The following is a 143,584-nucleotide window of genomic DNA, read 5'->3' as shown; positions in this document are numbered from 1 at the left end:
CCGCCCACATTGAGGAGGTACTTTTTTAGATGGAAACGCGACGTGCCTGGAACCAAATCGAGTCGAGGCGAGTCGAGTCGAGTTGAGCTGGTACTGTCAGTGGAAAAGTGGCATAAGTCGGTCCCGCTTAAATCAAACAATGCGTCTATGAACTGTGGCGATTTTAGTGACAGGCTACGCTCATTTCGATTCCACGCCCTATTTGAAAATATGTCGACTTTAACTTGTTCAGAATTTGATTCTGAACAACTTTTGTATTGGAGTCAACATCATAGGAGTCCAACTTGATGTTGATATGAGCATTTAACTCTTTTTGCGGTTTAAACCACTATGGGGTGCCGTTTGTGGATTTTTTTTTTTAACATGGATTTTTTACATTTGAACATATTGTTGAAAATTACATATAACGTGTTGTTTTACATGAATTTCTGTCTCAAATGTGAGGAAAATGCGCTAAATGTGACGAAAGTGAGCTAAATGTTGAAAATGTATCAGCTAAAAAATTGTAACCGAATTTTTACAAACGGCACCCCATATACTGTTGTGTTAACATTTCATTGATTAAAAATGCGTTAGAACTATGGAAGCATATATGTAGTAAAATTCAAATGGCAATGCAATTTGCAATTTGCAATTCAATAAGTCATTACATTGTGCAATTGACAATTCATTATGCAATTTAATAATGTAATTTGTAAATACGTTATTCAAAGTGTATTTTAATATGCAAAGTGACAATGAAATCCTCAATAAAATTTGCAAAAGTTATAACAATAAAAATAGAATAACATTTTGTCCAATTTTTTGAGTTCCTTTATTCAAATTGAAAAGCTATAGCATCCCCGTGATTGCAATGCACTTCGCCACGCTCCGTGTGTTGCAAAATTCAAATGACATTTCAATCCGCAAAACACTTTGCAAATCGTTTTGCAAAACGTTTTGCAAAACGTATCAGCCAATCGCGTCTGGGGGGGAACTTACGTCACTTGCTCGTCAGACCAGCTGATCATCCACGCACATTGCAATTTATTTATTTATTTATCCCGCAGCAGCTGCCAGACCGTCTTTTCCGCCATTTTCAGTTATAATTACGTAAACTCAGGCAAACCATAGACCTATTAAGAGTCAAATCTGGCACAATGCTAGGCATAGAAAATAAATTGCAACGTGCGTGGATGATCAGCTGGTCTGACGAGCAAGTGACGTAGTCCCCCCCCCAGACGCGATTGGCTGATACGTTTTGCAAAACGTTTTGCAAAACGATTTGCAAAGTGTTTTGCGGATTGAAATGTCATTTGAATTTTGCAACACACGGAGCGTGGCGAAGTGCATTGCAATCACGGGGACGCTATAGCTTTTCAATTTGAATAAAGGAACTCAAAAAATTTGACAAAATGTTATTCTATTTTTATTGTTATAACTTTTGCAAATTTTATTGAGGATTTCATTGTCACTTTGCATATTAAAATACACTTTGAATAACGTATTTACAAATTACATTATTAAATTGCATAATGAATTATCAATTGCACAATGTAATGACTTATTGAATTGCAAATTGCAAATTGCATTGCTATTTGAATTTTACTACATATATGCTTCCATATAGAACACGTCCATCTCGAAGACGAGTCCGTTCAGAATCAGCTGCTTATCGCAGGTCGACTGACTCGATTTCCTTCTCATACACTTACGTGTTTAATTTGCGTTTAGACAGATGGGCGCGCACACACACGCGCACCAAGCATCACCCGCATTCATTCATTCTATTAAATAGCCTACTCACTCGCGGTAAAACTATGTTTTTTCCCACGATCAAATACTCATCAATCCTAAAAGTAATGGGCTTGTACACGATGTCTGGATCAAGAACATATGTGTTTGCTGTACGGTGTTTGATCAATGCAGATGCATTGATTTAAAAGTACAACTTACCGCTGTATCAGCTGTTCTTTCCCAAATAACTTTGTTTTGGAAGCCTGGAATATACTTTGCTCGAATGTATTATTGTTATTATTATTATTTTAACGGATGGCATAGCCTACTATACTTCATTCATGCAGGGGAAAAATGTTTCCACAATCCACACGCTATTTCTATGCAGTTTCACACGTATGAATCATCTTTGACATCATAATATTTAACATGCAAGTGTAGTGGTGCCTGGTTGCTGCGGGGGAAAATCAGCTTTGCGCCGGGTACAAACTAGCAATGACACATGCGTCGGTGTATAATGCCGCTTTTCCACCGCCAGTACCAACTCGACTCGACTTGACTCGACTAAGTAAATTGCGCCGGGCGCAAGATAGGGCCCTTCTTCTGTTTGGCGCGCATGGCTAATTTGCATACGCACACAGGACTGTCGGAATGGGAACACGTCGGACTGGCAGCATTACGGGGGCGCGATTACGGGCTGGCGGAGTTACATTTAAAAATCGCGTTCAAGTAAAAATAAATAAGAAAAGCGGAATCAATTTGTGGCGCTCGTTGTTCAATATTGGCCTATGTGTGGGAAACACTGGAGTGGGCTTATTTTATCAACAGGCGGCACTGCTTTTTTAAGGATACTAAAATCATTTAATACCTACATTTTAATTGAGTCAAATAGATTGCTGAAGGTGGCGCAGGGCACATTGAGGAAAGGGGGCTGAGTTAACTACTTTGGTCTCCGTTATGATACAGAAAGTCTAGGGTGATCAGACGTCCCGGTTTCAGTCTGGTTATGCTACAGTATGGCTAAAATATTCAACTCTTCATTTGCAGAATGAGAGAATTTGATGAGAGTGCGGCACTTACTGTGCAACAAGTGGATAAAGGATGTAAAACCAGTTGGAAGTGGCCTTGGCTAAAAGTTGAAACTGCAATTGAGGTCAAGGCAGTCAACGCAATTTCAAACTATCAGACTTTTTTTTTTTAATTGAAAAAAAGGGATGTGCTAAATGCACTCTGCGTTAAAGAGATAAATTATGGTTCCAGAGGGCTGCATGCCCTGTTGGAACACTGCCAGAGCACAATACACACACAGAGAGTGGCCTCCATCGTATCTACCCAAAGTGTGGCCCAGCTCCTCTGTAAGGACAATCCTTTGTGTGTGTGTGTGTGTGTGTGTGTGTGTGTGTGTGTGTGTGTGTGTGTGTGTGTGTGTGTGTGTGTGTGTGTGTGTGTGTGGAAGACTAGTTAAACAAAATTAATTTGTGGATTTTCATTTTAAGAATTTCAGTTTGCACTTTGTCTGTATATAGGGTGGACCGGGGATGGCAGACGTTGGTGGAAATGTCATTATTTGATATTTGCTGCGGGGGCGCGGGCTTCGAAAATCTCTCTCTTTTTTGACCTGTCTGTTTGCATCCCTGAACGAATGTTTACTTTGCTAAGCAACGTGGAACCAGTCAGCTTCAGATATGATCCATCTTGTGGAATCTGCGCAGTCAGAAGAGCTTTGGGCCCGGTTCCCGATAACGTCCAGTCTTAACGCGCTTCAAAGACTCCTACGTTTAGACGTATCATTTGTTTACCTATAGGCATGGTTCCCGAATGGTCTCCTACGACCAGTTCAGTAATGCATTACATTACTGGCGTGAGATTCTGTAGAATCTTGTAATGCATACCTTATAGCAGGGTCCGCGGGTGTAAATGTTGACTGTGGGGGGTGGGGGGGGGGGGGGCGATCGTGATTGTTGATGGGGGGGACGGACGGACCGACGATCGGGATTGACGGGGGGGGGGGACGCGTGTTTTTTGTTTTTTTGGCCGTGAGAAATTGGATGTGTGGCGTGTGTAAGCAGGCAAAAACGTGTGTCACACGGTGAAACCGTGCAAGTTGGCAGCTCTGAAATGTATAAATCGAATTACGTGGGAGCCAGAGGGAACCAAGCTCCCAAAAAGGCAACAAAGTCAAAAAACTGAGGGGGTCTCTCATATATCTGAAGGTGTCTGCCATATTTGGCATTGTAATTTCATCTTAAACAACGCTCATTATCCATCCCCGTGCGGTCTTACCTATTAAATAATAAAATATATAATATAATAATATAAATATATATAAAAACCGATTTTAAAAAAGATCAAAAAAAATTATGAAAAAAAAAATTATATAAAAAAAAATAACATCAAAAAATTATGAAAAAAAAAAAATTATATAAAAAAAATTATATACAAAAATTTATTTTAAAAAAAATTTATATAAAAGAAATTATTTAAAAAATTTTTATAAATTAAAAAAATAATAATAAAAAAAAATTGGACCTGCGCACAAATGTTTTTTTTTGGACATGCGCACGCGCATCTTTTTTTGGACCTGCGCGCATGTGCAAAAAAAGATGCGCGTGCGCATGTCCAAAAAAAAGATGCGCGCGCAGATCCAAAAAAAAACATTTGTGCGCCCTATTTTATTTTTTTTATATATTTTTAATTTATAATTTTTTTAATATAATTTTTTTTAATATAATTTTTTTTTTTTTTAATGCGACCGATGTAATTAAGGCAACCCGGTCTCACAGGAATCCGTGAAATGAGTCAGTCTACGTGACGTATAGTAGGCTAGCCTATATTTTTATCTAACATCTTTAATGGTAAGAGACTGCACAGGGATGGATGAGTGTTGGGCATCAAGAGAATTAACATGAAAAAGTTGTTAAAATTCACATGACATGTCATTCACAGCTGTCTTGACACGTATGGCTTCACAGGTCTAACTTGAAAATACATTCTGCATTAACATTTTGCTAGAACAATCAATGTAACAATGTAGAAAAATATAAATAAAATAAATCAATGTCATATTTCACGTTGCCTTATTAGCAATAACTACATAACTTACAAATGGGTGTTACACACATTTTACAAACTTTTGAGTTATTAACCAGCAATTAGTCTGAGAACACAACACAACTTTCCACAACTGCTTTCCATCTTCATTTTGGAGTAAAGAAGTGTATGCAGGGTTTAAAGGGGAAGATTTTTTTTCTCATCTCCAACCTTTACTTCCGCGTGGATTAGCTTTACCTGCCTATCCACCATTCAGTCAGTACATTTTTTTCTCTGTTCTCTTTTAAAGATCAGATGAGGTGGGCCACATACATATCTTCGCCTTGGGCCCCCAATTTGCTAAATCCGCCACTGGTGACGGCCCACAGAGCGTGAGAGACACATATGGGAGAAGTTCCTCTAGTGATGGAGACGTGCCAGAGGGCTGAAGAGATGTAACTTAATGGGGGCTTACACCACTACCCTCAACATACTGTACATTTGTGTTGCTTATTGCAATATAAACCTTAATTGGAAGCCGGTCGTCTCTATACCTCCTGAATGAAGACGTCAAACATCTGGGTTGCAATGAAGTTGGTAACAAATTGTTGATGAGACTTGTAGGTCTTCCTTTGAAAGATTCCAGGCTGATGGCTTTTGCTGCGCTTTACATGGGCTGAGTAGTGACCCACCGTCTCCACGAAGAATGAAATAAAGGCCTCGGAGACTATATTGAATTTTGCAGCTGAATTTGGCATGTTAAATTTGGGGACGATGAAAATATTTAAGTTGAATTTTGCATATTTTACATTACATTGCATATATTTTTAAACGTTGAATATTAGATTTAGAATTTGTGAACATTGAAAAATAACAGTGACAAAAATTCAGTGGCAAAAAATTCATAGGTAATAATTTAGCAGTGAATACGACCAGCAAATTGACAACACACCCCTAAGGACAGATACAAAGTGTTTGTTCCAGTTTTATATAAAAGAATAAAAATATTCTCCCAAAACCTCCCCTTTTTTATTTATTGTTAATACTTTGGGAACGTAAAAATGTCACCGCCTGCCCCTCCCCGCCACACACAGACACATCACAAAAAATCTCCCAGACCATCACTTGTCTTTCCGCCCCAGTGCGGCTCGCGCTACAGGTCTGTAATGGACTATGATTTGAACCAAGATGAAGCAGTTGATGACCAGGAAAAGCAGTCCGGCCAACCAGATGGCCAGGAAGGTGTCGTGGCCTTTGAACTCCAGGAAGTAGGCGGGGCCCAACCAAGCACCCTTGCACAGGGAGAGAACATGTTTAACTTTGATTGAAGTGAAACTGTCCACTGTCCAGACAGGATATTTGAATAGGAAATAAGTACAAATAAATAAGAAAAAAAAAGTGAGAACTTTGCAATTCAGAAAACATTGTCATTTGAAATAAATACATTTGATCCAAATATACAAAAGGATAAAAAATGTAACGTGAACATTTTTTATTTTGATACACATCTTTTTTTTGTCTTTAATGGGAAAAAGTCCCGATACCTGGGCGGTGAACCAGAGAGCCAGCAAGCCCACTCCTTGCCATGCTGAGAGACTCAGGTGAGGGATCACCAGTGGCAGCAAGCACAGGTACCACAGGAAATACTGGGAAAAACAAGGACACAAACACAGCCAATCAAGCACCGGCACCCTCACAGGAAATACTGGAGAAACAAGGTTGGACCATCCGCCGACACATGCAGGCCAACTGTATACATTGGAGATTGTTTAGGGTGAATGTTTGGATTAGGCTACTTCTACTAACTTTCTTTGAACTTCTTTAACAGAATTTCTGTTATAAATGTGTTTTGAATTGTCTTAAGAAATTAATTAAACAAAAAAAACTCAACCCTGAACCATATTTTAAAATCATTCTACCAGAATATAGTAATGTTTATTATCACAACATAGGGTTACATAAAGGGACATTTTGTTGGTGCTTTGCCTAGTTTTTTGTACATTTTGTGTTCTGTGTGTTTACACTCTGTACCTGCGAGGTGCAGACTTTGTTGAAGGAAACAAAGATGGCCGTGTGCAGGAAGCAGCAGAGCGCCAGGTCCCGGTGATAAACCCAGGACACCAGGAGGAGCAGCGCTAGCTGAGGCACGAAGGCTGCCAGGCCCAGCCACTGGCTCCACTCACTGTCTGCATGCACAGAGAAGCACCACGTGAGAAACAACACGTAGAAGGGTTGTTTAGGCAGGCAAAACGCTTAGCCAGACGATGACTTTAGTTACCAAGTCCTTGGTAACGCAGGAGTAGGGGATTATTAGCAACAACAATCCTGTTACCATATTATGAAAATGATTGAAGTTGCCTTCTATTAGTGGCACATTAAAATCAGAAATTGTACTTAGTTTTCAGTTTTGTTTCATGATAATTACTAACCTGCAGTCAGATAGAGCATGTAAAAGTATGGGGAGAAATTGTGCCTGATGTCCCTCCTGGTCAGGTGGTAGAGGTAGGTCTCATGGAGGAAGTCCCAGCCGTACCTTAACATAAAGGGACAAGACAGACAGGGGAGGATGTTGATGTTACCACTGAAGGGGAACCCAATGAACATTTTCAGATATTGCAGTGTACAGCTACATCCAATCCTTTAACAATGCTGTCCAACAGATAGTTGCAACCCAAAGTGCTTATAGTTGGATTTTACCATCAACAACTAACTCCTAATATGTACAATCCTAAGAATCAATAAATTATATTGAATACGTGATGACCCTTCATTGTTCATTTAATTATTTAGAGTTAAAGGTTATTGTGGCATACAGCTGAAAAGACTTGGCAGAAATGGAATATAATATTCATGATTGTTAATTATTATTATTATTATTAATTCACATTTAAATATGAACTGATGTGTTTTCGTAACTGAGAGTGCGCCCTGTTGGTCTTATTAACTTATTAACCACAAGTTGTAGGAAGGAGTGGGGCGTGTTATTCCCATGGCTATGACCTATTTGTGATTATTTTAAGAGCATTATAATGTTGTGATGTTGTCTGAGACACTAAACCCTCTTTGAATACTAAATACTATTCCAACCAAACTCATATTTTCTAGCCATTAAAAGGAGGCCGTTCATTCATCGAATCACAGACATTAAGCAGGTGACCCACATGTGATAGAAGAGGGCACCCAGCCCAAAGAACACGATTGCTGCCACCACGGCAAACAGCAGCAGCTCTCGGTTCAGGAAGCTACGGATGAACCTCCACAGACCGCTCCCCCACCACCGGCGCCGCGGTTGCAATGCCTCCCTCTGACCTCCGGGGGTCACTGTCGTGCGGAGGGCCAGGGCGATGGGCAGCGCGTATGTGACCGGGTAGATCTTCATGTGGACAGACAGGCCGTACAGCGCTGCTGCCCACGTCAAACGCCGGCCTTTAAACAAAAGTAGACGCTTTTTAAGGATGAGGAAAAATGAATATCAATATAAATAGACACAAAAGTCTGTAACTATTGACATAGAAATACATTATATTAAACATGACTATCAGACTATCAGAAATTATTTAAGTAAGCCGTGAACACAATGATACAAGATATTTGCTTTGGTACAATATCCTAAAGGCCCAATAAACACATACTAGAGCAGCAGTGAGCAGTTGGTATAGTTTGCTACTTTTACTTTACTGTAAGTTACAATGGACAGTACTATTGTACTTTGAAATATAGCCAAACTCCTTAAATAAACAATCCAGTACATCCAAAAATAAATCCTACATCTGGCAAGACACAGGCTACATTTGTACTGGGCATCCCTTGGTAAAACTAGTCCAGCATTATCAATGTACATTACCACAAATTAATGTTCATATTTATCTGAACTTGTCCACGATGTATTTGTCGGAGTTAATGTGTATTTATTACATGTATTATGTCCAAATAACTTAATTGTTCCAAAATACCATGTGTTATACTGTGAATTTGGTATAAACACTAATGTTTATACCAAAGTTTATACCAAAAAACACTAATTAATGTCTTCCATTTACAGTTTGCAAGTCAACAACAGTTTATCTCTGAGTCTAACCCACCTTCTAAACACAGCAGTGTGCACAGTACTAGGGCTGTCAGGATGGACTCGGCATTGCCCCGGCTGGAGACGCCCATGGGCAAGGGGTTGAGAAGCCACAGGGAGCAGACACGACACGCAACCTGGTCACAGATCAAAAATAAAATGACAAAGAGTTGGTTGTCCCTTCTCAGATTGTCCCATTCAGAAAAATCCTGAATGATGAGATTCTTCTCATCATTCATCATCATTCATTTAGTAATAGCCCTTTGTGGCTGTGGCTGTGTAAAGTAGTTTACAACACAAACATCACCCTGCTTGACCACGGCAAACTAATTTAAACTACAGATGTTTTGATACTATTTTTTACTTACGATTCAGATTCTTGAACTTACCAATAGACAATACTAATACAACATCTAGCATTGCAACTACTAATAGCACTTATTCTTATTGAAGGGTTCTGCAGTATCGGAGTAATTTCCAATACTGGTAATGTTATCGGAGGAACAACAACTTTAAACGGACCTCTGAGCTGATCCCCCGCAGGCAGAGGTACTGGTAGATGAGCAGCCCCGTCAGCACATCACAGAGGACAAAGAGGATCTTCCCGAACGTGAAGTTCAGGTAGATGTTGGGAGTGAGAATCCAGGCCAGGACAGGAGTGTAACGGTATGTTGATCTGTTGTACGGCGACCCGCCCTGTGTCAAAAAAACAACAGCAGCACCGAACACGACACAAACATATTACGTACAACAGCCATATCAATTATGTAATTATTATACTCTCAACTACGTTTGCTGTATGATGTATGTGTATTGGTGCATTGTATATGTGTATTTGATGAATTTCCATATCTGAAGTGTACTGTGGTTTTATGATAATGAAAACGTACTGTATTGCGTTCTGTGTATTTTATTGTATTTCCATATCGGTGATGTATTGTGGTCCTATGATACTGGTAGCTGTATATCTTATACAAGTAAAATCAAAAAGTTGAAAATGATCAATACACCTATTGGAACTGTGTTGATTTGCACAGTCCATGTCAAATCAAATTGAAATATTTGACAGATCAAACCTCTTTGGTACCTTTGGGACTGTTCCCGTAACATTTAGCATAACCGATACATCACAACCACACATATACAAGATCCGAGATTACAAGTCTGCTTATGTTGATGAGGATGTTATTACTAGTATTGGTACCTGAGTGATGAACCTCGCAGCATCAGTAAACACGTGATAGTCGATGTCGGTGTATTTCACCTCCATGGTTCTGTCCTGGTAGTCGCCATAAATAACCAAAGCGACTCGTATGATAAAAGAAGCGGGGAAAATGAAAATTTTCTTTGTAATCCATGATGTATACCTTTCCATCTCTACAACAGATTATATCGTTTATGGTTCAAATTTAACTCGATGCAGCATTGCGAAGTAGTGGACGATAGATGAATGTCCGATTATGTTTTCCTTTTCTATAAACTTCATTTTAAGCTATGATTAACATTACAATTACAGAGACTGTCATAAAGTTCGGTGAGAGTGTCTTCTACTTTCGGTGTTTAAGCATGTTGTTGGTTGAACCTGGAACCCGGAAATGAGTTACGTTTTTTTTCGGTGACGTAGGAGGTTGCCAGGTTTGTCCTAAATACGCAAGTTATTTCATACAGACATGCTCTCCCAGCTCTCTCCAACTATAAGGGATGAGAAGTAATTACTCAGCCTTGGTCTGAATATTGATTTGTTTTTCGTATTCTGATCATATTTGATTATACATAATTATTTCCTAGTCAATAAAAATATCAAAATGTTGCAGCATGTGCTTATTAGTAAAATGTTACATATTCGAGTGTATAAAAAAAAAACAATTGTTTTTATTGTTATTTATTTCTAAGGGCATAAGGTATCTACAATTTTTTTATTAACAATTAATTATGGTAAGGGAATAATAATAATAAAATAACAATTTACAACCACCAAAAATACATTATAAATGTTTATGTATGTTTAGTCTTTATTAAGTCTTTGTTAGCCAAACACATTCAAACACACTTAAAATAAATGTTTTCCACGGTTAATGACATCATCTTTGGTTGAATACAATTCAGCATTAAGTGTATATCTGGCATAGTATTAGAGTAGAAAAATACAACCCAGCATGTGAGGACAACGTAAACTGCATAATTGACTGGACAACTGCATTAAGAGTTTATATGGAGAACTTAAAGCAGCTTAGAGTGGGCCAACATATGGGTGGCCTAAGGCTGGAGAGTGACAAACCGGGGCTATACAGCGCAATATACGGCTAGTGTGTGTCATACCAGTAAATCCATGTTTCAACTCATATCGTTGACACAACAGACTGTATGTGAATGCTAACCACCAACATGAGTTACCTCAATGCTTAAAGCAAGTACATTTCGACAAGTGAACACTTAATGAATGTAGGCAAGGGATATGCACTGCACACTGGAGGCTCTCACACACACACACACACACACACACACACACACACACACACACACACACACACACACACACACACACACACACACACACACACACACACACACACACACACACACACACACACACACACACACACGACGTGAACGCCCCCCCCACCCTCCACCCTCAGCCATCACTCGGGTGAGCTGTAGCGGCCGGCGAACAGGATGCTCTTGCTGGGGTTGTGGCGGATGAAGAAGAGGAAGGGGTGGTCGGCGATGAATTGTGGGATTACCCTGATGCAACGCAGCATCATGATGGCAGCGGTGGCGGCGGCAGCCTCGGTGCCTTCCTCGTTGACCTCCACGAAGGCCTTGTGGACCACCTTGGACAGCACCAGGTCGTTGGCCGAGGACATGCCTGTCGGGGAGGAGGAGGTGTTGAGGGGGTTGAGCTCTCTAGCACACATGATACAGGGGCCGTGGGAGTGCTTCGCTACCGCTGGCGCTGAATGAGTTAATCAGTCACGACCGTGTGTTCAGCAGCTCGGGCAGTGGCAGCCGTTTATTGAATTGTTCGTTTTTTTACACAACTTTATAGTTAAATGTGTCGTTTGTCATGTTTATTGTTTTTTTCCTGATAAGTTGTATACTATATATATATATATATATATATATATATATACAGTGCTTAGAGTATCAAGCAAATTGGAAATTCCCATTTTTTTAATAGAAAGTAATATGGTCCCTTCCAATAGTGTATTTTTAAGATATTCTAATACAATTGGATCACGCGATCTGGCTGTGTGGTCCCTACCAGAGAAGTCACTGAGGCCCATGTCAAAGGCGTCCACCATGCCCATGCTGACCAGCAGGTCTTTCATGTCGTAGGTCTGCGTCATCTTGAATCGCGGCAGGCCCACATTGACTTCAATCTCGTCCATCATGTCTGGCCGGGTCCATTCCATGAAGGTCTCGTAGGTCAGCATTGCTTCCAGCTGAAGGAAGACAATTGGGGCGACGGTTGATTTGAGTGTGTGGGGTCTGATTCAATTCCAAGTTGAACCACCTGTTTTAGCTCCAATTCCAACACTATGACATAAAAAGTGATTGGACTCAAAGTTCAAGGGGGAAAGAGGAGGGAGTTGTGTCTGGGTTACGACGACATTACAGTTCAGTGGCACTTTAATACTGGTAGTTATTTTTTACTGCGTGTACCTCTCTGCACGGTTCCTACCTTCTCCAGGCCGGTTGTGCCATCCTCAATTTCCATAGGCAGGCAGATCAGCATGCTGAGTTCTTTGCCTTCATAGGGCATCTCCAGGATCTTTACCAACACATTCAGAGTACTGTATTAATCCCAAAGGAAACTGTTTATAGCAATTGCTCTGCTCAAGATAGAAAAAAAGTAAGTACAAAGTATAAAAAATATATATTAAAATGCTGGGATATCACACAAATCTATTTTTTTAATTTAAATAATTAGTAATTATTCTGAAACAAAGAGGATTGCATCAGTTCAGTAAACACTGAATATTCGATAACAACTGATAACTGATAACAACTGATAATTTGAATAGTACAATGGGGTTACCTGGCAATTGGCCTCAGGGATGAAGGCAAGAGGGAAATTTGCTTTGTGGTGCATCATCTTCACTGTCTTAGTCTCATTCTGAGGGTAAAACAAAAGACAAGCAGGGTTATGCATTCATAATAGATATTTATTAGGTGGCTAGTGCATCATTTTTATTACGTGCATTCAGCATATGTATTAAAAGGAAACGCAAAGAGCAATGCTCATGGATTTTTTTAATTTGAATTTGATAATTCATAAATGTGATACATCAGCACAATCAAGACATTTTTGACCCAGGTTTTGAGGGGGCGTGCTCTGTGTTGCAACACAGACACGCCTGGTTGAGGTCACGCCGGTTTCTCACACGACAATTTCTCATTGTGTGGAGCGCAGGGTGTGTCCTTCCCATTCACTATGGTGCTCTGTCAGCCTATACATCTATGTCGCAAGACTGGTTCTAACGCACACAATGACCATTTTGAAAATAGCTCTGAATGACTATTCTTTCTGAATTTTAACGTTTGTCAAGCTTGCGTTAGACAGACGTAATTGTATGCGTCTTAGATGTATGGAGATAAATTCTTGAATAAATTGACCAAACATATTTATCCCCCTTTTCACGGACACCTGATGCTTGTTATGCAAGGAAATATAAACTTCTCTCAAATGTTCCACATCTCTCACTAACATCACAACCTGACACAATAACGTTTCCCAGGCATGAAAGGCTGGCTGTTGCAAGTCATAGTCTGCAATCTGCAACCATTACGTTGAGTTGTGGTGGGTGTCAGTGTCAAGATGCCAGTGGTGAACTGAGCCACCCTTGGCTTCGGTCTTGCAGCGCTACCTTGCTCAGTTTGAAGGCAGTTTCCTTGGTGGCTTCCTTCTTGAACTGCTTGTCCCACTTGCCCTTGAAGTAGATGGCGTTGACCAGCACCAACTTTGTCAGCGAGTCAACCACACCAGGTACCAACAGGTTCTTGATTTTATCTAGGTGCATGAAGAGAAAAAAATCAAAGAAGGAAAAAAAATGTAGCATTTTGGTGGAAATTTGCAATTCTATGCTTAAGGTTGAAGTGTGTAAGACTGAACCCCTTCCAGTGAGTAAGCGGGACTTTCAGAATTCTAAAACTCAATGACTGAGTGGGAGGGAGGGTGTCGAGAGTAAGATTCTTGTAAACCAAGAGAGAGGTATAGGATGGCCAGATTTTTTATTTGTAGAATATATCAATTTTAACATAATAACATTATTGAAACCACTATTGATAAGCATTGATTACATTTTCAGGGTAGCTTTAAGCTACAAACTTGTTATAACACAACAAGAAACATTAGTACTACTCGCACACATACACAATGTATGTGTGTGTGTTTGCATGTGTGTGTTTGTGTGTCTCACCTTGAGTCTGTTTCTCCACCCAGGTGTTTATCTCCACCCTGGCCTCCTCTGCCTTGGTTTGGAAGTCCACAGACTGGAGGTCTGCCTGGTAGTACTTCCTGGTTTCATCCAGGAACTCCTGGAAACATTCAACCAATCCCCCACATGTAGCATTACACAATCAATTAGCATAATCCCTATAGATGGATGGAAAATAGGTCCATGTTGTGGTAGGGAAGTCACATGACGCACTATTTATTTGTATACTATACATTCATCAACAATGTAGACTCAAAAGCTACGTGCCATAATTGCTGGGCAACAATTAAATATGATAATTTATCATCTTTGAGTTGTGTCCTGAATTCACATAGGCATGAATATACATAAATCAGGAGTACCCATTATTTTCAGTCTAAACTAATTAGTAGTAGAAATGCTGCCCTTACAATTCTTAAAAACATTTGGTTTTAAAGACAAATACCTTCCAAACCTTGAAGTACTGTATACGTGCATTTTAGAATAGAATTGCATTTTGAGTTTGAAGCCTCACCTGAACAAACTGGAAAGTCTTCTCTCCATACAGCCTGTTGGCCAGACTGAGGGAGTACAGCGCATCTGGCTTGTTCAGCTCGCTCAGCAGTTTGGAGAAGCTGGTGTTGATGTCTATTTCGCCCTTCTGATGTTGCAGAGCCTACATCACAGAGTGTGTGTGTGGGGAGGGGAGGGAAGAAACACAATGTAAGACCACTGTCTGAAACGTAGAGAGATTGCGTGAGAGATTTCTGCTTCCCCCGTCCACCACCACCACCAGTAGCAGCAAGAAATGTAATGCTACTGCCATTGACTTTGACAGAGCTCACATAGGCAAGGCAGAGTCAAACCTTTGCAAGCCTTAAGGGAAACGACAGAGGGAAAATGTAGAAAAATGTAAAGATGTATTATTTACAAAAGGTATGGCATAATAAACATCTTACTTTGTACATTTCTAATACGTTTTGAGAATGTTCTGCTGAAGAGCTTAATGGAGTCTGTAGTCTTAAACCAGTTCAATCGGTATAGCAATAACAACAATTGGTGCATCCTGTACTTTTCTTATAGAAACAGCAAGAAAGAATATAATCAACAGTCAAACACACTCAACAAGTCCCGCATTGGGAAGGAAGGCATCCCATTAGTAAAGAAGCAGCCATGTTACACAGCATCCCATAGCATCTCATAACATCCCTGAACATCTCCACTGGCTCTCTGGCCTCTTGACCTGCAGCCCGTTCAAAAGACATGCCATGCATATCTCCCCCGCCATACGAACAATGTCATAACAGTGCAACTGAAGAGAAGAGAGGAGCCATGTTATTTTCTTTCTGACACCAACCAGCCACCTGTTAATGTAAGGTAAGCTGACTACAAGATCCAAAATGGCCCCATTTGATAGGTTCTGGGTCCTAGTACCATCCTCTTGAGCAGAAACGGTGGCAGAAAGGTTGTGGTGGGCACCCTCTGCTGCATCTGCATCTGTGCCTGCGCTGGAAGAGACTCCTGCTGGGGTCCTTCTGCCTCGGAGAAGCAGAGCACCTGGAGGGGGTTCAGCAGGGACTTGTGGTCAGGAGGACGGCTGGGGAGGTCAGCTGTGCACACTTGGATGTGCCTGTGTATGTGTGTGTATTCATAAGCATGCATTAACATGCAAAAATTGACAAAATACAAATAAACAGCTGAGGTCACGAGGATGTGCAGTTGAACAGTGTGTGTGTGTGTGTGTGTGTGTGTGTGTGTGTGTGTGTGTGTGTGTGTGTGTGTGTGTGTGTGTTTGCAAGCACACATGCATGCGAAAAAAAAAGAAACAATCCTGTCCTGCGGTATGTTCAACATAATTGTTGGTGGACAGGTTAAGGACCACAGTAGGTCACTGGGTTGTACTCCATTCAACTCCTCGGGAGGACTCTGGTGACTCAGAGCCCCTCCTTCTTGTATTCATCACTCATTGCATACCTTTCTCTGTCAGTCTTTCTTTTTTTTGCTTCTTTACCGTCAACGGACGATAAGGTGAGGCCAGCTCTTGATAACAATCAACTAGAAAGAGAACACTTGTCGTTACACCAAGGTCTAACCCCATGGTTGTGCAAGACACCTGAACTAAGTTAACAAGTTCCAAGTGGCTCGGCCACATGTCTGTAGGTTCAGTTGGAGAAGAAACACATTCCAGGGTACAAAGAGAAGATACAAGATCTATACAAACTATTTACATGCACACTAGCCACAGAATTTAAGGGCATTTGTTGGGTTCAAGAATGCTACTACATGAATGCTACTTTAATGTGCTGTTGAACATGCTGTTAAACATCTTCAATGTTAAAGAGCTTGCATCACCTATAAACAGTAAAACGTAAATCATATGGGAAAAAACTGGTATAATTCACAGTCATGTTGTGAAAGAGCATAAAAGAGGGATGGGCAGACGTCAGACTGATAAGGGCAGTTGTTTACAATTCATCTTGGGGTTTATTTGCATTAGACATGTGTGTGTGTGTGTGTGTGTGTGTGTGTGTGTGTGTGTGTGTGTGTGTGTGTGTGTGTGTGTGTGTGTGTGTGTGTGTGTGTGTGTGTGTGTGTGTGTGTGTGTGTGTGTGTGTGTGTGTGTGTTGTTGCTATAGTAACATAACATACGAAAAAGGGAGTGGGGGATCAGAGAACAGTCAGCATTGAGCATACTGTTCCATTGAGCCGAAAAACCTGCAATGATTCATACTGAAAAAGAGTGAATAGGATTGCAACCCTCATGCATGATTCATTTTTAAAAAGGGTAGGTCATGAGATCATGAGACAGGTGAGATCATGAGCAGGACTTGACCTACTTGACCTTCAGTGGTAACACAGGACTGCCAGAGACTAACATTTATAGAATCCTAAAAACTGTATGTTTCCTTAAAGAATGGTCCCAACCTAAGAAGGGAAATATGATGCATACCATTTCATTCATTTTTCCATATATAAAGAGTATACAACAGTCCTATTACTCCAAAAAGAATGTTGTGATATGCCTTTACCAACTTCATTACACTAAACCTGTGGAATGAACCCATACATTTACTGTGTAATTGGTTAGATGTGAACTCTACATCATTTACTACTATTAATACTACCACACCAAATGGTGTGTACAAAATAATTATCCTACATACTTTCACATATTACGTGCGTGTGTGTGCGTGCATATGTATACCTCTGACATCTGTGTGGAGGTGTTCCCCCTGGCACCCAGCAGCACCATGGCCAGGGCCGAAGAGATGCTGAGAGGAGAGTAGAAGACATTGCCATTCTTGTTTTCCTCCGTGATCTTTTTGAACAACCCCAGGGTAAAGGCGGTGTTGGCCTCGGTCAAAGGGGTTGAGGATGCCATTGTGTCTGATACAAAGAAAGTAACGTGAGAGAATAATGAAACAGTAACTCTGTGTTGTATCCACTATGTCGGGAATTCACAAAATGCCCTGTCGGTCAAACATGAAATGGCTAACAGAGCGAAGGTTTTTCTTAATACCACCATTTAGATAGCCCTTGTAACAACCTAGGCCTGGGCAATAAAACAATAAATTATCGTATTGTGTGATAGACCTTTGATCAATATCAATATAAAACATGTTCAATATATATCGATAAGAGACTGGACCACCAAATCTAGCAGCTGGGTTTGTTACACAAACACAGTTCCATACTTATTTACAATATTTGAGTGTTTTTCATTGTTGTATCGACATTGGAGTATTTATCGATGAAGAACAGTGTAAGGTCATATTAAGTGTTAAACAGAAGTGTTTAAATCCAGCATGGTAATTCATAGTCTTTTTAGGTAATTTAAATTATCAATAGTTATCGATATCGATCAATATGATCAAGTTATATCGTGATATGTCTTTCAGCCATATCGCCCAGGCCTATAACAACCGCGGTGAAGTTAGTTTTAGGTTGGATATTCGACAGATATTCAGTCCAGTTCCAGCTGCGACTTCACTGAGATTTGCCCAGCAATAGCAGCAGGAGAACGGTTAACGCATCCCCCGGAGCCTTGCGGTGAATCGCTGGAAACTGATTTTAGTGCTTCCTCTATTTTATATGAATATTAATATGCAGAAATTATCATTTTCTTTCAATAGCTTCTATGCCATGTGACCCAGTGACTCCAAACCAGTATCACATTATATTATTAAACCCTACAAAGAAGACACAACACTTATTATGGTATTTTAGTGCTTCCTCTATTTTATTTTTATTAATACAATTGTATATTGGTTTGGAGTCACTGGGACACATGATGTGGAAGCTATTGAAAAAAAGGATAATTTCAGCATATTAATATTCATGTAAAATAGAGGAAGCACTAAAATACCATAACAAGTGGTGCGTCTTATTTGTAGGGTTTAGTAATACAATCTGATACTGGTTTGGAGTCACTGGGTCACATGGCATAGAAGCTATTGAAAGAAAATTATATTTTTTGCTCATTAATATTCATATAAAATAGAGGAAGCACTAAAATACCATAAAAATAGGTGCGTTTTATGTGTCCTCTTTAGTAATACAATTGGATACTGGTTTGGAGTCACTAGGTCACATGGCATGGAAGCTATTGAAATAAAAGGATAATTTCTGCATATTAATATTCATATAAAATAGAGGAAGCACTAAAATACCATAAAAATAGGTGCGTTTTATGTGTCCTCTTTAGTAATACAATTGGATACTGGTTTGGAGTCACTAGGTCACATGGCATGGAAGCTATTGAAATAAAAGGATCATTTCTGCATATTAATATTCATATAAAATAGAGGAAGCACTAAAATACCATGAAAAGAGGTGTATTGTATGTGTCCAGTTTAGTAATACAATTAGATACTGGTTTGGAGTCACTGGGTCACACGACATGGAAACGATTGAAAAAAATGCATTTATTTTGTATTGATATATTTACGTGAAGTAATTTAATGACGGTCCCTAAATCAGTTTCCAGCGATTCCCCGCGAGGCTCTGGGAGGTGCGCTAACTGTTCTCCTGCTGCAATTGCTGGGCACATTTCAGTGAAGTCGCGGCCTGAACTGGACTGAATATCCGTCGAATATCCAATCTAAAACTAACTTCACCGCGGTCTTGTACCGCACGTACAGCTGTCATTTCAAATTGAAACATTGTGAAACAAATGTTATAATGCTCATGTTATACCATGACTTTAGCATTTCACATGTCAGAAAGTGATACCTATTATAATCTAACGTTATGTGTCATGTATTCAAACTGCGACACACTTACTTTCCAGAATCCTAACATAACATAATAAATAAACCTTATTTTAAAAAAAGTCTAAGATAAGTCTTTCAACGGCATATAAACTACTTACCAATGAGTGTGTTCCTGTCCTTGCCAAGCGACCAGTAAAAGGTAAGAGAAGAGTCTTTATATTATAGATAATGCCGATGGTATCCGGAAACGCCCACAGCCTTTTGCCCAAGCCTAAGCAGAATCTTTGGCCAACCCCACCAAACCCATAAACCACCAAACCGGTCAGGAGCACTTCCTGAATTGTGACTGGGTTTCGACTCGAGTTCTACGGCAAGCTGATGGGGAAAATACATAGGGTTATTACCTTACGCAGGTTTATTTAGCAATTGTTTGAAACGATACTACACAATGCTGTATACTAGCCTATTCTATGTTGTTCTTTTTAATATCCGAATACAATAGGCTGCTGTGCAGCGTTTTACTTTTTACCATGCAGTGAGTAATTTGCAGCTAATCCTGAAGGGAGTAGCACATTACAAGAGTTGAAAACTCCGAAAAACAACTGGACGTCTACTCAGAATACAACAAGTCTAGTTTCTGAGTAGACCTTTATATATAAAACAGACCATATCATTGAGAACATACAATATATAAAATACAAATATTTATGCTCAATGGAAAACTAGCAATTAGAATTGCATATGTATGCAAGGGCCCTAGGCAGCAATGCAAATTGCACTGACCTAAAAATTGCAGAAGATGGTTTGACCAGTGTAATTAAACTTGAAGTGAAAAAAGCAGTGCTAGTGGGATACTTTATTACATTTATTTTAACATCAATGAATTACTATGTAAATACAATTTCATAACATGATAATCCAGTCAACGACGAAAGATAATGCAGGAGAGCCACATTTGTTAAAATTGGAAATGCATGATCAACAATGAAATACACGTCATGTTGAATTAGGGTTAACGAGTGGATAGTGAATTTTGGCACATCAATGGATTGATGCTACACTTCTTTGGAAATGACACTCCCTTCTTTGGAAATGATACCCCCTTCTCGGGAAATATCATGAGTCTCCTGGATTGTGATTATTCAAACATTCCTGAGATACAAATCAAGTCATAGAACGCAAAAGAATGGCACTGTGTAATGACAAACGCATCAGAATATTACAAAAACAAACAAGCATTGGCCAATGACATAAAAAGATACACAAAAAAATACTTTGTTAATAATAAAATTACATGTTTTGTGCAAAATTAATATGGACCCATCTTACACATGTATATGCTTTTACTAAAAGACAATTATATGAACCCACGGGTGTTTAATGCATGCACTTGCATTAAAAATTAAACACATGCAGTTGTGACACAGAACACAGAAAATCTTCAAAACTAAAAGAAAATTAAAAATATAGAAAATTGTGCTGTGTATGTCGAAGATATATGTTGAATACATTATGCTATATATACACAGTGGATAACATAGAATAAAACATGCATGCGTCTTGCTAACACTTTGTAAATATCATTGTGTAAAATCCCATTGCTGATTGGCTAATGCAAACATATCCAACAGTGCAGAGTGTGAGAGTGTGCTTGGTCACTTTCACTGAGCAGAGCCAGGCAACATAGGCAACATTTGGCGCAGAAGGCTTGCAGATCGAGCTACGTTATGTGTCTAGGGATTCAGGAGGCTACCCTCTTGGGGTCAGGGGACGGTCTGGCTCAGGGACCTTGCGGTCCATACGGTACTTCTTTAGGTGCTGGTCCTTGACTAGTGGCGAGTTCCCCCCTGTAACCTGAGCCTCCCTCATCATGCACAATTAGACCGTCCCCACGGGAGCCGGAGTGGGGTTGGTGGTGTTGTTGTTGTCGGTGGGTGGGTTCAGGCCCATGGAGGTGAAAAAGCCCACCACCTGCGCGGGGACTTCGGCCAACACACTCCGGGCCAAGGCCTCTGGGGGGGCCTGGATCAGGGAGGAGACATGACACATCGGGGGGGTTTGATATCGTACACCGAAGACCAGAAATACATATCCAAAAGCACTTAACAGCTACAGAGTGAATGGATGAACTTGAAGAAGGGGTGGGCAGTCTACATGCAGTGAATGAATGAATGCTGTAGTCAAATAGCAGTCTAGTTTCAGCTTCCACTCTCTTGCTATTTCCAAGTCCTTGTGTATGTCAATGCATGTATGCGTTTTGCAATATACCTCTAAACATGAAACATCTAAAGACAATAGATCAATTAAAGCCTTGCCTTTGATTGACAATCAGACCTTGAAACAGAGACAATTTTTTCCACATCAACATCAGTGCATTAATAATGCAAGCTATTAAGGCAGCATAAGAAATGTTTAAAAACATTGGTAGACAAGCCAGCATGTTACAGTGTCACTGATATTTGAATGAAATCCTACAAGGCCTCAAACAGATACAAAAGAGAATAGATAAACAGGGCAATGGCAAGGGCAAGGGTCTCTTTTCTACACAATGAAAGAAAATCATCTCAAAAAACGACTGGGAACGAATGGGAAAGGGGGACGCGTTCACTTGAAGACACAAAAAAACGCTGCTGAGCATGAGGACAGAAAGTCATGCAGGGACGGAGGGAGAAAGGGTTCATGCATGAAGGTTAATGGAAAAGCGGCAAAGGCAGAAGGTTAAGGGTTTGTTTCTTGATGTTGTTATAAACAATTCTAATGAACCGAGGTACCCCCTAGGATGCACTGGCCTCCTTGGGAGGCTTCAGCCCAAATAGACCGAAGAAGGTGGCCACTTGCTGCGGGAGCTCGGCTAGTACGCTCTGGGCAAGAGCCTGGCTGGGCGCCTGTAACGACACGGATACACAGGGCACACAGGTGAGCTGGGCGTTCACCGGGCCCATGAATCGGTCGGAATTCGGACCCAGAGACTGGAGGCGACAGGAGAGTATCAGACTGTCTAGAGCCATGGTTTTTCGGAGTAATTCAACTAACAAATTGGCCGGTGGTTAGGAGCAAAGCATGATCCATGCGGTGACAACCTCAGAGCTATTGTCTCGCCCACTTACATTCTGGAAGTCCCTGAAGGGGACAAACTGGACGATGTCCCGCATGGCCGCCTCGCCGGTCTGAGAGCGCAGCCTCCCGTCGTCCCCGTCCAGGAATTCCATGGAGCTGAAGTCGGCCCCGCCCACCCCGATGATGATGATGGACATGGGGAGGCGGGAGGCATTGACGATGGCGTTCCGCGTCTGGTCCATGTCAGTGATCACGCCATCGGTGATGATGAGCAGCACAAAGTATTGCTGTGAAGATAGTTGGATTGTCAATGTCCAAAAATCTCGTAGCTTAAAATAACCAGACCATATGTGTAGTCAATGAAGATCGATAGTGATTTCAATAATGTTCTCAATAAAATCACTTCCTTTAACGCATATATTCTACAAATAAAAAATGCGGCCCAGCCTGTACCTCTCTCTTCGTTCACAATAATCATTCTACCGCCAGTTGCACAGCCAGTTAAGAGTTGACAGAACCCGGATTTAGTTTTTATTAATCTGAAAGTCTATCGCCTACTAACCAGCGAGGGGCTGAATCTCGCACATTGCGACTTCAACTGTAGTTAAGGAAGCGCAACTCTTTAATACAATGATAGGAAAATAGAAGTGGGTTTCGGACAGAAGCCTTCACCAAAAGAACCCAAAGACAGTTAAGACCTTTGCGGTCTACGGTAACGTGCTCACCGATGCGGTGGTCTGCTGGATGGCCTGTTTGGCGAAGCAGGCCACGTGGTTGATAACAGGGGAGAAGTTGGTGGGGCCGTAAAGCTTCACCTGAGGTAGACACACACGGTAGGCCTCCACCACCCCGGCCACCCCTACACATGCACAGTTCAGGGGTACATCACCTCTTAGGGGAAAACACATGGAACAACTATGGAAGACCAAAACCTGCCCTAGCGTGTATGTGGAAACCTACCAGAGCAGAAAGGATTAGATGGGTTGAAGTTCAGAGGGAACTGGTGAGAAACCTGCAAAAAGGAAACACCAAATCGGTTGAAAAAAAGAACCATGTGTTAATACAAACAGAATTGAACTGTCCGTAACCCCAATGTAACGCAAGTACTGACCTGCCATTGAGGAGGAACCTGAGCTCCAAATCCAAAGGCAGGAAACATCTTGTCACTAGGAAGGAAACATTACAACACACATGGTGAAATGCTGATTGAATGCCGTTGAAACTACCTTGTTTGAATGCAAAAACTACTTGAGATGGGGCATTAAATGAGACTGTCCATTTTCATTTGTTTTGCAACCAGCATCAGAATAAATGTCCATCACATTGAAGGATACAAAAGGACAAAATAATCCTTTTATTGTTTTAATTCAGATAAGACATGCCATATTGCATTACATGTTGATTTAAGCCTAATTGATGGCAAACACATTCATTATTGATTATTCATATTTTGGAGTACGTCAGGGACACTCTGGATTGGCCCGAGTGCAGGGTGGATTTTTAATTTACCTGTCGTAGTCCTGGATGACGTTGCCCACGGACCATGTGGCCGTGAGGTATTGGTTGACCCCCTGTGGGCTAATATAGTGGAGAGATTCTGGAGACCTGGGGTCACCGTTGGACGCCGTGAAATCGATGGCAACCTGAAGACGAGTCGCCAATGAGTGAAGAGCAAGGGATGGATTGGGGAGAGACATTTAGATGAACATCGATTGGTGCTCTCAGCCCACAATGAACACGCTTCTTACGATTTATGAGGACTGGAGGACACACGACTTACAGTAAAGTTCAGCTGACAACCTCCCATGATGTAATCCAAGAAGGTGTACTCCTTCTTTACCTAAAGAAGAATTTGAATGGCAAATGACTGAGGTCGGTAGTGAGTGATGAGTGCAATGGAAAATCAGCAAAGTCAAAAGAATGCATTCATGGCGAGCACGACTGGCTTCGAACCTCACAAAGCTTCACGCTGATGACGCCAGAGTTTTTGTAGCCCTTCTTCTTCTGTTTCTTTTTGCTGTTGACGCAGTCAAACTCTGCCTGAGGGGAGAGAGACAACACAGGCGTCAGTATCCATTTGGATGGGAGAGAGAGGAAACCAATACTGTCATCTATGTCACACACACGCACACACACACACGCACCGGAGAGGATCGAGTCGCCTCCTGGAAGCGTTTCAGCGTGGTCTCGCAGGATCCGATGAGGTCATGTGATCCGTCGTTGTCGTAGTCGTAACATTCCACCTAGCGGAAGATGGCAAAAAACAAACAATTCAACGTGCATAGAAACTTTTGCGCAGATAGATGCACATGCTTACAACATGCCATGTCCAGGATTAAAAAGCCAGTGTCACGTTTCACGGCAGTCATCACTTTGAATTACGTTTTCTTTTTTCTCTCCGAATAAATTTAATCTGTGGAAAGAAATCTAGATGATAACTATTTAACATTAACTCTAAACATTTTTGAAGAATGTGATGGCTGCCGTGAAAAAGAAAGATGCAGGTTGCAGGTGCAGGTTTAATAGCTGCAGTTAGCAGAATAGACAAAGAAGCATGCAATTTGCGTGATGAACTACTAAACTACTAAAGCCCTGATAGGCTTGGTAAGATGGAGGCAGCCCGGCCTTACTCAGAAGAATGACCAAAGGACCAGGTCAAATAATGGGCATTTGGTGATACTGAGTCGTAACCTACTGCTCAACTCTCCTCTACCATATGCACACACATGCACATGCACACACCTCACCCGTGAAATCATGGAGAACAAAAAGTCAATTAAAGACACAAAAGGCCTCGATGCCCAACTTACATGTTCAAAGCTGCTGGTAGACAAACGGGCTCACTTCGAAGGTTGAATATCCACAGAAAGGGGGGCCAACGTACTCATTAACATGCCAATATCAGGTCATTTTCCCAGAGGCCTTAGTGCTCAGATCAACTCAACACATTCCTAAATTTGTTGATGCCTTTGTGTGCGTGTGTGTGCGTGCGTGCATTTGCAAGCAGGGCAAAAGGTCATGGCTAGTTATTCACCCCATTATTCACCCCAAACCAGATTATGTATTTCGTGGAAAACAATGTAACCCTGTGTCAATGATCCAGCAAAAGCAGAAGGAGCACTTGTTGTGTTTGTTCAAGAGCCAGAAGGGTGGGGGAGAAGGAGGCTGGTCACGGTACCTTTATGGGTTTCTCCATGTCTCCACCACAGAGCGACTGCACCGAGATACGGAAGGGCTTCCATGTTGGATTCAGGTTGTTGTTCACCACCTGGGAACATTGAAAACTAGGCATTCATCTTGGATGTCTCTAAAAGGTTCTCCTGTATACCATCCAATTACAAGACTAATCTAGGAACTATTAACTACTTTCAAATAGAACTACCAGATTAAATTCCTTCGCTTATCTACATAGCTGGGACAGAGACTGCTTTGTTACCAATTGTCAGATGTGCATGATCTAGGGTTTAGCCTTAACTTATGGGGTCAGAACAGTCTCATTAATAATGAATGCACAGAGAAGGATTCATAAATGTATTTTGTGATTTATATATAAATTACTCTCTTCTCACAAATACATTTCAATGCACACACAAATGGATATCGGCATGTATAAATGTAAAATAAATCCATAAACAAAAATAAGTTTCACAAACACATTTCTGATCCACACACAAATGTGTCTTGTTTTAAATAAATGTAATATATCCATAAATATATTAATTAAAAAATATTTGCAATTTTAATCAAAAATGTATTTGGATGTTGTTACATTTTTATACAAACTGTTAAACTTGAATTTACAAGATGCTTTTCATTTGTGAACTTGTTTGCATTTGTGTGTGAACTGGTTTGTATTTATATGTGGATTTTTGAGACTCTCCTGACGTGGCTGGATTCACAAATGCATTTTTTTCAACAAGGAACTTTCTGTAGCCAATCAGTTTTCAGCCAATCGCATGACTGCAGTCAAACGAGGGGTACCTCACCATGGCCAGAGCACAGCATTTTCTCTGCCGTTGCTTTTCGGTAAAATAAAAAAAAGTTAATGAACTTCACTGGTAAGAGTTCAGCCTCAACATGGCGTCTGGTAATGTCAATCCCGATTCAAGTATAAGTGAAAAATGTCTAGGCGTGCATGAATAATGTATCATGAATGTATTGTAGCGTTTTAATACTACCGTTACCGAGGTACGCGTAACCGAGGTACGTGTTACGAGGTACCCCTCATGGGATTGTCATGTGATTGGCTGAAAACGAAGGAGGCATCTGATTGGCTACAGAGAGTTCCTTGGTGAAAAAAATGCATTTGTGAATCCAGCCGTGTCAGGGGAGTCTCAAAAATCCACATATAAATACAGACCAGTTCACACACAAATGCAAACAAGTTCACAAATGAAAAGCGTCTTGTAAATTCAAGTTTAACAGTTTGTATATAAATGTAACAACATTCAAATACATTTTTGATGAAAATTGCAAATATTCTTTTAATTCATATATTTATGGATTTATATTACATTTATTTAAAACAAGACACATTTGTGTGTGGATCAGAAATGTGTTTGTGAAACTTATTTTTGTTTATGGATTTATTTTACATTTATACATGCCGATATCCATTTGTGTGTGCATTGAAATGTATTTGTGAGAAGAGAGTAATTTATATATAAATCACAAAATACATTTGTGAATCCTTCTCTGTGCATTCATTATTAATGAGACTGTTCTGACCCCATATTAACTTCACATGATATAATAGTACAAATAGGGAATGACATTGCCTAGTTGTGAAGTTTGATGTATACTTTAAATCATCTATACTTTAAAATATAAACTATGTAATCTTCTGTTATTACACAACAAATGCATGTGAAGGTGTTCGGTCAAAATACAACCATTAACAGCAGAATCTGTGTACCTCTGTCCTGTGAGCTAGCTGCCACCCAGTTTCTGTCTGCTTGTAAAACTCCAAGTAAGGGTCAGACTTTCCAAAGAAATCCTAAAAATACCAAACACAAAGAAGAGAATGAAATAAAACTGGAAATCTCTTGGAAGAAATTGCATATTTTTTCACTGTTGTACAATTTCATAATGCATAAGGGGCAGTTGCAGTCACTTCCACAAAGTTATGATGGTCTGCACCTTGTTATCCAGTTTCCTAGCTTCCACCTCAAAATTGGCCGCTCTGTTGTCATTTATTTCTTCAGCCATGACCTTTTGGGGAGACACAAAAGGATCAAAAAACCAAGGGGTCAAGGGATGGATGTGATGATAGGATATTGCATCTCTTCTCTCTCCATTTCTTTATTCATTACTTACCGTGATGGTGCCTCGCCCTGCCGGAGTAGAGTTCTTCAGGATGAGCGGTCTAGTTAACTTCCTGCTGGACACCACCTGGGCAAGAGGAGCGCGCCAGTGACTCTACAGCCTCTTAATACAACCCCTCTCAAACACACCCGCACCCTCAGCCATGAGCCTGACCGCCTGACCACCTGTGAGCCTGTGGCCTACACAGTAGACTGTAGAAACCCCAACAAAAAAAAATCTAACGGGCTGTGGTGCTACATGTGGGCTCTGATTTCACAGCCAGTGATGGTCTCTGGTTGTGTTGTGTATAGAGACACACGTGTTGCATTACACTCCACTGCATCAAAGGAGCAGAGTGACAGAGAGGCCTCACCTGCCCCATGGTGCACTCCAGCTGTCCCAGGAAGTCATCGTCACTCAGGTCCACCGTTTTGTTGTCAATGTCGTAGATGCCAAACTGCAGCTTCTGCACGATCTCAAAGTAGTAGTCCACCACAAATTTCTTGGCAAACTTGGGGCTTAAGCAATTCTGGACCTGCTCTGTGCGACCAACCTGTTGAAATACAATGGTATTTTCTGTGGTTCTTTGTGACATGGGCATTTCAACATGAGGTAGGGCTAAGGAAATTCCTCTTAATCTCAAACTTGAAGAATTGTACTTAGTGTACAGTACAAACTCATCAAGTTGTATGCATAACACTGGCGTTTATTCAAGTGTATATGTCAATGTTGTTGTCTATGTTTAAAATTATGATTGGGAGCTGTCCATTCATTATGTTTTTTGCTACGCATCCTTTTGCACTGTCTGTCATCAATCACTTTTGTTCAAAAGCAGGGCTGCCAACTTTTGGGTTTTGGCCAGAGTGAGATTCTGTAGAATCTTGTAATGCATACCTTATAGCAGAGTGCACGGGTGTAATTGTTGACGGGCGGGGGGGGAGAGAGTTTGTAAAGGAACCGTCGGGGAGTTTGGAAAGGAACGAACGCGTCTCGGCTTCTTTTTTTTTTTGCCGTGAGAATTTGGATGTGTGGCGTGTGTCACACGGTGAAACCGTGAGAGTTGGCAGCTCTGCAAAAGTATTTGCACTGAATGTCGTCCAATACTGAACCACATTAATGGCTTCAAGAAAGAGTGTCCCAGTGCAGGTTCAATGGTCATTACGTCACGCCTGTCCCTGTGGACTCTGGCAAGCCAACACATTCAGCCTACCATAAGTACTGACCTCATACCAATGGCCCTCCTTGCTGCTCATCAGCAGCACACACAGAGGGTCTGACTTGGAGCCGATATCTTTATCCAGGAGATTATCACAAGTCACAGTTAACTCCACCTTCGTGACACATTGTGTAGCAGCCATGACTGACGACTGAAAACACACAAGCGAAGGAGAGGGGCACTGTCAAAACACTGGGCAACCACTTTCGAAGCAAAGCGACGTTTTCCTTACTGTGCGTTTGTGTAAGTGACGTACAAGACGTACTAAACAAGCAGTCTACATCAGTAAGCTTTTCTTTTTGGTCCCACGCTACATTGACGTAAGTTACGTGACGTCAATACGGAGCAGTCGAGCTGTTCAAACATGTACGGCGTCTACTAAGCTTTTCACTAGCTTAAATTAGGCGTCACATTCTCGTTAAAGGGATATTATACGTAATAAGCAAACTTGCCACCTACCGTCAAATATTAAATGGTTTTAGGTAAGATAAACGAGTGAAATAGAAGAAGATAGCTGTCAATGTTGCCACACAAGTAGTTCGGTGGTTTGGAAAAAACACCCCGCCCTGCACAACCCTCCCTGCACCACTCTTCCTGTCGATTAAATGGTCTGCCTGACTCAGGGTGCGCTTGTTTTGGGAACCGCGTTGCGGTGGCGCTAGTGGTAGACACCAGAGAGCTATCAGCAGGCCGTACATATAATACAACTATATTCATGATAGGCTGGTGGTAGGCCTATGACTTGCTTTTTGCAACATACATATATAAAATCTGCGAAATAAATACGACAAAAGATTTTGTTACAATTATTATTATTAACGACAGAGTTCAGAATAATCACTGCTGTGCAGGCACTGAAAGTAGCTACGTTATCAAGAGTTATTGCATTAATAATGACATATAAACGTACTTACAACAGTGCTCTATATATTTATATTAAATCAAAGACCATTGAGTGTGAATTGTAGACATTAAACATAAATGTAAAACATGTTATTGATATAAGACACTGTTGGACATAATATATAATTAAAAAAACACGATTATTTACTACAGCTAGATGGCATGTAGGAAGATAACGTCACTCCAGGACCATTTTACTGTAGATACATGCTAGATTAACTATTAAACAATTCAATCTTAATGTGGTTATAGTTTAAAGTTTGGCGATCCTAAATAATCTGTGATTAATTGTCAATATTTTGAGTCAGAGCTGTTTAACAGTCAAAATGTCAGAAAAGGATAACTCTGAAATAAAAATGTATAAACCATTTTGTAGAATTAGTACAAAGATGTTTACATGGAGAACGCCTGAATATTGTAGGATTTACAATCACTGCACATGACAATATGTTACCAACCAACTGGTTACTGGCTCTCCACTGTAAACATTGCTAAAGTGCAGATTTCTTGGCGATGCCTGAAACCGTTCCGAATGTGTGGTTATTAAGGGTGGCTGCCTCAGGCAGGGCTATACATCATTGAACAAGAAATGGCCATTCAATAACATTGTGGACCACAATTAACAAGTAAGCGAAAACATGTTGATTACTCTAAATTACTCTCAATAAACATAAAAAGATCCTCTGTAGGTTTACGATGATATATTCGGAGTGGTTTTCAGAGCGAAAAACATGTTGTTATTGACTTACTAAACATGTCGAGCGAAAATACTGTAATAGTCAATAAACCCCTGAGACTCATGCATTTTTTTTCTCTTTCCTTTTCAAATAACTTCATTTGTCAGCAGAGTAAAAATGCAGTTCTTGGCAGACAGGAGAATAGGTTATTCTTGCATGAAAGATCATGTCATATCAGGTAGGCTTTCCATGCTGTCGTTGTTGTAGTACTTGAAAGTGTCCAGTAGGATATGTGGTTTGGGTGTTCTCCAGAGATATCCACTTGTTGAGAGTGACCCCACGTCATCGATGCCCCAGGTTCACCATGCAGCGCTGGGGGCTGAGGCCTGGGAGTCGGGGGCAGTTGGGGCAGGGGCGATGTTGTCGTTTGTGGTCGCGTCTGGCGGCGGCGGTGGTGGTGGCAGCTTCATGGTGCGAAAGAAGTCCACCACCTGACCTGGGACCTCGGCTAGGACGCTCTGGGCCAGCGCCTCCCGTGGAGCCTGGAGAGGAGGGAAGGAGGAGAGAGGATGAGGAGAGGATTAGATAAGGAACGGAGGAGGAGAGGGTGGGCACGGGGGGACAGAGCTGTAGTGAAGCCAAAAGAGCAGAGCCAGTGGAGAGTAAAATAATCTAGATGAATCTTTGAAAAGGTCAAGGTGAATCTCCCTACAAAAACCACAGGTGGCTTTACAAATAAAAAAGCCCAGGGTTCTTTATTGCTCTCTGGCTTTAAGGCTTTATCTTCCAAACTTGAGGGTAAACTTGTCCTCATGGCTGATGGATAGATAAGCAGCATTTGCTACAGTCCACCGGTTAGACAGGTAGACTGATCTATCCAGCATACAATAGTACCCTCTAAGCCTGGGGCATGAATACAATGGGGCATGGGTACATGTAAAATGTTAAAGCAATTAATTAACAAACAAACAAGCAAGGCGAACAAGAATGAGTACAGACTGCAGTTGTGAGGTGTGCTGCAGTGAATAACACGGCTTACTAACTATTATACAAAGCCATGCAGCAGCTTCCTAATGGCCGATTCAGAGAGCATTCATCTCTTTAAAGGGTAGGCGGGGCAACATCACCTCATACAACTGCTACTGTGATTTTATTCCCAATATCATTATTTTTTCAACCAAGTCTGATCCCTACTTCTGTCTAGATAGACATCTCTTAATTTACAAGAAGATCTTGGTGTGAACAGTTTTGAAGGTCTGGTTGTCGACCCATTTCACAAAACTGTGCCGATAGACAAATTTGTGTTTCGGACCTAGCCTGGGGACCATCCTGATCACGTGACCTCACATTCTGTTACGCTACACAGATCAGTCTGGACCTTGTTGCTTCTGGAGACGTCATTACTGTTTAGCAGCGGCCTGTAGTTTACGTCATCAACCATGACGCAGTCCCTGATTTGCCCCGCAACGTTATCAACCACAACACATGCATTACAATTTCTGGAACTCGAGGTTGGCAGCAGGAGATCCAGACGTTGTGTAGAGAAACAGAATGGCAGGTCATATGATCAGGATGGTCTCCAGGCTATTCTGCAGCAGCAAGAGCTGAGAGCCCCTTCATACCCCCACCGCAATGCGTTGTTTGTATCACAGGGGAGCTCATCACCCAGAGATGCTAATGCTGTCTAAATCTTTACACACAGGAGGGGGAAGTGAAGCAGGAAAATCGATCAAGGGGTGACAGACAAGACGAAGGGGATGCGCCTACGCTTCTAGGGAGGGCTGGGTTCCGTGGGAGGCTTCAGCTTGAACGCATGGAAGAAGGAGGCCACTTGGTCAGGCAGCTCTGCCAGTACACTTTGGGCAAGGGCTGCTGTTCCTGCCTGAAATGTGTTGTGTAGACATTTACATATATATGCGTTACGCTGACTTCAGAAATCCCCAAATCATCCGATAAGGCCTGATGACATTGCTGTTCAGAATAAGTACGATTTAACTAAACCTCTGTTGGTGCTGTTTTGTTTGTTTGTATTAGGATTAGCTCAAATAAATTCAAACTTGAGGTTCTAGTGTATTGGTTGCCATTTGGGTTCTGTCCAGAATTGATTTTGAATCCCAAAGAGATGCACTGAATATCATAGCTTTGTTTGACAAGCAGCTAAGAATAAAATAAGTATTTATCTTATATTGGTTTTAAACAAAAAATATTTAAAGAACAAATAATCGAAGGGTAATACATTTCTGTCAATCAAAAAATTGAGTATTCATTCAAATGGATTGGAAAATAGTTTTAGCTGTATTTAAGGGACATAGACACCCGATCACAGAACAACACACCTCATGCGGTCTCCACTGCAATTTGCAAAATAAGTGTTGTGGTGATTAACGCGTGGAGCAAGCATGAAACAAAACCCATGTTAAGATCTGGTGGTACTTCATGTGGAAATAGAGTTTGAGAATAGACAGCGGGTCTGAACAGGGTCTTTATAAAAGCAGCACGACACACAGAAGAAGGGCAAATGTAAAAGGTTCTCCCTGCTTGCTTACGCGTTGGAACTGCCGGAAGGGGACGAACTGGACGATGTCCCGCATGGCCGCCTCGCCTGTGGGGGAGCGCAGCATGCCGTCGTCGCTGTCCAGGAACTCCATGGCGCTGAAGTCGGCCCCGCCCACGCCGATAATGATGATGGACATGGGGAGGCGGGAGGCGTTGACGATGGCGCTGCGCGTCTGGTCCATGTCCGTGATCACTCCGTCAGTGATGATCATCAGCACAAAGTATTGCTGGTGAGGACAGCCAGACAGCAGGTGAGGGAAGTGTGGATAGGGTAAAAAAAATTAAAATAAAAAATAAAAATAATATGAAAATAAAAGGTGAATGCTAAGTAACTCTGGTCAACCCTACCTATTCAGAGTGACTTAGCATTCATCTAGATGCAGATGGTAATTCTATACATTTTTGGAAAGTTTTGTGGAGGTTATTGACTTGCAACACCTTGGCCTAGCCACATTACGGATAGACAGAAAAAAACGAACTATCCCTTTAAGAAGGATGGACTTCAAATGCTGATCCCCACTACTACTATCCACTATTATAAACTATGTAAATCTGTCCGAGGCTCACAATTAGCACGGGTAACTTCCTGGCAGAAACAAACCCACTCCAAACCACATTTAGACCGTTTTCCTACATTTGCTATTTGGCAAAAGTAAAAAAAACAAGAATATGTTCCATGCAATTGCTAGAAACCTTGACGCATGGTTAACGGTTGCTCTGTTTAATCCATTGAATGACCTCATGTTGTTAAAAAGTACTGCCATTGCAACCACACCCAAACATGGAGGCTTCAGCTTGCCCAGGAACTCACTGAGGCAGTGTTCTGCTGCATGGCCTGTTTAGCAAAGCAGGCCACGTGGTTGATGATGGGAGAGAAGCTGGTGGGTCCATAAAGCTTCACCTGGGGAAGACACTGCTGGTAGGCGGCCACCACCCCTTCGATGCCTGGAAACGAACAAAACAAGTGTACTCATGACTCTTAAATTCAATCAATGAGGGATAGTGTTGGAGCTGAATGATTCAGGGAATGACCCATATGGTCATTCTTTCCACAAATACTTATTACATACCTAGAACTACATTTGTTTTATTTTTAATGCTCAATAAACTAAAGAAAACCATTTTAGAGAGATGATGTATTCTCAGTGATGGTTTAGCATCTTGAAGCGATAGGACCTTTTGTTTAAACAAATATGTAGAGGCAAGTTCACCATGATTTAAGCTGTAAGTTATACTATTTGTGAATAATGATGTTAAAAACATATTGCCAGTACCTTTTAAACTGTCAGAAAGTGCTAGGCAAATAAACAATAGAAATCAGTCGTGTGTGCGTACAGCCGTACAGCACATGAATTAGCATGCACTGGCTCTGACGTACCGGCACAAAAGGGATTTGCAGGGTTGAAGTTGATGGGGAATTCATGGGATACCTAGGGAGAATCAACACACCACACCTCAGTGAAGCCCTGTTCTGACTGGATCTTTATAGACAAGAGGCGTGTTGGACACTAAGCTAACCTGCCAGGAAGGGGGGACCTGTGCTCCAAAACCAAAGGCTGGGAACATCTTGTCGCTGTAGGGGGGCAGGGGGAGAGGGAAAGGCAGAGGAAGGGGGGAAAGAGAGGGATCACCAATAAGTCATACTAACCACCCATTATTATAAACTCATAACTCCTGGGTCAAGTGGACTGTATTTTTGCATAGTCCTTTAGCCAAAATTACGGTCTCACATGGCTTCCTAGACAAGGTTTGAATAAGATTTATAATTTAATGTTGGATATGGTCCAACTCCCCAAAAGTAGGAGAAGGCGGAAACCTTGAGAAGGGACACACACTATTAGGCTGGAAGAGAGGTGTTTGGAAAACATAATGTTTCTTCATCGAGAATTACAGTGAATATTTTGAGATATCATTATGGAGCATGTAGGGGCCAGGACACCATAGTAAATTAACAATGACTCCAGAGAACTTAATACGCAATGAAAGCCAATGGAAATCTATTCCCGTGAATTAATTTGCGTCATTGGATGCTGGGACTCACCTGTCATAGTCCTGGATCACAGAGCCCACGCCCCAGATGGCAGCCAGGTACTCGTTGTAGCCCTGGGGGTCTATGAAGTGGAGGGACTGGGGGGTCCGCGGGTCACCGTTGGAACCTGTGAAGTCTATGGCTATCTGAAGCAGAAACAAGATGTGGATTAGAGGGGATGAGGTAGTTGATTCTGATATCTGCTTCAGTCCATGATCCACACTTATCAATTATAAGTGTTTATCTTGGTTGGCTGATCGTTTATCAAATACAAACTTAATACATGCTTGCACACCTTTGTTTAAAGATAAGATGATTGCCTGTTAAAAGTTCAAATTAAACGGGTATAGTCCGAGTCTGTTCGGCTAGACCCCATATAAGATGTACAATAACAAAAATACAAAACAAAAAGTTTCTTCTCATTTTATGAGATGGTAGACTAGTCCTTTTGCTGAATGAACAGATCCCCAAAAGTATCTAAAAACTACTTACTGTAAAGTTGAGTTGACAGCCTCCCATGATATAATCCAAGAAGGTGTACTGCCTCACTATCTGCAGATAAACATCGATGGAGTCCCAATTACATACACTCATCGTGCTTAGATGTGCAGCTGGTCTTTAGAAAGCCTCGCCCCTAAGGCTTGTAATGGTGTACATATACAGTATAAAAATGACATCAATTCACAGTATGGGACTGAAATCATAAATACACTGGCTTGACCTGACGAGAAGAAGAGTGACTACGACACACACACACACACCTCAATTTTTCTTCTTTTCTATTGATTTAAGCTATTCAACATTTCTTTACGTCTTAAACTGTTTCACTTTATATATAAACTTCACTTCAACTTCACTTTGCACTACAGCACTCACATTTTCTGCAGTAAGCGTCACAGTGAAGCTTATAGTTAGTAAACTACACAAAATATTGAAAAGGATTGCGACACACATTTTCTGTGAAGGTCAGCATCCAAACAGGTCCCTTTGAGTTAGTTAACTTATGAATGGAAGGGTCATGTTATATTTTGGTGGTTGTGAACTGCTTCATTGTGAGTGGCTACCTGATAAAACACTAGCATGCCCGTGGACATGCTATGGGCTAAGTAATGCTGGTTTGTAAGCCGTTGTCTGGTTCAAGTAAATAGAGAGGAAGGGGGGGGGGGGAGCTCCAACCACTTATTTAGACTGTGAAAGTTTACAATTAAAGCTCTGCCTAAAAACAAGAAAAGATGGCATGTTGATCTGTTTAAATTAAATGTAGAAGTATTAATCATGTTGTTAATTCTCATTCTCATACAAGTGTTGCGTCTCATTCTCCTTTAACTAAACATACACATGTTTCATGTTTCACAAAACCAGTGCTTTGGAAATTAATGCCCTCCAAAAGTTTGAATAGATCTAAAACAACCACCGCAACAACATTCCTTATGTCCTACATTAGAGAATATTATGAAACCAATCACTTCTGACAACCTATGGAGAAACAAAACAATAAGTCAAACAAATAGTGAAAGAAATCTATCAAAGACCCAACATACCTCGCATTTTTTGATAATGATCACCCCAGAATTTTTATAGCTCTTTTTCTTCTGCTTCTTCTTGCTGTTGATGCATTCAAACTCAGCCTGGAAGGGGGAGATGTCATAAAACACGCACATCTGTATCAGAAGTCACACCAATGAAGCTCTCTCTCACACACACACACACACACACACACACACACACACACACACACACACACACACACACACACACACACACACACACACACACACACACACACACACCTTACCGCATATGACTGGGATGACTCCTGTATTTGGGCCAGGTTTGTCTCAAAGGTCCCTATGTAGTCGTGGGACCCGCTGTTATTGTAGTCATAGCACTCCACCTAGCATACAGGCAGCAAGGGATAAAAATAATGGCTTTTGATTGGCTTGGTAGATAGAAAAGTGATAGTAATTTATTTTGCTAGGATTGGAATTAGGATGGACGGAGGACAGGGGAAGAGAGAAATACATGATTTGACGGATCATTTTTTTAAATCATTGCATTTCTTCTCTTGTCCAGGAAATGGAAAAAGGGGGTCACTCATTGGCATTCTAGAAACGTCAAGACAGGATACACAGTCCAGCAAACATAATGCTGTCAAAGGTCTTCAGATGCAATTTGATGTTCACATGGTCAGACATCTCCTTGGCAACGCAGTTGAGAATGCAGGCATTTCAATAAAGGGCCTTTTTTTACTGTGTATCCTTCTGGTTCAATATAACCAGTATCATGATAAGGCGGATGGTTTGAGACTGCACACAGAGAACACAGGAGGGGAGATGGTAGACCTGAAGACTAGCAGGAGCTAGGTCTAGCCCACTAATGATTACCACCCTGGATGAGTAGCAGAATAACACACTTTGACCCCTTTGATGAACTCAAAACAAGCCAAAACTAACAAATCAATAACTTTGCCCAGCAATACAGAGCTCTAATCTGAAGCACACACATCAAAAATTGTGAACTCACTTGTAGCACTGTCGACTGGGAAGTGCCAAGCTCTGACAAGCTTGTTGTCCAAAAAGAAAATGATACACACATCAGCTATAATGGTTTTGTTTATGCTGGATATGGGAGCACAACACATGACCTGTTAGGTCATGCGTAGACAATACGGGTGATTTTAGCTCCACAACAGCATAGTTTAAATACAATTGTACAAGAGGCATCCATGAGCGATTAGCTTCGGCACTTGGCCTGCAGCCCCATACCTTTGACCGAATCACAGCCGTGCTGATATTCAGTATAACAGCACTCTAATGATTACCAACTCCGGAGGTCATTTGTCTTCATTTTAGGGAATTATTACTACACAAATAACACAACACCGTAAGGGTGTATGTATCCATGCTTCTGTGTGTGTGTGTGTGTGTGAGTTTTTTTTAGTGCACCTTTATCCGTCTCTCTATCTCACCCCCACAGAGCGACTGCAGAGGCACCATGAAGGGTTTCCACGTGGGGCTCAGGTTGTTCATCACCACCTGAAATGAGGAGCAAGAAAAACACCCTGCAGTGAGCTGATGTACAGGCCTGACACTAGCCATTGCGTGTGCAGCGATAGGAGAGGACTGAGGTTTGAGGCATGCAAACGCCTCATTATTGTCAGTGTCTCAGTTTTAGTGCCTTTTCATTGTGTGATAAAAGTGAAACTGTTCTGATGTCTGAGAGAAACAATGCTAGTTGTGTGTGTGTGTGTGTGTGTGTGTGTGTGTGTGTGTGTGTGTGTGTGTGTGTGTGTGTGTGTGTGTGTGTGTGTGTGTGTGTGTGTGTGTGTGTGTGTGTGTGTGTGTGCGTGCGTGCGTGCGTGGCAGTAGCTCTTCTCGTTGGGTCAAGCCAGTGTATTTATTTTTTCAGTCCCATGCTGTGACATCTGTGACACCTCATGTTTGTATATGAACACCATTACGAGCCCTAGGGGCGAGGCTTTTTTTTTTTTAAGACCGGTTTCATGACAGTCATACACATCTAAGCACGATCAGTGTGTGTTATTTCCTGTTTCCTTGCCTCTGTCCGGTGAGCCAGCTGCCAATCGGTGTCGGTTTGCCTGTAGATTTCCAGAAAAGGATCTGAGAGTCCAAAGAAATCCTAAAAACAAACAAGGCAACTTCATATGCAATCAAATGGCATTTGATTTATTCTTCTGATTCTTCCAATCAGCAATTAGTTACATTAAGTGACTCCACCTTTTTATCCAGTTTCCTAGCAGCCATCTCAAAATTCACCACTCTGTTGTCTGTCTTCTCTTCAGCAACAATCTTCATAGAAAACAAAAATAAGAATATATATAAATATATAGATAACTGTATGTGTACACACAATATCTTCGATAATCAGAAACAAGGAGTAGCCCCCTTTACATGGAGATGCTAGTGACCTACTGTGATGGTCCCCTTCCCAGCCGGTTTCCTGTCTCTCTGCAACAGGGGTCGAGTCAGTTTCCTGGAAGACACAATCTAAACAAAATGACAAAAAATAGATTCATTGTATTAATTTTTATACATGAAATCGGAGCCTGTTGAGTTTGATTTGAAGCGGTTTTCGACATTGATATACAGTATTGGTATTTGTTACCATTGAGCAAGACTATGTTGTTGTGGTGGAATAAAGCACATTTTGGGGAAGCACATTGTTTTGGAAAACACATGACATTTTGGGTGCTTAACTTCTAATCTAATTGACTTCCAAATGTAATAAAAAACTGAAGTGGAGATTTTCTTTTGGTGAAACAGCATAAGTCTTGTGCGTTTGGGCCGACCGCCCAGACGGATCCGGCGGAACGAGTCCGCCTTTACAGAGATATTCCTGAACACAAAGGAAAACGGATCGTTTTCACCCATGTGGACGGGGCCTTAGCCTGGAAATCCAGACCCACATCTAGAAAGCTGTAGGGTCTGGCAAAGAGCAATGAATATGGCCCAACTCGAGGGGCGGAACCAAGCATGCATTTGAAAATATCAATGCACGCAATTGGATAACACTACGACCAATCTGAAGAATACAAGGGGTGACGTATCCAGACCAGTGGACCGCCTATATGAGATACACCGATGTGATTGGTTAATGTTCTGGGTTTGGGCAATCGGGGAGTAAGTATATTGAGCAAATTCAAATTGTGCTCTTGTGAGAAGGGTACAACACACTACTGTTCTCGACAAAGTTGTGATTTTTCAACCCTGATATCTCACCGTTTTATTAAAACCTGTTAGTGAAAGGTGCAATTTTAAAGCAATGTAAAACAGTAAAACCTCAAACGCTTTAGACCTGAGAAGCAGCACACTACTTTAACTAAAAAACGCATCTAAAACGGCTCTGGTATAAATTTGCCTTCAGGAGAAACTGTCCTCACCTGGCCCACTGTGCCCTCCAGGGACCCGAGGAAGTCATCGTCCTCCAGATCATAGGTGTCGTTGTCGATGTCGTACACAGAGAACCGGATCTTCTGCACCACCTCAAAGCAGTAGTCAATCTCAAAGGTTTTGGAAAACTTTGGATCTAGGGAATTGTTGATTCGTTCCGTGCGCCCGACCTGGACAAACAATGTTATTTCAGACAAGCTTCCACGGAAAAAAGGGAAGATCTGTTTTTGCAACATTGTTTGATAAACACAAGAGTTAAGTTATTATTATAATCGTAACAATCACGCAGACCCAGTAGATCGGTCCTATGTTCCAGAGGGGTATTCCATCAACCAAGCTAAGCGTAAAGCCAGGCTTATTTCGCTTAGCCGGGCTTCTTTCAGCTAGAGTTGCGTTCCATGAACGTGACTTAAGGGAATCTCCGCTAAGTAACCATGGCAATTTATCCGACCAAACTAACCTGGTCGGGATCAGGTTAACTGTCAGGCTAACTTGAGCGGTGTTTCAGAGAAATCCATCTGTCAGCAACAATTGTACCATCAGAAGGTTTCGCCAAGCCTAGTCCTCACAATTTTGTCATAAATGTACATATATGAAGTACAAACAGCGTATATTTTCACTAAGGGTCTGAGATTAAATGACGCAAATGAAATAATTCAATGAATTGCTATGTATTGTTACTGTGGCTATTTGTTCAACACATTTTTACACAAATCTATGTATTAGGCCTATCGCGTCATCAGTAATCAGCGGCTGGGTGAAGGGTCTAGCACTTGCCCTGTGATACGTGCGACCCGAGTTCGCGTCTAGACTAAAGCGTTTCATTCTTGACGTTGGCTTCATTTTGTAATTAATTTTATTAATTCCCTAATTAAGAATATTCAAATAAATGGAAAATAAATGGCATGAAAAGTAATTTGATTTCTCTAATAGCCTAATCCTTCCTATATTACTATTACTTGCATGGGGATAGAACCCCGGACGACCGGGTGCAAGTCCGACACGTTAACTCGAGACTATCTCCCTGCTTTTAAATCCATGGTCAATATTAAATTAAAATATGTTACGCTTAATACTACTTATGCATTCAACAGATCGCCGATTTTTGTGCCAGGCAGCCTCCCTGTTTCTATTAATGGTTACGGTGTTCCCTTTTTGAGTTATTATATGCGTGTACTCCTCATAGACCTCCACAAGCAGCTTCTGGTCGCCGCTGGAAAAGATCCCGGTCGGTCCTTTTCGGACATTTGATCCATGATTCGACATTCACGGTTCTGGGCTGGTTACATATCTCGTGAACGCGCGTAATCCACGATAACGTGAGCCTGGTTTGAACTAACCTGAGCAATGCGCGGCTGAACTGCGTTGATGGAACGGCTTTAGCCTCAAGTGGAAGTTGGCGCTAGTTCTAACCAGGCTTAATCAACTAATCGCCGCTTTCGTTAGCGACTTTGATGGAATACCCCCCCGGTCCCCGTGTAACCTTGTTTTTATTATTGTATGTACAGTGGGGAGAACAAGTATTTGCTACACTGCCGATTTTGCAGGTTTTCCCACTTACAAAGCATGTAGAGGGCTGTCATTTTGATCATAGGTACAATTCAACTGTGAGTGACGGAATCAAAAACAAAAATCCAGAAAATCACATTGTATGATTTTTAAATAATTAATTAGCATTTTATTGCATGATATAAGTTTTTGATCACCTACCAACCAGTAAGAATTCCGGCTCTCACAGACCTGTTAGTTTTTCTTTAAGAAGCCCTCCTGTTCTCCACGCATTACCTGTATTAACTGCACTTGTTTGAACTTGTTATCTGTATAAAAGACACCTGTCCACACACTCAATCAAACAGACTCCAACCTCTCCACAATGGCCAAGACTGGAGAGCTGTGTAAGGACATCAGGGACAAAATTGTAGACCTGCACAAGGCTGGGATGGGCTACAGGACAATAGGCAAGCAGCTTGGTGAGAAGGCAACAACTGTTGGCGCAATTATTAGAAAATGAAAGAAGTTCAAGACGACGGTCAATCTCCGTTGGTCTGGGGCTCCAATGATCATGAGGAAGGTGAGGGATCAGCCAAGAACTAAACGGCAGGACCTGGTCAATGTCCTGAAGAGAGCTGGGACCACAGTCTCAAAGAAAACCATTAGTAACACACTATGCCGTCATGGATTCAAATCCTGCAGCGCACGCAAGGTCCCCCTGCTCAAGCCAGCGCATGTCCAGGCCCATCTGAAGTTTGCCAATGACCATCTGGATGATCCAGAAGAGGAATGGGAGAAGGTCATGTGGTCTGATGAGACAGAAATAGAGCTTTTTGGTCTAAACTCCACTCGCCGTGTTTGGAGGAAGAAGAAGGACAAGTACAACCTCAAGAACACCATCCCAACCGTGAGGCATGGAGGTGGAAACTTTATTCTTTGGGGATGCTTTTCTGCAAAGGGGACAGGACGACTGCACCGTATTGAGGGGAGGATGGATGGGGCCATGTATCGCGAGATCTTGGCCAACAACCTCCTTCCCTCAGTAAGAGCGTTGAAGATGGGTCGGGGCTGGGTCTTCCAGCATGACAACGACCCGAAACACACAGCCTGGGCTACTAAAGAGTGGCTCCGTAAGAAGCATCTCAAGGTCCTGGAGTGGCCTAGCCAGTCTCCAGACCTGAACCCAATAGAAATCTTTGGAGGGAGCTGAAAGTCTGTATTGCCCAGCGACAGCCCCGAAACCTGAAGGATCTGGAGAATGGAGGAGTGGGCCAAAATCCCTGCTGCAGTGTGTGCAAACCTGGTCAAGAACTACAGGAAACGTCTGATCTCTGTAATTGCAAACAAAGGTTTCTTTAAAAAATATTAAGTTCTGTTTTTCTGATGTATCAAATACTTATGTCATGCAATAAAATGCAAATTAATTACTTAAAAATCATACAATGTGATTTTCACAGTTGAAGTGTACCTATGATAAAGTATCAATCATGGCCTGGGCGTTTCTCCTCCACACTGACCTCATACCACTGGGACTCCGAGGAAGTCATGTGGATCACACATAACGGATCGGACTTGGAGAACACGTCCATGTCCATGAGATTGTTACAGGAGACGCTCAGCACCACTTTAGATAGGAACTGAGCGTTCCCGGGCCCCGCCGTCGGGACTGGTCCAGCAGCCATGACAATCTCTCGTCCGTCAAACACACGCGAACCAGCGGCTCTGTGAACGTAAACGGCAGGAATGTGTGAATCCCGCTATTACTTTTTACAACCTCATGGTTGCGTACTACTACTAGGCTATACGTGGCGTGAGGAGTGAAAGCGATGGGATTTTACCCGTACTCTTTCATTAACAGTTTCCCGTGGTGCCTATGTAGTCAGATTTTAAGATGTTAAGTGGAAGATAAAAGCACATTCCGTTCAAAAACGCGTTACGTTCCCCACTCCGTAACGTCAAACCAAATATCCTGTTAATGTCGCGGTATAAGCCGTTTCAATTCATACACATGGTTGGAATTACAGTATAACACAATGGTAAAATATACTCGCAACTTCCATATTTACCAGTGTATGCTACATAAGAACAATTCAATGTTGATAATTTTAAGAGGTCTTACCATTCGTCGTTTGCGATAGATTCGTTGTCAGAGTTGGGGCACCGAGTGGGCGTGGCCCTCTGCTCAGCACCAGGGTGTGTTTGTTTTCGGTACTGGTAGTGCCGTTGTTCTGACAATTTACGGTGTTCTGCCAGTTTATGCTCCCTTGTCAGATTTTGCTACCATAGTGCGACTCGAAGTCAGAGTCTATCAAATCATGCTACCCTATCAAAAAGTGCTACCTTATGTGTTTGGTAGCGTATTTGATCTGTAGACCAATTGCCTCTATAAAACGATTGCAGCAACGTTATTTTACACCACTTCTCACCCAACGTACACTGTAAGAATATGGGGAGCCTATTTTGATGCTGTTTTATGCTGTCTTTATTGAAAATGTCAGGGTGTTCTGCCAATGTGTGCTACCTATCAATAGTGCTACCTAGTGGTTCTGCGCATGCGCATCCTGACAATAATGATCCATGCGTGCGCGGCCATCAGTTTGTGCTACTATTTTGGCTGATGGTGAGTATTTTCTTTGAAACATGTTTTTATCAGCGCCTTTTGGCCTGTACGCATGTAAATATATGCATGTACATACTGGCTTTGCTGCTGAATGTAGAAATATGATGATATATGTGTTATCTTTACGGGACTGGGAGCGGAGAAGGTTTTCGTCGGTGGTGGGGGAGGGAGGCGACGACATCTTGTCATGTTATAACAAGATATGTATCGTGTTATATCAATTCTAAATACTTGTGTGTTATCCCTTGTTTGTAAAGCTATGGAGAAAAGGTGGGACGAATTATTTGACCTCCTGTCTCTGGGAACATTCCCGGCTGGGTATGATAAATCCCAGAAATTAAACCTTAGGAGGTACGCTTCAAAGTTCACATTAAAGGGTGAGTATGGAGCTATTACTGTTGCAATATTATTTGCAAATGCGTATCTCAATCTGTGTGTGTGTATTCAGATCTGTGTGTGCGTATTCAGATCTGTGTGTGTGTAATATGATCTGTGTGTGTGTATTCAGATCTGTGTGTGCGTATTCAGATCTGTGTGTGTGTATTCAGACCTGTGTGTGTGTAAAAAAAATCTGTGTCTGTATTCAGATTTGCAAGTGAAGACAAATCTGCAAGTGCATGCAAAGATCTGTGAATGTGAACACAGATCTGTAAGTGTACATAGATCTGTAAATGTGTAAACCGATCTGTAAATGCGTACATAGATCTGTAAATGTCTGTCATCACTTACAACTCAGGCAGGAGCTCTCCATTGGCTGTGTTTTTACACGTGAATTTTGCAACACTTCTGCCGCGGCAGATCTGTGATCTGCAAATGTGTAGAAATGAGATTTGTCTGTGACCTCAGTGTTCCTTTGCCCTGAGCTCAGGCTCACAGGCTCACGCTGCCTGGCTGCAGTAGCAGTACCGCCTACACACCACCAGTCGGCGCGTAGCACCCAGTGATGATAAGCGTGTCACTTGGGGTCATTTCATTGCGCTCACGGTTGGCGTTGTGTCGAGTGTATGGTCGGGAGGCAATACCATGAATTCAAGAGTGTTCGCTGTAAGTACAAGTTCATGTTTCAACAGTAACTTAGTGGCTACTGCAGCCAGGCAGCGTGAGCCTGTGAGCCTGAGCTCAGGGCAAAGGAACACTGAGGTCACAGACAAATCTCATTTCTACACATTTGCAGATCACAGATCTGCCGCGGCAGAAGTGTTGCAAAATTCACGTGTAAAAACACAGCCAATGGAGAGCTCCTCCCTGAGTTGTAAGTGATGACAGACATTTACAGATCTATGTACGCATTTACAGATCGGTTTACACATTTACAGATCTATGTACACTTACAGATCTGTGTTCACATTCACAGATCTTTGCATGCACTTGCAGATTTGTCTTCACTTGCAAATCTGAATACAGACACAGATTTTTTTTACACACACACAGGTCTGAATACACACACACAGATCTGAATACGCACACACAGATCTGAATACACACACACAGATCATATTACACACACACAGATCTGAATACGCACACACAGATCTGAATACACACACACAGATTGAGATACGCATTTGCAAATAATATTGCAACAGTAATAGCTCCATAGGTGAGTATCTGAAATACAATAAAATGTGGATAGTGTCTCGGTAAGATAGCTCTTTAATGATGAAAGTTCTTTAATGAATGTTCACTGCAGAAGGAGAGCTCTACGTTGGAGGCAGAAGAGCCATTAAATCCAAAGAGGATGCAAGAAAACTCTTCACAGAATTCCACTCCTCTCCAATTGGGGGGCATACGGGCATCCTGAAAACACGCACTGCAATGTCCTCCAGATTTTACTGGCTTGGCATGTCAGTGGACATTAACAACTGGGTAGGCTATGTGTTTGAGTTATTGTTGTGTTCAGTGTTTTTGTGTTTTATTAACAACTACTTTCTTAAAGGTCTTGGAATGTGATAAATGCCAGAAGGTTGGAAAACCTTTGACTGCTGCAAAGCAAATCCAGTGTATACAGGTAAATGTGTACAGTGGCATCTTCATATTATCCAACAGCCATTAATAAAGAAGTGTTGAGAATGTAAAAATAATTGTATTTTTTGTTTCACCTTGATAGGTGTCGGCTGTCTGGGATCTCATTGGCATTGACCTGATCGGACCTCTCCCAAAAACGGTGGATGGCTTCCAGTATATTTTAACAGCCACAGATTACTTTTCCAAATGGGTTGAGGCTTTCCCATTAAAGAGTAAAACGGCAGCTGAAGTGGGACGCCATATCTGCTCTATTATTTATAGACATGGTTGTCCCAAAAGAATCCTATCTGACCAGGGAAGAGAATTTGTTAATGAAGTATGTGGATTTTAAAACCGTTACTGTAGTAAATACAATTCAGGAATTATTCCTTTCTGTTTGGATTGTATTTTTTTACTGTAACTTTTTATTTCAGCTGAACACCAGCCTCTGCAATATGTTGGCTATTGAAAGAAGTGTAACGGCTGCCTATCATCCAAAAACCAATGGTCTGGATGTGAAGACAAACCACAACATAAAGCAGCAAGTGTTTTTCAAAGTTTTATAGTAGAGCTTTGTGACAGCCAGGCTTGTTTTGTTAGATTGCTTTTAACATTCCACTCTGATTTCAGGAAAAAGAACTGTTGTTTTTAACCATGGATAATGGATATTATTGCTGGATTCAATCTATTACTATTTAGTATTTATTCACTATTGATATGTATTTCATATCAATATGTGATGTAGTGCATCATTGGAGCCAGACATTTTTTACTATTTGTGTGACAGGCAAACTTTAGTTTGTTTATTTTGTGTTTCTTATTTTACATCTTAGAGCTCTCATAAAATTGGTCAACGACAAGCAGAACAACTGGGATGTCTTCTTGGAAGCTACGTTGTTTTCATTAAGGTCAAAGGTCCAGACCACCACCAAACACAGTCCTTTCCTCATGATGTATGGGAGAGAGGCTGTTTTCCCCTCTGAGGTTCCTGTTGACATGCCGGTCAGTTTCAGGAGTCCTTTTAAAAATAATCATAATGGCTTATGGTACGATTAGTACATTTTCTTCCATCCATAAACATAAATTGCAAATTTTCACAGTTGTTTGTCATTTCAGCTTTCCACCATAATTCTGCCCGAGGAGAGGACTTCTCATTCATTTTTGGATGAAAAAATAAAGTCAATGGAGTCTGTAAAAAAAAGAACTGCGGAAAACATCTCCAAGTCTCAGGACAAACAGAAGCAAGCGATTGCTAAACGTGTACAAAAGAAGAACCAAAATGCATTGTGGCATATTGAAGATGAGGTGCTTCAGTTCAACGTGAGGAAGAGGGGAAGGAAGGGAGGAAAAATCGAGCCCTGCATGCACGGTTGCATGTAGATACTGCAATGCTTCAGTCTAAAGGTCAGTGGCATCAAACACTGAATGAAAGCAGTGCCATTCAAATTGTTTCTTAGTCAAATTCCATCACCTCAGTCGCATAAGGTGATCAGTCTGTGTGGGTCATGTATTATAAGCAGGGTTACTTTTTACATTGTTAAACAACTATTACTTTTATTTTAGTTAATTTGGTCTTACAGAAAATATATAATGCTTTTAGTGTCTATTTATCATAAACAATAGGGAGGTATTTGTGACGCATGTATACATTTAAGTATACTAGTGTGCAAATACTTTTGTGAAATGTATTTTCTTTTTTATTAACAAATTATAAATTTGTGGTGTACCATGATTTATTTACTGACATAATTATTGAAGTTGCCACGCTTATGAAAGCTTATGAAAACCATTGTTTCTAGGAAATGTAGAGGACTACTGTGTGGTGTGCTCCTTTGCTGAAAAAAATGCAGATGAGAGCATGATTGAAATGGTAACGTATAACTAGGGGTGCGCATAACTGGTACGCAAGTACGCATGCGCGCCCATAATCAGGGATGCGTAACGTCACTTGTGTCACTACAACGCTTTAATTAACGGGAGATCGTAAAAAATCTAAAAAACAAAATACATTGACCAGGTACTTAAGCGTTCGACACAAGACAAAGGCAAACGGAGCCGGAGCAGAAGAAAATCTATTTTTCGAAATGGCGCCAAGATCATTCGAAACGAATGATAAGCGCAATGAAATGTGCGCTCATGTGCGCTGTGCACCGCGCACACACACCGGAGAAGGTGCAAAATCAGCTGATCGCAACGTTCGTTACTGGGAGATATTCAATCGCTCCGTGGTCAAGCTGCTGCAGTTTGATAAGGAAAAAAGGTGGAGCAAAAGACACTGCTGTGCTTAAGAAGTCGTGTATTGAAAAGGGAATGTCCTTTGTGAAACTGAGTAGGCTTCATCAGATGTTAAATGTGGGGCTATGTGTGGGTGCGTACCAAAAACCATCTGGTACTCACCTGAGTAACTCACTAAAAAAGTTATGTGCAACCCTGCGTATATCATAATATATGTGCTTTGTATTTTTAATGACTCAAATGTGTTTGCATATTACCATACAATTTATCTCATTGTAGATTTTTGATATACCAAATGCTATTTTTATTGTTTTTTTCGGTAGGTGCAGTGTGAATTGTGCAGTAGGTGGGCACATTTATGAGTGCCCAATATGGCCATGACAGGAGCACTCTATATTTCTGTAAGAAATGCCTCAAAAGAAAATAAAGATTTAAGATCTTTGGTTGTTGTTATTATTGGATCAAAATATCATCAGCATCAAAATATGCTTCCCATATTCTTAAAGTGTACAAGGGGTGAGTAGTGGTGTAAAATAACGTGATGCTGCAGTGGGAGCATCGTTTCATAGAGGCAATTGGTTTACAGATCAAATACGCTACCAAACACATAAGGTAGCACTTTTTGATAGGGTAGCATGATTTGATATACTGCTATCACACTACGGTAGCAAAATCTGACAAGGGAGCATAAATTGGCAGAACACCAGATTTTTCAGAAATACTAGAGACATTTAAGGGAATTCTGCATTTACAATTTATTTTTAGAAGATGAGTGACATAATGCAATCTAAAACAGTTATAAAGTTCAACAAATATATGAAGCATACAGGCACACACAGTAGATTGAAATGTTATTATTTTTTAACACTAAAATTCTGCATCAAATTACAATTCCAAACAATCTTAATGTCAAGGCAGTTATATAGGCCTGCAATTCCTATCCTTTCAATTCATTCCATGTTGATTGTCATCTCTTGGTTATGCATATACTGTATGAACATTGTGAATGTTCCAAGAGACAACACTTAACTAACCATGCGTGAGTCACAGGGGCCACCGGTAGTCTTTGGGTCTGGTTTGTCCGCTTACTCTGATTTGAGTCTTGACTAGTAGCACAATGTAAGGCAATTCCTGTTAAAGGATAAAATAAAATAAGATGGCGTCTGATAATACAGGTATGATCCAAAATTGTGTGCAGAGCTTACTACCAAAACAAGGATAACTAAAATAGTCCACACAGGTGAGGAGACTAAGCTGAACAAAGCAAATATCCCACAGTGTGGGAACTGAGTAGCTTACACACCTGTTACCAAGGTGATTACCGCTACTGTGTCACAAACCAGCAATTTCTGCTGCAGCAGCAGCAGCTTTATATAGGTCAGCCACAGGTTTACAAGCCGGCTACAACCACAGCCTATGAGTAAAGTACGAGCGCTCAAGATGAGCCATTCGGAGCTGGTTTAGCGCACCTTCTCTATAGAGTGCTGGCTGGACTGGAGGCTTCACTGGGAGGCTTCAGTTTGAAGAAATTGAAAAAGTGGCCCACTTGGTCGGGCAACTCTGCCAGGACACTCTGTGCTAGAGCAATGCTGTTTGCCTGGGAGGAAAGAGAGCACACAAATAACCTGACAGGGCAAGTCTTTATTTATTACCATCGGACATTTAAATTTTACTTTTTTTTTTTTTTTATTGTTCAATGGTCATGTGTAGAATTTTGCAGCCTGTAGCGGTGAGTTTGTACAGTGTATCATTTTCATGGGAATACACACTAATTAACACTTCTGAATATTAGATTTCAATTCTTCCAAGTACTTTCCGCTAGATGGCACAAAATACATCACACTGCCCCCTTGATGATTGTCCATTGCATGCGTAAGAAATATGTCATTCATTCAAAGTGCTGTAACACACCTTGTGTTTGAAGGGCACTATATTAATGAACTTGCCTTTAGTGTTGAAATACAATACCACAACATAGGAATATTTGTTGATTATTAAAAACAATAATTACATAACTCTTCATTTACTTATGAATGATTTAATAATGATTTATTAATCAATCTTGATATTGGCACTCACCTTGAACTCCCTGAAAGGCACGAATTGGACGATATCGCGGAAGGCCACGTCGCCCCGCGACGACCTCAGCAGTTTGTCATCGCTGTCCAGGAACTCCATGGCGCTGAAGTCGGCCCCGCCCACACCGATGATGATGATGGACATGGGGAGGCGGGAGGCGTTGACAACGGCACTTAGCGTCTGGTCCATGTCCGTGATCACGCCGTCAGTGATTATGAGCAGCACAAAGTATTGCTGTCAATGTTGTTGCGGGGGGTGGTGAGAGGTAAACACAGAATGTATATAAGTGGACGTGTCAGGGATCGGGCGAAGTGCAATGCTTGGCTTGTAAAGTAAAAAAATGTTGTCCACGACTATACCAGAAGGGATAAAAGATGATTTTCTGATCCAAAGAGTTGTTTTTAATGTAGTCTGTTTCCGACAGGTGTATCTGATTAACAGTTGCTCAGCTCATTCTGATACACTAGTCACAGCCGTCGTGTCGGACTGTAACTACCTTAAAACTCTCTCTATACTCAATTGACAGGATGAGCTATGACGAATGCAGCCAGTTCAGCTCATTGCCCAGATAGTTGCTCCAGAAAGGGGGTCGGATTAGCGCCGGCTAGCCCGTTAGCTCACCGAGGCAGTGTTCTGCTGCATGGCCTGTCTGGCGAAGCAGGCCACGTGGTTGATGATGGGGGCGAAGCAGGTGGGGCCATAGAGTTTCACTATGGGCAGACACTGCTGGTAGGCGGACACCACTCCTTCGATCCCTGGGCATTGAAACACACAAGTACGCATTGGAAGCATATACAACATGGGTCGCATTCCCACAGAGGTAAAGATTGTTGAATCAGTGCACACAGGTAAATACAATTTCTCTGAAAAAAGCCTTGGACCTACCATGACAGAATGGATAATCTGGCGTAAAGTTTATCGGGAACTGATGGGACACCTGTGGAAAAGAATCAATCTAGTATTATCTAGTATCATCTAACCAAACTGTTCAACAACTAGTCTCTAGTTTAAAAACCCTGACTCAATCAACCCAGGGATAGTATCTTTCAAAATCGATTTGGTCTGTGCACAAATGAAGAGGAAATAAATAATGTTTTATTCTCTAAGGAATGTTGAGTAAAGAAATATGCTCTGACACACTGCGTTATGTGTTATTTTTGAATGAATGCTTGATAGAGGAGTCAAGCTGATAGTGACCTTCTTAGCGACTCATACGAGATGGATGTAGTGGATGCCCACAAATGATAAATGAGATTTTGAGGTGACGTGACTATTAACTTTATCTCTCCTAGTGTCGTTCCATTGTCGCTCCTACTAGTGACTCCTCCTGGTAACTATAGGAGGAATTGGTCAAGAGAGTAATGATCACAAGCTACAACTCAATGCTCAAAACTTAATGGGATGGACATACCGTCCCAGTGGGAGGCACGATGGCGCCGAACCCAAAGGCGGGAAAGGTTTTGGTACTGCACAGGTAGGAAAAAGTTATTTTAATTGTTTATTTCATAACTTTTGAGGTCATTTAAAGACATTTTCACATTAACAGGCACATTAATTGACTCCCAAAGATAATGATGACTATTGTTCACATTCCTCTGGAAACATTAGGACCCAACATGGAGGACGGGTTGTTGGGAAATAGGGAAACAGCCAATGCAATGTTTTCTGTCCCACTGTGACTCACCTGTCATAGTCCTGGATCACAGAGCCTACAGCCCAGATGGCGGCCAGGTACTCGTTGTAGCCCTGGGGGTCTATGAAGTGGAGGGACTGGGGGCTCAGAGGGTCCCCGTTGGAGGCTGTGAAGTCTATGGCTATCTGAAGCAGGCGGGTGGATAAGGATACACATATGAAGCAGAAAAATGTACAGACAAGACAAGTTGCACATCGTACTGATCCTCTATATGCAATCATTTATATGCATGGCTTGTCTGCCCACCCACCGTGAAGTTGAGTTGGCAGCCCCCCATGATGTAATTCAAGAAGGTGTACTCCTTCACCACCTGAACATTGAAACAAAGCTTTTAATCTTACATAAACCACTAATTTCAGATAACATGTTAGATTGCTAATGTTGATTTCATTGAGGGCGGTAGCAAGCAGCTCATTTGACTCTGCAGATTGTGGATGACAATGATGTGGACCATATTTGAAGACATTTAATCTACACAGTAATGTTTTCACGGTAGTCATCACTTTTGTTTTTTTGTTGTTACTAAACCTTGCAAACCTTAAGCCAAGCACCGGGTAAACCCTATTAGCAAAGCACAGGGGCTTATTATTAAAATGATATTACATATACCTCACATCTCTTGATGCAAATGACTCCAGAGTTCTTGTAGCCTGGCTTCCTCTCTGACTTTTTCCTGTTCACACATGCAAACTCAGCCTGAAAAGAAGATCAGGAAAGAACATACATTTTGACGAAACACCCTTCACACACAAATAAGTGCACACACAAATGCACACAATTCCCACCGGTGATGTGTATGTGCCGGCTTGAATCTGTGACAGGGTGGTCACGAAGGATCCGATAATGCTGTGGGCGCCATTCGTGTAGTGGTCGTAACAGTCCACCTGGGGCAGAAAAGGACACACACACACACCACAATGTCTTCTATCTAGACTCTTCACAGATGTCAGATGTATACACACACACGTGCACAAAAAAACAAAACATGCACTAAATGGTGCACAGCAAATTACTTTAAGCGTGCCACAGACAAACCAACACAGACTGAGAGAGAGAGAGAGAGAGAGAGAGAGAGAGAGAGAGAGAGAGAGAGAGAGAGAGAGAGAGAGAGAGAGAGAGAGAGAGAGAGAGAGAGAGAGAGAGAGAGAGAGAGAGAGAGAGAGAGAGAGAGAGAGAGAGACACACCTTCGTGATGCATTGCAATGAAACTCGGGCCGGAGGCCACAAGCATTCCCTCGTCATAATGCTGCTTCCACACTGGGATGGGCTGTTAACTGAGCCACTCACACAAGTTAAGAAATGTAAAGAAAAGTTAGAGAAAATAAACAGCACACATCCCACTGTTAATGAAGATTTTAGGGAGCAACGTGCAAGGTTAATACGAATAAAGCATCATTACAGTGGTTGTTTGTATTGCATGAGGGAGTGTGTGCGTGTATTGCATGAGGGAGTGTGTGCGTGTGCGCGTGTGTGTGTGTGTGTGTGTGTGTGTGTGTGTGTGTGTGTGTGTGTGTGTGTGTGTGTGTGTGTGTGTGTGTGTGTGTGTGTGTGTGTGTGTGTGTGTGTGTGTGTGTACTCGGATGGGTTTCTCCACGTCGCCTCCACAGAGTGTCTGCACACTGATACGGAAGGGCCTCCATGTTGGATTCAGGTTGTTTTTCACCACCTGGGCGGCACAAGCAGATATGAGGCGGTACAATAACAGACTGCTGTGAGAAGTAAGACCGCTGTAAGACCGTAAGACAGCTGTGAGAAGATTTGTTATGCTGTGTTCCGTACCTCTGTTCTGTGGGCCAGCTGCCACCCAGCTTCTGTCTGCTTGTGGAATTCCAGGAAAGGGTCAGACCACCACAAATACTGCAATAAAATAATTTCACATAAACCAAAGAGACATATCATTATAGCCCTCCTGGAAATGGAGACACACTTTGTCAGCAAGGATGGAGGAGGTACACACAACAATAGGGGGCATTGAGGTCTGTTGGGATGGGAAGGCGGCCTCTCTGAATCCCAGTTAGAGTCTGAATGCCATTTCACTTTTTGCACACCTGGTCCTTCTCACAAGGAAGAGGTACAGGGTCTCAAAGTGTGGGATAAAGAGCTATAATATCAACTGAACTACTAAATGAGCATGAGGTGCGGTTGCTGTACCTTTTTGTCTAGCTTCCGAGCTGAAACTTCAAAATGAGCCACCCTGTTGTCCTGAATCTCCTCAGCGCAGATCTTTGAAAGAAAAATATTATTTGTTATTTGTCATTTGTTACCCGTTATATTAAGTAAAGTTCAGGTTATTGGACCAACAATCCTATAGTTTAGAGTGATATGATTAATGGGAAACCCTGTCCTACCTGATATATGCTAGTTATAATTATATAACTATAGAGCCAGTCACATGTAGGCCAAATAAATGTATATCCATTATGTGACTGTTCTTTCTATATATTTTGTCGCTATCAAAATTGAAGCAGCATATAAGCATTATTATTGTAAGTTTACCATGAATCTTCCATTGTACAAAAGCAAACCTGAACTTTGTTGGAACGTTCTGAAATAGACCTGAGTATCATAGAGGCGAAATTCAATTCTTTCTTATGGCCTTCCATGTGTGCATAACTATGACAATAACAACATGACTGAAGAAGATTACCGTGATGGTTCCCTTCCCGGCTGGCCTCCTGTCCTTCAGCAGCAGAGGGCGAGTCATCCTTCTACATGACACAATCTGGAGGAACATCAAAATGAGTTGAGGTTACAGGGAACCATTACCAACTATAGCACAGCACAAAATGGGCACATATGAATGCACACAATACATATCCGAAAACAAAGCCAGGCATTCAGGATAGTGGTTTCAGGGGGTTTGACTCCCAGTGTAACGGTTCCAGGTTTGAATCCCATTGTCCAGAGTCTAACCGTAGACACTTGGACAAGACAACATTCATCTGTATCAATGCAAGTATCAATGCAAGATACAAGTGTCATGATGTGATAGTAGAACTAGCACAAAAGAAACACAGAAACGCCCAGCTCACTTGGCCCAAGGTGCACTCCAGCTCTCCCAAGAAGTCGTCGTCTCCCAGGTCATACGTGTCGTTGTCGATGTCATACATGCAGAACTTCAGCCTTTGCAGCGTCTCAAAGAAGTAGTCCATTTTAAACTTCTTGGAGAACCTTGGATTAAGGCAGTTCAGAACCATCTCTGTGCGACCAAACTGTGGGGGGTTGGGGAAGCATTGCACAGATATACAAAGGGTGTTTTAACATGCAGACATGAATGATATACTATACATTAACTTATTTTTTACAACAGCATATAGCCTATGTGCCGCTTTATAGATGATGGATAATAATGTTGAAAATGTGTTTTATTTAACTAAACTAATCCGCTTAAAGGATGTCTGACGGCTCTCCCCGTAATCTATTCTGGGCGTATGGAGTAGGCCTATTGGTGAACGTAATTTTGCATTAATGTTTACAATCATGCAGGTTGTACATTTTTTGCAGAGTAAGCATATGTGTACCGGAGCAACTACACACCTCATACCAGCCAGTTCCTGATTCGATGTACAATGCACAGAGTGGATCAGACTTGGAGAACACATCCATGTCCATTAGATTCTCACAAGAGATCGTCAGCTCCACCTTGGTCACACATTGGAGAGGAACCACGGGCACTGGCCCACCGGTGGCCATTGCAGCTTTTTAGACGCAAAAAAAAACTCAGCCGGCGCCCCAACAGAAACTTCTCACTGAATAGAGACCGCATACATTGATGACAACTGAATACCATCTAACCTAACCCTCACATCTAAGAATACCCAACTGATATTTCCCAAGCACAGTAAATTTCACATAAACAATACTAAAGTGTCCCTACTTGGTGCTGTTCACGCTAGTCAGATGCCATCTGACAGCAGTGGGCGTTGCCCTCACTGACGTTGTGGAATGTTTACAATGCCCAAATACATTATGTAAACTTTAACACAAAACCAAAACATTAATTTAAATTAATGTCCGAGTGTGGATTAAGTGAATTAGATAATTAGGTATCAAACGTTAAACTAAATGTACCAATCTAAAATGATTCCGGAACCTTTATGCTCATATTCTGTTTCCTAACGACAGCAAACACACGGCGGACGCTATTGAGCTGCATTCAATAGCAGTCAGTTAACGGAACAGTTAAAACTGCATAACCAACCCTAAATTGTTTTTTTTTATTATGTATTTAGTTAAAATTTTATCATAGTTTACCAAGTCAAATTAATTGTTCATAGGTCAAAGATCATGTTGCGAAACAGCTTTGCGATTTTGCTAAATGATCAGGGCGTTGCCATCTTGAATACCCTCTTACTTTTTTTTCAACAAGTATCTGTCTATTTGTTTATCATTCAGCAGTACCCCTACATCTGCCGGAATGACAGGGATACTACTAATGCGGTTTTTAACAAGGAGTTTGCTGTCTGGCAACCCGATCATCAGGAGCAGGGGAGTTTCATCGTTTATTTGGACAACGGCGAAGAGAACAAACGCATTTTTAATTGTAAATAATGATTCCTACTGCTATTCATTGGAAGTTGATGATGACTATGGTTAGTTGCAGAGGACCGTAATTTAGTTCTTAAGGAGGTACGATCGTGTTTTGACCTTGGAATTAAAGGTTTTTATGATTTTTATGCGATGTAGGTGAAAGGTCAAGCCTTGATCGAACTGTAGCTTGTTACTCATTAATTCCACGTTACTGAGTTATAGTGATACTGTAGAAAACCGTAAAGGATGCCATCCTGAGCAAACGGGGGCATGACAACTGTGTCATTGGTAGGCTCTACCTGTTAATTAATAGATGCATCTGGCTACCTGAGCTGACTATTGTGCCTCTTTCTCTACAGAGTGGGAGAGCAGCGTTCTGCCTAGGACTACCTACAGTGTGCTACCTGGGCCATGAAGCTTACCGAGGAATTCATAGTGCAGCAGTGGTTTTTGCTTTAGAAAAATGTAATTTGTTTATCTATCCATCCATCCATCCAAATATTACCTAACATAACACATTAATTCTAATCAAATATAATGTGCTTTTCTATTGTATAGCAGAAGATGAGATTCTGGAGCAGGCTGACTACCTCCACAGTTGTGCAGAGACAGAAAAACTTTATCAACTTCTACAACAGTATAACAACAGGTAATATCTTACTCAGTGTGCGAAATACCCTTCAATATTCGGGGGCGTCCCCATCTCCCGATTGTTGCGCAATATCGATCAAAAATTTTCTCATGCAGTAGGCCTATAGCATACTTAGCAGACGTCAAGGCGCAAAGTCAAAGTACTTTGTGGGCGGTTCTATGGCGCTGTTGCTATTATGACGGCGAGATAAATTAGCTTTGCGCCCGGCGCAAATCTAAAATGGGTTGGGCTGAAACCCGTAGGTGTGTTTTGGGCGTAACATGCAATAAACCAATGAGAATGGCATCTCCCATCCCCTTTAAGAGCCAGCACATTTTAACTTGAGTTGATTTTTGACAGCGCGTTTGCAGTCTCTGCTGAGACAGATGCATGACCACATGAATTTCAAACTTCAAATGGCTCAGTTTATGGCCAAATAATAGGCATAATTAACACATGAAATAGCGTTTTCTTCTCCAACTTCAGAAACACTGATTCGTCATGTAAATTGCGGCAAAGACAACTTACCTCGATTCAACTTAACAAAGACAACTTAACCTCGATGGCCGCAACTGTATGGGCTTAAATTTGTCTCATTAATATCTGTAAACGCACAGATGGGGATCTACAAATATTTTTGATTTGCACACGTGTTTTGCTATCCACAAATACAAATTTATAATTTGTAACTTGTATTTTGGTTTTTACATACTTGTAAATATATTGTGTTTTTGTAAATACACAATTTTCCATTTGTAAAAACAAAAAGCCATTTGCAAAACTGAAAATTCTGCTCGTGAAGTATGACTCAGCATTTGTGGATCATTGCTCACGCACACGCATCTCTTTCCTCACTTACGCATTTTTGAGACATTCTTGTCGAAGATCCGCACAGATCCACAAGCAAATAGCTCGTGATTCACAAATGGCCCGCCCTCCTCACAAGTAGGTGGCAGTGTTGTTGTATGCATACAAATATTCCTTCCACAAACACAAATTTAGGATTTGTAACTTGTGTGTTGGTTTTTACAAATAAATGTGTATTCGTAAAAAAAAGGCATTCGTAAAACTGAAAATTCTGCTCGTGAAGTGTGATTCAGCATTTGTGGATCATTACTCACGCACACGCATCTCTTTCCTCACTTACGCATTTTTGAGACATTCTTGTCGAAGATCCGCACAGATCCGCAAGCAAATAGCTCGTGATTCACAAATGGCCCGCCCTCCTCAACCAGTAGGTGGCAGTGTTGTTCTATGCATTGATGTAGCTATGGTTTGCACTCTGCTTAAGCGGACTTTCGATTTCGCGGTAAAACGATGGCTGAAGATGGAGTAACCCGGTATCACGCCAAAGCGTGAAATAGATAGGCTACGTTGGTCCACCTCGCAAAGCGTGTACGTGTAACGTCTTGCCTGATCAAAACGTGAAGAGTACACGCTTTCTTCCGCCCATTTAAATGAATGGAGGAATAGCACCAACAGGGGGCGAGACATTCTCCCAGCATTTGGTGAAATGTTTACGTAGTCTTTATTATCTGACGGGGAAATGCAATATTTTAGGGCAGATTCACCATTAAACGTGTTTCTAATAACATTTCTAGCGAAAAATATACTTTTAACTTGCATAATCTTCAGTCAGTGAATGTGTCTGATCATTAGTTTGATAATTGATTAATTTTTTTTTTTCGGTCTCGCTAAGGATGTTTCAACGACGTCAGGTTGCCTCAGTGCAAACCATAGCTACATCAATGCATAGAACAACACTGCCACCTACTGGTTGAGGAGGGCGGGCCATTTGTGAATCACAAGCTATTTGCTTGTGGATCTGTGCGGATCTTCGACAAGAATGTCTCAAAAATGCGTAAGTGAGGAAAGAGATGCGTGTGCGTGAGTAATGATCCACAAATGCTGAATCACTTCACGAGCAGAATTTTCAGTTTTACGAATGCCTTTTTTTTTACGAATACACATTTATTTGTAAAAACCAACACACAAGTTACAAATCCTAAATTTGTGTTTGTGGAAGGAATATTTGTATGCATACAACAACACTGCCACCTACTTGTGAGGAGGGCAGGCCATTTGTGAATCACGAGCTATTTGCTTGTGGATCTGTGCGGATCCTCGACAAGAATGTCTCAAAAATGCGTAAGTGAGGAAAGAGATGCGTGTGCGTGAGTAATGATCCACAAATGCTGAGTCATACTTCACGAGCAGAATTTTCAGTTTTGCAAATGGCTTTTTGTTTTTACAAATGGAAAATTGTGTATTTACAAAAACACAATATATTTACAAGTATGTAAAAACCAAAATACAAGTTACAAATTATAAATTTGTATTTGTGGATAGCAAAACACGTGTGCAAATCAAAAACATTTGTAGATCACCATCTGTGCGTTTACAGATATTAATGAGACAAATTTAAGCCCATACAACTGTGGGTCCCGGAACGCAGATCCCTGGAGCGGCGTGGGTGCATCAAGTGGGAGGAGGGGGCGGTGCTGTAGGCGGGGACGGGAATGGGGCCGCCCACCTAGAGCACTACTAGCACTTCACAGGTAGGGGGAAGGGCCGGCGGGGATGTAGAGCGGTGGGTAGGGGAAGTCGTACCCATAGTCAAGGGTCACGGTTCCCAGGTGTCCTTCTTGACCAACCTGGTCAAGCTGGTCAGGGAAATCCATCAGGGGCATGAGGGGCACCGCTTCGGAGTAGGGAGGGGGTCGGTGTATCTCCTTTTTGAGGGCCTGTAACCCTGCCAGCGCTCTGGACACCGACCCCTCTGGAGTTTGGTTTCATCCTTCCTCTGGATTCATCCTTGGGCCAGTGGGATCTGCCAAAACCCGTAGAGGATCAGGAGGAGGCTCACCAGCTTCAGCCTCATCATGTGGCAGTTGCTCCTGTTGGGGACCAAAATTAAAATAAGACTGGGACTTTTGTGTTTCAATCCTCAATTGTATTATTTTGTCTTTTCATGGGTGTCTGTAAGTGTGTGTCAATACAACAAAACAAATCAAATCAAAATCAAATCCTGGCTCGGCTGGTCGGCTCCGGGCGTCTCTGCATCTGGCTCCTCCTCACGCTCTGGAACTTGTGTTTCTATTGTTGGAATATACTTATGTACAGCAGTTAGTGGTCAAACATATTTTCTTAATTATATTTCTTATTGCTCTAATGGAGGTCCCTTATGGGGCCTTGAATAATAGGTGAAGGCATGGGTCGACCCGTAAGCATTTCATGCGGGGTTAGATGCATCTTAGCATGCATGTGATAACTCATCAGTGCTAGTGGTAGTTCATCTACACAAGTCAAAAGTTTGATTACAGTATCCACACTTTTCTCTAATTTCTCACTAATTCCCTCCTTGCTTATTAAATGATACGCAAACCCAAAAACGTCATTGGTGCAACCAACCTTGAAGTCCCTAACCTTAACAACCTTTAAATGAAACCAATCTGGTGGGAAGGGAAATCAAAGCCACTATATCCAAAACCAAAGGTCGATATTAGTGGGTTTACCATCAGCCGCCGTAAAACCATACTGTTCCCGAAATTAACAAAGTTATGCACTAAACCGAAAACATAACTTGAGTTAGTATATACCATTTTATAAACGAAAACGTGACATGTCTCACCACTTCCGCTGCCTGAGCCAACATGTCTGACCCCTGTTCCTCCTCCACCTTTCACCCCACCCGGCTCTTCCTATGATGGTTGCAGCTCGTCACTTCACGATCAAGTGAGTCAATGCTCACAGTGACTTTGCCAAGTAATCGTGACTGTGCCTGCCTTAGGTTGTCCCTGGTTTCAAGGTGGGATCTTACCCGTTGTTGGCTAACCAGCCTTCCATACTGGCTTATTGCAGGATGCCGTGCCTGGGATACAATCAATTTCCACCCATTAGATGGAATAGATTGCGAAGTGGAGGGATGGAGACAGAGTCCTCAGCCCCAGCTACTCATGCAGCCAAGTGTGTGTGTAATGGAGACACATCAGGGCGGTGTGTGTGTGTAAGTGGGTGGATGATGGGGCCAATCAGAAAGTAACTTTCTGTTGGAGTGAGAAGTAGAATGTTATCAAATGTTAACATGTTATGAAGGCGTAACAGCAGTAGTAGTGGCATTTGAAAGGTAAACCCATTACTTCTGAATGTAAATTGAGAACCTAGCACATTAGATCCCTTCCCAGCAGATGTAGCGCTAATCCATCCAATCCATAATCAATCTAATTGTCCTACTTGTACAGGTTTTTAAGATTAAGTTTTATTTTATGTATTTTTTATTCATTCTTATCATATGCATATTTATTCAATTATCCTTTCCAGTGTAAATAATAATAACTTAAGTTAAATCACTCGGTTAATAACAACACCTTCTTAACTTCAATTGCAGTAACATTATTATTTTAAATTAGGTTAGGGTTATTGTTAGGGTTACTGATATGTATTCCCCTTTGATTGTGCATTGGCATTTATATAGGACCATGTGTAATACAGATTTAACATACTGGACCCTTATCATAGGTATAAAACAAAATTATTATAAATACCATCACTATTGTCGCATCAACTCATCAACGCTTCTCTTTTAATTAACAAATACTAAACCAAAAGAAAAACAAATTAGCCATAATGTGAATATCCGAACATCTTTTACAATTTAGTTGACACAAATGTAATTGTAATTAGTTATAGTAAAGACCATTTCCTTATTAACTATTGTTTCATCTGAAATATGCTTTCAGAACCACCTTGTGTGTTCCAACACTCTGCACAGGGGAGTAACCTCCCTTATCTCAGTGGCCCTGATGAGGCCTACTACCCGGCCTTTCTCTGTCTTCCATCTCTCGCTGTCTAGCTCTGGCGTGGGCCTTTCGGCTCCCCTGGGGTTATTCTTCTTATGTATCACGGTACTTCCCTTTGTACCGGTTTTTTCGTTTCTTCCCCTGGGTGGGCCTCTATTGGTCCTCTAATGTCAATTATTATCTCTAGATTATATGATCAATTTTAATATAATGTCTATTATTACCGTAATCCCTCAGGAATTTTTAATTTTTTTTATTTGTGCTGTCTTTTTGGTACTTAAACCTTGTCAGGTCTGTTGAACTGTGCATTAACTCCGCCGTCCCCGAGTCCTTTTAGGGCGGGTCCTTCTGCTCAGATTGGTGAGAGGATTTTCCCTGAACTCTTAAAAAGAGTCCCCAGCGCTGGTTGACCCCTGGACTTCTGTGGACGAGCGGTGTGCATGCTATGGACAACTTTAAATGCTAATTGTTCATGTTATGGAGTCTAGATAATAACCTCTAAATCTCTCTGCCTGTCTCCCTGTGACTCCCTCACAGGCTGCATTCCCCTCTTATCTCTACTGTCCTTGCTGCTGACTACAAATTTGTCAAATGGGAAAACTTCAAATATGGCAGACAGGGACTACAAATCTATGGAATGGGGGAACTACAAATATGGTGGACGGGGAACTAAATAATGGTGCCTTCAATTTGTCTCGTAATCGCGACTTGCAGCTCGGGTGTGATGTCACATCCGTCTCGTAAAACGAGTGACCCCGGGTTTTTCGTTCTATTTGGCACACAACAACAACAACACATAATAAGACTGTAACGACATGCCTATAGGTAACAGTATACAGTGCTATGTGTACGACTTCTTCATTTGGTTACAACAAAAACACAAGTGCTTAAAATAGTAGAAAACCACAATGTTTACTACATGTGATGCTCGGAGTAGCCATCTTTGTTACTGAACTCGGGGTCCTCTGAGTTCAGACGAGTTGACGAGTCGTTTTTACGACCTTGGGGGCGTTCTATTTGCAACTTCCGGTTCGTAACTCGGAAATCCGACTCGCAGATCGAATCGGGTGGACAAATAGAAGGCACCATAAATGTTGGGGGACTGAGAGCTCTATGGGGGGCCCTGGTTTACCCAGGAGAACGCGTTCTCTATCGCTATCTCTAACAAATAAGATTGGAATGTGGTCTCTCCCACTATTCCTCTCTCTATCAAGCTCTCCTTGTCTCTCGCTCTTTCTCACCTCAACGAACACACACTCATTGACACACACACAGCCTATTTTTCTCCTTCTCGAGCTGTCTTTTACGCAAACGCATACACGCACACACTCACTGACCTTCCGAGGTGCTCTTAGTCTCTCTCTCAAGCTTGCACACTGGCACACACTCGCACAAACGCACCTTCTCCCCTCAGGAATTTTTTTTTGTCTTTTTGGTACTTTTCGTCTGGGTCTCTCTCATATAGCCCAGGTATGTCCCTCTAGGTCTCTCTCATATATAGCCTAGGTATGTCCCTCTGGGTCTCTCTCATATATAGCCCAGGTATGTCCCTCTAGGTCTCTCTCATATATAGCCTAGGTATGTCCCTCTGGGTCTCTCTCATATATAGCCTAGGTATGTCCCTCTGGGTCTCTCTCATATATAGCCCAGGTATGTCCCTCTGGGTCTCTCTTATATAGGCCAGGTATATCTTATATAGGCCCTAGGCCTCGAGGGTATTATTTCACCATGCAGCGAGCCAGTACTTCGTTCGTCACGCGTTTAGGGTCAATCGGGTTTTTACAGGTTAACTCTACGTTGCAGTCAGATTTGTCCCTGCGGGATGTCCCGTAGAAAACCGTTCTTACAGTCTCGCCTCCTAATGTGGTTCCTATATAACTATGCAGAGTTCGGATTTTATCAACGGGTTCTGCCTACCTTTTGTTTTGGATCCCGAGGTAAGACTGCAGGAATCGGCCTGGTGCTCCGGGGTCCCGGGGTGTGCCCCTCTCCGTCCTCAGTCGTTTTCCCAGTAGTAGTCCAATTCGGAAAGAAAATCACGTCGGGGTCACCAATTTGTTGGGAAAAACAGTCTGCCTAGTTACTTGACCAGATAAAATGAGACAGAGAGGTAATAAAGTCTGTCAGCACGAGGGCCTCAGATATATTGAGTAAAGTGGCAAAGGTAATACTGATTCATAAAGCGTGAGAGATCGAATATTCTACGTCCCCTAACAGCGCTGAGGTCGTCTGGAGCTTCGCCTCTGTGGAAGTTCTGCTTCAGAAGAGCCCCTGTGATGCCCCTCCGGTGCATGTGAAACTTATAGTTCTTTCCTAGCCAGGTGTGTGTGGTAGACTTTGTGTGGGTTATCGAGGGTTCTCTTGTCCTTGAGCCTCCAGGTTGTGTTGTCTTTCTGTGTGATATGTGTGTCCTCGCCATCTAGCTGTGGCAGAGTGTTCTCCGCAGACTGATAGGGGGGCTCGAGGGTCATCTTGACCCTCTTGAATGTGTGGTGTGTTCGTTAGGTTTGGACCCAGAGTTGACTATATTTGTAATGTAATGTGTCCGTTAGGTTATTTTTGCCCATCAATATGCGGCAATACATTAACAAACATAGTTTGTTACCAGTATTGTATACATTATCGCTGTCGACTTGTGTTCATAATATGCATTAGTCCCCCTGTTAATATACATCGCCATGGACTGCATTATGCGTTACGTGTTTAATTTGCGTGTGTTTAGACAGATGGGCGCGCACACACACGCGCACCAAGCATCGCCCGCATTCATTCTTTTAAACATTCAATCGCGGTAAAACTATGTTTTCTCACGATCAAATACTCATCAATACTAAAAGTAATGGGCTTGTACACGATGTCTGGGTCAAGAACATATGTGTTTGCTGTACGGTGTTTGCAGATGCATTGATTTCCTACAACTTACCGCTGTATCAGCTGTTCTTTCCCAAATCATTTAACCAATCATTTACCCTAAAACTAGATTTTGTTTTGGAAGCCTGGAATATACTTTGCTCGAATGTGTTATTAGGGACCGAGCCAAACTTGGCAAGGACCCTATTGAAACCCTCGTGATTATTAGGGACCGAGCCAAACATGGCAAGGTCCCTATTGAAACCCTCATGATTATTCTTCTTCTTCTTATTATTTTTAGCGACTTCGACTGCATTTTTCCCCCCCTGAACATATTCGAAAACTCATTTTTTTTTGGTGCAATTGTGGGGACTGGTGAAAAATTTGATATTCTAGCGCTCAAATTCACATTCGCCCCTAGGTGGCGCTATAGCAACTGTTCAAAAGTGCAAACTTTGCACAAGCAGCACGCGTCACCGGTTTGACCTACACTCTTTGCACACACATGAAAATCCTCATGATGAACAAAAAAGTCTCTTGAACTGAACACTTCCGGTAGCCATATTTTCCGCCATTTTGAATTTAGTTAAAAACAGTAAATTCCCCAAGGATCCCAGGTTTTTCGACTTTGACAAAAATCCTTTGGCACATATCATATATGGCCCATTATCTTCAATCTGACTTAAGGATTAGTCTGTACAATAAAGTTTAGAGCACCAATGAGTTCTAAAAGGGGTGTGGTTGAAACCTCGAAAATAGTTAATTGCTCATATCAACATCAAGTTGGACGCCTATGATGTTGGCCCCAATACAAAAGTTGTTCAGAATCAAATTCTGACCAAGATAAAGTCAACATATTTTCAAATGGGGCGTGGCATCGAAGTGGGTGTGGCCCGACACTAAAATCGCCACAGTTCATAGACGCAATGTTTGATTTGAGCGGGACCCACTCAGTGGCCGTTAGGTACGCAAGTTCTAACTGCTCAATTAAAATTAAGTTGATTGAAAAAAAAACATGGCCGCCACAGGCTCTGGTGTCAGGGTAAATCACTGTGCGGAGACCGTAATAGTTATGAATATGAAATTCACAGGACACGTGTAGACTGGTGCCTGTAGCTCACATACCAAAAATCGTGTTTCTCATGTGTGTAGCGCCCCCTACAGGAACTTTAAAAAGCAGCCCCTGCGCCACGTTTCACCAATATGTATGAAACTCAGTATTCACGTACAATGTGCCCATACCTACGGAAAAGCCTCTTGGACCCATGCCCCAAACCCCACAGGAAGTCGGCTATTTGCATTTCTAATTTTCACTTTTGGCGGCCATTTTGAATTTTTTTTACTTTTTTGCCTTGTATTTGAATGAACTCCTCCTAGGGAATTTATCAGATCTGCTTCAAAATTGGTCGGTACAGTCATGAAGTGGTGCTGAACCAAAATCATGCTATTTGTGATTGTACGTTGAAGGGCGTGTCCGTGGCATGCCGTCAAAGTTGGCCATTTTTGAATTCCGTCGCCTTGTATTAAACTTACTCCTCCTAGGGAATTTATCAGATCTGCTTCAAAATTGGTCAGTACAGTCATGAAGTGGTGCTGAACCAAAATCATGCTATTTGTGATTGTACGTTGAAGGGCGTGTCCGTGGCATGCCGTCAAAGTTGGCCATTTTTGAATTCCGTCGCCTTGTATTAAACTTACTCCTCCTAGGGAATTTATCAGATCTGCTTCAAAATTGGTCAGTACAGTCATGAAGTGGTGCTGAACCAAAATCATGCTATTTGTGATTGTACGTTGAAGGGCGTGTCCGTGGCATGCCATTAAAGTTGGCCATTTTTGAATTCCGTCGCCTTGTATTTGAACTAACTCCTCCTAGGCAATTTATCGGATCATTGATGTAGGGTTAATGAACATGTAATTCAGTTAAATGTGGTCTTACATGTTAATGTCAAAACAATCAGTAGGACACCACAGGGCACCTCTGCTTCTACAGATTACATAAATTGCGCTTTTTTAAAACTGCGCGCAGTGATGAACGGGACCTCGTACCGGCTTGCGGCTGCGTCACGTGCGGTCCTAACATGTGCACATCTTGCCAGCACACATGTTACGACGGCACGTGACGCGGCCGCAAGCCGGCGCGAATTTTTTTTAAAACTGCGCGCAGTGATGAACGGGACCTCTTACCGGCTTGCGGCTGCGTCACGTGCGGTCCTAACATGTGCACATCTTGCCAGCACACATGTTAGGACGGCACGTGACGCGGCCGCAAGCCGGCGCGAGGTCCCGTTCATCACTGCGCGCAGTTTTAATTGTTATTATTATTATTATTTTAACGCATGGCATAGCCTACATGCGCGCAGGTAAAAAAAAAAAAAACATGCGCGCAGGTCAAAAAAAAAAAACATGCGCGCAGGTCAAATTTTATTTATTTATTTTTTAATATACATTTTTTAATATTATTTATTTATATTTTTTTAATTGTTTTTTTTAACTTCTAAAATTAAGGATTTTTTTTTAAATAAAATAATAATAATTGACCTGCGCGCATGTTTTCTTTATTAATTAAATAAACGTGAAATATACATACAGACTAAACTGTTGATATGAAACAACTTTATTTATCTTATAACCAAGTCTCATATAAAAAAGAAATATGGCCTTGCTTTTTCTTTGCAGAAAAATAAAAAATTGCGAAAACACCAATGATGATTCATAATATTTGTCAATCAGATGCTTATTAACAGTCAGCCTCCTATCAACTGTATCAATCATTAAAACAAAGTCCTCATCTTCAATCATTGGGACTGCTAATCCTGTGTGAAGGAATGCATTTTGCTCTGGCGTCCTCCTTGGTCTGTTGTTGTTCTGGGATGCACTAGCTTTTTGCACTCAATGGCCCAATCCTTGTCGGAGGCCTTTTGTACCTGTGAGGTAGAATGGAGGGGGGGGGTCCGATTTTTCTGTCTCTCATCCACTCCCGTCTCTCACTCAAACATACGCGCACACACACCTCTTCTTCTGTTTGGCGCACATGGCTAATTTGCATACGCGCACAGGACTGGCTGGCTCCGCTTGGCAAAAACATATTTGTGAATAAATGTTTAAAATTCTGAATACTGGACATGGTGAGCTTAAAACACATTTAAATGACCATTAGTGACAATAATAAAAAAATAATAATAAAAAATAAAAATAAAAATAAAAATATATATATATATATATATATATATATATATATTATTATTTTTTATTTTTTTTTATTTTATATATATATGTATATATATATATATATATATATATATTTTTATTTTTATTTTTTTTTGACGAAATTTGAGACCCCCTTCAAATTTTGCTTTTGAGGCTTTCAGGGGGTCTCATGGGTTAATCGGGGGGCCCAACCCCCCCCCCGTATTTCGCACACTGATCTTTCTGCCTTCTTTATAATTTGCTCTGAAAATGACTGCCGTTCAAAAGGTTAGGCATGAGGCATGGAGGCCTAGATATCCGTTAATGTATTTGGATCAGGTTATCACATCTCACAGCTTAAACAAGTAGGCATAGCCGTCAGTCTTAATCCAGTGACACGTTGAATTTGTGTACCTCATGCGTATGAGTTGCAGTCGTGACACCAAGAATTATACAGTGGTATGAATCGCAGGTCTGAATGGCATCACACACTAAAATAATCCACATGAGTCAAATCCTGCGTGGTTTCAGCAATGACGTAGAGTTCCTCTGGAGGCTGGCGAGGGCCACACGGGACCGGGCCATGGTATCGGGCATGCCCGCCGACCAGAAGAAGGCGCTGGTGTACGAGGCCTTTGGCTATGCAGAGAAGGCCCTTGAGAAAGATGACACGTGCTTTGCGTCGCACAAAGTAAGTAAAGCTCACCCCCCATCACCTCTGTATATTAACATTAATTGTCATCATTAATAATTCAAAGATTATGCTAAACCTGTCGGTTGGTGGGTACAACATGTAAGAAAGAAACAAACCAGTACTTGACTGAGTGGAGTAAGTGTGTCTGTTCTACTGTGAGCAATAGATGTATAACTACATATTGGAACAGGCAAAAGCGTTTGAGAGTCAAAATCAAAGAGTCTACCAAATTCAGTCATATAATCAGCGTTCCCATGCATCCTGGAAAACCTGGATATTTAAAAAGTTGTTTTCCAGTCATAAAAAATATTCAAATGTATAGAGTGTCCTGGAACACATCATGGAAAGTTGGGTAAATCAAACTTGGCAAGCTACTCAAGCGTTTGGGTATTTCATGAGGGCTGTCACAGTAACTCCAGGAACTGGCCCCAATCTGGTGGTCACTGAATCCCTCCAAGTCTAAAGTAGCTTAGTTCCATTCCATTCCATTCATTCCATTGTCATTGGGGTATAAAGTACCCTGCCTGCCGTATATATCATTGTTCTTTCCATTTTCCTCCAGAAAACAAATTGAATATTACAAAAAAAAAAAAAATTAAGTAGAAAAATATAAATAGATTGACATTAACTGCTTGTATATCCTAGTTTATAATACGCCTCACTGATCACTGTTCAAAATGTATCATGGTACTCATTCAATAGAATAGGATGGCTTCCACTGACAGTTCATACAGTGAATATGCACAACTGAGTACAGTAAGGTTTTGGTTTATGTCCTGGAAAATACCTGAAAATAAGATCAAAAGAACGGGAATCCTGTATAATGTAAACAAACCTTATCTAATGGCCTCTGCCCTTGTGTCATAAAACTCAATGAGCTGGAGCTTTTGACTTAGAAGCGTATGACTTTGCATGAACGTACTGAGATACTAGTTACTATGGAAGAAGTTAAAACCAGGTACACGTTTAATCCTCATTTTCTCCCCTCTCACACAGTGGTATGGTATCCTCCTCAGTGATTTAGGGGACTACATGGGAACCAAACACAAGCTGGAGAAGTCCCTCGTCATCCGGAAGCATCTGGAGGTAAGCAGTGATTTGCTGCTGTGTGTATATATATATATATATATATATATATATATATATATAGTGTTCCTTCATGAATCCTGACGGGGAAAATATGAATATATTTGTAATGCTTTAGAAAAATGTATCTGTCCTCCCTTTGCAGAGAGCTAAGGAGCTCAATCCCAATGACCCTACAACAGTATACATATTAGGATTCTGGTGAGTCTGTTGTAATGTCTTGGGTCTGTCTTTCTGTCATGTTGTGCACAATAAGTTAATCCAGTTATGGGAGTACTTTGTACTTTGAGACGTGCAATTGGTCAAACAGTAAGCATCACCAACCCCTGGTCGCCCCTCAGGTGCTTCTCTTTTGCAGAGTTGTCATGGTCCCTTCGGAAATTGGCGACCGTGATTTTCGGGACACCCCCCACGTCCTCGTACGAAGAGGTGAGCCATCAGCACTCCTTTGCCCGATACAAATACAAATGTTTAAGAATGCACGAACACATGATGGCTGCTCTCACAATATGAATGGAATAAGACTAATGTTACTGACTCCATTAGGCTCTGGAGTTCTTCTTGAAAGCAGAAGAAGGTAAAAGACAAGCGCCACCAAACACACCAATTGAAATAACAAAGTGGGTTTGGATCAGAACTTCGCCACATCATTGACCGGCTCATCCAATGTGCTGTGTTTTTTCTCAGTGAAACCAGGCTTCTACAGTAAGAATCTGCTTATGCTCGGAAAGACCTACCTGGCCTTGAAGGACAAGGAGAACGCCCATCTGTGGCTGACCAAGGCCAGAGACTACCGCCCCATCACGACGGAGGACAAAGAGGTAGGCCTCTCTCATACCTGATGGGATGTAACCCTAGAAAACACATATTCTTGCATTAGGAAGGGGTTGTTGAAAAGGTAAATCATAAACAAGTATGAATGAGTGAATTATGTCCATAAGTGTTTCATTCATACAATTCTGTATTCTCTACTAACACTTTGCCAAAAATCCACTGATTTTACTGCTCAACTATTGTAATTCCAACACTTTTGTTAATGTAAGAGTCGAGTCCAAATACCTCAAGAGAAGCTTATGTTTGGATCTTTTCGTTGCTGAAGCTGAATACATGCACTTCTCCACAGGTCCATCAAGAAGCTGTACAGCTCCTCAAACGGCTGGGCTGAGGGGGGACAAATATCTCACCCTGATATTTGTCGTCTATACTTCGAGCCCCCCGCTTTCTCAATCTTAATTTATTGCATTTGTAACAATGAGTTGTCAAATAATGTGTGATAGGAGCTGATAATGTTATTTGACCCTTTGATAACAGAACATCCCAAAACCTTTTTTGGGAGAGGCCGAGGGCATTAGTTAATCATGGGCAACACTAGCAGGGTTTGTGTTTTTGTGCTACTCGAATTGATGCTAGCAGAAATAAACAGTGTAAATTGGCGGCCACGGTCCATATCTGCCTCAACTTCAATGCATACACCTGTCAATCTACTAAGAAAAACATGCATACAATGAGCGAATCTGAATAAAAACAAAGTTAACCTTCCGTAAAGGTGGTCAGATATATTTATTAAATATGGTTCCATTTCCACAGGCAAGATCCAACCAAAAGAAAAAAATAATCAAAAAGGAAATCTATTTTTTTTTTTTTTTACTTTGCTTCAAGAACAGAATAAAAATTGTTCCTTTTGACTCCTGAGCAGAAGGACTCGAGTTCCCTGTGATTCTTAACGACACATCATCATTGGAGGTCTTCGGAGGGGTTCATTCAGCTATTTGGCTCATACATCGATCTCTCTTCATTTAAAATGGGGTTAAAGTAGGAGGGAGGGGGGTATATTATGCAACGACTCCACTATAGCATCTTTCCATACAGTGTAGTTGATGGTTACAGTGTGTATCTACACGAGATATGTTACGTTTGGGGTTGTTTTGCGTTTCAGATTGCCTCGATCAAAGTCACAGCAGCACTCCCCCCGATTAACCCCACCTTCAGTTTTGTCAACGGCCTCTCATCACATTTTGGTTCGACAGCTAGATCACGAGTAGGCATAGGGTGTGTGCTCCGTGCTCCCCAGGGTGCCCGAGCGCCTCTCAAGGCAACCTGATACGAAAACCTCCACGTCTGAGAATGAAGGTTATTAAATTAAAGAAAAAAGGCTTTACGATTTTTCATCAATGAAACATCGGTTCCGAGTGATTAATTAAACTTATTACTTAAATTTCTTAATGTTCTCTATACAATGAATACTCATATACACAGTTTGATTTCCTTCCTTTGATAGGGGATTTTGTAGTTCAGAAGGAAGCACAGCGTTACACGATCATTATTATTTTTTATCTCCTTTTGCCGGTAATAATTCCTGCAGTCCCTGTGGTCAGCTTTGACCAGCGGGATCAATGAAATGTTATATACAAGGCATATATTTATTTTTACATGGGCTACTCCTCTGTGAGAGACAAAAAGCGTTTTTAACAGGGACACACACGCACACAGTGGTTTCGCTTGCCTTGCCTCTAGACAATCGACGTGAAGCACCAGAGTTTTCTTCCAACACTATTTATACACGTGTTTAATTCACATTAATAAGTGTGGAAATGTCACCTGAAAACAAAAAAACTAACATAAAAATGGGATGACGTAGCAGAGGTGGGACATTTTAAGAAAAAGACTGACAGCCCAAGTTTAAACAAACATTGGTCGTTGTCAAACTGAATTTGTCTACATTATCTCTTCTGTAAAAAGAAATCTGAATCAAGGAGGGATGTGGGAAAGGGTTTTAGTTCAGCTAGAATACAGTTCGTAGCTGATTTAGCAGGGACATTCATGTATACTGTATGAGTCATTCATTTAATTTCAACATCTACAATCTCTTAACATGTTTTAAGGGCCATTTTACAATCCGAGCGGCAAAAAATGTTGTTCGTAAACACTCACTTTATGTTTGCATTCGTGTCCATTTCTTCGTATACATGTTGCCTTTTGTGCATTATGGATATAAATGATTGTGTGAGATGGCCAGTGTAAATATTTCAACATTAACATTGCAGATGTATGCAGGCTACCCATGAAAACTTGCATCACACTTTTCCAGCGGTTCACATCCATTTCCACAATCTTAACCCCATGCTGCTTACTGTATTAGCACAATGAACCCAGGCGTTGTATGTATAAAGCGGTTATGGTAAATGACAACACTTGTGTGAAGCGCCCCCTGCATTCAATGTCATACTGCTATAGGTCACTATAAAATAAATAAACTGATGGCGCGATTGCACTCCAAACTGTTAAATACATACATTTAAAGGCAGAACAGAAATAAGGTGTGCAGTTTTCTAACATACATTTGAGTTACACTTATTAGCTTATTGCGCATTTCTTAGCCCAAGTCTTGCAAGGCAGCGCGTTTCTATGCGGAAATATATTAAAGGGAGTGGCCAAATTGTTTACTGCTTCTTTCCTAGTCAGCCAACAAAATCTAGGTTTTTACAAATGCTTATATATTTTGGTTATCCACAAAAGAGAGGCTACCACATACCAGGATACATTTCATGCTGAATGTAGACCCTCTTTGCCCTCTATAGAGACCCTTAGACTGCAGCTTACAGCGGTCATCGCTTCTAATAGGCGTTACGGTCGATTTGTGGTGAAACAGTTTGTAAGGTATTTATTTCTACCCATGATCAAAGCTTGTTCCCTACTCCATGTGTGCAAAGGAAAGTGAAACACGTTAAACTCTCTGAGGTCTATTCGTCACTATACTGTGATGTATGAGAAACAAATAAATGGTGGGGGACGTCTCTGCTGTTGTCACCACGGTTGACCCCGGGGCAGCGCAAAGACACCCCAGAAAGAAATAGCTGCAAGTCGCAAGTAGCAAAATAAATACATGGCACGGTTTAAGTTGTTGTGTGTGTTAAACCCTGCATCTTGGATGAGTCACCAATTTTCACAAGGTTACAGATGATACATTTTCATTTGTAGTTTTTGACTTTTGTCAAGGAGGGGCTCTTTGTCCCAGCTGGGGTTTCAAGGCCATCCAATCACAGGGTGTGCGTGTTCGTGTGTGTTTGTGCGTGTGTGTGGTCGAGGGAAGTATGATTAATGTCTTATCCGCGTGTGTGTGGTCGAGGGAAGTATGATCAATGTCTTATCTGTGTACTACGAAGGGTGGGGGGGGGGGGGCCTGGACAATACTCTTCATTCAGTCATGATGTCGTCGGCGTTACCGTGGGAACACGCCGGCGTGCGCTATGAGTGGCGTGTGTGTCCATCAGGTGGTTTGTTTGCTTGTAAAGTCAGTGGGAGATGAGAAGACGAGGTGATGAGACAGGGCTTCCCCGGTCCGCAGGGGGGGCGTGCGAGCGCACACAGCGACAATTTGCGGACCACTGCAACGCTGTACGGGGGTGTGTTTGGGTCGGATGGGGGGGGAGGAGGGGAGGAGGGGATGGAATCTCAGGCACTCTGAAACTACAATCAGCCTTTAAAAGCTCTATAGAACTAGAGCCGTAGAAGAAGTTAAATGCTTTAGCTATAAAATCCTCTTCAGAACACTTTGTTTCCTTAATAACGATTAAAAAAAACGATGACTCCTCAAGACGGCCGGGCTTAGATGCTTGCATAATTCATGATGGGTAAGATATACTCTTCTGAAGGGCATGGGGGGGGGGGACAAAGGGATTGCTGCAGAGAAATGATTCTGTGGATTAAGATTTGGTTTAAAATGACAAAATAGCTTATATACATTGGTATTCATCTGTGCAATTCTTCCTTTTTTTTGTTTACTTGGCTGTATAAACAGCGTGGGGGTAGGGGCTATGGGTCAGGCAGAGTGAGAGGGAGGGAGGGAGGGGGAGATAGTGATGAAGCACCCCCCGCCTCCCCCCTCCTCCTCTCTCTCTCTCCCCCCCCCCCTCCTCCTCCTCCCGCCATGCTCTCATTGGCTCTCTACTCCTGTCCGAATCCTTCAGTTTCCTCGATGGCGAACAGCAGCTTCTCCTTCAGCTGCTCAAAGCTCTTGTAGGGGGGCAGGTCCAGCCGGTTGAAGCTGGAGGGAAAACAAACGCACCCCGGGATGAATAAAGGGCACCGTGGAGCACGGCTGGAGGTGGTGGTGTAGGACACTGGCCAGAACACATATTAGGAGAGGATAATGCCTACACAATGCAACCAGGCAAAGCACCAGATCCACTTAGTCAGACAGTTTCCCTTCATCCTGTACCGTTCCTTTGTTTGTATTTTTCAATACAAATAACATTCCTCGTGTGTGGAAGCTGACCTTGTAATACAACCCTCTGGTTCTGAGATCATGGGGATCTGATATCACAAACGGTTTTGTTACTTTTGTAGCTCCTTTATAGAGGCGGGTGCAGGGCAATGTAGGGTGTGTCAGTCCAGGGTGTTTCGATACAACATGTAATAGACCTGTGGTTGTACTCACCATGTGTGACTTCTGGGAAGCCAGGTTTCCTTCCCCACCTTCTCGATGCAGAACTTCTGAGGCCCGTTACTCCCTACGGCAGGAGAACCGGCACAAGGATTACGGACAGGATATCACAAATTTAAAACACATCAATGTACAAAAAGCAATCAGGGCTCAGGATTTTCTACAACTTTTCATTTGGTGACACCCTAACAAATTTGGTCACACTACTATTTACTCAGGTGTGGAGCCTATTCATTAACATACGTAATTTGCAACATTTGCAAAGAGTGTGTGTGTGTGTGTGTGTGTGTGTGTGTGTGTGTGTGTGTGTGTGTGTGTGTGTGTGTGTGTGTGTGTGTGTGTGTGTGTGTGTGTATACCCATGAGCTCAGCGAAGCCCCCCAGCGGCAGCCTGCAGGTGCCCGTGACAAACTGCATGAGCCTCAGACGCACCTCGTTGTCCACCTCCTTCACCAACTGCAGGGGGCGCCAGAGAGACACACACACTGAGCAGTCTTCACTACAAAAACAACATGGGTGTGAAGTGGCTGAGGATTAGGTTGATTAGGATACTTAAATCTCAAAGGCTGAGTAAACTAGAGAAGTCACGCAAAAGGTAAGCTTGCTTAACAATTAAAAAGCCCCCATGTTGTTGGATCCAAATGAGGTTTGTTGTTTATTGCAATATGATAAGTCAATATTTATGCCCTATTAAAATATATGCAAGTCTATATCAGTAGTATACATGCCCTCATCCTCATCTTTGTAATAAAACCATAAACGGCAATCAGATGCCGCCAGCTGAAGATAAACAATATAATAATAATAAAATAATAATGCACTATTTAAGAATTAGCTTTATGCCCGTCATCAAGGGGTCGCCAACGGAAAGGCCTCGTCTACGTTACCTGCCAGAACCAAATGATCTGTTTGCTGTTTCTAGTGTAGTGGCGATACACTGTGTTCCTCTGCCAGTCCTGCAGATCCACCTCCTGCATGCCACACAGCATCACCTGCACCCAGACAAATGCACACACACACACACACAAGAGAGTTTGGCCCATTTTTCATACATCCGTATTGGTTATAAAACCAACCATAGTGCTGTACTGAACATATGCACATGTGTGAGTGTGTGTTTGTAGGCACACCTCCAGCTCCTTCTCATCAAAGTACTGGAGCCACTGGAGCGGGACCACCTCGTTGAACCCGTCCAGGAAGGCCTTGGTCTGGCCCTCCACCCCTCGGGAGAACCGCCACTCCGCCATCAAGCTGCACACACACACACACACACACACACACACACACACACACACACACACACACACACACACACACACACACACACACACACACACACACACACACAAATGTGAAGGGCTGGACAATAATTCAATATGAAATGAAGAGATCGACTCATCGTGATGCACCGTTTTATACAAAATTAGTTAAGATGAGAAGACCCTTAAAATGATCAAATATGAGGTTTAAAACTCAGTTTGACTGTTTAGGAAAGTTTTGTTGAGAATATATATATATATGGTGGTATTAACATCCTGTGCCATTTCCCACAATTATCCATTTCATCATAACACACCCACTAATGCACCTCCTGCTCATTTGAAAAGCATGTCCTAAAGGCGGGTGGCCCTCCGGAATGCCTGTCCCGGCGGGACAACCCAGAGACCAAGCTACCTGATGTACTCCTCCTTGTTCTCCTCAGTGACCTGCACATTGGTGCCGTCGGGCTTCAGGTCGTGGGAGGTGATCTTGCCCAGGATCTCCATGTCCACGGAGAAGAACATCTCCAGGCCGCACTCCTCGATGTTGTTGTCCCTGCGGAGGAGGAGAATGGATGATGTAAGAGCGGAAGGATTAATGTTTTCGTCCTGACTAGCATGAAAGCCTTGTATATTCCTTTAGTTTTCCAAACAAATATTCAGAGAATAAAATTAAAAGGAAAATTAAAAAGCAATATCTTATCTTTCCCTGCCTGCACCTTAGCCGGAGGAGACCGCTGCTGCTTAAATTTTTATCAACTGATCGTTTTTCCTTTAAATTTCTACTCCAATAGCACAGGCTTTCAGATCCACTCATGAGTCAGAGTCTGACTCGGTTGTGGCAGACCTTCTATGTAGCCTAAAACTTCCTATTATCAGAAAGCAAATGTTTTGATGAAATTGCAGGGCAGGACTACCCTGGAAATCCAGAGTTCTCGCAAGAGCACAATTTGAATTTGCTCAGCGAGTCACTCAGGGAACAAGCAATATACTATCCCCGATTGCCCTGGCCCAGAACATTAACCAATCACATCGGTGTATCTGATATAGGGGGGCCAAAAGCGTTGCTGTTTTACAGATCGGGTACGGGAAGTTTTATCTATTGGTTAGCGCCGCTGGTCTGGAAACGTCACCCCTTGTATTCTTCTTTTTATATATATTTAGGGACCGAGCCAAACTTGGCAAGGACCCTATTGAAATCCTCATGATTATTAGGGACCGAGCCAAACTTGGCAAGGACCCTATTGAAATCCTCGTGTTTATTATTATTAGGGACCGAGCCAAACTTGGCAAGGACCCTATTGAAACCCTCGTGATTATTATTATTATTATTATTATTATTATTATTATTTTCCACGACTTCGACTGCATTTTTCCCCCCCTGCACATATTCTAAAACTCAACATTTTTTGGTGCAATTGTGGGGACTGGTGAAAAATTTGATATTCTAGCCCTCAAATTCACATTCGCCCCTAGGTGGCGCTATAGCAACTGTTCAAAAGTGCAAACTTTGCACAAGCATATCTCGCCACCGGTTTGACCTACACTCATGAAACTTTGCACACACATGCATATCCTCATGATGAACAAAAAAGTCTCTTGAACTGAACACTTCCGGTAGCCATATTTTCCGCCATTTTGAATTTAGTTAAAAACAGTAAATTCCCCAAGGATCCCAGGTTTTTCGACTTTGACAAAATTCCTTTGGCACATATCATCTATGGCCCATTATCTTCAATCTGACTTAAGGATTAGTCTGTACAATAAAGTTTAGAGCACCAATGAGTTCTAAAAGTGGTGTGGTTGAAACCTCGAAAATAGTTAATTGCTCATATCAACGTCAAGTTGGACGCCTATGATGTTGGCCCCAATACAAAAGTTGTTCAGAATCAAATTCTGAACAAGATAAAGTCAACATATTTTCAAATGGGGCGTGGCATCGAAATGGGCGTGGCCTGACACTAAAATCGCCACAGTTCATAGACGCAATGTTTGATTTGAGCGGGACCAACTCAATGGCCATTAGGTACCAAAGTTCTAACTGCTCACCAAAAATTAAGTCGATTTAAAATACAACATGGCCGCCAGAGGCTCAAAATCACTGTGCGGAGACCGTAATAGTTATGAATATGAAATTCACAGGACACGTGTAAACTGGTGCCGATAGCTCACATACCAAAATTCTTGTTTCTATTTTTTGTAGCGCCCCCTACAGGAACTTTAAAAAGCAGCCCCTGCGCCACGTTTCACCAATATGTATGAAACTCAGTATTCACGTACAATGTGCCCATACCTACAGAAAAGCCTCTTGGACCCATGCCCCAAACCCCACAGGAAGTCGGCTATTTGCATTTCTAATTTTCACTTTTGGCGGCCATTTTGAATTTTTTTCACTTTTTTGCCTTGTATTTGAATGAACTCCTCCTAGGGAATTTATCGGATCTGCTTCAAAATTGGTCGGTACAGTCATGAAGTGGTGCTGAACCAAAATCATGCTATTTGTGATTGTACGTTGAAGGGCGTGTCCGTGGCATGCCGTCAAAGTTGGCCATTTTTGAATTCCGTCGCCTTGTATTAAACTTACTCCTCCTAGGGAATTTATCAGATCTGCTTCAAAATTGGTCAGTACAGTCATGAAGTGGTGCTGAACCAAAATCATGCTATTTGTGATTGTACATTGAAGGGCGTGTCCGTGGCATGCCATTAAAGTTGGCCATTTTTGAATTCCGTCGCCTTGTATTTGAACTAACTCCTCCTAGGCAATTTATCGGATCATTGATGTAGGGTTAATGAACATGTTATTCAGTTAAATGTGGTCTTACATGTTAATGTCAAGGGTTAATGAACATGTAATTCAGTTAAATGTGGTCTTACATGTTAATGTCAAAACAATCAGTAAAACACCACAGGGCACCTCTGCTTCTACAGATTACATAAATTCGCGAATTTTTTTTAAAACTGCGCTTTTTTAAAACTGCGCGCAGTGATGAACGGGACCTCGTGCCGGCTTGCGGCTGCGTCACGTGCGGTCCTAACATGTGCACATCTTGTTATTATTATTTTCCACGACTTCGACTGCATTTTTCCCCCCCTGCACATATTCTAAAACTCAAAATTTTTTGGTGCAATTGTGGGGACTGGTGAAAAATTTGATATTCTAGCCCTCAAATTCACATTCGCCCCTAGGTGGCGCTATAGCAACTGTTCAAAAGTGCAAACTTTGCACAAGCATATCTCGCCACCGGTTTGACCTACACTCATGAAACTTTGCACACACATGCATATCCTCATGATGAACAAAAAAGTCTCTTGAACTGAACACTTCCGGTAGCCATATTTTCCGCCATTTTGAATTTTGTTAAAAACAGTAAATTCCCCAAGGATCCCAGGTTTTTCGACTTTGACAAAATTCCTTTGGCACATATCATCTATGGCCCATTATCTTCAATCTGACTTAAGGATTAGTCTGTACAATAAAGTTTAGAGCACCAATGAGTTCTAAAAGTGGTGTGGTTGAAACCTCGAAAATAGTTAATTGCTCATATCAACGTCAAGTTGGACGCCTATGATGTTGGCCCCAATACAAAAGTTGTTCAGAATCAAATTCTGAACAAGATAAAGTCAACATATTTTCAAATGGGGCGTGGCATCGAAATGGGCGTGGCCTGACACTAAAATCGCCACAGTTCATAGACGCAATGTTTGATTTGAGCGGGACCAACTCAATGGCCATTAGGTACCAAAGTTCTAACTGCTCACCAAAAATTAAGTCGATTTAAAATACAACATGGCCGCCAGAGGCTCAAAATCACTGTGCGGAGACCGTAATAGTTATGAATATGAAATTCACAGGACACGTGTAAACTGGTGCCGATAGCTCACATACCAAAATTCGTGTTTCTATTTTTTGTAGCGCCCCCTACAGGAACTTTAAAAAGCAGCCCCTGCGCCACGTTTCACCAATATGTATGAAACTCAGTATTCACGTACAATGTGCCCATACCTACAGAAAAGCCTCTTGGACCCATGCCCCAAACCCCACAGGGAGTCGGCTATTTGCATTTCTAATTTTCACTTTTGGCGGCCATTTTGAATTTTTTTCACTTTTTTGCCTTGTATTTGAATGAACTCCTCCTAGGGAATTTATCGGATCTGCTTCAAAATTGGTCAGTACAGTCATGAAGTGGTGCTGAACCAAAATCCTGCTATTTGTGACTGTACGTTGAAGGGCGTGTCCGTGGCGTGCCGTCAAAGTTGGCCATTTTGAATGGAATTCTTTCACTTTTTCGCCTTGTATTTCAACTAACTCCTCCTAGGGAATTTATGGGATCATTGATGTAGGGTTAATGAACATGTAATTCAGTTAAATGTGCTCTTACATGTTAATGTCAAAACAATCAGTAGGACACCACAGGGCACCTCTGCTTCTACAGATTACATAAATTCGCGATTCTTTTTTAAAACTGCGCTTTTTAAAAACTGCGCGCAGTGATGAACGGGACCTCGTGCCGGCTTGCGGCTGCGTCACGTGCGGTCCTAACATGTGCACATCTTGCCAGCACACATGTTACGACGGCACGTGACGCGGCCGCAAGCCGGCGCGATTTTTTTTTAAAACTGCGCGCAGTGATGAACGGGACCTCGTAGTGGCGGCTGCAAGCCGGCGCGAGGTCCCGTTCATCACTGCGCGCAGTTTTAATTCTTCCTATTTTCCCTCGTCTTCGACTGCATTTTTCCCCCCCTGCACATATTCGAAAACTCATTTTTTCTTGGTGCATTTTGTGGGACTGGTGAAAAATTTGATATTCTAGCCCTCAAATTCACATTCGCCCCTAGGTGGCGCTATACCAACTATGCCAAAATTTCAACGTTTGCACAAGCATAACTCGTCACCGGTTGGACCTAAACTCATGAAACTTTGCACACATATGCAAATCCTCATAATGAAGAAATTTGCAGATACTAACTTAGCACTTCCGGTAGCCAGATTTTCCGCCATTTTGAATTTAGTTAAAAACAGTAAATTCCCCAAGGATCCCAGGTTTTTCGACTTTGACAAAATTCCTTTGGCACATATCATCTATGGCCCATTATCTTCAATCTGACATAAGGATTAGTCTGTAGGATAAATTTCAAAGTACCCATGAGCCATTGAGTTCAAAAAGGGGTGTGTTTTTCACCCCAAAAATAGTAAATTGCACATATCTACATTAATTGCACTCCTATGGTGTTGGACCTCTCTAGTAAAGTTGTTCAGAATCAAATTCTGAACAAGATTAATTCAACAATTTTTCAAATGGGGCGTGGCTTCGAAATGGGCGTGGCCTGTTACTAAAATAGCCACAGTTCATAGACGCAATGTTTGATTCGAGCGCGACCAACTCAATGGCCGTTAGGTACCAAAGTTCTAACTGCTCACCAAAAATTAAGTCGATTTAAAAAACAACATGGCCGCCAGAGGCTCAAAATCACTCTGCGGACACCGTAATAGTTATGAATATGAAATTCACAGGACACGTGTAAACTGATGCCGATAGCTCACATACCAAAATTCGTGTTTCTATTTTTTGTAGCGCCCCCTACAGGAACTTTAAAATGCAGCCCCTACGTCACATTTCACCAATATGTATGAAACTCAGTATTCACGTACAATGTGCCCATACCTACAGAAAAGCCTCTTGGACCCATGCCCCAAACTCCACAGGAAGTCGGCTATTTGCATTTCTAATTTTCACTTTTGGCGGCCATTTTGAATTTTTTTCACTTTTTTGCCTTGTATTTGAATGAACTCCTCCTAGGGAATTTATCGGATTTGCTTCAAAATTGGTCAGTACAGTCATGAAGTGGTGCTAAACCAAAATCGTGCTATTTGTGACTGTACGTTGAAGGGCGTGTCCGTGGCATGCTGTCAAATTTGGCCATTTTTGAATTCCGTCGCGTTGTATTTGAACTAACTCCTCCTAGGGAATTTATCGGATCTGCTTCAAATTTGGTCAGTACAGTCATGAAGTGGTGCTGAACCAAAATCGTGCTATTTGGGACTGTACGTTGAAGGGCGTGTCCGTGGCGTGATGTCAAAGTTGGCCATTTTGAATGGAATTTCACTTTTTCGCATTGTATTTGAACGAACTCCTCCTAGGGAATTTATCGCATCTGCTTCACAATTGGTCAGTACAGTCATGAAGTGGTGCTGAACCAAAATCGTGCTATTTGTGACTGTACGTTGAAGGGCGTGTCCGTGGCGTGCCGTCAAAGTTGGCCATTTTTGAAATCCGTCGCCTTGTATTAAACTTACTCCTCCTAGGGAATTTGTATTTGAACTAACTCCTCCTAGGGAATTTATCGCATCTGCTTCACAAGTAGTCAGTACAGTCAAAAAATGGTGCTCAACCAACGCCGTGCTATTTGTGACTGTACATTGAAGGGCGTGGCCGTGGCGTGCCGTCAAAGTCGGCCGCTTTCAATTCCGTGGTCTTATTATCGCTTGTATTTGAACGAACTCCTCCTAGGGTATTTATCGGATCTGCTTCACAATTAGTCAGTACAGTCAAAACATGGTGCTCAACCAACGCCGTGTTATTTGTGACTGTATGTTGAAGGGCATGGCCGTGGCGTGCTGTCAAAGTTGGCCATTTTGAATGGAATTCTTTCACTTTTTCGCCTTGTATTTCAACTAACTCCTCCTAGGGAATTTATCGGATCATTGATGTAGGGTTAATGAACATGTAATTCAGTTAAATGTGGTCTTACATGTTAATGTCAAAACAATCAGTAGGACACCACAGGGCACCTCTGCTTCTACAGATTACATAAATTTGCGAATTTTTTTTAAAACTGCGCTTTTTTAAAACTGAGCGCAGTGATGAACGGGACCTCGTGCCGGCTTGCGGCTGCGTCACGTGCGGCCCTAACATGTGCACATCTTGCCAGCACACATGTTACGACGGCACGTGACGCGGCCGCAAGCCGGCGCGATTTTTTTTTAAAACTGCGCGCAGTGATGAACGGGACCTCGTAGTGGCGGCTGCAAGCCGGCGCGAGGTCCCGTTCATCACTGCGCGCAGTTTTAATTAGGGACCGAGCCAAACTTGGCAAGGACCCTATTGAAACCCTCGTGTTTCTTCTTCTTATTATTTTCCCTCATCTTCGACTGCATTTTTCCCCCCCTGCACATATTCGAAAACTCATTTTTATTTGGCACATTTTGTGGGACTGGTGAAAAATTTGATATTCTAGCCCTCAAATTCACATTCGCCCCTAGGTGGCGCTATACCAACTATGCCAAAATTTCAACGTTCGCACAAGCATAACTCGTCACCGGTTGGACCTAAACTCATGAAACTTTGCACACATGTGCAAATCCTCATAATGAAGAAATTTGCAGATACTAACTTAGCACTTCCGGTAGCCAGATTTCCCGCCATTTTGAATTTAGTTAAAAACAGTAAATTCCCCAAGGATCCCAGGTTTTTCGACTTTGACAAAAATCCTTTGGCACATATCATCTATGGCCCATTATCTTCAATCTGACATAAGGATTAGTCTGTAGGATAAATTTCAAAGTACCCATGAGCCATTGAGTTCAAAAAGGGGTGTGTTTTTCACCCCAAAAATAGTAAATTGCACATATCTACATTAATTGTAGTCCTATGGTGTTGGACCTCTCTACTAAAGTTGTTCATAATCAAATTCTGAACAAGAATAAGTCAACAATTTTTCAAATGGGGCGTGGCATCGAAGTGGGCGTGGCCCGTTACTAAAATAGCCACAGTTCATAGACGCAATGTTTGATTTGAGCGGGACCAACTCAATGGCCGTTAGGTACCAAAGTTCTAACTGCTCACCAAAAGTTAAGTCGATTTAAAAAACAACATGGCCGCCAGAGGAGGGTCGATCACTCTGCGGACACCGTAATAGTTATGAATATGAAATTCACAGGACACGTGTAAACTGGTGCCTCTAGCTCACATACCAAAATTCGTGTTTCTCATGTGTGTAGCGCCCCCTACAGGAACTTTAAAAAGCAGCCCCTGCGCCACGTTTCACCAATATGTATGAAAATCGGTAGCCACGTATAAGGTCCCATGACCTACAGAAAAGCCTCTTTGACCCATGCTCCAAACCCCACCGGAAGTCGGAAATTTTAATTTTTTCATTTTCACTCTCGGCAGCCATTTTGAATTTTTTTCACTTTTTTGCCTTGTATTTGAATGAACTCCTCCTAGGGAATTTATCGGATTTGCTTCAAAATTGGTCAGTACAGTCATGAAGTGGTGCTAAACCAAAATCGTGCTATTTGTGACTGTACGTTGAAGGGCGTGTCCGTGGCATGCCGTCAAAGTTGGCCATTTTTGAATTCCGTCGCGTTGTATTTGAACTAACTCCTCCTAGGGAATTTATCGGATCTGCTTCAAATTTGGTCAGTACAGTCATGAAGTGGTGCTGAACCAAAATCGTGCTATTTGGGACTGTACGTTGAAGGGCGTGTCCGTGGCGTGATGTCAAAGTTGGCCATTTTGAATGGAATTTCACTTTTTCGCATTGTATTTGAACGAACTCCTCCTAGGGAATTTATCGCATCTGCTTCACAATTGGTCAGTACAGTCATGAAGTGGTGCTGAACCAAAATCGTGCTATTTGTGACTGTACGTTGAAGGGCGTGTCCGTGGCGTGCCGTCAAAGTTGGCCATTTTTGAAATCCGTCGCCTTGTATTAAACTTACTCCTCCTAGGGAATTTGTATTTGAACTAACTCCTCCTAGGGAATTTATCGGATCATTGATGTAGAGTTAATAATGTTAGTTAAAGTTGTTACAACATGTAATTCAGTTAAATGTGGTCTTACATGTTAATGTCAAAACAATCAGTAGGACACCACAGGGCACCTCTGCTTCTACAGATTACATAAATTTGCGAATTTTTTTTAAAACTGCGCTTTTTTAAAACTGCGCGCAGTGATGAACGGGACCTCGTGCCGGCTTGCGGCTGCGTCACGTGCGGTCCTAACATGTGCACATCTTGCCAGCACACATGTTACGACGGCACGTGACGCGGCCGCAAGCCGGCGCGATTTTTTTTTAAAACTGCGCGCAGTGATGAACGGGACCTCGTAGTGGCGGCTGCAAGCCGGCGCGAGGTCCCGTTCATCACTGCGCGCAGTTTTAATTAGGGACCGAGCCAAACTTGGCAAGGACCCTATTGAAACCCTCGTGTTTATTAGGGACCGAGCCAAACATGGCAAGGACCCTATTGAAACCCTCGTGTTTCTTCTTCTTATTATTTTTAGCCACTTCGACTGCATTTTTCCCCCCCTGAACATATACGAAAACTCATTTTTATTTGGCACATTTGTGGGGACTGGTGAAAAATTTGATATTCTAGCCCTCAAATTCACATTCGCCCCTAGGTGGCGCTATGGCAACTGTTCAAAAGTGCAAACTTTGCACAAGCAGCACGCGTCACCGGTTTGACCTACACTCATGAAACTTTGCACACATATGCATATCCTCATGATGAACAAAAAAGTCTCTTGAACTGAACACTTCCGGTAGCCATATTTTCCGCCATTTTGAATTTAGTTAAAAACAGTAAATTCCCCAAGGATCCTAGGTTTTTCGACTTTGACAAAAATCCTTTGGCACATATCATCTATGGCCCATTATCTTCAATCTGACTTAAGGATTAGTCTGTACAATAAAGTTTAGAGCACCAATGAGTTCTAAAAGTGGTGTGGTTGAAACCTCGAAAATAGTTAATTGCTCATATCAACGTCAAGTTGGACGCCTATGATGTTGGCCCCAATACAAAAGTTGTTCAGAATCAAATTATGAACAAGATGAAGTCAACATATTTTCAAATGGGGCGTGGCATCGAAATGGGCGTGGCCTGACACTAAAATCGCCACAGTTCATAGACGCAATGTTTGATTTGAGCGGAACCCACTCAGTGGCCGTTAGGTACCAAAGTTCTAACTGCTCAATTAAAATTAAGTCGATTGAAAAAACAACATGGCCGCCACAGGCTCTGGTGTCAGGGTAAATCCCTGTGCGGAGACCGTAATAGTTATGAATATGAAATTCACAGGACACGTGTAGACTGGTGCCGATAGCTCACATACCAAAATTCGTGTTTCTATTTTTTGTAGCGCCCCCTACAGGAACTTTAAAAAGCAGCCCCTGCGCCACGTTTCACCAATATGTATGAAAATCGGTAGGCACGTATAAGGTCCCATGACCTACAGAAAAGCCTCTTGGACCCATGCTCCAAACCCCACCGGAAGTCGGAAATTTTAATTTTTTCATTTTCACTCTCGGCGGCCATTTTGAAATTTTTGTAACTTTTTTGCCTTGTATTTGAATGAACTCCTCCTAGGGAATTTATCGGATCTCCTTCAAAATTGGTCAGTACAGTCATGACATGGAGCTCAACCAACGCCGTGCTATTTGTGACTGTACGTTGAAGGGCGTGTCCGTGGCGTGCCGTCAAAGTTGGCCATTTTGGATTCCGTGGTCTTATTTTCACTTTTTTCCCCTTGTATTTGAACAAACTCCTCCTAGGGTATTTATCGGATCTGCTTCACAATTACTCAGTACAGTCAAAAAATGGTGCTCAACCAACGCCGTGTTATTTGTGACTGTACGTTGAATGCCGTGGCCGTGGCGTGCCGTCAAAGTTGGCCGTTTTGAATTCCATGGTCTTATTTTCGCTTTTTTCCCCTTGTATTTGAACGAACTCCTCCTAGGGTATTTATCGGATCTGCTTCACAATTAGTCAGTACAGTCAAAAAATGGTGCTCAACCAACGCCGTGTTATTTGCGACTGTACGTTGAAGGGCGTGTCCGTGGCGTGCTGTCAAATTTGTCCGTTTTGAATTCCGTGGTCTTATTTTCGCTTTTATCCCCTTGTATTTGAACGAACTCCTCCTAGGGTATTTATTGGATCTGCTTCTCAATTAGTCAGTACAGTCAAAAAATGGTGCTCAACCAACGCCGTGTTATTTGTGACTGTACGTTGAAGGGCATGGCCGTGGCGTGCTGTCAAAGTTGGCCATTTTGAATGGAATTCTTTCACTTTTTCGCCTTGTATTTCAACTAACTCCTCCTAGGGAATTTATCGGATCATTGATGTAGGGTTAATGAACATGTAATTCAGTTAAATGTGCTCTTACATGTTAATGTCAAAACAATCAGTAGGACACCACAGGGCACCTCTGCTTCTACAGATTACATAAATTTGCGAATTTTTTTTAAAACTGCGCTTTTTTAAAACTGCGCGCAGTGATGAACGGGACCTCGTGCCGGCTTGCGGCTGCGTCACGTGCGGTCCTAACATGTGCACATCTTGCCAGCACACATGTTACGACGGCACGTGACGCGGCCGCAAGCCGGCGCGATTTTTTTTTAAAACTGCGCGCAGTGATGAACGGGACCTCGTAGTGGCGGCTGCAAGCCGGCGCGAGGTCCCGTTCATCACTGCGCGCAGTTTTAATTATTCTTATTCTTATTTTCCCTCATCTTCGACTGCATTTTTCCCCCCCTGCACATATTCCAAAACTCATTTTTTCTTGGTGCATTTTGTGGGACTGGTGAAAAATTTGATATTCTAGCCCTCAAATTCACATTCGCCCCTAGGTGGCGCTATACCAACTATGCCAAAATTTCAACGTTTGCACAAGCATAACTCGTCACCGGTTGGACCTAAACTCATGAAACTTTGCACACATATTCAAATCCTCATAATGAAGAAATTTGCAGATACTAACTTAGCACTTCCGGTAGCCAGATTTCCCGCCATTTTGAATTTAGTTAAAAACAGTAAATTCCCCAAGGATCCCAGGTTTTTCGACTTTGACAAAATTCCTTTGGCACATATCATCTATGGCCCATTATCTTCAATCTGACATAAGGATTAGTCTGTAGGATAAATTTCAAAGTACCCATGAGCCATTGAGTTCAAAAAGGGGTGTGTTTTTCACCCCAAAAATAGTAAATTGCACATATCTACATTAATTGGACTCCTATGGTGTTGGACCTCTCTACTAAAGTTGTTCAGAATCAAATTCTGAACAAGATTGAGTCAACAATTTTTCAAATGGGGCGTGGCATCGAAGTGGGCGTGGCCCGATACTAAAATAGCCACAGTTCATAGACGCAATGTTTGATTTGAGCGGGACCAACTCAATGGCCATTAGGTACCAAAGTTCTAACTGCTCACCAAAAATTAAGTCGATTTAAAATACAACATGGCCGCCAGAGGCTCAAAATCACTCTGCGGACACCGTAATAGTTATGAATATGAAATTCACAGGACACGTGTAAACTGGTGCCGATAGCTCACATACCAAAATTCGTGTTTCTATTTTTTGTAGCGCCCCCTACAGCAACTTTAAAAAGCAGCCCATGCGCCACGTTTCACCTATATGTATGAAACTCAGTATTCACGTACAATGTGCCCATACCTACAGAAAAGCCTCTTGGACCCATGCCCCAAACCCCACAGGAAGTCGGCTATTTGCATTTCTAATTTTCACTTTTGGCGGCCATTTTGAATTTTTTTCACTTTTTTGCCTTGTATTTTAATGAACTCCTCCTAGGGAATTTATCGAATCTGCTTCCAAATTGGTCAGTACAGTCAATAAATGGTGCCGAACCAACGCCGTGCTATTTGTGACTGTACGTTGAAGGGCGTGTCCGTGGCGTGCCGTCAAAGTTGGCCATTTTTGAATTCCGTCGCCTTGTATTTGAACTAACTCCTCCTAGGGAATTTATGGAATCTGCTTCCAAATTGGTCAGTACAGTCATGAAATGGTGCTGAATAAACGCCGTGCTATTTGGGACTGTACGTTGAAGGGCGTGTCCGTGGCGTGATGTCAAAGTTGGCCATTTTGAATGGAATTTCACTTTTTCGCATTGTATTTGAACAAACTCCTCCTAGGGAATTTATCGCATCTGCTTCACAATTGGTTAGTACAGTCAAAAAATGGTGCTGAACCAACACCGTGCTATTTGTGACTGTACATTGAAGGGCGTGGCCGTGGCGTGCCGTCAAAGTTGGCCATTTTTGAATTCCGTCGTCTTGTATTTGAACTAACTCCTCCTAGGGAATTTATCGGATCATTGATGTAGGGTTAATAATGTTAGTTAAAGTTGTTACAACATGTAATTCAGTTAAATGTGCTCTTACATGTTAATGTCAAAACAATCAGTAGGACACCACAGGGCACCTCTGCTTCTACAGATTACATAAATTCGCGAATTTTTTTTTAAACTGCGCTTTTTTAAAACTGCGCGCAGTGATGAACGGGACCTCGTGCCGGCTTGCGGCTGCGTCACGTGCGGTCCTAACATGTGCACATCTTGCCAGCACACATGTTACGACGGCACGTGACGCGGCCGCAAGCCGGCGCGATTTTTTTTTAAAACTGCGCGCAGTGATGAACGGGACCTCGTAGTGGCGGCTGCAAGCCGGCGCGAGGTCCCGTTCATCACTGCGCGCAGTTTTAATTCTTATTATTATTATTTTTAAACACTTCGACTGCATTTTTCCCCCCCTGCACATATTCTAAAACTCATTTTTTCTTGGTGCAATTGTGGGGACTGGTGAAAAATTTGATAATCTAGCCCTGAAATTCACATTCGCCCCTAGATGGCGCTATAGCAACTGTTCAAAAGTGCAAACTTTGCACAAGCAGCACGCGTCACCGGTTTGCCCTACATTCATGAAACTTTGCCCACACATGAAAATCCTCATGATGAACAAAAAAGTCTCTTGAACTGAACACTTCCGGTAGCCATATTTTCCGCCATTTTGAATTTAGTTAAAAACAGTAAATTCCCCAAGGATCCCAGGTTTTTCGACTGTGACCAAAATCCTTTGGCACATATCATATATGGCCCATTATCTTCAATCTGACTTAAGGATTAGTCTGTACAATAAAGTTTAGAGCATCAACGAGTTCTAAAAGGGGTGTGGTTGAAACCTCGAAAATAGTTAATTGCTCATATCAACGTCAAGTTGGACGCCTATGATGTTGGCCCCAATACAAAAGTTGTTCAGAATCAAATTCTGAACAAGATAAAGTCAACATATTTTCAAATGGGGCGTGGCATCGAAATGGGCGTGGCCTGACACTAAAATCGCCACAGTTCATAGACGCAATGTTTGATTTCAGCGGGACCGACTTAGTGGCCGTTAGGTACCAAAGTTCTAACTGCTCACCAAAAATTAAGTCGATTTAAAAAACAACATGGCCGCCAGAGCCTCAAAATCACTGTGCGGAGACCGTAATAGTTATGAATATGAAATTCACGGCACACGTGTAAACTGGTGCCGATAGCTCACATACCAAAATTCGTGTTTCTATTTTTTGTAGCGCCCCCTACAGGAACTTTAAAAAGCAGCCCCTGCGCCACGTTTCACCAATATGTATGAAACTCAGTATTCACGTACAATGTGCCCATACCTACAGAAAAGCCTCTTGGACCCATGCCCCAAACCCCACAGGAAGTCGGCTATTTGCATTTCTAATTTTCACTTTTGGCGGCCATTTTGAATTTTTTTCACTTTTTTGCCTTGTATTTGAATGAACTCCTCCTAGGGATTTTATCGGATCTGCTTCAAAATTGGTCGGTACAGTCATGAAGTGGTGCTGAACCAAAATCATGCTATTTGTGATTGTACGTTGAAGGGCGTGTCGGTGGCATGCCGTCAAAGTTGGCCATTTTTGAATTCCGTCGCCTTGTATTAAACTTACTCCTCCTAGGGAATTTATCAGATCTGCTTCAAAATTGGTCAGTACAGTCATGAAGTGGTGCTGAACCAAAATCATGCTATTTGTGATTGTACGTTGAAGGGCGTGTCCGTGGCATGCCATTAAAGTTGGCCATTTTTGAATTCCGTCGCCTTGTATTTGAACTAACTCCTCCTAGGCAATTTATCGCATCATTGATGTAGGGTTAATGAACATGTAATTCAGTTAAATGTGGTCTTACATGTTAATGTCAAAACAATCAGTAGGACACCACAGGGCACCTCTGCTTCTACAGATTACATAAATTTGCGAATTTTTTTTAAAACTGCGCTTTTTTAAAACTGAGCGCAGTGATGAACGGGACCTCGTGCCGGCTTGCGGCTGCGTCACGTGCGGTCCTAACATGTGCACATCTTGCCAGCACACATGTTACGACGGCACGTGACGCGGCCGCAAGCCGGCGCGATTTTTTTTTAAAACTGCGCGCAGTGATGAACGGGACCTCGTAGTGGCGGCTGCAAGCCGGCGCGAGGTCCCGTTCATCACTGCGCGCAGTTTTATTCTTCTTCTTATTATTTTTAGCCACTTCGACTGCATTTTTCCCCCCCTGCACATATTCGAAAACTCATTTTTATTTGGCACATTTTGTGGGACTGGTGAAAAATTTGATATTCTAGCCCTCAAATTCACATTCGCCCCTAGGTGGCGCTATACCAACTATGCCAAAATTTCAACGTTTGCACAAGCATAACTCGTCACCGGTTGGACCTAAACTCATGAAACTTTGCACACATATGCAAATCCTCATGCTGAACAAATTTGCAGATACTAACTTAGCACTTCCGGTAGCCAGATTTCCCGCCATTTTGAATTTAGTTAAAAACAGTAAATTCCCCAAGGATCCCAGGTTTTTCGACTTTGACAAAATTCCTTTGGCACATATCATCTATGGCCCATTATCTTCAATCTGACATAAGGATTAGTCTGTAGGATAAATTTCAAAGTACCCATGAGCCATTGAGTTCTGAAATGGGTGTGTTTTTCACCCCGAAAATAGTAAATTGCAAATATCTACATGAAGTTGGACTCCTAGGACTTTGGACCCCTCTACTAAAGTTGTTCAGAATCAAATTCTGAACAAGATAAAGTCAACAATGTTTCAAATGGGGCGTGGCTTCAAAATGGGCGTGGCCTGTTACTAAAATAGCCACAGTTCATAGACGCAATGTTTGATTTGAGCGGGACCAACTCAGTGGCCGTTAAGTACCAAAGTTCTAACTGCTCAATTAAAATTAAGTCGATTGAAAAAACAACATGGCCGCCAGAGGAGGGTCGATCACTCTGCGGACACCGTAATAGTTATGAATATGAAATTCACAGCACACGTGTAAACTGCTGCCGATAGCTCACATACCAAAATTCGTGTTTCTATTTTTTGTAGCGCCCCCTACAGGAACTTTAAAAAGCAGCCCCTGCGCCACGTTTCACCAATATGTATGAAACTCAGTATTCACGTACAATGTGCCCATACCTACAGAAAAGCCTCTTGGACCCATGCCCCAAACCCCACAGGAAGTCGGCTATTTGCATTTCTAATTTTCACTTTTGGCGGCCATTTTGAATTTTTTTCACTTTTTTGCCTTGTATTTGAATGAACTCCTCCTAGGGAATTTATCGGATCTGCTTCAAAATTGGTCAGTACAGTCATGAAGTGGGGCTGAACCAAAATCGTGCTATTTGTGATTGTACGTTGAAGGGCGTGTCCGTGGCATGCCGTCAAAGTTGGCCATTTTTGAATTCCGTCGCCTTGTATTTGAACTAACTCCTCCTAGGGAATTTATCGGATCTGCTTCAAATTTGGTCAGTACAGTCATGAAGTGGTGCTGAACCAAAATCGTGCTATTTGGGACTGTACGTTGAAGGGCGTGTCCGTGGCGTGATGTCAAAGTTGGCCATTTTGAATGGAATTTCACTTTTTCGCATTGTATTTGAACGAACTCCTCCTAGGGAATTTATCGCATCTGCTTCACAATTGGTCAGTACAGTCATGAAGTGGTGCTGAACCAAAATCGTGCTATTTGTGACTGTACGTTGAAGGGCGTGTCCGTGGCGTGCCGTCAAAGTTGGCCATTTTTGAAATCCGTCGCCTTGTATTAAACTTACTCCTCCTAGGGAATTTGTATTTGAACTAACTCCTCCTAGGGAATTTATCGGATCTGCTTCAAAATTGGTCAGTACAGTCATGAAGTGGTGCTGAAACAAAATCGTGCTATTTGTGACTGTACATTGAAGGGCATGGCCGTGGCGTGCTGTCAAAGTTGGCCATTTTGAATGGAATACTTTCACTTTTTCGCCTTGTATTTCAACTAACTCCTCCTAGGGAATTTATCGGATCATTGATGTAGGGTTAATAATGTTAGTTAAAGTTGTTACAACATGTAATTCAGTTAAATGTGGTCTTACATGTTAATGTCAAAACAATCAGTAGGACACCACAGGGCACCTCTGCTTCTACAGATTACATAAATTTGCGAATTTTTTTTAAAACTGCGCTTTTTTAAAACTGTGCGCAGTGATGAACGGGACCTCGTGCCGGCTTGCGGCTGCGTCACGTGCGGTCCTAACATGTGCACATCTTGCCAGCACACATGTTACGACGGCACGTGACGCGGCCGCAAGCCGGCGCGATTTTTTTTTAAAACTGCGCGCAGTGATGAACGGGACCTCGTAGTGGCGGCTGCAAGCCGGCGCGAGGTCCCGTTCATCACTGCGCGCAGTTTTAATTTCTATTTATGATTCAATTCAAACCTGATATTAGTAGGTAGATCTGTATGACATATTTTGGCCTTGTTTAAACATTGAAACAGCTGCTTAATACGTTAAATATTAAAACCCTTCTCAAACCAATAATGCCACACTTGCCACAGCACTTATTGACTGGTCAGCGCGCCACAATGGAATACCAAAATCCTGGGGAGAACCCGAGAACATTAAATAAATATTATGATTTTAACGTTTGTGTCCGTCGGTTTTGCCAAATCTCAAAATGGACGGTGTCCAAGGTGTCCAAGTGCGACCATAGTATTCTAATATCCAAACACCAAACTAACACTAAACACCCACACCAATGTACTACTGTACACCATGTACTGCAAATGCTTCATGGTTTTCCTTTATGCATGTGGCGATTATTTATGCACAAGGTATAACTAGCCCATGCTACAAAAAAGGTACATTGTAACTTCAGCGTCCGCACTTTCTTTATGAGGAGTCAGAAGGCAGGGCTGTGCAATTAATCAAATTTTTATCGCAATTTAGATTTTTAGGTTAAACGATCTCCAAACGAATATAATAGTCTTTTTTTTATTAAGTTTTTTAATTTAAAGGGGATATTTCAAAGTTCTCCGTTAAAAAATGTTTTTTTTGGAGAGAATTGCTCATGTTTTCATCTAAAAAAATATATGATTTCAATATTGACCAAAATAATCATGATTATGATTTTTTCCATAATCGGGCAGCCCAATAGAAGGGGGGGTGGTACCGGATCCAGATGAGGGAGTTGTAGAACTCGGGGTCGATGGACTCCAGGTCCTTCAGGAGCAGCTTCTTGTTGAGCATGCGTTTGTAGAAGGGCAGCGAGAAGCCTGTGTCGATGAACTTGCCGTGGAACAGTGCCTGTTGACCGCACAGACAAAGAGGCAAAGAGACTGATGTCAACACGGTGACCAAGAGCGAGAGACGGAAAAAAAGATCCTCCCTGTGTCTGTGGATAAATTAAAAACAAACTCTTTAAAACAAAGCTATGGGGATAAGGGACACTTACTGATTGGATACCCAAAAATTAAATTTAACTGACAAAAACATGTACTTTTTCAATTGTACTTTTTAAATAAATCGCTGTTTCTCGTTTTCCAACAGCGACAACAACATGACTATCGTCTCCTTCTACTTCCGGCTCACGGCCCCGGGAAAAGATCTCGAGCATGCGCAGAATGCAATTCAATGCATAATCCAATTAGACTCCGTACATGCACGCTCGACTATGAATTGCATTAATTCTTAGTCTTAATTCGACTATGAGTAACCCAATTCGAGTATACATGCATTTTAGTAATCCAATCATAGTTGGATTAAGCCAATAAGTCGACTTTCTTGAGTGTCATGTAAACGCACTGAGTGGCACCCATATGGGTTGTTTCCTGTTCCTTCTCTCACAGTCATCGTATCAAACCCAGATAAACGGTTGTGATTGGACAAACTCGGGACAGGTCTGCTGGAAATCCTTCTGAACAGGAGGGGGGCCAGACACATATGCCAGAGCAACTAAAACATGAGCTCCCTGATTTGTATGGTTCCCATGCTTGGAGGATACATTTTGCGTCGACAATTTCACCAGGAAGCATAATGCGCCGACCCCTGATTCGACTTGGGACGGCCAACTGGAGGGCTGAATCGCCACGACATCTCAAACCCACACAGATTTAGGACTCCCTCAAACTTTGCAGATGCGGGCAGAAGGAAGGTTGTGGGTGTGGCATGAAGGGTGTCTGTGTGTGTGTGTGCAGACTTGCCATGGCGATAAAGCGCCCTATGAAGCAGAAGTAGGAGAGGTGGTCAGGGTTGATGGTGGAGGCGGGGTTGATCTGCAGACAGTAGTTGCTCTTGCCGGCGTACTCAAACAGACAGTACATGGGGTTGAGCACCTCGTGGGACAGCAGGAAGAACCACTCCCTGAGGGGGGGGGGGCGGGGGGGCCGGAGAGAGAGAGCGAGAAAAAGGGATGTGTGAATGAGAGAGGCCACCAAAACAGCATCACATAACATAACATAATAGTGGTGTGTGTGTGTGTGTGTGTGTGTGTGTGTGTGTGTGTGTGTGTGTGTGTGTGTGTGTGTGTGTGTGTGTGTGTGTGTGTGTGTGTGTGTGTGTGTATTCTTACCGAGCCAGGCCACCATAGTCCAGTCCCTCCTCTCCTCTGAAGATGACGTATAGCCTCCTTCTCAGGTCGTAGGGCTTCAGGGCCATAATCTGAGGACACGTGCGTCAAAAGAATTGTTATTATAAAATATATCCTCACGTTCTGTGTGTCCTCATCCTCATCCTCATCCTCTTATCCGGGGTCGGGTCGCAGGTGCAGCAGCTCAAGGAGGGGGCCCCAGACTTCCCTTTCCCGGGCCACATTGACCAGCTCTGACGGGGGGATCCCGAGGCGTTCCCAGGCCAGTGTTGAGATATAATCTCTCCACCTAGTCCTGGGTCTTCCCCAGGGTCTCCATCCCACTGGTCGTGCTTGGAACACCTCCCAAGGGAGGCGTCCAGTGGGCATCCTTACCAGATGCCCGAACCACCTCAACTGACTCCTTTCTAAGCAAAGGAGCAGCGGCTCTAATCCGAGTTCCTCCCGGATGACTGAACTTCTCACCCTATCCCTAAGGGAGAAGCCAGCCACCCTCCTGAGAAAACTCATCTCGGCCACTTGTATCCGCGATCTCGTCCTTTCGGTCATCACCCATCCCTCATGACCATAGGTGAGGGTAGGAACGAAGATCGACCGGTAGATCGAGAGCTTTGCCTTGCGGCTCAGCTCTCTTTTCGTCACAACAGTGCGGTAAAGCGAACGCAATACCGCCCCCGCTGCTCAGATTCTCCGGCCAATCTCACGCTCCATCATACCCTCACTCGCGAACAAGACCCCGAGATACTTGAACTCCTTCACTTGGGCTAAGGACTCATTTCCTACCCTTCTGTGTGTCATTTTTGTGAATTTAAAAATAAAAGTTTAATTTTTACTTTTTATTATAACATTACTCGAAAACTTTTGGTTATTGTTCTTATCGGTTAATGGTTAATGACCGTTTAAAGGGGTAGTTCGGAATTGTGGACATCGGACCTCATTTCCAAGTGAGCCAATGTGTTATTTATCATTGGAGACCCTTTTCAACATGTTTCATTCAGTCCCATGTTTCATTTGATAGTCGGGCGTTATAATTGGTTTGCCTTGGGTGTACTGTGGAGTCCGTAAAACGTTTTTTATTGCCAGGCTAGCAGTTCCCCTCAACTTGCTCTAACCTAGCACCAGCGATTTCTGCAACTAGAAGGACTGAATGAAACCTGTTGTAAACGGTCTCCAATGATAAATAACACATTGGCTCACTCGGAAATGAGGTCCGATGTCCAAAATTCCGAACTATCCCTTTAACGAGTGTAAGTAATCGGTCAGCAAATAAATAATAAGCAAAAAGAAGAGAGGATAATAATATAGAATGTGTTATGCAGTTGCTAGACTAATGCATATGGGGATGCTAGGCTTTGTATGCACGGTGCACAGAAGAGCATCAGATCAGTGACTTCTGCCTCAGGGTCGCAGCCACCGACTGAGCAACTCACTCACTTGCTGGAAAGAGTCTTCAAACAAGGTCTGTCTCGACACAGTGATCTTCACATGGCTGGGAAGTGCATTAGACTGAGGAAACAGAGAGACAAGAGACATACGCGTACGTCCATGTAAACAATGCATCTTCAACGTATCCCCTCCATCCACAAAACTGGGAAGTGATTACCTAAAGTAATTAGAAATGGGAAGTATTTACCTGGCACAGGTAGCGAAAGTGGGCGAGCTTCCACCTGAAGCTGCGCTCGTAGGCGATTTGAGGCCCCTTGGTGCTAGAGAGAGAGAGAGAGAGAGAGCGAGAGAGTCATTAACTGTCAAAAGGGAGAGGGCGCCTCAGAGGGCAATATGCAAAGCGCCTAGGACCAATAATCGACAGGTCAGGTCTGGGAATCGCCACTTTAGGTGTCATTGTTATGGCAAGGCCAATTCATCAAGCCGAGGACACTTGAATGGATGACGAGGAGCCCAGAAGAAAGCATGAAACTGCCCCGGTGGAGGAAGGGGTTTGAATGGGTCTAATGAGTGCATGAGTGTAACCCTACACAGAGGATTTTCCGGTGCGTGGGTCATTGAAGGTGGTGGTCCGGGTGTTATGGTCCACAAAGTAGCGCACCCCTTCCCTGGTGTAGCGGATCTCCCAGCCCTCTGGTAGCGGCTCCTCGTTCTGGAGCCTGAGAGTCACACAGGACACACACACATGCAGACTCAGACAAGCACACGCACAAGAACATAGACCTCGATGATACTCAATCCTAAAAAGTCACTGGAGGCCGCTTTGAAGCCAAGCACTCGGCGGCCTGATGTGTCTGATGTGCACTAATGCACACTGCACTACAGATGCTGACTGAGACAACTTTATTGGGGGTCAAGCAGCGAAGCTGCGAGACAACCTATTGTTTTCGTACTGTTTCCTATTATTATCCTTCAATGGGAGTCTATGGCAGCCCATAGAACCCCATGGTAAAAAGTTGTGAAATTTTGCACACTGATTCAGGACAGTCCCATAAGCCCTCACAGAAAATTTGAGGTCGCTAGCCCATGAGCTCTAGCTCCGCCAACAGGTCAAAGTTGGACATGCATTCATGTTTATAACTTTTGACCCATTCATCCAATATTCACAAACAAGGTATCACTGGAATCATTGGGCCAAGCCGAGTTCAACACATTCTATGACGTCATTTTGCGTCATGATAGATTTTCCGCCATCTTGGTTTATGTCAAAAACCTTAAAAATGGTTCACACATCACAAATTTTGTCCAATCAAGTCGAAACTTGGCAGATATGTTGATCAGACCATGCCTCACAAAACTTCAATCCAACAGATTTTTCTAATTCAAAACCGTTTGGCCGCAACAGCCAATCAAATTCGACCATGAAGCCGCCAAACAGGAAGTAAGCCAATTTCTCAGCAGCCCTTTGACATATCATAACCAAACATGGTACATAGACCCATGACATCATCATGGGGACACTCAATGAATTAGGTGACCTTTGACCTCTAGGGGGCGCTGTTATTAATGAATATGTGTTTTAACTCTTCTCTCTTCACATGAGTATATTTCAAACAAATGTTCTGGTGATACTGTCAGACCTCCCCATATAGCGCATGAATTATTTTTCATGGAAACATCAGAATTTGGCTGCCGTGTTGAAAGTTGTCAAAATCAATTCTACATATCCACAGACAAATTTTGTCCAATCTTCATGAAAGGGGGGGGGGGGGGGGGGTACTTGTGCCACTACTGTTATGCATCGCTGATTATGGGCGTGCATGCGTACCAGTTATGTGCACTAGGGCTGGGCAATATGGCTGAAAACTGTATCACGATATAAGTGTTTCATATCGGTTGATATCGATAATTATTGATAAAAAAAATTTTTTAAAGGACCAGGAGAAAAATATAAACATAAACAGTTTTATTTTAAACTTAACCTTCCCCTGATTGTAGGCAGACAGGGAAAAGGAATGTCAACACAACCATGGAAAACTCAAATAAATATAAACATAAGTCTGAATGAAAATGAACATCACAATGAAAACTGAACAATTATCAATTATAAAGTGCTCAAAAACATGTGCTACAAAAAAGTGTTCTAAAAACATTTGCAGTGTTAAATGTAAACATAAGAGATGAGATCATGAGATCACTATTGCATTACTTGGTAGGTGGATTAAAGCTTATCTTCAACCTGGAGTCCCTAGAACATGGAACATATGGATGTCATTGTTGTTGGGACATGGAGATATGTCCAGTACTGTCATGAACCATCATCCATGTTGTAAAGATCGCTAGTTAGCATGTTCGCTAACTAGCGATTGGCGCCTATTAGCGATTTTGTTGTTATGCTTGCTATCCATGTTATAACGAAAATGCCTACATTAAACAGAATAATGATAATGCCATCAAAGGGGGAAATGGGACATGGAGATATGTCCAGTACTGTCATGAACCTTTCGTTTCTCACATCGCGCTGTTTATGTTATGAAACACACACGAGACGAGCTGGCGCAGCCAAACTTGATATTGTTACATGATTGGCCATTGGCGTGTCGCTCAATACGTTGCTCTCCACAGGTATCAGAGGACACGTGCTTTTGTTCACGCAACCAACCTTGCTTCGCAACCTCTGGTTCAAAGTGGAGCTAGACTCTTTGCTCCGTTAACTTCCAACAAGGAAAAAAATTATCGAAACCTTCTACCCCCCCCCCCCCCCCCCCAAAAAAAAACTCTTCGGATCTACACGATTCACGTAAATGACATATTTTCATTTGAAAACGGCGAATTTCGCCGAAAGGTGACTAGTTTGCAGGTATGCATATTATGATCTTCAGGCCAAGCTGAACACATGTGTCAAACAGCTTTTTCAAATTCCAAGCCGTTTGGCAGTGACAGCCAATCAACGAGACGGCGAAGCCGCCAAACAGGAAGTAAGCCTGTTTCTCAGCAACCCTTTAACATATCATAGCCAAACTTGGTACATAGACTCATGACATCATCCCGGGGACACCCAAACAATTTGGTGACCTTTGACCTCAGGGGGACGTCAAACAGGAAGTGAGCTCATATCTCTGCAAGGCTTTCATGTATCCAAACCAAACTTGGCTCATAGACTTATGACCCTATCCTGATGATGCCCAATGAATTTGGTGACCTTTGACCTCTAGGGGGGCGAGTGTGATCATATCTCAGTCAATCCTTTATTTTTTGACGTGAAACTTGTCGAAAGTGCTGAAGGCCGTGTGTCTGACGTAGATCTATCTTGTTGATGTGGCTACTCTGGTCTATTCTGCAAATTAGTTTATAGAGTCCCATTCAGCTTGACCCCCACATTACTGCATGCAGTTATATTTGTTATTGTTATATATATGCTGTACATACAGTACATATATATTCTAGGTTATTTAAACTATTTTGTTCTTTGTTACTTTTATCTTTGTTACTCTTATCTAAATATTATTATTTTTTTTAATTTAATATTGCATTGTTAAGGAGAGTTTGGAACACAAAAATGTCATTGCCAGCTATGACTGCTGTTATGTTGTGCATTTGACAATAAAATAACGTCCTCTGTACACAGAGCGTTGACAGCTATTGCATTGAACCGGGAAAAAAAACCATTACTCACCCCTGTGTCCGGGGGTCCTCCCACTGCGTGGTCTTAGTGTTGTGGTTGACGAAGTACACGCGGTCGTTGGAGTCCACACGCCTCTCTGCTTGGGGTGGAGGACAGGCAGGCAATCAGCGCTGGGGTACATAACGGGGCAGGCACCTACCCCCCTGTGTCTAGATTGTGTCTATATCTGATCAGATTTGGCTTCCGCCTCATCGGGCACACTGTGACCACCCGAGTGTTGGTGAACACGTCTGCGTCACATCTCACTGTTCTCCTTCAACAGGATGGTTACATGCACTGCGTTAAACATAAAGCATCTTGTGTTCTTGTGTTCTTCTATTCCTTTAAATTTCACCACAGAATCCAGGAGATTCAGATTCTTTCCTCGGACGCCACCCACACAAATGGCCCATGTGAGAAAGATACAGATATGGATCACAAATGCCTCCCACGTGATTGGTCCACTATACCGCAACAACCAATAATGTGGGCCATTCCTGTTTTCCAGAGTCTGGGGAGACGGCGGATACGGAAACCCTTATCTGTGCAGGCAAACTACATCAGACTCGGACGGTCCATGGAACAAACGGCTGCTGTATGACCTCCCGAGATGAACCCTAACATACGCTCTAGGTGGTATACGATTGATAAAAGAGCTTCCCCCAAAGAACAATCGAACAGTGTGTACCCATCCAAATCAGTGTACGCTCTGTGCCTCATTGTACATCAACGTTCACTGCTCAAATCCCAAGATAATATCAGGCAGATACTACCACAGCCACCAACGTATATACAGACTGGACCGATGAAAGCTATTACTATTACTAGTCACTACTATGCTACCACATTACAGCACAGAAAGCAACTGGAAAGTTAAACTCTGCCCCCAGCAGTGCCACAATAAAAAGATATTGCTATACAAATGATCGGTGAGAGAATAGGGATGGCAGTGGCAACCGGGGCAAGTTTGCATCAGACGTGGGGCAAGAATGTTGTTGTACCATCATAAGCGTTTTTCTGCTTATGTATTCTTTGTGTCCATGTATGCTGAGGACAGTTTGATAGCATACATGGACTACGGTAGGCTCATGCTTCAGACATAATCCCTGGTGAATGGTGGCACTGTGTGAACCCTCAGGTAGAGGAGCAGAACTCACCCCAGCCAGGCGGCAGCGGGCCCAGGGGGTCGTTCTCCGCCGACATCATGGAGGCCTGGCGAGGTGGTCGGCACACGGGGACATACGTGTAGAGGACGCAGAGGATCCACCGAGAAGTAGACAAAAGAAACTGTTCAGCAATGCCCCAAAGATCAACTGAAAGGATCAAATAACCAAACACACTGCCCAAGAAAAAAGACAAAAACTAAGCGAAAGCCAGATTCAAATAAATGCTACATTTTTCCCTGTCTCAGAAACCCGTCTCAGGTTTCTGAGACAGGGCAAGCAGCAGGCCGCCCCTGTAGCTTTGCACCACTGGTTTCGCTCTTTCGACTTGGTTGTTAATCATGATGGCAACGGGCTTAATGAGACTTAAAGACTTAGTGAGACCGGAACCCACACCCCACCCCACCCCCCCCCAAAATGGGTTAGGATTTCATAACAAGTTTCATAGACCCTGAGGGGGAAATAAATGTTCTGATGACCTGTTTTATGGGTTCTGCAGGACTAAATATGAAAACAATTCTGTCAAACAAATCAAGATAGGTTGTTTAAAAAAAATTGTTTTTCCCACCCAAAAGCCCTCAAGAGTGAAATAATTAAGTTATCAGGCTTAACAGTCCTTAACTCATCCAGAATGCACTTCGGAGGGCCTGTGGAATGGTAAGAAACGGCGTCTCCTTACGGAATAGAGGTATCTCTGGTTGAACTGGTGCATGGCTCCCTGCAGCTGACTCCTCTGGCTCTGCCACTGCTCAAAGTTGCGGACCGACTCCATGGTGGGCCGCTGCCACGTGGTGGTGCGGGTGTTGTGGTCCACGTAGTAGATGCGACCCCGGTCGTCCACCCTTCTCTCCCAGCTGCAGGAGAGAGAGAGGCAGACAGACAGACAGAGACAGGACGGAGCCTGAGTTAGGGACATCATCAAAAACATGGAGCCCAGCAAACCAGGCAGAGAGAGCTTAGGTCATGGAAGCAGAAGGCAATAGTTCACAAATAGTGGCATTTGTGACACTGATGAATATATAAATTTCCTCCCCTGTCACTAAGATCTAGAGGATAAATGTTGATGGGATGGGGTGAGTGAGACTGACCCTGGGGGTAGAGGCTGCGGTCTCTCCCAGGTGGTGGTCCTGGTGTTGTGGTCTACATAGTACGTCCGCCCATGTGGGTCTTTCCTCTGCTCCCACCTAGGAGTCACAAGGAACGGCAAATGAACACAAAACACAGCACTGTCCAGCCCTTTGAACATTGAGCCTGGCATGCCATTGAGCCATCATTTAGCAGTTCAAACGCAGACACAACACAGATGGGAACCTGATGACAAGACACTCAAAGGCAGCCACTCTAAAGCTGCATTCTTGCCTCCATGACACTAAGCATTTCCAGATTCAATGGGAATTTTAGGTATTAGATGTTGGATCGACCGCTGAGTACAGAGGTCATAATGACATGAGCATTCAGTGTTTGTTTCACTCAACCTTAATCCACTCACAGTATCTATGTCGCAATATAGATCAATGCTGTTTATTTAGTACTCCTCAGACCGTCCGGATCACTTGACCTCACATTCCGTTTCGCGGATCGGTCTGGACCTCTGGCTGCTCATACCGCTTTCAGGGGGCGGGACTGTTCAGAACGGCCCTAACCTGCGCTAGTGCATTCTCTGCATGTCTGCACTTATTACTATGACTAGACTATTACTATAACTATTATGTGTGGTAATAATATGATGTGTGGTGACCCACATCCGACCACTACCATCCCCCTGGGTCCCCCCCCATGCAGCTGGCTTGTTTTACCCCGGCGGCAGGGCATCGGAGGTGGCCGCCGTGCTGTTGGGGGTCTGCTGTCTGGGCTTGGCCCCGTCCGCAGGTGGGGCCTCAGTGCCTCCGGCGACGTCCCCGCCCTCTCCTCCGGGGGGTCCCGGTTCACCCGGAGTGGGGCAGGGCGACGTCCCGGATGCAGAGTCCAGGGCAGGAGAAGCTGACGCATGGGTCGGGGTGCTGGAGTCGAAGGGAGCAGCAGGAGCTGCAGTAATGGAGGATGAGGAGGTGGTGGTGGTGGTGGGGCCTGGGATTGTGCTGCCGGCTGCCGGGTCTGGCGGGACAGGGTTCTGGCTACAGTCTTCGTGGCTCTCAGGGGAGGGCGGTGCGTCCTCTGTTGTAGCGGAAGGAGAGGGGTGGACTGCATCAACGCCATCTCCGTTCACTGTAGCGTTCAAAAAGAGGGGCGAGTGAACGTGACGGAATACAATGCTGTTGACATGCGAGGCCACTAAGGGGATTTAGGTCCACAGATGACATGGATCTACAGGACTACGTGCTCTGTATTGTGTATAAGTATTGTGGAGCAACGTGGTTTAGAGGTTTTGTAAGCGAGGAGGCACTGAGGTCCCTGAGGTGCAAGTGAAGGAGGAAATGGCATCCGTCGTCAGCAGTTAAATTCAACATCTCAAAGTATGACATTAAATGGCAATTACAATCATTCTGTTTCAGGAGTCTGTGCCTGGGCTTCACCTCCCAGAGTTTCCTCACCAGTGCCGTTGGTGGTGGTGCTGGCGTCACTGTCTAGGGGTTTGCAGGCAGCGATGAGGTTGGTGGTGGCGTTTCCGTTGGCGACAGGGCAAGGGTCCGGAAGGGCGGAAGAGTCGTGCACTGAATCGGCGTCTTCGCCATTGGGGGCTGAACAGGAGCCTGGGCTGGAGCCATTGGCAGGTCCCGCTTCCGTACCATTCAATGTGCTACAGGAGAACAAAAACACAATGCAATAATAAATGGTAATGAAAGGAGTAGCACTCTATTGAGAGACAGAGACATAAACCGAGATACAGAGAGAGTGGGAGTGGGCGCAGTAATGGCTCTGAACCCAGGACATATGGCATGCTCTTCACTCATCACACACTACAAAGAGAGACATGGTTGGGATCCCCTGCAATGTGTCATTCCCTGACAGCACGGAACAGGACTGCCCTCTCTCTGACCCCAGCGTCGATGGGTGAGAGCAGCGCGTTTAGACCCAGCTCTGCGGTGCCCTCCAACAGTAAGCACTGCAGTATTAAAACCGACACTGACCTCCACTTTGACAGAGAACTCTAATGAGACGACGAACAGGACCGCTGGAAATACAAATACAAAGACAGATGTTGGAGGGATAATGAATGCACTGTTAAACGAACCAAAGTTAGGTCCAAACTTTGGTTCCAAAATTTGGTGAGAGGCCAGGGAGTCTTGCCAAGGTCTTGGACGGTTCAACAGTCGCTGAACTCGAAATGTATTGGTAAATTAATCTACAAATATCTGTCACCAGAGCCACGTTTTCATATTCTGTTCACTGAAATTGGAGTTATCGATGAGCACATTTTATGCTGTCAAGGTACATTGAGCCAGAAGTCCTATGTTCAGTGTTTCCCCGATAATTGTACTACGAGGTCCCCCGCCAGGACAAAAGTCTACAAGCAAAAAACAATTTACATCAACCGCGATGCGAATATGTGGCAGGGCTAAATTAGACTTGAGTTTAACTTTTTAATCCAAGAGTTAAATACTGTAGCGAATGGCTGTAATCCCCTTCAGGGATTATGATAGGTGGGGATGTTTTGATGCGTTTCCTTGTTCAATAACTAAAATAGGCCATCACCCTTCTCATAGAAAGTTGGTATCCAAAACGACAGATAGTGATCATTTTTCCCATTTACATAGTAGAAAAACATTGCTAGTGGTAAAGCCTTGGATCGTTAGGCAATCTCGAAAATGGTATCAATAAAAACAAATGATCCCCATCCTGTCCATTTAATTGACATGACCTGGCATGTATAGAACTTGCACATAGCGACTAACAACATGTGTTCATCCCATATACAGACGCACAACGCCATCAACTTGCCATGTAATTGCAGCCATATTCTGTAAAAGGTCCCATGTCATACCACCAGGTGAGTGTGACTAGCCGTTACAAGCCATTTTGAAAATCTGGCTCTTCTGACATCACAAGTGGGCATGTCCACCTAGATGTGTGCTGGATAGATCAGTCTACCAGCCTACCCAGTGGACTGTAGCAAACGTTGATCATCTAACCAGCACACATCTAGGTGGACACGCCCACTTGTGATGTCAGAAGAGCAAGATTTTCAAAACGGCTTGTAACAGCTTATCACACTCACACCTAATAATAAAGCCGCAGGCCCTCTCATGCCCCGTGTGCTGCTTTCAAATATACTACCTACTGCTACTTTAACTACTTCCTGCTTGCCATAAGGAAAGGGGCACTGCTGAGTTTCTGTTCCTGAATAAAAAAAAAATCTGTTCCAGAATATTATGTGATTTCACAACTCGTTGGTTAAAGAATGCTGATTTCAGCCAATAAGGGACAAGGGTTACAGGGCACGCACATGTTTGTGTAAAGTCTGGTGTGGTGACATACTAGGCCCCCTCCAAACCAGCTCATGCAGTCACTTCTATTGATAAAGGCTCAAGCTTAAGGCTAAGGTCAATTAAAGTGATGTAAATTAAAGAGAACATGTTCTCCGTCTTGCATGCCAACTTCGTACTGCTGGCAGCGTTTTGACCGACACCTTTCGAGGACAACTTTGGGATACTTCCACCTAGACCCTATTTTCCCCCCCATCATCGGAATAATGCAGACAACATTTCTTAATAATTGGTCCAACGGGCTGCACAGGAATCCTTTTGGGCAATAGCACTAAGTGAAAACCGTTGTCTGCATATGTCCCTTAGACCAAGAATTATAGGAAAATAGGGTCCAGGTTGAGAAAAGTTATCCTTTAAGAGCGCTGTACGCAACTGCTTCGAAGCACATTTGGATCCAGTTGTTTACATACATTTTAGAGAGAGAGACTCATACCTAAACTTCTCTCCCATCATGAAATGACTTGAGTAAGTAGGCAGGCAATGTTTCCCTGTTGTGGAAACCTAGGGTTGAATTGTTGATAGTACTACTGGATCTTAGGGAAGCATTTGACACAATTGATCACCACAAGCAATATTTAATATAGAATTAATATTCAATGATTATGTAAACTCATAACACAGCCTTTCTATTGCAGGCAATTAATTTGCATACCTTTTACATTTGTAAATCCAGTACAAACTTGCATGTAAAGGACACATTCAGTGTAAGAATGTGATTGTCAGATAAAGAAACCCTACTTTTAGAGGGAGAGGGCATTCAACTCTGTTGGCTTGCATTGGTCTATGTTTGTGAACGAGTGTGTGTGCATGCGTTTTCTTTCCTATGAAGGAATAGCAGCCAGGAACTGCAATGCAGATGCCAGGTTGGGGCTGTCCCCCCACCCCCATCTGCCTGCTGCAGCAGTGTGCAGATGACTCGTTTGGTTGGTTTTCAGGACATACGGCCTGCGTCTAAATTACACTTTGGTGCACAGACAAAATCGGCACTGAGGTTCCGGAGAGACAAACTAAAAAAAGCAAGGACAGCAATAGATGGAGTCAATTAAAGAGTGACAAGAGAGATGAAAAGAAAGGGGTGAAATGGATTCAATCTAGATGTGTTAAAGGATAACTTCAAAATTCTCCCATCTTTTAGGGTGACTAATGCAGTAAACAATTTTTGAAACCGATCCAACATTAAATCGGGAGAGCTTCAGACACTGCAGTGGCAAAACCTCCACAATGTAACCCTATGGGGAATAGCGCCTAGACGATGTACATCCCCTAAAAGGCATGGATTGTTATTATAAGTGTCTTGACAACATTATGGAAAGGATGTAATCCCTATTTTGTGTAACCAAGTCTACCTCAAGGAGAAGTCTCACACTGAAATTCTGTTGTCGCAGGACCCTAACCCTATTGTCACTACAATCTCAACCCTCCCTCACCCGAATCTTTCAGATAACACAAAGCTATGCATTCTGTAGTCCGACAAAACAAACTCTAGCAGGGCAGTCCTCTCTCACTCAGGGTTAAGAGCTCTCTTCCTGAAACAACTCAACACTCTGTATTTCAGAGCGAGACTACTCCTTCAGCGAACCTTGGTTAGACACAATAACAAACCGACCGGATCAAGTAAAAAGGTCAAGAAAAGGTTGAATGGGGAAACCGTTCCATAACGTTGTCAGACATATAATAGCAATTTGAGCCCGTCAGTGGCAAAAACAAGCACTTTTCGAGGACGTACATTGACGGGTTGAGGTTGCCCCATAGGATTACATTGCAGCCCGTTTGGCGGATTACGGCTGCAGCGGTATCGTCCCATTAGACCCTTACACTGTAAATGATGGGAAAACAGGGTCCAGTTTGAAAACTCCCAAAGTTATCCTTTAAGTGTGAGGGATGAGGCCGATGCCGTTCCACCGGCCAACACTGATAGTTATTACATTCTCAAAATGCCAATTTGAGAATTTTGAATGTGCACTGTGCCCATTGTCCCAGGGCACAGCGCAATCGCAAACTCTCAGACCCTATTTGCAACAGTAACATACTTGGCAACAGTATTCAACTTTCGGCGGAATATGTGAGGACTAGTTTACCAACCCTGCTTTTTAATTGCTAGGTAGCCATATAGCGCTGAAGCCGAAGGCAGGCTCACTCCTTTGCATGGAAAACAATATTGTTGCGCAACATTGGTATGATGAGCAGCTATCGCCATTCATAGCTTTCCCCCTCCAGATGATGTACCTGTTGGCGGCCCTTGAAGAGAAAGTCGAGTCTTCTCCATTTTCATGAATGGCATCTCCGTTCTGTTGGGTTTCTGGAGAGGGAATGACAGTGATGGTCAATTCGGAAATGCTTGTTAGTCTGGAACCGCTCGGCTCATTTTGCGATTTCCATGGGGGCGTTATCAGCGGCCGCAGACCAAAATGCTTCTGGACAAAATTGGACAGACCTACAGCTAATCAGAAAGGTGTGCTAAATCAGTGGAAGTCTTCCTGGTTGTTTGTGAAAATGCCTCAACGGCGCTCCAATAAGGAGCTCCTCTGTACAGTCATCATATCAAACCTGCACAATAGAATAGATCAACGGTTTGGATTGGCCCAAACCGGGCAAGGTCTGCTTGAAATCTGTCTGAATGGGAAGGGGGCCATACACAGAAGGCAGAGCAAATAAAACACAAGCTTGCAGATTTGTTGTCTCTCCGGGCTAAGTTAAATAAAACACATAAACTCAATCATTTCAACACCTCATGGGAGACAAGCCGGTTACTTCTGAAAACAAAAAATAAAACAAAAAGGGATGCCCCCTAACCACTGGAGGCCAGGGCAGCATTGTTCTCCTCATGTATGAGTGAGTGAGTGAGACCGAGATCTTACTGGTAGTGTTGGTGGTTGTTGTGTTGCCGTTGGTCAGGGGCTGCACCGCCTCCTGATCAGCGACCGTCAGGCCGTCCAGGTACACAGTCAGCTCCCCCGTGGACACTGCTGCTCCCTTCTGCTCCACGTTCAGCTTCAGCACCTCCTTCACGTTCTCCACTGATGGGGTGGAGAACGGGGACACGCCAGAAGATGAGTTACCACTTTATCCCATTTATGGATGGGTTTATATATATATTTTCTATTGAGAAGATAGAACCTTTACAAATAGATTTGATCTATAGGACCATTTATAATTATGGGTAAGTGTTCAGTAACATATGAGCATATGATTTTGATAACATATGATCAATTCCATATTCCGATGCAAATGTTTCAATCTATACAATAATCAAATCTTAAGAACCAATAATAAATAATGAATTGTTCTCATGAGTGAATGTCCAGACACAAGTTGCAAGGCTGGTCTATGCATATCAACATTTCATATCTTTGGGCCTGGGGAAATATTGGACCATAACAACAGCTTGTTACTCTTAGCAGCCAAGTGGGGGTCACAGCAGCAGGCTTGGTAAAGCAGCGGGGATTGTACTGACATGTATATACGTTGGTGGCTTATTGGAGCACCAAAGCCAAAACACATCTGTCCTTTTATTAAGTTACCTCAGCAAAATAATTGAACCCAGGAGTATGACATTGTTGGTGTGCTAGTGTATATGTCCAAGTGTGCATGTGTATGTCTGCGCCTGTGTGTGTGTATGTCCACCTGTGTGCGGGTGGGTGTGTTCGTGCAAATGCATACATTTTCTTTCATGCTGGTCCAGGACTTGCCGCAGGTTCAAAGTGGCTTTGCCCAGCAGAGAGTCTGCCTTAATTGCATGGTAGCTCCATACCTTGAAGTCCACCTCTGACTGGGGTGATACATTCCTGAAGGAAACACACACACACACACACACACACACACACACACACACACACACACACACACACACACACACACACACACACACACACACACACACACACACACACACACACACACACACACACACACACGTTTGTTTTCCACTGGTCAACCAGAAAGTCAAGTTGAAGGCCCTTTTGTTCTCACTGAGAAAAAACGCCATAGGCTAATGATAGACATATGCATTTAAGAATTAGAACATGTTTTATATAGTCCCAATAAACCAAACTTTAAATAATGTCTAGGTTTCACAAAAACATCTATATTTTACATCATTTTTTTTTATAATTTCATTATATCTGGTTCACAATATTCCATAGCGCTATGCAGTAACGCAGCCCGGTCAGGCATGCAGCCCTTCTCCAACTGTTCTTCTTTACATGCATTCATTTAAAAAACGGTATTAATAAGATACAGAATAATAACTTTGGCTGTAAGAACAAGCTTGTGTTTCCACTGAAGTATTTTACTCCGCCCCACACACACACACAGCTCCGGAGCAATCGAAATATCAACCAATTCAGTCAGTTTCACAGTATAGAAACCATGATCTGGCTGATTAAATTATATTTAGGGCATTTAGCAGATGTTTCTATCCAAAGCGACCTACAAACATTCATAAACACATTCACACAGCGACACCGGGCGCAAATAGCCTGCTTGCACGAACAGCTTGCTCAGTCAGTGAGCGGATTGATGATTGATGAAAAAAAAAAATCACAATCATTGCTATCATGTCACTCGACAGACAGATATATTTTGGTAGATTATGATTATTTGATTTAAACTTTAAACTGCTTTACCCCCTACCTAACAGCACACATCCACAATACATTCACAATACATTCACTACAGCTGACTGAAATTATGCATGTTGCAAAATGTCACACTTCCCAGCCTCATTTAAGACAGGAATTCATCATAAGCATTTCAGATGACTCTTATAATACACAATGTTTTGTCCAACCATATTTGGCCTCTTGATTGTAATGTGCTCAACTTCTACAGATTTCCAAGTAAGCATCATCATTTGTATGGATTAGTCATTCACAAAACGTCCTGTTATTTCGTCAGGATCTAGCCCAGAACACAGATGTCCAGATACAGACCGTTGCGTTTTTGGTTCAGATCTTTACCATCATAAATATTGAGATGTTTCTAAAACCAAATCTCTCCTGTTCCTGTTTAGTTGTACATTTAGAGTCAATGTATAATGTTGATCAACTTTGTGTGTAAGAGGTCAGATCATTGAATCTTAAGAGGTTAATAACAGAATGGGTGATTGACAGTCGTTTCTACGATATTGTGAAATGCAGTGCCTCAACTTTTTAGGATGAGGATCCATCACATTTCTGAAATTAATATATGACAATGGTGTATAATAAAATAACTTCCCAGGATACAACTTGGCTGCCCAGCGCAGCCGTTTTAAAATGCCTCTGACAGTAGGGTTTCTTGGTCTTAAAGTTGTCTCTTTTTGACAGCTTCCTCAGTTTTTGGAAGATGTAAGGCCCATCGTAGTGTACTGTGTGGCGTTGTTATGATAGTTCCCATTGAGTGATACATGAGTTTTGTGTGGAAACCCAACACCATAAGCTATCTCAGCTATCGAGATTCACTTCTCATAATTGTAGTTGCATTTCGTACATTCCCCTTGAGAAAAATGTACATGCAACTACAGTGGAGGACATCCACTTTTGTAAGAAACAAATTACACGTTCAACAGTCATGAGCACGAAACAGCACATGGGAAACAATTGGTACATTTATGGAAAACTGGTTCTGGGAAATCCATTTGCAGGGATCACCATGTGCTATACCTGTGGTGATATCATTCATTTGAGACCACTGGAAAAAACAAATGATGTCCTCATTATGATCATTCATCCTTAACCCGTTCTGGAACACAGTCCTCTCTTGTTTTGCAAGCCATCTCAAGACGCAATTCAAATTGTAGGCCCTTAACAAACTCCTTCCTTGGCTGCATGCTGGAGCGTCTCTCTGCCACAGAGCATGACAGTAATGCTGCGGCTGTGGACATAACTCTGTCTGAAGGGTACACCAGTGAAAATGAATTGGGTGGGGGGGGGGGGACTAGGAGAGGGAGGTAGACACACAGTATGTTTACATGCACAGCTTAATCCGATTAAAACCATAGTTCGACTATGCTCTGCAATTGGACAACTGCAATTGTCCGACTATACATGGCGGTGAGTAAACCAATTCATTGGCCGAAGCATGTCATGCCCCGGTACGATACGTGGCGCTGTAACCATTTCAATTAGTGGTAATAGAGCCACCAGCTGACCTCTTTACGTCACCAGCAACAACAAACTCCATATCATTTCTCTGACGCTCCATTGTTCTGACCTCTCGGTCGTATGCGGACTCAAGTCCAGCCGGAGGACTCCGCATACGACCGGAGAAATGATATGGACCCAAAGTGAACTGACAGCTGTCTACTGGAAATGCTTTCTCCTCCATGTCGCGTTTCATAATATCAGAGAATACAGTTCGGCCGCGGCGCAATGAATGAATAAAGATCGTAGTTACTACTTAACAACCTCGTTGATGAGCAACATTTAGAACTGTACTTTTAATTCAGCCTTGGGTGAAATCGAAGCATAGTGTGTACTGAATGCATGTTGATGATGATACACTCCTTATAGGGGGTAACTACATTGGCACGACACCGGCTTCCTCCATCTTCTGCGCCACCTTTTTAAATAAATCGCCTATCCAAAGTGAGTTGACAGCTGTCTACTGAAAACATCTTTCTCCAGCCGGAGCAGCCCCTCCACCGCCCGTCCGTATACGGCATTCCCCCAATTCCTTCTCCCCCATGGCCAAGATAACCCCTACTATAAGTCTTTACTTGTTGTGGAAGTACCAGAGAGTCGGAGAACCCAACACAGTCTTCAAGATTCATAATATCAGAGAATATCCCCGTCAGTTCGGCCGCGGCGCATTGAATGAATAAAGACGTCAGAATGTGAAAACCAACACCCGGCCAGCATCTTTAAATACCACTAGCATCTGCGTTCAGTCCACAATAGCGATTCCATTTTGGAAATTCTCCTCTCTAGCTTTGTGTGTCACCACAATCCATAGTCTGAACAGCAAGTACACCAACACCTCGAAGTCCTCCATTGTTGTTTTGTTTAGCCTAGCCAGCCCTGTGTTTTTATGTGTCGCGTGGATAAGTACGTCACTGCAGTTTCGCGCATGCGTACTATGTGACGACCCGCCCACGTTGAAGAGGTTCTTTTCTACGACCGGCCCACGTTGAAGAGAACTTAGATGGAAACACGACGTGCCTGGAACCAAACCGAGTAGTGCCGAGTTAAGTCTTAGCGAGTCGAGCTGGTACTGTCGGTGGAAAAGCGGCAAAAGAGTACACTGGAGAGCCAGAGAGGGATGTGCTCCTTCTCCAGGTTTCTACTCATTCTTCTATCACTGGTGTCTAGCTTTATGGTCAGTGCCCTACTGGGGGCTGAGGGGGGTGCTGCCTGATCTGGGACACCTGAAGCCCTTTGAGACCAAGGACAAGGGCTTCACTGTGTGAATGAGGGCATGACGATGGACCTGCCTTGCTGAATGATAGAAACACAAGCTGAATTGCTTGCTGAATGATAGAAACACAAGCAAGACAGACAGACATCCAGAGCCGTTGGTTCTTACAGTGTGAGTCTCTCGTCCCACTTGGGGTTGGAGGAGCTGTGTGACTTTGCCGTGCGCCGCGTCTCCCCGTCCACTGTCACCTCCACGTAGATGGACCCGAACAGGCTCTTCTTCCTCCGGAGCTTGGCACAAGAAACTAGGATGAGAAGAACCAGTCAGATCCCCATGGTTGAATTCGATGTGACGTGAACAATGTGTAGGGTTTTTGGGTGCACTTTTCTGAAAACATAATTTTAGGGACAAGGAGTCTCATCTCCGAGACTGGATGTACGCAGACTCACCGATGGCATGAAGCTGTGAAGATTCTCCATGGTTATGGCTGGACTCCGCCCTAGAGGCCGTGGCCATGTCACAGACCTCAGTGAGAGACTTCAGGAGCAAACACAGTAGCTGGTTAGGTCTGCAGTTTAGGTCTGCAGTACAACTTTTATCTTTTTTAAGTGTATTATTATTCAATGCATGAGAATGACAAACACAATCATGATGATTTCATTTTCAGCACTGGTATTAATCATAATAGGATAGAATAACCAAGGGTCCTACATTAGGATAAACTAATACTGGGCTGGGAGTGTGATTGTTAGACTGAATAATGCTAGAAGATACTTTTTTGATCAATGGACACTGGGAAGATCAGAATATATGCAGACAAAGCATATCCCTATCTCTCATAGCGATAGGGGCACAAGATAAAACTCTAACAAAATATATCACAGCCAACCCATGTGGGTTGTAATGGTTTAAGCCAAACTGATCACAACAAGCGTGAGAACACTTTCTGGAACAAGCTTTAGTGCTAGCCAAACCCAGACACTGTGGGCTACTTTACAGCTCAGTCGCCCTCCCGCTACACCTGTTTAATGATTGGGCTGATCGCGGCTACCTACGTCTGGTGTGCGTGGCTGGGCTGTCTGGTTTAGCCCACTCCGTGTCCCATGGTTCCGCTGCAAACAAGAAACAGGAAGTGTCAGAATCAGCTGAGCTGGTAACCCCAGTGCAAATGACTGTGACTACAAAGCCTGGTCCACTTTTGCATTCTGCTGGTTAGCATTTTTACAACCCTTTTAAGTTAACCATGTTATAATTGCCAACTGTTCAAAATAAAACATGTTGTCTCCCTTCGTAGCTAAATTGGGTCGGTGGCGGTGCTGACGTACTTCCTATTGTATACTTGCTCATATTGCTGGCAAGCAAGTTCAAAGACAACCCATTTTGGATGTTGAGAGCTTTCTAAGATATAATTAACACCTATATTTAACATTTGTACTAATTGTCTTTTACAAGAAGTAATGTTGTACAGCCCCGATGGCCTACTCATAATACAAAATAACCTGCAGAAGAACGAAACAAAGATACAACCAGACAACAACACGACGGAACAAAATGTCAGTAAGTTAAAATTGTTTGTGCAGTGAATACAGCATTCCGCATCATCTTTCTAATCCTGTAACTTTGCACAGAGATAATAAGCCTTCTATATGATGAAGATGATCCTTCATGTAGAACATCATCATGTAGAACACCTAAATAAAAATGTCAGGTATGCAGACGACCCCAAAACTTTGATACCTCACAATATCTGAAAGCTCGCCTTGGCCCTTGGGTAAGGAATGTTTTGTGAATTACAAGGTACTAGTATCAGTGTTTCCCTTTGAAACAATTTGCAGTCAGATGCTGGTGTACGTGTGCAAACAATGCTGATGCATGTGTGTGTGTTACTGATGTGCACAGGCACAGAGGATTTAGTATCAGTCGGGGTGATGCAGTTCACAAAACCACAGTTTGGTACGATTGGTTCAGTGGTGCCAACAAAATAAATGCCTGAACAATTTTTCATTTGTCTTTAGATTTTTCCATTTATCAACATAGATAGCTTGGCCTCCAGCAGCATATGGAGACATAAACAAAACACCACCGCCTGCTCTACAACATAATTTTCAGGGGAGAGGTCTCGCTTTGAAGATTTGCAGTACAGTCCAACAAGCGATTTTGTGTGTTTTGATCTTGCCATGCTTGAGAACACAGCGCCCAACTAGACTTGCAGGGTGTTCAACCACGTCTCAAGTCCACTCTGACTCTGCGAGCGTCATTTAACTTTATGTAGATATTTTCCTGGGGGGGGGGGGGGGGGGTTACTTAAAAACTATAATTTTGTTATTTCACGTAAAGAAAAAGAAAAAAGTAGCTTCCACTTAAGAAGAGTTGAAACAATGGCGTTGGTTGCTAAAAAGGTTCCCTACTACTTCGCTTTCATGGCATTTTTTTGGATTTAGACCTGATGAGAGTGGGCAGCCAATGGACACGACTGACGTGTGCAAGATCTGCTCATGTGTGATCCGTGCAATAGACGGGCAGACGAGACCAATCTACATGACCACTTTATGCGCCTTGCAGAAGTTAATAGAAATTATGATAAACAAAATATCACAGAGCATAGAGCAGGATTGTGAACGTTTACAATGTCTCATGTCAATTTACAATCTGGCGCTCATGTGTGATCCGAGCAAAAGACGGGCAGATGACCAATCTACCAATCTACATGACAACTGTTGCGTGTGCGCCACGCAGAAGTTAATAGAAATGATAAACAAAATATCACAGAGCATAGAGCAGGATTGTGAACGTTTACAATGTCTCATGTCAATTTACAATCTGCAAAATGTGTCTGTGTTGGCCGACTAAATTTTGTTAGTTAGGATATTGATGCTGTGCGCCTCCTATTTGCAACAGAATTTGTTTAAGATATAAAACCATTTAATTTAACACACATGCACTAAAACAGATACTTTTGTTTTTAAATAAATATTTGGAAACAAAAATGTTAGCCGAACATGTTTTCCGCAGTGTGCCTCTCTGGCATTGAGCGGGTCTACAGGATCGCACTCTGCACAACCCAGTCAGTAAAAAAGTGAACGGTCTCGGTCACATAGGCCTAGGCAATAAAACAATAAATTATCGTATTGTGATAGACTTTTGATCAATATCAATATAAAACATGTTCAATATATATCGATAAGAGACTGGACCACTGAATCTAGCAGCTGGGTTTGTTACACAAACACGGTTCCATACTTACTACTACATACACATACTACAATATTTGAGTATTTTTCATTGTTGTATCGACATTGGAGCATTTATCAATGAAGAACAGTGGAAGGTCATATTAAGTGTTAAACATTCCTAGTCTTTTTAGGTCATTCAAATTATCAATAGTTATCATTATCGATCAATATGATCAATTTATATTGTGATATGTCTTTCAGCCATATCGCCCAGGCCTCCGTAGTAAACACTGTCCAAGCATCGGTGGTGATGGCAACTTTTTCCGTTAAGGACAGGATCTCACGGAGCGAGGCTGCTGCTTCGCTGTACATTTTCTCCAGCCGCACAGTCATAGTTTGGCGACATGGCACTGTGTAATATGCCTCGAGAAATGCGATCAGATCACGGAAGTCACGTTGCTGGCATAGGCTACCGTATTTAAAATAGTAATATTTTAAATACAATAAATATAATTTAATTTACAGATCCCTGCAAAGTTTTTAGGTTAACTATAGCAGAGACTAGGAGGATGAGTGTGTGTCTGAAGGTGGGGAGGGAGGGGTGGCATCACGATGGTGGCTCTCCATCGTGATGTCGGTCAGCCATCACGTCCATCGGCACAACCCTATATTTTACCAACGGTAATTCCGTTATATATGTCCTTGGTTTACTCAGGATGCATGAAAGACATTCCCAAAATGTTAATCAAATCAAGTACTCGTGAAGACCTACTCATTTATAGGCCATGATTGTGTCCACCAAGGTACAAATATCAAAAATATCATGTTTTCATTCTTCAATTTGAAGCCATCCCATCTTTATGTTTCATAGATTTAGCCTTAGCCATTCATTAGCTTATGCCACCTACAGTATCAACATGCATTATTTATTATCCTATAGATGAATACTATGTTGCAATCAGTATTTTTCCTGAACACTGCAGACAGATTAGCCTAGTCCTGACTAGACCTTTGTACTCATTTCATTCATACCAATGGTCTAGAACTGCTATAGAGACAAACGATTTCTCACTATTGGCTCTGCCCAGTGCCACTCCGGATCTGCCTTAACCAATTGCTAATGTTTGGTCGTGACGTATTTCATGCTTAGCAAACTCCTTCACCACTAACGGAGCCAGCTGGAAAATTAAACTTTTCCCGAATCCCGTGGGAAGAAGCGCCACAACATCTTGACCACCAACAAAACTAAGCAAAGCCTGTTTCTGCTCCGGCATATTATTCTATCCTGCTCCGGCATATTCGGCAGAGTTTTCACAACAGACGAATACTGCTTCCTGGTATTCGTTTGACTACAACTGAAACTCGCGCATGACCTGTACGTCACTGTTCTCAGGCCACGCCTCCTGTTCGCTGATTGGAGGGACAAACTTGAGGGAAAAGAAATTGTTCGAACATACAGCACTCCCAGACCGAAGTACTGAAGTGAAATGAAAATTGAGCGGAAGTACGGAGGTGGGCGGAACCAGGCTACAGACAGATAGGGCCTAGGTTTGTGTCTACCTCCCCAAGGCATGCTTCTCATATGACAGCACCTCATTAAAAACTTCTTCTGTAAAACCTGTGTGTAGAAGCTAAATTGTTTTGTCAAATTCACCAAACAATCTGAAGAATGAAGTGCCGATACCACATAGACACAAAGAGAAGTCTACAATGCCTCAAGCTTATGTCTGCAAAAGTCAGTGGGTTGCCAGCTGACCAAGTCTGGCCATTTACTAAGAAATGGATTGTTTTGTCTGCCTTGTCGGCACTCTCTTTAAGGACGTCCTTGCTTTTCTCAATAAAAACAAAAACATAAAATAACTAAAAACTATATATTAAAGTGGAGATTTATTTTCAAACAAATAAGAAAAGGTTATTTTTACTACGGATGTTCGTCATAAGTTGACTTGTTGACTAAACTGCACTTCCTAGCCAGCACTAGAAATAATAGTAAGTTAAATGCTTTGGCAACACTTTATAATAACATTTAGTCACAAGCCATTTACAAGCCTTCAGATAATGATGAACTAATCAACAAAACATTCATATCCATTTGTAGATAATGACCAAGGGCTCAGTCTACCAGCCCATCTAGTGGACTGTACAAACTGGGAGCCTAGTCTACCAGCCTATCTAGTGGACTGTACCAACTGGGAGACTAGTCTACCAGGTAGACATTATACATCTGGTGGACACTCCACCTGGTGATGACACTTGAGGGTAGGTTTTGGCATGGCGGGCCTTAAACACATCAGTTATCCACCTGATTATATTTTCTTTACAGAGTTTGAGAGAACAGCGGCTTCATTGTTATCATGTCATGACAGACGATGCAGTGTGCAGACTGCAATGATGAACGTCGCAAAATGTCCCCCTTTCTGTCTCATTGAAAAATAAAAAAATTCTAGTCACAAAACGTCCATATAACCATCTGGGATATTTGTTTTACAGAATTTATTTGACTTGGCATGTATAGCCAGATGTTATCAGCACAAAAGATTTGCTTTAGGCGACAGCCTATGATGAATATTTTCCAATCTGACTTCTGAACCAGCTGATGTGAAAATATTATGTTTTACATCCCTTTGACATGAGCTAAAACGAACTGATGGCAATGTATTGGAACCACTTAACTGTAATGTAATTATATCCATCATTGAATTAGAAGAAAAAGAAACAGTGAATTTGAATGATTAACAAGGCAGAAGATATTTGTTGTACTTCCCATGTAACATTATGAATAACGTGTCCAAACAGGGCCAACTGGCTGGGCATTCCCCAGTCCAGCCAAGTAGACACAGCACTCAAAGTTCTGCAACAGACCCTTGGTTTGCCAAACCAACACATGCATCCCAAACCATTGACGGAAACCACTTCATCACCGCCGTTTCCTCTATGATTCTGTTGTGGACAGAACAGACCAAATGACATTGCCATCCTTAAATCCTTTTGCTATCGTGCAGCTAAAAGGGGAGCAGAAGCTGGATGCGGTCTTGCAAGCAAGAGGGGAGAGGGATAAGTGCAAGAGTAAGTGACTGGGACTCAGCCCAATGTTCACCTGCCAATGTATTTATGCCCCGGCTAATGACAAATGAAAACGGGCAGCCCTTTCAAACTGCTTCTGACACTTCAGATGTGTCAACCAGTAGGTCTGGTATATTTTCTCTCATCACTAACAATGTCACAGCCCTCTCAAATGATAAGATCCAAAAACGTAACAAATAACAATAAGATGTATAATATGATTTACCATATTTAATCTGTTCTACTATATATATTGTTTACATTTGGGGAACTGTTTGCACACACACACACACACACACACACACACACACACACACACACACACACACACACACACACACACACACACACACACACACACACACACACACACACACACACAATCTTGTAGCAATTACTTCCTCTATTTGCAGGGTTTTAAAGCCAAAAGAGCAATGCAATACTAACACACTACAGAGATGGATGGCAGATGTGTTCTCTTCAAATGTAAAAAGGAAAAGAACAGTAAGTGTAAGTAAGTGAAGACACTGGGAGTATACTGTATCTGGCGTTAGTTCAGGGGCTATCACTGAGTTCACACCGGGGTGCCGGCCAGAACACCAACTTAAGGCCAATTAACTTCCAGAGGGTCCAAAATGAAGAAGCAGGTGATGGATAGTGCAGGTGGTTTAATACTCTCTTTGCTGGCAATGAGGTCATGTGGTTTTCTATATCAAAAGAACAATAACAAATACACACATGAATAAAATAATAAAGTACTGATATTACTACATCAACAATATATCACTTTTCATCGACGCACAGACCACTTGCCGTGACGTTAATTAACTGCTAATCCCTCACTCTGCCGTCTCACGGGAGCACACACCTCTCTGACCAAGCGCCGTCAGTTACGCTACATACCAGCATGGGGGGGGCGCTCCTATATGAGCTGACACACACACACACACTGCATCTTACGCTTCTCACAATCAAACTGCCAACTGCTAGATCTTTATCCTTAGGTATACAACATCACAGAATGTCTCATTACACAGAATCCACACAGTAGCCTGGTTACAATCTGACCAGAGCCAAGTCCACTGTGTTGTTTTGTAACACCAGACAGAGCAATGAATAGTAGGTACAAAAACAATCCAAAGTTAATGTGCGAGTTTGAGTGTGTGTGATAATTCACATACATTCTTTCCGTATTAATGTGTAATTTATTAAAGAAGAATAAAGTGGAAGAGATGGCGTTCATAAAGAATACGTAAGACCAAGAGAAAATATGCCTAAAACAAGATAGAGGGCAGACAGGAGATAAAATAAGCAGTTACTTTGGCATGTAGTGGCTTAATTGGCAGTGGCGAAAAACCAAAACAAATCTGAACCACATACAGCCTGCCAGTGGATAAGTACCATAATGCTATAAGAGGGGCTTTTGAATATGAAGGTAAACATGGCCTTAAGGAGTATTGACTTGATTGTAGAATAAGGCTTTATGGTTTTTTAATTATGTTCAGCTTCATGGTTTTTATTAAACATTCAGCTAATGGAAAACATTGCTTTGCTGAGGTCAGGCAATACAATGAAAAATGCAACAAAAAAATATAACAAATAAAAAGTTTTGTGTTTTTAGGTTCTGGCTTTGTTGAGGCACCCGGTTATGTCTTGACTGACATACAGAAATAAAGACTGATATACCGGATACAACCAAGCACAGGACACAATATCAGACTGAATCATTGCGTGGGGAAGTCTTGTTTGACAGAGCTTTTGCAATACTTGCAGGGCATGTACTGCTCTGCAGATTGGAGTGGAGAAACCCTATCTGCTCTGCTAGAGCAGACAACAACAGCTACAGGAAACAACAGTGATAATGGAGTCTTTTGCAGTATGTAATTATAGGGTCATACAATTTTTTGTACTAACTTTTGAAAGGTTCTGACTTATTTTATTTATACTATCGGTGTATATCATGTTCTGAAGACCAAGTATTTAGAATTATTAAAAAGTGTAGTGAAAACTTAAATTAATTCCCTTGAAGTGAGACACTGACAAGATTACATTATGTTGTAAAAGCCAAAGTTACAGTAACTAAGATGAAAGTAAACGGAAGACTTAATTGATCAGATCTGGTACAGTTTTGCTGCTACTATTTCCCCACCATGTGAATTTGCTTAAGCCCATGTAGGGGAAGAAACAAACAAAGTTTGGTTAACATACCGTATTGAGTATATTTACATGGACACAAATTACCGTATTTAACATGGTCTAAAGCAATAATGCAATTAAATGTCGTTTGCCCATTAAAAACGAATAGTGAAAGTCAGTAAGAATGCCTAACATAGCTTGGTATGGGGAAGTCTTTTTGGCGTTAATTATTTACACAGCCACCCTTTTTTCTTCTATGTTTGACTCTGCTTTTCTCATTTCCAGACACATTCGGTGAGATAGCATGACAGTATCATCGTTTTCATTTAATGTGAAACTAAGTTGGACAATATTTCAAACTTTAAAACACCTAAAGCCCAAAAGTGTTTAAAACATTGCATTAAAGTATTCTAATATTGAGCTGCTGACGATCATTCAAGTCATGAGATGAAAGTTCGGTACGTATGTTCTTGCGGTCATTTAGCAGCAGCATTACAATAAACGGCATTATTTTTGGGTATGCAATATACTGTTTGGTTCTGTGTACCTTCAATAATGCAGGTAATACATGGCATGTTCTCCAGTTGTGCTATGCTCCAAAACTGAATGGACATCCTGCACACAACATAAATTAACAACACTCAACTTAAACGTGAGTGTGGGCACCAAGGGCTCCCGCATTACCTGCAATACCTGCAATACAATCCAGATAGACAAGGACTAGCCATACAGTTCAGTACACAAGCGATTTAATTTGCACTTGTTCCAATGTCCCTGGAGACGTCAGTCCACAGAGTTGTTGATGCCCAGAGCCCTGTTGTTGTTGCCTCAACCACGGCAGTATCGACTAATGTCACGGTAGCCAACTCCGATGACAAACTTGCATTAGCTCAAACTGACTCTAGTTGTTGACAGTGCTTGCGAGGGTGCTGGAGTAGCTCTAACTAACCAGGTACTCTGTTTTAAAGTGGTGATTATTGTTATCACAGTATTCGATGTGAGCAAAAACCAGATAGAAACAAACAAGCTAAAAGACTGACGAAGGGGTAAAAACAATGCTAACGTCTTGTTGGCAAAGTAATTTAGCTAGCCTCCCTAGCTGTCCCATGAACCTGAAATGCTCGTACCAAATACATTAAGGACTGAAGAACAGCCACACTATAATGCAAACGTTGCACAGCCCCGCTGAATAGCTAAAGAGACTCCTAGATAGCATGCAGTACAGCTTAGGTAACCTAGGTCCACTCTTACTAGCCGTTAGCCAGCTGCTTGCAGAAGGGCCGTAGTAGTAGTAGTAGTAGCTTGCTAGGTAGCTATCTAGCTAGCTCCTTAGCAGCCATGTCCGCCATCACAAAGATGGGCAGTCAGCTGGCTGAAAGTGGAAAACCGACTGTTAAGAAACTATCTGTTAAACGACACGGCTTCGGGTCTTTGTGATCGGGTGTAAGGAGTTGGTGTAGTCAGCCAGGTATATTTTATTACCGTGTCAGTCGCTCCGGCTTCCCGTTACTCCGAGTTACTCCGGGGTTCCTTTTTGCTGGCTGGTAAAATGCCAGTCGTTTTGGCTTTCTGGGCCCGACGAACTGCCCCGATCAGTGGCCATAAAGCCCCAGTACCACAAAAACAGCAGTAGGCAAAAAAGACACCTTCGACGGCAAAATCTTACCCAGCGCACTTCCCCCAATAATTTGTAATAAAGGGTCATGACATTGTAGATATAAAAGTCGGTCTTCTGATAAGTGCTTTTACTTTAAATATATGAATAAATAAACAAATAATCTTTCAATAAATAAAATAAAAGTGGATTTTATTTTTGTAGACTTAATGAAACCAGTAGGACCATAATAAACATCTACATGTAACATGTTCAACAACAAATGTATATTTTTCCACACGTCTTCTAGCTCCTGGAAAACTTATTTCAGGTTTAGTATTTGTAGTTTAGTAACTATCACACACACAGTTGGCTTATGTAATATACTTTATATGTAAAAACACACATACAAGTTTAAACAGCTGCAGATTATTGGCCTACTCATATCCACAGTATTTTTTTAATTGAATGTGCAGTACTCATGTGTAAGACTGCTGAAGATGGGGAACTATATGCAGAACTTTCAATCATATTAAACAATAACATGAACTAAATATGAATCAGTTATAAAAATGACAAATATATGTACTCTATATAATATATATAATTGACCTAGGATTGGACTAGGATACAGCTGAATGAGAAAAGAGACCAAGACCATGTCATGAAATGTTTGAAAATTACTAAATTGCGCCACCATCTGATTGTATTAAATCACTGTTATCACCATCTGTTAAAATGTTTTGATTTGACTAATAACTTGAAATAATTATATAAATTATTCTAACATATAAATATAAGTTTATAGAAACAAGTCATCTTGTTTAATGAAATTGAGAAAATATAGCTTGACGGTCATAGCAGAGCCAAGGAGTCGCGTTATATGCATTTTTGGATTTATACAAGAAAATATACACTGAAGAATACATATAGATTACAAACTCTAAAGCAGCTAAAGACAATCACAAAATTATAACTTTGTACCAGCAATGGTTCCATCTGGTCAGTAAATAGGGCTGTGTTCTATTATCGACATACATTTTTTATTATAGTCATATCACATTGTTCTGTTCTTGTTGTACGTTTGCATGTGTGTCTATGCTTGTGTTCCGTTCTAGGCCTTCACTCCACTCAACGAGTTGGTCTTGCGGCAGAAGCAGATGGCGTTAAAGAATCGACATTGGCAGCGGGCGCACGGGTCACAGCAGCGGGAATTGGGGAGGCAGGCCTCGGAAACCTTGGTGCACTTTGGAGCATCGGGGACCTTAGCCACTTTAGGAGGCGGCCCTTTGGGTTGTGCCGGGGGCACCCTGGGCCTCTGTAAAGGAAGCACAACAGGAGGCTAAAGGGTTGAGGCGACTTCAAGTAGTTCAAGACGGAGGGCTGAGAGCACGTCATTCCTTGAGAATTCCCCTCACTATCAATTGTAATGTTACATCACTGTGTCTGATTTATCCCCACACTAGCAGTGTTATGGCCATAGGCTGCACTGATGTACTACGTTTACAATTAAAAAGTCACCAAGAAGGACATGTAACTTATTAAATCCAATGCAGCCAATCTGATAAAACAACCTATATTAAGATTGATAACCCAGACTCTCAAATTAATGAATTCCAACTATATTTTTGTTTATACAATGATGTATATATTTTTATATCAACGTTCTGCCAAAATACGGTAATTTCACCTTACCATCTCATAGACTCTCTGCCGCTCATGCAATCTTCGTGCAAACAGTGGCTTCTGTTTGCCTTGGATCAAAAACTCTTATGGAGACACAAAAACAAACACATTTATATAGAAACCAGATAAAGGTTGTTGAAATACAAATTGTAGTTTGTGTGTGTGTGTGTGTGTGTGTGTGTGTGTGTGTGTGTGTGTGTGTGTGTGTGTGTGTGTGTGTGTGTGTGTGTGTGTGTAGGAATAAGGCAGAGAAAAAAGAATGGCACACAGGTTCAATCCTCTCCCCATGTGTGTAGAGGATGAAAACAGACATTCTTATACTTTCAAAAGCTGTCTCTAGTTTTATTTATCCACGAGTTGCTCAGAGAAAAAGGTGTATATACCTTTTCAACAGCCATGCCGAATATGTGTGTACAATGTTTGAGTAAAATTGCTTTGCAATGAATGTATTTACATGAAAAATTAAAAAAAAATATTAAAGTGCAGCTCGAGTTTGCTGGAACGAGGTTGTAGTTCAGCTCTTGTCACTTGTCTCTTGTAGTGTAGAGCTGGCCGCTGTGAGGTCAAAGACATTGCATTCAGATGTGTAGTAATAACCAAATTTTAACATCTCGGATAAATATAGAGCAGGGCCAAACCACTATTTAATCAGACAGAACAGTAGCATATCAAAGCTCTGCTATTCCAGTCTGCTGATAGATTTAGTAATCTTCACATTCTGCTGGATGCTAAAGGACTTTAGCAGTGTATAGCTTAGTGTTAATTTAAAACAACCAACACCACATTCCCTTTATAAAATGTTTCCTTTCATGTAGGACCTGTGATTATATTTCTGACATGGAAAGGTCTTAAATTCTAGGCTCCAGAAAACTGAATAATTTATTTTCTAATGATTCAGTATTCCTAACCTATCTGATGGTGAGTCACTGGATGGTGCTATAATGGAGGCTGCTAGGTAGAACAGACTTCAAGAGGCATTCAAGCTCTCCTGCTAGGAGGTGGATTGTCCTTGTGTTTGGTAACTCTACAATGTGAATTAAAAAAAAAAACATTTAGCATGTGCCAAAAACTAATAATACATTGATAGCAAAAATGAAGGCAGGGGATACTTACAAACTAACGGACAACCCTTCATCACATGCCTCTGTGAAGTTGAAGTGAGCCTCACTATTTCCTAACACCAAACACAAACACAGAATATAGTATGTTTTTTTAACGTGTTAGATCGACAAATACACTCAATCCGTGATTGGCTTTGGTAACTAGTCTATGTTACTTCCAAATATTTGCAAAGATAGAGTACTTAACCATATGCATCCATTGTATTTCGTTTTGTTAACGTTACCCTGTTTGTATCAACACCCACCAAGTGAAATCCGCACGGGATCATTACTTATCATGATTCGATCAGTGATTGACATCCTTCATAAGTTTTAAGGTTACAATGATATAATGCTTATACCATTGTGATTATCATGCCAATGAAGCAAATTGCCCGGCCCAATTATATATTTACCAAAAATATGTTATATCCAATTCAACTTCAATGTTAGTGAGGGGAAACTCATGACAAAATGGGTCCGTGTAAATGTAAATGTTATACATTGTAATACGTTGCAATTAATAAAAACATGAGGATCTTACAATATGACTAACTGCATGTGCTATCATCCTATAATACTGTAACACTATCAGAATTAAGGATAGCCACGTTTTCTTACAGTATAATCAAAATAAAATCCTGCATGCTAAGATAACTGTTAGTACTATACTCCAATAACATTAGCCCAATGGGGCTTACCTGTCTGAAAGAGCACTATCTCTCCTCATGTCAGATAATCTTCTTGGGTCCTTTGATTCACCGCTACGTTTATTCTTCACATGTCGGCAACAGAAGTCTCAGCACAAAAAGAGCAATAGAATAAAAAACAGTGTGGATAGCTATCTTGTTTGTTGACTTCCTTCCTCACGCTGCGTGTTTCCCGCAGTTCCCGGATGTTAGGGGTTGAAGGGCAAATGGCGCCGTTAACACTAGCCAAAATTGCCCGGAACGTTACCATGATAAAAAGGAACGAATTCGCTGAGTTTAGAAATGGCAGGGGTACCCCTGCTTTCTTTAGAAAGAAAGAAAGAAAGAAAGATATATATATATATATATATATATCTTTCTTTCTTTCTTTCTTTCTTGTGTGTATATATATATATATATATATATATATATATATATATATATATATATATATATATATATATATATATATGAAACATAAGTGTAGGATTTTTTTTAATTATTTTTATGCCTAAGTCTTACATATTATACCTTTAAATGGCCACTATATGACCATTTAAAGGTTGTCTTTGTGATCAGGTTGTGATTTAACTTCCTTCCCAAACCCTAGTAGAACAGACTGGGCTGATTTTGCATTTTGGAAAAAACTAAGGAAGAGATTCTTATACATAGTACCTTTAATATTTAGAGTCCTCTCTGGTGGCTGGATGTTATGAAGACGTTACGTAGATGTTAGGGCTCTTTTGTATTATTTGATGGGTTGTCTTTCCCTGCTGTGTAATGGGGAAGCCCGACTCAGTATACCTTGAACCCCTGGGTGGGGCTTGTGTGGTACGTGGTCAGGGATGGGTGTTAGGGTAGCGTGCACTCTGCCCAAAAGGGGGCGTTTCTGAACCTTTGTCCTGGGGTTTGCTGATTGCCTAGGTGCATTGTGTCTGTGAATGTCCCTGGCACTCTAATCTTTTTGACGAGTTCTGTGTATCTTGTTTGTTACAGCATTTATTTTGTCTTAGGCCATCTTTATTTTTTTTCCAACCCCACTTACAACACCCGTATTTACGTCATTGATATTGTGTTATATTTGTTCTGTATTTTCTGTTTAATTTCATTTCCACATTTTTATTTGATTATTTTGTCCCATACAAAAAAATCAACAGCCAAAATAAATAATGGAATAAAAAATCAGCTAACATTTCAACCTGCAGTATTTCACCATGTACTCGCCTATTATGATTTGTGTCGTCTATGATTTATAACAATAGTAGGCCTATAGCCTGCAACTAACACAGACTTACAACCCATCCACTCATTCAAAGCGCTTTCTCATCTAAAGGGCAGACTAGCCTCGCTTATCGCTATCACGATCGTCCTCTACCTCTCGAAATAGAACTTCCTATAGAACTCTAAACATGTCAATCTTAAAATGGACCATAGGCATTTATGGACGGGGAGAAATTAATCTGAATCTACTTCAACAGGCTCATAAAAGTCTATTGCATGTATAGATTTCCACTGTCTCAAACCCATGGGCGTCACCATAATATAATTGGGGGGGGGACATGTCCCCCCCACTTTCTTTTTCGAAGAAGAGGAAAGTAAAGTAAAGTTGCCCAAGTTTTCCATTGCATGGCCAAACAGCTAAATCGCGTTCTTCCATGGCCAAACACAGCCAGCTTTTCTGATAAGAATGTTAGCACTCTTATGAGACATTCTCTGGCATTAGCAATATTCAAAGTTCCAAAGATCAAATATTCGTGCCGAACAGCCTACTTTGTTGTATAAAAAACCTAGCCTATATATCATTAAGACATGTAAACGTTTTCAATGGCTGTTAATAATAATAATAATAAAAAATTATATATATATATATATATATATATATATATATATATATATATATATAACATAATAGTAGTCAGTAATTGCAGACCATGCCAGCTCCAAGGAAAATCAATGAAAGAGGGAGATCATTTTAAATCTAAAAACATGGTAAAATGCACCAGAATGCGGGAAATTGCATCTACTTCTTTCAATTTTTTTCTGGGGGACAACCCCCAGACCCCCCGTCAAAATATGTCCACCCCACTCTCAAAAAGCTGATGACGCCCTTGCTCAAACCGGTCCAGCAAGATCCAATGACTAAATAACATTCCATAAATTGCGCTTTTTGCACAATATTTTATTTGCACGAATCATCTCCTATAATCCGCATGTTTTTATTAGGCCTATATATTAGTAGTAAGGTGTCGCCCTAAACGGATTTCAAAGTGGCAATATCGACAACATAGAAGTAGCCTAAATTAAAAAAGTAGGCTTATAAATGGACACAACCCCCCATTATTTTCCGATAGGGCGACATGTAGGCCTAGCCTATTGACACTTGATCAACCGACGGAAGTATTCGATTCCATATATTCCTTGTAGGCCTATATGCTTTTAAAACGAATTATTTTTAATCGTCGTAGGCCTACTTATTATTCAACCTTTTATTTATTTATATATTTTTTAAACATGCTAGTGCTTTTAATAGCTTTATAGGAATGCTAATTATTCTCATAATTATCCTATATAATAATCCTAATTATAAAGCAAGAAAAAAGTTAAATAAACTAGCCTACCAAGTAGGCCTACAACAAAACAGAATTGGGATCAGACTGAGTAGGCTATTGTAATCATTTTAACTGATCGCATATGCACTGCACTGCACTTCAAAGGAAAAAGTTTGTAAGAAAACATACACTTCCTCACCTGAGTTACGAGCAGATTTACCGGGGCCCGTTAATTTGGCGTCACTTTCTGTAAAAAGTCTAGCATTTAAGCATGTCAGCTGGAGAAGGAACAGACACAAACATATCGAGAACTTCATTTCGACTCTACAGTTATCTCCTAAGATTTCCAGCAAGTTGTCCGTGAAAAAATAACGTCCTCTCCTTGCGAGTGCTCCACACTTGGTTATTAATGTCTCTTTTTACTCCCTCACTCTTGGACACGCCCCGTCCCATCATGACCCGTTACACACTAACCTAATGGTCCCCCTTATTTGTCCTTCTGGGTAACTCCTACTTTCTGTTTTTGCGCTCACTACACATGCTCAAGCTTGTATGACATGACTCACTGAAGGTAAAAGTAAAAAAAAAGGTAAAAGTAGCCGAATATCAACATTTAAAAACATGGCCTAATACATAATTACATCTCAAATGTATTTTTTATTTTGTCAGACGTCTTTGTCAAAATTGGAAGAGCGTCTTAATTCCCCAACCATCAAGAGTAACATAACAATTACATATTCCTGATTGGATTTTCACAGCCTTGTCTTTGTTCATCTCGCATGCTGACAACTTGGAGGAAGCAGGCTGGTCAAAGCCGTTAAAGTGTCCAATAACCAGTGCTTTGATAAACATGTCTAATCTCCGAAATTTACCCATTTCCAAAGTGTCAGCCTCATAATAGCAAATTAACTACAAATGATACATTGTTTACTCGGTGGATGGCTGCGTGTCCATGTCCGTGTCCCAATTCAGGGGTTGCATCCTTCGAAGGACGCGTCCTTCGAAGGATGCAGCCTTCATAGGCCGCGAAGGCTGCGTCGAAGGCCGAACAGTTGTGGAATGGGACGTTCTAGCCTACGGAGCATTTCCGGATTGCGTAACCAGCCGTTAACGTCCTTTACCTTGCGTGACCACGCGCCGCTCCTGTCTCCTAGCAACCCTGACAGCTGCGGTTCAAACCGGACAGCGGAGGAGAAATATGGAGCCAAAAATCATAATTTTATTGGTTATGTTTTATCTTTTAATGGAGAAGTGGGAGAAGATTCACTGCCGGGTGAAGAGGAAGAGAGGACGTTGGCTTAACGTTAATTAGTTTAACGTTATGTCTAGTGTTAATGTCATTGAACTTTGACAATAAAGTTACATATTTAAAATGGTCCCAACCTTACTTTTATATTTAAAAAATGTTTTTACATGTTTTGTCATTAAATATGTATTCGCTGCAGCTGCTGCTTCCGCTCTCTCCGCGCCATTTCTGAAAAAATATCCAACGCGCAATGAATGTTGGGATACGTCGGGCCATGAAGGATCCATCCGATGCGTCCTTCAAATCCGGGAAACGAAAGCCGTTTCTCAATTTGCGTTCTCGTGCGTACTCGTGTACTTGCGTTCTCGGTAAACGTCATCAGTGGTGGCCCAAGCACTGTTCCAATTCCAAGTATGCGAGTACGGTCGTAAAACCCGGAAGTGTTCTTGATGCGTTCTCGATGAGGCCGTTCTACCGAGGATGCATCGGAGGTGACTCGTGTGGACTTGGGACCGTTAAATATCCCAAGTCCACACGAGTCACCTCCGATGCATCCTTGGTAGAACGGCCTCATCGAGAACGCATCAAGGACACTTCCGGGTTTTACGACAGTACTCGCGTTCTCGCGTACTTGGAATTGGAACAGTGCTTGGGCTACCACTGATGACGTTTATCGAGAACGCAAGTACACGAGTACACACAAGAACGCGAATTGAGAAACGGCTGTAGTCTGCGTACTTGGTATTGATAAACGGCTGAAGGCTGCATATCTCGGCCGCATTCGAAGGACCCTTCGAAATGGGACAGCACTTACCGTGCCGCTGTGACGTATGCGGTCTTCAAATGCATCCTTCGAAGGATGCAACCCCTGAATTGGGACACGGTTTCCCACACGGTGGCAGCCCGCCATCGTCTAATTTTTCCCGCCATAATTTCATAATGAACCGAAAACTTATATGGATGCGTTCCCAACAAAATTACCCAGAATATTTAGTCCCAGGAACCACATTTAAACTGAATAATCAGGTTCATTCAGCCCCTTGTCTGTGTTTCCAATGCAGTGCTAAAGACCAGCGATGGCAAATAAAGGTCATTTTACATCAGGCACATAACAAATAAAATAGGCAAATGGGGAACCAAATACAAGGCCACTCAACCCTACCAGCTTCCCATGGGCTGAACCAAAGTTTAACAAAACCTCAACACCTTAAGCAAAATATGTCAACCGGTAGAAGCACCTAACAAAAAAGTGAGTAAAAAGTGACTAAAGGCCACAGTGGAAAGAAACAGCAAAGCTAACAGGCAGGGACACAAAAAGTGCATGTATCAAACCAGCATGAGCTTGATGGAGCATCCGGTGACCAGGTGGAACTGATGAGGCCTTTTAACCAGTGGCTTGGCCCTCGTTAGCAAGCCTCCACTAATGATTCCAGTCAGGACTGCAGAACGTCCCTATTTGTAGTCCTAAAAATATAGGACAGCGAGAGGAAAAAACAGAAAGGGGCAAACCAAAACCACAGAAATACATAGGATTGTAACACCCCTACCCATAAAAGTAAACATATCATTTTTGCATAATTGAATAACTGAATGCTGAACTGCTACTACCACTACCCCCGAAATAAGGCATCAGTGAACACATTTTCACATCCCTTCTTATAGTTTATATCAAGGTTGTAGTCCTGGACCATGAGAGCCCAGCGCATGAGGCAATGGTTGTGGTCGTACATGCGGGACAGGAAGACCGGTTGGTTGTGATCTGTAAACCACAGCAGGCAACGTGCTGGATCCCACATAGCTTTGCTTTCGCAAGAGAGCAGGCCTGATGAAGGCGCTCTCTGAACTGACTGACATAGACTAATCATTTAGATGGTGCAGTTAGGCCAGAAGACCTAAACTGTTCTTTAAGAACCTTCAGAGGGCCTCGGAGAGTGTGACCAAAAACAAGTTCAGCTGGGCTGAAACCTAGTAATTCGTGCACTACTTCTCGGGCTTCAAATAAATCCATCAGATCTCCGTCATCAGAATCTCTCCCTGTATCAAGGCAGTATTTTCTAAGCATTGACTTGAAGGTCCGAGGCCAGCGTTACAGCGCACCTTCGGTTTCAGGCTGGTATGCTGGACAGTACATGTCCAATACCCAAAGTCATTTACACATGTTCAAATAGCAGAGACATGAAATTAGTTCCTTGGTCCGTCTGCACTACCTTGGGTAGTCCAAATATACAAACAACTTCATCAATGCTTTAATGACTACAAGCGCAGTTATTTTGCAAGACGAATAGCCTACGGAAAATGAGTGGCACATTATAGTCAATATAAACTAGTTGCCAGACTTAGCCTTTTGCAATGGACCAACACAATCCACTATTACACACTCAAAAGGTTCCCCCATAAGTGGTATGTGACAGAGAAGGGCAGGTGGAATGACCGCCACATCCCCTTTTAACCCAGGCTGAAAGGCGAGAGGTCCTGGGTTCAGATCCCCATTTATGCACCCATTTATGTTACAACCCTCTAGTCTAGGGGATAGAGGGGGTAACATAAAGATTTACTTGGGTTCATAAGTAAACAAAATATCAATTCCAAAAGAAGCTATACATCAGGGTGAGCCTGAGCCCAAAATAACAGTGGGGTAAAATAATGTCCTGGGACATGATTTAGACCTTCCTTCCTGCAGTGGAAACGCAAAGGTTTCTCCAAAAGTTCCTAGTACCTGGGTAAAGTTCCGGAGGGAAGATCTTCTTTGCTCTGTCATCACATTCATATCTATAAAATGGGTTTATGATTAAATTAACAAGAACACAACGTTCTTCATAGATACAGCCTCTTAATTGTACCGGATTGATGATCTGAATTTAAAATTTGTGTACACAATTTTCAGCATTTCTCCTCAATCTAATGCTGAGATAAATTTAACAAGTGTCATCTCACTATCATAACTGATTGTTAATTGAAAAAAGTACATTTTGTGCAAGAAAATTGTAAGTTTTGTGTTATTTCTTCAGCAATAGTATCATTTGAATGAGGTTCAAGGGGGCTACTTCCAGAACTGCCCCCCCCAATAGGCACCGCCATACAACCTTCAACCAGTCACACCAATCATCAGGCAAGGGAAGTAATCCCTATGGTGCATGATTCAGCTGGGATTCTGGGTGTGGTGCCGCTTCATTTATCTTTGTCCACTCTGGTGGATAACAGGTTCCCTCACAGGGACTATCAACAAGCCAAGCACCTCTGACCCACGGCAGGGTGCTGATGGGCACCCATTCACCTTGTTGTTGACAACAGTAATAAGACTCCCCTTGAAGCTAAATTCTCTTCTCTGTGAATTATACTTTTCTCTGTACCTTCATGGGTATGCATGTTTTCATTCAGACAAAAAGTCTCAGTTTCCAGATTGAGACTCCAGATGGTCTTGCTTCAGAGAGGTTCTGGAATATGTATTTGTTTCAGGGGAGTTCAACCTCGGTGGTACACACTGTTGGGGACACAGGCATCATCGGGTTTCGACATTCAGCTCACACTGTTTCTAATGCCTCACGTAGTGTTGCATGCTTCCCCCTCAGGATTTCAACCCTGTTTTGAACATTCATGCTGAACCTCCATTTGAACTTTTCAACCTGTCTGGAGCGGGGCCCTAAGACTTCCTCTTTGCTCACAATTGGCAACAAACGCGTGTCAAAAGATTGCCGTCCTGTACTGTTTGTACACCCCCCTCATGTCTGCTGCAGAAATGAGAGGGCACTGAGTTTACTCTAACACAAATCCTGATGTAGAGCCAGTAATCTACTTCAGTGTTTTAAACTATGCCTATGTTTTATTGGCTGTGGAGAGGCCAGGTCTTGACTGAACTGCATCTGGGTGTCTTCTGGGTGTTTTGTGTAAAAAAAACGGGACAGCAGCTGGCTTGACTGTCCCAGATGTTTGCTTGGATTAACACCTAATTAATCCGGCGACCCCCATTAATCCAAGGGGGTCGCCGTCCCTCCGCTGCGCGTTGGGACGGACAACGCCCCTTAACTGTGGTATAATGACCGTATACCACAGCCTGTCGTGATCTATTGCTTAATTATACAATGTACGGTAGTCCACCCCTCAATTATTAGAGTTGGTTTGGTCCATAGTGCGTCTTTTCTTGAGCGGTAACAGAAGAGAATCAGCGAACAGAAGCGACGTTGATAGTGTCGTTGATTGTGGAGGGTAGGAAAAGCCAAGGAGGACCCGAAAAAGCCAGATTTTTAAAAAGAAGGGCACTGGAGGAAGATGCTACGCCGCCAAATGTGTCAAAATAAACGACCTGTTTAGAGGACAGACAAGTTGCAGCCGGTAGAGAGAGGTAGATCTAATGATTAATTTGCAACATGAATCATTTAGCTATTTGTGCTATGTTTGCAATGGAAATCTGAGCATAAAAGCTTAAACCAATTCATCATTATTCTAGTTTATTTTGTTAAGCCATATGACGAATCACAAATATAATTTGTGAAAATTAACATGTAAACCATGCCCGGTTCCAGAACAAAATGACTTGGGGTGCATCTGAGATTAGAGGGGGTGCACCAGTACTATACTAAAACCAGCGACCCAGCTTCAGTTCAGACTTCGCTTTTTACACTAGGCTTTTCTACCAGTAGATTGACAAGCACTTCTGGGTAGTTGTACTCACATGTTGGGACAATAATATTTACTGTGCTTAAAAGCTGGTACACATCATGTCTTTGTGATGTGGAGAACATTTCAGCTGCAACATTAGCTTATTGATATCCAAGCTTTGGATATGATAAAGGTTTTTGATATGTGTGAGGTATAAAAAAGAACAGAATTCTACCCTGAAAAAAAAACACATGTGACTGCAATGCAAAAATAACCCACTTTTTAATAAATTGTGGCAGGATATTTGACATAGCAAACAATTTTACATTGTCATTCACATTGTATCTTAAAACTAAAACTAAAATTAGTCAAGGAAAGAACCCTTTCAAACTTTGAATTTGTCTGTGTTTATATATGTGCCTTTCACAAGATTGTAAATAAATACAATCACGACACAACTGGCAAATATGGGTTAATCTTCTGTTTCTGCGCTACGAACATACAATTCAATACATACATTCAACAATGCTTTAATGAATGTATGTATTGAACATACAATTCACCGGCGTGAAATGCAGGCGGAAGTTGTACTGCTGCAGGCGGTCGGCCCAACGATGGAGACGGAGTGGTTTGTGGCCGGTGCCAGACGTGGCTAGGAGGGTGGTGAGGGCCTGATGGTCCGTCCTCAGTGTGAATGCGCGTCCGTAGAGGTACATGTGCCAGCGCTCACATGCCCAGAGGCACGCTAGGGCTTCCCGCTCCCCCACCGAGTACCTCTGTTCCGTGGGGCTGAGAGCCCGTGAGGCGAAGGCGATCGGCCTCTCCACACCCCCTTGCAGCTGGGACATCACAGCACCGATGGCCATGGCGGAGGCATCACATGTGACGAGGGTGGGGCTGGCTGGGTCGAAGTGCGCCAGGACCGGTGGTGTGGTGAGCTGGGACTTCAGGAGGCGCACAGCATCCGAGCAGGCAGACGACCAGAACCAGGGCTCACCATGTTTCAGCAGCTGTCGCAGTGGTGCAGTCGTGACCGAGTACTGTGGCAGGAAACGTAGGTAGAATGCTGTCATACCCAGGAAGGAGGCCAACTGAGTGGCTGAGGTGGGCTCCGGGACACGGTGGATGGCCTCTGTGTTCGAGTGGAGTGGGTATATGCCATCAGCCGAGAGACGGAACCCCACAAACTCAATGGCCGGGGCAGCGAAGACACACTTCTCGCCGTTGAGTGTGAGGTGGTGCTTGGCCAGTGCACTGAACACTCTGTGGAGGCCCTCGTCGTGGCTCTCGACAGTGGCCCCGTGAACCATGATATCGTCCAGGTAGATGGCCACACCCGGGATCCCAGCGAAGATGGAGGCCATTATCTTTTGGAAGCAGCTGGGGGCAGAGCTTAGACCAAAAGCCATGCGTTTGTAACGGAAGAGCCCTTTGTGGGTGATAAACGCGGTGAGGTTGCGGCTCTCAGGGTGTAGTGGCACCTGGAGGTAACCCTGGCGGAGGTCTAATTTGGAGAAAGTGGTGGACCCGTGGAACTGGGCGGTGAGCTCCTCTATCGTTGGCAAAGGGTATTTGTCTAGGATGATGGCCTTGTTTACCGCTCTTAGATCCACGCAGTCGCAGCCCCCCAGACTTCTTCTTTGCCACCACAATGTTGGAGATCCAGGGCGATGCATTCACCTGCTCGATGATGTCGCCATCGAGCATGCTCTGTAGCTCAGAGGAGATGTCATCGCGGAGGGCCAGAGGAGAGCGGCGGAGGGGCTGGATGACAGGCGTCACCTGCGGGTCTAACAAGGGCTGGTGGGCGAAAACATCGAGGCAGCCCACACCGCTGAACAGCATGGGCCACTGTTGCTGCCAGGGGATGGTAACAGTGTGAATCTCTGAGCCAGCGGTGTCTAGCAGAGTGAAACCGAGGCTGTTGAAAAGGTCGAGGCCTAGGAGGTTGGTCCCGTGGCATGCGATATTGAACCTGAAGAGTGGCAGTGTCTTCTCTCCGTATTTCACAGGCAGCTGAAGGGAGCCCACGATGTCAATCTTTGAGTTGGCATAGCCACGCAGGGTGGTGGTGGGCTGCCCCAGTGGCTCGTGGGAGAAAAACTGTGTGTAAGTCGCCAAGTTCAGGAGGGACACCGTGGCTCCAGTGTCTAGGAGGAGCGGTAGAGTAACATCACCAACCATCAACGAGCATGTTTTAAATGGCACTCGTCCTGAGCTAACATTGTGGATGATTGTGGTAAGTGCCTGGGAGGCTCTAGCTGGGGCAGACCTACAGACTTTGTGAAAGTGGTTGAGTTTCCCGCAGTTGGAGCAGGTTTTACCACGGGCAGGACAGATCTGAGCTCTTGAATTGTGCGCAGAAGAGCCACAATTCCCACATGGCTGGTGTGGGCGGTCACGTGACTGAGAGGCTAGTAATATGTTCTCCTCGCTGCTGTCTGCACTCACGTGGAGGAGGGGCACCCGTGACTCGAGTGGGCCCGCTGCCTTTGCCAGTGCTAGAGAGTTGGAAGAGGTGGATAAACTAGCTGCACATTCCAGAGCAGATTCAACCTGAACTGCAAGGTGTAGAGCTGCTGCTAATGTTAAATCATCATTTTCCAGTAGGAGTCTTTCCCTTATTTTGTCACAGTTCGTGTGCAGTATCAGGTGGTCCCTTATCATTTCGTCCTGTAAGGCCCCGAACTTGCACAAGCTAGCTAAACCTCGTAAATCAGCCACGAACTGCGTCACTGACTCACCCGACCGTTGGTGTCTCCGTCGGAATATGACGCGACGGAGCAGAGCACTTTGTGGGGCTGCGAAATGTGCTTTTAGTAGCTCCACGGCATTTGTGTAAGTTGTTGCGTTGCCGAGAGTTCCAAACACGCGCTGTCCCTCCACTCCTAGGCAGTGCAGCAAGAGTGCACGTTTCCTCACTGCCGAAACATCTTCTAAGCCGGCAGCTAGAATAGAATAATAATAAGTTTCGAACGAGGAAATCCAGCGAGGCCACGGCACCGGTGGTTCTCCCGGTAGGGCTAGGAAGGGGGAGGGTGGTGGTAGGGAGCAATCAGCCATCTCTCGTCGCCAATGTTATGTTTGAATAACGGAGACTGAAGCCAGAGCTTACTTGGAGCGTGCTCTACGTTTATTAACCAAAACGCAACTCACTGAAAACAGGTACGGTCACGTGAATCGCACGTTACCGTAAAACACATTGCACTGACGCAGCAGTGCCAGATGTAACACCGACCTATGCTATATCAGTCCTAATCCCGAACGCACCGTGCGTACATTGTTTCACGGCATTTTCTCCCCTGAAATAATTCCATATTAAAAAAATAAAAAATAGCATGTGTCTGTGTGACAACTAGGCCTATAGCATTTATTCAAATGTGCTGATTTCTGAAACATGCTTTGCGCCGCAAAGAGGGCAGACTTTCTCTGATTCCTGCATTCCGTTTCATTCATTCATTCAGTGATTGACGCACCGCGCACTCTCTAGAAACTTTGGTGTCAACATTAAAAATGCAACGTTCCATTCATTCATTATCATTCAAACGCAGAGGCATTGACACGGCTATTGCTGTTGCTGGTCTAGATAGATTCCTGCCCATATTGTTGGGCAGGGGTATGATGATGCGGGCAATGTAAGCGGGAATGGCACGCATCGATTCGCTCGTTTCCCGCAGCAGTCTACGTTCACTGCAGAAACCACGCTCTCAACTTGGCGATTGTGCACTCCACTAAGGTCAGGGATGTTCGTAAATGTCTAGACACGGTCCAATAAATAGTGAACTTCATCACAGCCTCACCGACGCGCCTACAGTGCTTTATGGCAAACAATCGGAACAAAAAACGCCTGCAGAAATTCTCCGACACCCGCTGGTCTCAGCATGATTCATGTAGGCCCTACAGTATGTCTTCTGTCATTGATCAATATGAGGACATTTTAACCACGATGGTTGAATTAAAATCAGACAGCAAGTGCCGCTCGCAAGCGACCTCCAACACGAGCAACGGAATCATTTGATTTTATTATATGCCTTGTGATAGGGTTGCCTTGTGACGTGGCGTTTGATCGCCTACATTTCGACTGCGCATGGATTTTTGGAATTTTAAATTGCTGCAATTTGTGTTGGCTTCTAACATGTCTGTCTTTGCTGTTTAAATCTAACAGTAGCCTACGAATAATATATATGCGGGAACCACTGTTTTTGGGGTATTGCGAAATAGCGCCAGCTGGACATTCAGTGGTATTGGATGACGTGTTTTAATAAAACACATCCAATACACGGAATGTCCAGCTGGTGACTCCACTGAGGCTATAGTAACGATGCATCCTAGTGCTTAACGAGTACCCCTGTAGGCGTCGAGGGTTTTAACGACGTCGTTACGTAACGATGCTTTCGGGAAACGGTCCGAAAATTCTGCGATGATCGTACGACGGTGTTAACGACGTCGTTAGGCTAACGATGCTTTCGGGAAACGGGGCCCAGGAGAAAAATATAAACGTAAACAGTTTTATTTTAAACTTAACCTTCCCCTGATTGTAGGCAGACAGGGAAAAGGAATGTCAACACAACCATGGAAAACTCAAATAAATATAAACATAAGTCTGAATGAAAATGAACATCACAATGAAAACTGAACAATTATCAATTATAAAGTGCTCAAAAACATGTGCTACAAAAAAGTGTTCTAAAAACATTTGCAGTGTTAAATGTAAACATAAGAGATGAGATCATGAGATCACTATTGCATTACTTGGTAGGTGGATTAAAGTTTATCTTCAACCTGGAGTCCCAGACTATGGGGTGCCGTTCGTAAAAATTCGGTAAAGATTTTTTAGCTGATACATTTTCAACATTTAGCTCACTTTCGTCATATTTAGCACATTTTCCTCACATTTGAGGAACTCAAATGTTCCATGTTCTAGGGAGTCACCGGACTCCCTAGAACATGGAACATATGGATGTCATTGTTGTTGGGACATGGAGATATGTCCAGTACTGTCATGAACCATCATCCATGTTGTAAAGATCGCTAGTTAGCATGTTCGCTATCTAGCGATTAGCAATTTTGTTGTTATGCTTGCTATTCATGTTATAACGAAAATGCCTACATTAAACAGAATAATGATAATGCCATCAAAGGGGGAAATGGGACATGGAGATATGTCCAGTACTGTCATGAACCTTTCGTTTCTCACATCGCGCTGTTTCTGTTATGAAACACACGCGAGACGAGCTGGCGCAGCTAAACGTGATATTGTTACATGATTGGCCATTGGCGTGTCGCTCCATACGTTGCTCTCCACAGGTATCAGAGGACGCGTGCCTTTGTTCACGCAACCAACCTTGCTTCGCAACCTCTGATTCAAAGCGGAGCTAGACTCTTTGCTCCGTTAACTTCCAACGAGGAAAAAAATGATCGAAGCCTTCTACCCCCCCCCCCCCTAAAAAAAACTCTTCGGATCTACACGATTCACGTAAATGACATATTTTCAGTTGAAAACGGCGAATTTCGCCGAAAGGTGACTAGTTTGCAGGTATGCAATAGGTTTAGAGAAAAATGGTCCCGCCTCCAGGAATGAGGTGATCAACGTTTCCACGAGAGAGTGTCAGAGTACATATAAATTATATATACGTTTTATAGGTAAACGTGTATCACTATACGTTTTAAAGGGCACGCTTTACCGGCAAACCCACAATTTAAAGTCAGCTGCTTCTGTTGCTGCTACTGGTGATTCATTGGGGGACCTCTGCCCTGGTAATATACTCCTCAAACCTGAAGGAATGCCTCAGGCGTGAGCATCTCATAAAACCATCTCACACGATCGTCAACATAGTCATCTATGCCATTTTAATTATCAATTGAAATAATTAATGATTGCCTTGCATAATACTGAACAATGATAACGTGGCATAGATATGGTGACGTGGCGTCGCTAGGACTGGGCATTTGCGGCTCAAAGGTTTTATGAATGGAAAAGAAGCCCCAGATCTATACATCTGTCATCCCGAACATGAGAGCCCTAGAAATGAATACGATAAAGATGATAAAAAATCTTGTTTTTGCCAGAGGTGATTGGCTCGTTGCCACCGGTGAGACTTTTTCGTGACGTCAGATTGCCTCGGAAAAGATAGTCCGACGTCACGAAAATAACTATAGTTATACTAACTATTTATAGTTATACTGTAGGTTTTGGGTTCACTGGCTTTTTTTAGATTTCACAACATGGAGAACAAGAATGTGGCTTGACATGCAAGGAATTTCTTGCATCTTCTGTGATGGAAATATTTGTGTACTCTTTTGCATGAGACATGAGAAAATAAAACAAAACAAAACAAACATGTCAAACAAGGCAAGGCAACTTTATTTATATAGCACTTTTCATACACAAGGCAGACTCAAAGTGCTTCACATATAAACATTGTCATACAATAAAAGAAAATAATAGATAAGTAAAAAGTAAAATAGATAGAAAATAAAGGCAGTTAACAGTTAAAAAAATGCATTTTAGAAAGTAAGAAAATAAAGGCAAAGTTAGTAATAAAATAAAAAATAGATAGAAGCATTGTCGATTTAAGATTTAGCTTGGGTTGAAGCAGGTTGAAAACCCAGAAGTTTCCCTTTAACTTCTGGGCATATTACGCATATCATATAAGGTCTTGTATTTTACTTGACTCCATTTCGAGAGTATAGCCTTGGCACAACTGACCCCCTTCAGACTTATGCTTTCGATATAGTTAATTAAAGAAAAACAGATCATATATAGCATTGGCTTAGAGTGAAAGAGCTACTAGCAATTGCTGGGTGCTCATTGGTACATAACATTGGATTGGATAGGATTTTCTTAACTCCTGGCCTGGAAGCATAAAAGGCTATCTTTGATTTAAAACAGATGCCTTTGTTTGTTGGTTGCAAAGGAGATATATATATATATATATATATATATATATATATATATATATACATACACATACATACATATATATACACAGTATATATATATATATATATATATATATATATCTATCTCCTTTGCAACCAACAAACAAAGGCATCTGTTTTAAATAAAGCTTGACCCTGCAATCAACTGTGCCCCCTTACTTAGAGTGTTTAAACGTAATTTCAGTCATGCAAGTTGTGCAAAATTGATGTTTAAAATAACATAAAATTACATACAAATGATATAACCAAAGGACATTTTTTCTAATATTCTTATTTTGTTATGACTAAAGTCAAGTATGGATAAAAGGGTCTGCTAAAATGTGTTAACAGATATACAGAAACTGCATACACATACACTGTTTGTTGTTTGTTGTTAGTTCATCTTATAGTAATCCATTGTATGAGCTGATCTAAGATCAATTAAGTGAATTTTAAAAAGG

General features: G+C 42.3%; 8 protein-coding genes across 15 annotated transcripts; 1 reads left to right on the top strand and 7 right to left on the bottom strand.

Annotated features, from left to right (window-relative positions):
• Nucleotides 1-4,590: 4,590 nt before the first annotated feature.
• On the bottom strand, nt 4,591-10,374 carry pigm (phosphatidylinositol glycan anchor biosynthesis, class M). The gene is made up of 8 exons (XM_084475169.1): nt 10,017-10,374; nt 9,335-9,508; nt 8,829-8,949; nt 7,908-8,172; nt 7,176-7,279; nt 6,778-6,932; nt 6,291-6,392; nt 4,591-6,038 (listed from the first exon to the last, which is right to left on the bottom strand). The coding sequence occupies exons 1-8, from the start codon at nt 10,185-10,187 to the stop codon at nt 5,868-5,870; spliced, it is 1,263 nt and encodes a 420-aa protein (XP_084331295.1). The 5' UTR covers nt 10,188-10,374; the 3' UTR covers nt 4,591-5,867.
• Nucleotides 10,375-10,804: 430 nt separating this feature from the next.
• serpinb1l3 (serpin peptidase inhibitor, clade B (ovalbumin), member 1, like 3) lies at nt 10,805-19,740 on the bottom strand. Of its 2 annotated transcripts, XM_084475686.1 has the most exons (10): nt 19,601-19,740; nt 17,435-17,616; nt 15,664-15,786; nt 14,765-14,905; nt 14,233-14,350; nt 13,681-13,823; nt 12,852-12,929; nt 12,495-12,584; nt 12,075-12,255; nt 10,805-11,678 (listed from the first exon to the last, which is right to left on the bottom strand). In XM_084475686.1, the coding sequence occupies exons 2-10, from the start codon at nt 17,609-17,611 to the stop codon at nt 11,452-11,454; spliced, it is 1,278 nt and encodes a 425-aa protein (XP_084331812.1). In that variant the 5' UTR covers nt 17,612-17,616; nt 19,601-19,740; the 3' UTR covers nt 10,805-11,451. The 2 variants fall into 2 exon arrangements, with proteins under 2 accessions (XP_084331812.1, XP_084331811.1); XM_084475685.1 differs by lacking the exon at nt 15,664-15,786.
• A 543-nt stretch (nt 19,741-20,283) lies between these two features.
• On the bottom strand, nt 20,284-29,591 carry LOC311355570 (copine-3-like). 2 transcript variants are annotated; one of them, XM_084475339.1, is made up of 17 exons: nt 29,479-29,591; nt 29,027-29,170; nt 28,177-28,356; nt 27,816-27,890; nt 27,639-27,710; nt 27,415-27,495; nt 25,678-25,767; nt 24,644-24,742; nt 24,453-24,539; nt 24,280-24,339; nt 24,009-24,142; nt 23,611-23,665; nt 23,460-23,511; nt 23,225-23,358; nt 22,550-22,786; nt 22,214-22,327; nt 20,284-21,464 (listed from the first exon to the last, which is right to left on the bottom strand). In XM_084475339.1, exons 2-16 carry the CDS (start codon nt 29,159-29,161, stop codon nt 22,217-22,219), a joined length of 1,602 nt encoding a protein of 533 aa, XP_084331465.1. In that variant the 5' UTR covers nt 29,162-29,170; nt 29,479-29,591; the 3' UTR covers nt 20,284-21,464; nt 22,214-22,216. The 2 variants fall into 2 exon arrangements, with proteins under 2 accessions (XP_084331465.1, XP_084331464.1); XM_084475338.1 differs by lacking the exon at nt 22,214-22,327.
• A 256-nt stretch (nt 29,592-29,847) lies between these two features.
• On the bottom strand, nt 29,848-43,826 carry LOC311355568 (copine-3-like). Of its 2 annotated transcripts, XM_084475337.1 has the most exons (17): nt 43,705-43,826; nt 43,103-43,307; nt 40,085-40,264; nt 39,117-39,191; nt 38,922-38,993; nt 38,743-38,823; nt 38,130-38,219; nt 36,980-37,078; nt 36,726-36,812; nt 35,677-35,736; nt 35,197-35,330; nt 34,674-34,728; nt 34,534-34,585; nt 33,967-34,100; nt 33,146-33,382; nt 32,367-32,481; nt 31,002-31,141 (listed from the first exon to the last, which is right to left on the bottom strand). In XM_084475337.1, the coding sequence occupies exons 2-16, from the start codon at nt 43,265-43,267 to the stop codon at nt 32,371-32,373; spliced, it is 1,632 nt and encodes a 543-aa protein (XP_084331463.1). In that variant the 5' UTR covers nt 43,268-43,307; nt 43,705-43,826; the 3' UTR covers nt 31,002-31,141; nt 32,367-32,370. The 2 variants fall into 2 exon arrangements, with proteins under 2 accessions (XP_084331462.1, XP_084331463.1); XM_084475336.1 differs by lacking the exon at nt 32,367-32,481 and having other exon boundaries at nt 29,848-31,141.
• Nucleotides 43,827-49,186: 5,360 nt separating this feature from the next.
• LOC311355571 (copine-3-like) lies at nt 49,187-56,137 on the bottom strand. The gene is made up of 16 exons (XM_084475340.1): nt 55,754-56,137; nt 55,249-55,428; nt 54,864-54,938; nt 54,368-54,439; nt 53,996-54,073; nt 53,793-53,882; nt 53,002-53,100; nt 52,826-52,912; nt 52,467-52,526; nt 52,208-52,341; nt 51,935-51,989; nt 51,409-51,460; nt 51,145-51,278; nt 50,524-50,757; nt 49,914-50,041; nt 49,187-49,575 (listed from the first exon to the last, which is right to left on the bottom strand). The coding sequence occupies exons 1-15, from the start codon at nt 55,907-55,909 to the stop codon at nt 49,919-49,921; spliced, it is 1,629 nt and encodes a 542-aa protein (XP_084331466.1). The 5' UTR covers nt 55,910-56,137; the 3' UTR covers nt 49,187-49,575; nt 49,914-49,918.
• A 279-nt stretch (nt 56,138-56,416) lies between these two features.
• Nucleotides 56,417-71,425, top strand: rmdn1 (regulator of microtubule dynamics 1). Its single transcript, XM_084475521.1, has 10 exons — nt 56,417-56,759; nt 57,106-57,211; nt 57,305-57,395; nt 68,744-68,903; nt 69,903-69,992; nt 70,138-70,193; nt 70,334-70,421; nt 70,539-70,569; nt 70,680-70,813; nt 71,116-71,425. The coding sequence occupies exons 1-10, from the start codon at nt 56,634-56,636 to the stop codon at nt 71,155-71,157; spliced, it is 924 nt and encodes a 307-aa protein (XP_084331647.1). The 5' UTR covers nt 56,417-56,633; the 3' UTR covers nt 71,158-71,425.
• A 108-nt stretch (nt 71,426-71,533) lies between these two features.
• Nucleotides 71,534-124,318, bottom strand: wwp1 (WW domain containing E3 ubiquitin protein ligase 1). 2 transcript variants are annotated; one of them, XM_084475519.1, is made up of 25 exons: nt 124,225-124,318; nt 115,426-115,482; nt 114,820-114,907; nt 114,539-114,674; nt 110,696-110,820; nt 109,894-110,052; nt 109,262-109,334; nt 105,143-105,348; nt 104,408-104,816; nt 103,700-103,795; nt 103,291-103,465; nt 102,606-102,660; nt 101,461-101,548; nt 98,375-98,503; nt 98,032-98,104; nt 97,833-97,904; nt 96,381-96,469; nt 96,013-96,172; nt 94,983-95,116; nt 77,109-77,249; nt 76,565-76,685; nt 76,322-76,426; nt 75,794-75,890; nt 75,430-75,502; nt 71,534-75,036 (listed from the first exon to the last, which is right to left on the bottom strand). In XM_084475519.1, exons 3-25 carry the CDS (start codon nt 114,884-114,886, stop codon nt 74,937-74,939), a joined length of 2,883 nt encoding a protein of 960 aa, XP_084331645.1. In that variant the 5' UTR covers nt 114,887-114,907; nt 115,426-115,482; nt 124,225-124,318; the 3' UTR covers nt 71,534-74,936. The 2 variants fall into 2 exon arrangements, with proteins under 2 accessions (XP_084331645.1, XP_084331646.1); XM_084475520.1 differs by having other exon boundaries at nt 101,461-101,545; nt 124,225-124,317.
• Nucleotides 124,319-124,705: 387 nt separating this feature from the next.
• Nucleotides 124,706-130,677, bottom strand: LOC311355406 (uncharacterized protein; the record flags this gene model as incomplete). Of its 4 annotated transcripts, none has more annotated exons than XR_014637436.1 (4): nt 126,032-126,105; nt 126,477-126,577; nt 127,136-127,196; nt 127,824-127,992. XR_014637436.1 is itself a non-coding variant. In XM_084475176.1 (3 exons), 3 exons carry the CDS (start codon nt 130,675-130,677, stop codon nt 125,451-125,453), a joined length of 396 nt encoding a protein of 131 aa, XP_084331302.1. In that variant the 3' UTR covers nt 124,706-125,450. The 4 variants fall into 4 exon arrangements, 1 of the variants encoding a protein (XP_084331302.1); XR_014637438.1 differs by having other exon boundaries at nt 126,037-126,105; nt 126,406-126,577; XM_084475176.1 differs by lacking the exons at nt 126,477-126,577; nt 127,136-127,196; nt 127,824-127,992 and adding exons at nt 124,706-125,654; nt 130,560-130,677.
• Between the last annotated feature and the right edge of the window lie 12,907 nt (nt 130,678-143,584).

The sequence above is a fragment of the Micromesistius poutassou genome, assembly GCF_964030765.1.
Source record: "Micromesistius poutassou genome assembly, chromosome: 11".
NCBI classification, from domain to species: domain Eukaryota; kingdom Metazoa; phylum Chordata; class Actinopteri; order Gadiformes; family Gadidae; genus Micromesistius; species Micromesistius poutassou.
The sequence above is the reverse complement of the archived record's forward strand: the minus strand, read 5'-3'. Positions and strand labels throughout refer to the sequence as shown.

Excerpts from the sequence above, each read along its gene's own strand:
- LOC311355571 (XM_084475340.1), bottom strand. The coding sequence starts at position 55,909 with ATGGCCACCGGTGGGCCAGTGCCCGTGGTTCCTCTCCAATGTGTGACC. Across the intron at positions 51,990-52,207 it reads GTGATCCAGGACTATGACAG|TACCAAAACCTTTCCCGCCT; the intron begins GTGAGTCACAGT and ends CTACCTGTGCAG. Across the intron at positions 51,279-51,408 it reads AGATTATCCATTCTGTCATG|GGATCGAAGGAGTGGTGTCC; the intron begins GTAGGTCCAAGG and ends TTCAATGCCCAG.
- LOC311355568 (XM_084475336.1), bottom strand. The coding sequence starts at position 43,267 with ATGGCTGCTGGACCAGTCCCGACGGCGGGGCCCGGGAACGCTCAGTTC. Across the intron at positions 36,813-36,979 it reads AGTCATCCCAGTCATATGCG|GCTGAGTTTGAATGCATCAA; the intron begins GTAAGGTGTGTG and ends TCCCCCTTCCAG. Across the intron at positions 33,383-33,966 it reads TGCAGCAGAACACTGCCTCA|CAATACTTTGTGCTGATGAT; the intron begins GTGAGTTCCTGG and ends TGTCCTCACCAG.
- LOC311355570 (XM_084475338.1), bottom strand. The coding sequence starts at position 29,161 with ATGGCTGCTACACAATGTGTCACGAAGGTGGAGTTAACTGTGACTTGT. Across the intron at positions 25,768-27,414 it reads AGCTAGCTCACAGGACAGAG|GTGGTGAACAACAACCTGAA; the intron begins GTACACAGATTC and ends CAATGTTCCCAG. Across the intron at positions 24,340-24,452 it reads TCAGCGTGAAGCTTTGTGAG|GTAAAGAAGGAGTACACCTT; the intron begins GTTCGAAGCCAG and ends ATTCTTCTTTAG.
- serpinb1l3 (XM_084475686.1), bottom strand. The coding sequence starts at position 17,611 with ATGGCATCCTCAACCCCTTTGACCGAGGCCAACACCGCCTTTACCCTG. Across the intron at positions 14,906-15,663 it reads CGTTTCTGCTCAAGAGGATG|GCTCTGCAACATCAGAAGGG; the intron begins GTACTAGGACCC and ends TCTGTGATGTAG. Across the intron at positions 14,351-14,764 it reads AGACTTTCCAGTTTGTTCAG|GAGTTCCTGGATGAAACCAG; the intron begins GTGAGGCTTCAA and ends GAATGTTTCCAG.
- wwp1 (XM_084475519.1), bottom strand. The coding sequence starts at position 114,886 with ATGGCCACGGCCTCTAGGGCGGAGTCCAGCCATAACCATGGAGAATCT. Across the intron at positions 110,821-114,538 it reads TGGGACGAGAGACTCACACT|GAATGTATCACCCCAGTCAG; the intron begins GTAAGAACCAAC and ends TGTTTCCTTCAG. Across the intron at positions 104,817-105,142 it reads CACCACCACCAACGGCACTG|TGAACGGAGATGGCGTTGAT; the intron begins GTGAGGAAACTC and ends TGAACGCTACAG.
- pigm (XM_084475169.1), bottom strand. The coding sequence starts at position 10,187 with ATGGAAAGGTATACATCATGGATTACAAAGAAAATTTTCATTTTCCCC. Across the intron at positions 8,950-9,334 it reads TGCGGGGGATCAGCTCAGAG|GTTGCGTGTCGTGTCTGCTC; the intron begins GTCCGTTTAAAG and ends ATCTGTGACCAG. Across the intron at positions 6,393-6,777 it reads ACAAAGTCTGCACCTCGCAG|TATTTCCTGTGGTACCTGTG; the intron begins GTACAGAGTGTA and ends TGTTTTTCCCAG.
- rmdn1 (XM_084475521.1), top strand. The coding sequence starts at position 56,634 with ATGACAGGGATACTACTAATGCGGTTTTTAACAAGGAGTTTGCTGTCT. Across the intron at positions 70,422-70,538 it reads CCACGTCCTCGTACGAAGAG|GCTCTGGAGTTCTTCTTGAA; the intron begins GTGAGCCATCAG and ends TGACTCCATTAG. Across the intron at positions 70,570-70,679 it reads CTTCTTGAAAGCAGAAGAAG|TGAAACCAGGCTTCTACAGT; the intron begins GTAAAAGACAAG and ends GTTTTTTCTCAG.